Source organism: Pleurodeles waltl, chromosome 10 (assembly GCF_031143425.1).
Source record: "Pleurodeles waltl isolate 20211129_DDA chromosome 10, aPleWal1.hap1.20221129, whole genome shotgun sequence".
In the NCBI taxonomy this organism is placed as follows: domain Eukaryota; kingdom Metazoa; phylum Chordata; class Amphibia; order Caudata; family Salamandridae; genus Pleurodeles; species Pleurodeles waltl.
In genome coordinates, this window is record NC_090449.1 from 360,154,965 (window position 1) to 360,299,143 (window position 144,179).

Sequence of the window (144,179 nt, forward strand, 5' to 3'; positions counted from 1 at the left end):
TAAATTAATTTAATTTTGCTGTTGAAACATATTTCTAACCTACTTAAGATGAGGAATGATGCCATTGTACACATTTTCAGTAATTTTAGTGTAAATGCTCATAATCTTGTTGTGATCATAACAATTTACTAATGAAAAGTCTGAAACATGAACTGTATCATAAGTGCTTAGTATGCCATGTCTCCAGTAATAGGGCCTATTTTACCTACTCATATTTGTGATGGAGCATCACACCTGACACAATGCTCAAATAGGGCATGTTTGGTACAAATGTCCCTCATAACATGGAGAAAATGCAGGTAACCCTATTTTCGCATGCAGCCATGTGTCTGCTCAAAACAGTAGTTGGCTTGTGATGAGGAATCTACTGACAACCTTTAGCACAAAACAATAAACCAAACAAAGCATCAGACACCATTTGAAAAATGTACACCTCCAGAAATCCGTTGGCTGTGTGTCAACCATCATGTTGAATCCAAGCAATATTGCTGTAAATAAAAAAGGTTAAACAACAGGAATGGCTACAAATAATTACTCACTGCCTTGATGATGCTGTTGGGCCCTCAACTGCCCATCAAGCGTCAGGTAGACCACCGCAAGGATGAGGGCCATGGGTGGGGTCAGGGTACGGCACATGAACTTGCCTCGTCGGGAGGCCTGGCCGAGCTATAATTTGGCTGACTTTCTAGTCCAGCATCGGAAGTCCTTCCACTTCTTCATGCAATGCAGCCTGTGCCACTTATGGAGCCCCGGGGACCTCACCTTCTTTTCGATGGCCTTCCATAAGTTCTGCTTCTGATGGGCATTGACCTGTATTGAAGAGAACAAATAACATCAAAATACATTTTGAGTGATGTTGTTTGTCTGTAGAGCAGTAACACAATGTTTTCCTTCTCTCACATGCATTCCCAGAAAAGTCAGTACAGAATATTCACAAACGTTTGAAAGTTCATAGGAAACACTAATTTGCAGGAGTTGCCTCAACACTTTTTTTGTCTCTCATTTTACCAATCCAAGACCCAAACATCATCTAGGCCAGGACCATGAAAGCTTTCATGTATTGAGACCTACTCCTGATTAGTCCATCTCATTGTGAGCTACTAAAGTCCAAACTTCCTGTACATTATATGGACATAAACACATGCACAGCTACAGTGTCTTCATGTCTAAGCCTCTAAGAGTCAGATACTATGGTTTGCATCACATACAGTGACTGAGAGCAGTGTGGGAGGGCTATAATGTGTCAGTGAGAGCATGGTTTTGGGTGATATATGAACAAGTATGTGTGTGGTAATGTTAATTACTTGTATGGCTCAATGAGATCCTGTGTCATTTAAACTGGCAGCACAATAAATACATTTCCCCATATGTGGCACCATGATATGTTTAAAACATACAGATACTCTTATTCTAAACTATGGGGTGTACATTCACTTGACAGAAGAGCATCAGACAACTCCATAACTTTAAAGTTTCTTCTTGCACTTTACTTTTCTCCAATTTGAACATGGGCTCCATGTTTCAACTTAAACTAGTGGTACAATGCCTGATAGCCACTGGAAGGAAGGGGCCTGCAGTTTGCCTAATGAAATCTGGAATTGTGAGTGATATGCACTGTAAAGGCAACTAATTCTTTCATATGACTTTTCTTTTCAATGTACAGACATTTCAAACATTGTCAAACAACATTCTTTACCATGCTAAATCATTCAGTTCGCTAGACTCTAATATCAACACTTCATGCATGAACAAACCGGGACAAATTAGCCTGTTTGCAAAAGAGGAACAAGCTACTTTGACAAACATTTCTGACTCAAACATGCACCTGTTCCTCTGGGTTCCGATGCAGCAGGCCGTACAGGGACAGGACCTCCCTGGTGAAGTGCTCCAACTTCTCAAGGGAAAAGGCAGGGGCCCTGCCACCTGCTTTGCCTGGCATCCTGGCTCGCAGAAGTTGATAACAGCAGCAAATGTCTAGGAGGTGTTGTTGGCTGCAGTGTTAGGAGACAAGTGAGCTTTTTTCCAGATGCCGCATCGAAGTACACAGCATACACTTTCTGAGGCAGAGAGGGACACAGCCATAGGCTTTCATACGTAGTTGTCATGCACATTAGCCTATGGCACTGTCTGTTGTGATGTGTTCCTGTAACGCCGCGCTCTGACGCGGCGTCTCTTTCTGTCCTCGCGGGTGGAATGCGTTACCGATATTCGGAGTGCCGTTCCCCGCGTTTTTTGACTAAGCTTTCTGGGAAGCATATATTTCGCTCCCGGTCGCGCTACACTTACTTGTAGCCTTTTTTCTTCTTTTATTGTTGGTGGAGGGTTTTATGTTGGGCCTTTTGCCTGTCTCTGTCCATGTTGTGTCCATCTTGTCTTCTTCGTGTTTTTGTCCCAGCATGCTCTGTTTTTCTTTTATACTACTTCCTTTTTCCTATACTGGTCTATGGGCTTTTCCCAATCCAAGATGGTGATACTTCCCTTTCCTGTGGTGTCACTTCCCTTTTCTCAGTATATAAGTCAGTCAGTCTTGTTCCTCCTTGCGTTGCAAACACTTCCTTCTGGTTGTGCTGTTCGCTCCTGTTCTTTGTTCCTGTTTTTGCCTTGGGAGATTTTTGCCTGTTCCTTTTTTCCTGCTTTTGCCTTGGGATATTTTTGCCTGTTCCTTTTTTCCTGCCTTGTACCCTGGATATTGCCTATTTTTGTTTCCTGTTGTCAAGTCCTGTTTTTTCTTGTTTTCCTTCTGGAGTTCCTGTTAGAGGTTTTTTCCCCAGTGGTTGGGTTTTTTCCCTCTGGGACTCCTTCTGGAGGGTACGGTCTGCTTTGGCGTAGCCTGTCAAGCGGCACCATTGCTACTAGAAGGGGTCGCCCTTATCTGGGAGCATCCAGGACCTGTAGAAGACTTGGTGTATTCACCAATCCGAAATCCAGAGGTGAGAAGTCCAGCGCAGTACGTGACAGTTCCTACCTACTACACCGTTAAGTTCTGCTGATGACTGTCAGATAGACAATGTCCTGGTGGCAAGTTCAGGCACCCACCATTTTAGGATGTGAAGATGTGTATTTTTATATTGTTTGTGCACCACCAGCGTTCAAAATAGCAGCCACTTTGTATACATATCTCATATATGTACAATATTGTTTTTACCAAAATATGACACATAACAAAGTGAAGCATTACTATGTGTGTCACTGATAGTTTTGTGGTGTATGTTATACTTCTGTTGCAGTAATTGTAAAAAATAAAATAGATAAACATAAAAATAATATGCAAATAATACATTTAAAATGAATTATTTACACATTATTTGTAAAAAAATGCTAGACGTAAAAATAAATTGATTTGAAGTAGCAAAAATATTTTTAAATTATGGGAATATATATGACACACTAAAATCACTAATCTAACCAAGACATAAGATGTGTGTTGATTGTGAAAGTCTTGTGTGAGAATTTAAAGTGAAAACAGTTTTCCTTACATGCAGACATATGAACCCATGATGGGTAGAACAAGGCGGTTCCTTAGTCAGCATGGAGGAAAGAGACATAATAAAAAAGTTCAGATTAAATAGGCAAACTATACTGGATTTGTGTCACTAGCTGGAGCCACACAATCTGAATACAATAATAGTAACACCAATAGTTAAACTCATTGTAGTTCTTCATTTTTTGGCCACTGGATCTTTTCAAAACACTGTATCTAGAGGCATGTCACAGCCAGCTTTCACTGGTGTGCTACAAGAAGTATTTGCTTCAATCATATGACACATCAACAGTTTCATCCAGTTTTCAAGAGCTCATGATTTAACCAATGTGAAGAGAGAAATTCATAGTTTGTGTGGCCTAACATATGTGGATGGAACAATTGATTGCACACATATTGCCTTGGTGCAATCACATGCCAGGGAACAGGTTTACCACAATCAGAAGAACTTCTATTCCATCAATGTGCAAGTTGTCTGCTTACCTTATTTATACATCTCAAGTATGTGTGCCCGCTTTCCTGGGTCAATACAATGCCTTTGTACTACAAACCAGCACCATAAACCTGCAAATATCACACCTTGGACCTGAGAAGGCCTGACTTGTTGGAAAGTACAATGTGACTTGAGGATCATTTGCTTTAATCATAGTTTAGGAATGTACAATGGATTGATTTGATTTTGATCCAACACTTTATTGCGTCCATGTAGGAGACTCTGCATATCCTAACTTACCATGATTGTTGGCACTGCAGAGGAATCCAACAACACCGGGGGAAGTCTGCTTCAATGAGGTACATGGAAGAACATGAAGGCAGGTGGAGTGGGATTTTTCGCTCCTAAAGGCTAGGGTTCAGTGTCTGGACAAGATCAGTGGAGCCCTCCTCTACTCACCTGATAAGGTGTTCCGAATCACGGTTGCCTGCTGCATGCTGCACAACATCTCACTGCAAGGAACATCCCAATCTTTGTAGAGGATGGAGACCCTGAATAGCCACTGGGTAAGGATGACAAAAGGCCCAATACAGATGATAGTGGTGAAGATGAAGGAAATTACCTACGTCAAGATGCCATTGACCACTTTTCACATGGGTATAAGTGTATCTTTATATATTGTAACATCTAATGTCAGAACAACTTGTGACATACTGAACATATCAGTCTGTGATAGAAATGCAGTAGGAATAGTCAGTTCAGGAAAGTTAAAGGCAAAGATGTTTATTGATCAAGGTTTCCGTACATTGACTACTATGGTGGTCATTACGACCCTGGCGGATTACTTCCGCCAGGGCCGCGGGACGCGGTGGCACCGCCGACAGGCCGGCGGTGCCCCGCGGGGCATTCTGACCGCGGCGGCTTAGCCGCGGTCAGAGAAGGGAAACCGGCGGTCTCCCGCCGGTTTCCCGCTGCCCCCAAGGAATCCTCCAAGCCGGCGCAGCTTGCTGCGCCGGCTTGGGGATTCCGACTCCCCCTCCCCCTCCCGCCATCCAGTTCCTGGCGGTTCTCCCGCCGGGAACCGGATGGCGGGAGGGGGAGTCGCGGGGCCCCTGGGGGCCCCTGCAGTGCCCATGCCAACGGCATGGGCACTGCAGGGGCCCCCGTAAGAGGGCCCCAAAATGTATTTCACTGTCTGCCTTGCAGACAGTGAAATACGCGACGGGTGCAACAGCACCCGTCGCACCTTCCCACTCCGCCGGCTCTATTACGAGCCGGCATCCTCGTGGGAAGGGAGTTTTTCCCTGGGCTGGCGGGCGGTCTTTTGTAGACCGCCCGCCAGCCCAGGGAAAAACTCATAATACCCTCCGCGGTCTTCTGACCGCGGAGCGGTATTATGGAGGGCGGAATTCTGGCGGGCGGCCTCCGCCGCCCGCCGGAATCGTAATCAGGCCCTATGTGTTTATTAACAGATTTCCTTTGCCTTTGTTAAGTATATGTATCCGCCTATATGATCATTTGAGACTAATTTCTTCGGTGAAACCATTAACATTCCCTTGTTATTCTGTTTTAGGATCCTTCAACATGTCATCTTCATTTGGACATTTCAAAGTTGTGATATTTGCAGTTAAATGTTGCTGTTTGAAAGTACAAAGGGAACATGGGTTGATCCAGGGACAGACACTTTCTTTGGGTGTACAGATCTTGTACAGAGACAACTAGCACAATGATTGAATGGAAGTTATTGAGATTGTATCAGACCTTTTTTTCTGCTGGATGTGGCAACCAAGGCAGTATGTGCTGCTCAACTTTCTCTAACCACATGCATATGTCAACCATGGCATAGTGATCTCCCTTCACATTGGAACAGGTGCAGGTACTGGGGTGAATGGAGCAGTCACCTGTTGTGGCAGGGCCTCCCTGTCTGTGGGGCTAATGGAGGTGTTTTTGTCAAGAAGTAGAAGGACCATAGACAAGGGTGGATGGTACTGGAAAAGTCTTGCACATATGATGGTATATATTGAAAAGCACCCCAGTCAGGGAGCTCTTTTTGTTGTTGTGATTCTAGATTTCCAATATGAGCTCCCTCTGCACCTGCTTTATGCCCTAGAGCTCGGATATGATCTTGACCATCATGTCCTGAAACTGTTGTAGTTCTCCCGAGACTCAGTCAATGGTGGTATGGGTTAAAATGATGCTAATGGCCTCACTATACTGGCCCCAAGCTTCCCTCCCACTACCCCTTCCGTCCTCTACCATGTGCCCTAGAGGCAGTGTGCCCCATCCCACTTGGTCCTGGCATAACTGGAGGCAGTGTTGGTGTTGTCTCAACAGTAGCCACGACTGGGCAGCACAATATTGGTGCAAAATTTCTCTGAATACAGAAAATGGAAATATCCTGAGGCTGAGATGTGGTTGCACCTTGGTTAGGGGTGTAGGTGCGGGCTGAGTGAGACTCACCGGAGCCGTCAGTCCAAACAGAACAGATGGACCAGGCAACTCCCGCTCATCTGGAGTTGCAGGAGTGGAGTCATCATTGAAGGCTTGATCCTAGTCTGAAGTGGAAGCATCTTCAGTATCTGACTTTGTTGCAGTTGCCCTGGGTGTTGGACTTGAAAGGGCTGAAAGTTCAGATCAATAGAAAAATGAGGCGACTTTAATTATTTTACACATGTAGGCTGATTAACACAGATGCAAACTCCAATAATGATGTTGAAGAGTTGTCCTGAAATGCAAAATGTTATTTATGAAGTGTACATTACATGTACCAGACATTCAACCCAACACAGTAGTGAAGAGCTGTGTGTACTAAACGATTCCAAAGGCCTAGCAGGTTAAACAAATTATACAATCTGTATTATAACGGAATGGAAAAAATGACATTGATCATCATGTGGACATTGCAAAGTAACTTGTGAATTGACACTACTTCTACTCAGCATACCACATAACTTGGCAGCAAATCTTGGATTTAACAGACTACGACATATGCGCAATTACATCAATTCAATGTAGTTATATGAAGGTGTCAACATGCTTGATCAACACACCAACTGACATTTTAATACATAGCATGACATGGTGACTTTGGATAAGTGTGTGTATCTATGGAAGTAAAGGGAGATAGTGCAACATTATATTGCTATTGTTTTGCAGATACAAAAATGGGGACTCATGGGAGTTGTTGCCATCTGTTAACACCATTGGCAATACTTGTTAAAATGTGAGTTACACATACCTATTTCAATTACTATACTGGAGATAAACATAGATTTACAACATGTACACACATATGGGTATGATGTGAATAGGTGAAAATACCAATTAGAAGCACTATACCTTCAAGTGCAAATGGATGGAGTTTTGGACTTGTTTTTAGAGAATAACAGATATATTGACCAACATACATTGAAAGAAAGCAAGGGCCTAGGCATATTTGAGGGATGATCCATGGGAAAGAACATACAATCTAACAAAACATATTGCTCATTGTTAGAAAGAGAGATACAACCATGATGTTAGTAATAGGTATGAAAAGATAGTTTGCGGACTCTAGTTTAGATATATATGTTTTTTGTAGGGTGGTGAAAAATTCTAAACATCTAACTTAAGGGCAAAATCTCCATTTGTGATTGTTGAGACATTGTTAAGTGCAACTTCCCAGCCTCTAATTCACCAGGGATTCCAGTCAAGCTTTCAGGATGTAGGATCTGCAAGACCTTCTCCAAAGGAAAGAGTTGTAAGAGGGGCTGGTGGAACGACCACCAGTCCTCTGGGCCTCCAGGTGACACTTGGATGCCAGCGAATGCACTTTCCTACACAGGTCATTTCACCTCTTCCTAATTTCCTCCTGTATGCGCAGATATTTAGCTACAGAATTCACTCTGTTCGGGACCACATTTCCCTTTTCTGAGATATGATATTTCTGTAGTTGTGCGCCAAACAATTGTGGCTCTACTCTAATAATTTCATGCACCATGACGGACAGTTCTCCGTTCCTCCTCCCTGCCATAGTGGCAAAAAATATATATGTACTGGTGCCCTTAAAGAAATTTGAAAACTAATGAAAAAAGTAAAAGTGAAAAAAGAGAGGGAATATTAAGAAAGAAAATAAACTTGCTGTTCAGTGGCAAGGGCGTCCTCAGATTGGTTGTCAGCAGTGGAATGGCAAAGGATCATGATCTGAAATGGAGTGTGCTTTATAGAATGTTTCAAAAGTGTTCACAATTGTCCAATATACACCAGGTGTTAGCTGCTAGCATTCAACCAGTATCCATTGCCATAGTACAACACTAACACTAAACAGGTTCCCAATGTGCTCCCACTGTCATGAGCCCGCTACTGATACACCACCAACATGACTGTGTTATCTAAATATGGTTGGTGGGATCATACTGTCAGGACAACGATGAAGTGCTCATCACCAGCATTGAAGTCCGCTGCGTCGGCTATGGGTTACAGTTGGCACGACGGAGCACACTCCGTCAATGCTGATGGCGGCTGACTAGACATAGATCTAAATATGTCAGGTGGCCTGCCATCAGGTTAAAAGAGTACTTGGACCCCCTCTGTGGCAGATTGGCGGTAATACTGTCAGGATTTAAATCAGGCCCTGAAACCTTTCTCTGTACACCTAAGCTTCTTCTTGGTCAACACACCGTTGTGCCATGCTGTTTTGAAACTTTGAAGTGGTTAAATCATACAGTTCCAACCTTTCTACTGCATTCTGACTCTAATGCCTTCATCCCGCATTGAATTTCTCAGTTTATGTGCCTTAGGTTCGCTCAACAAGGTAGCTTTGGGCCAGCATATTGAGAAATTAAATATCTCTTGGCCTAATTCTATGAAATATTCTACTCCATCTTTTATTATTGTTCAGCAAATTAATGAGGCAAGTATTTAAGTTCTGCCTACAATTGGGGAATAGCAGTGATTAGTGCTTGCCACTTGTTACAGGTGGTGTGCATCATATCTTATTTATGGAGACCATTACTTATTTTTCCTCATTAAACTTTGACCTAGAGCAAAGGAGTGAAATCAGAAAAGCAGAAAGGAGGAGAAAGCGAAAGTAGGCAAACAGTGACAAACATGGGAAGCAGGCATGAAAATGAACCTAGATTGTGGGAAAGGCAAAATATTGGCAGAGGCATGCGTTGGAATTAAGAGCCTCATTGACAAGAATCTGACGTATCGCCATTGATGCATCAGATTTCTTGTGCTTTCCGTACATCCCCTCCTGATGCCATGGATGCTCTGTATTTACAATACAGAGCTCCATGGTGCACGTTTTCAGAGAGGTGTCAGAAATTCTGAGTCATCTGTTGATGCCAAACTCACACATTGCTAGAGTAGCATTGTTAAACTGAAGCAACTCCAGCAATGCAAGAAGTTTCCCCTAGGAAAAAGCCCTGCATCAATTTTACGCCTGCTCTGAGTAGAATGACGCAGTGAAATGTTGTAAATTTCATTGCACCAGTTCGTGCCTTTTCCTGTGGGAATGTCTACCCTGCATACATTATACATGGTGCAGATATAATGTGACACAGGGCTTTACAAAATGACACATTGGGCACAATGCGTCAATTTGTAAATATGGGGCAGTGTAGTGTACTGCTAGCACCATCAATGCATCAAAAATAAATGACACTTCAGTGATGCAAAGGGCTTCTAAATGAGGCCCGAACTCATCTAGCCTCGGTAGTCAGTAACAGCAGGCTTTAGCACCGCTGTGGTACACTCAAACTCTTTGGACTACTGCATCTTTTTTTTTCTACAAAGTAGATAGAGGGAACGAACAATCAAACAATACTGTTATTTCATAGGCATGTGTCTCTCATCAGCATAATAAAAATGCATTTTAATTATCATTTGAATTTACTTTAAGGTGGAAAACTGGCATTTTTGCAGCATTCAGAACTGGAAGAAAAAAAAAGTTTCTTAACAAAACACTGTGGATCGCATTTTCTCGAACGTGAATCCAATCAGCTATGTCAAAAGCTTAGGCAGGGAGATGTTTCCCGACCTCTCATCAGGTTTATGGTTCAACTGTTCTCTCGCAAACCTTTCTTTCTTAATGTCCTCTCATTAATTGCACTGGAAACAAACTTTTTTTAAGTTTCCTACAAATCATTTGGTCATGGTGTGTAGGAACTGAAGGAAAACAAGTTAGTCCCCACTTGAATGTGAAATGCTCCATTTAAGAGGCAGATCTTTAGTGTGCTTCTTTTACAGATCATGGATTTACACTGAACCATAGACAAGTGCCGGGCTTAATGGTCATCTCTAATTAATTCATTTGCCCAAGAGGGTGATACCCTTCTCCAGCATTTATTCTTGCTGCAGAAAGCAGGAAACATTTCTCTGTTGATTTTGTTGATCTAAGGTAAGGCTGTTTTTTCATCCTGTCAGTACTGCTATTGAGTAGCCTTTATGCCGACCTTCGTCCATGTTTTGAATGTGAAACTATCCTAGAGTGGTTCCCAAGTAAACAGGGGTAACCAACAGTGGAGTTTGAGCTCAAACTGTGGAACCTTGAATGCCCTAGTGAGTGTTCCAATCAAGCACATTGCTACATGTTGCTGTAAAATTGCCTCCTTCACCAGTAGTCTGTTTCACTTGCAGCGTTTGAGTCACCACACATAATGAAGAAGCTTTGTTTTTTCATGAAAGAAAAGCAGAGCTATGGTTTTAAAGTATTCAGGACCTTAAGCACGATAACTATGTTTTGTCGCATATTTGTGGAACTGGAGTGCATCGGAGTTACTAGATGTAGTCAAATCACACAGTAGTTGTCAATGACATTGGATGAGCAACCTAGTTCATGCTTTGAAGTACAGTATAACGGTAAGCAATGCAAATATCTAGCTCTATGTGTGGCAGAACGCTATCACTTTGACTATATATTGGGATTTGAATAAACCTTCAACATGCCATGGCACATCGTTGATTTAAATTCAAGTATGCAACCTGTCATTTTCCAGTGTTTTGTGGAATTCGCCAGGAGTTTGAGATAAATGTTCAGATTCTAGATACACAGAGAAAGTTCAGGATGTCAGGATTTGGGAAATTAATTTGTAGACATAATAATCATAAAAGGAAACCATTTCAGCATAAGAGGAGAAATAAGTAGACAAAAAAGTGATTAGGGACGAGGCCGAGAATATGAAAACCAAGAAAAAAGCATTGTTCCACAGCATTTGTAATGCTTATCCAGATAAGGCAATGCTGGATAGAAGACTACTAAGTATGGATGAGTGCAATGCCAGAGCACACATGAAAACTAAGCACCGGTAGCCAGTATAAATAGAAGTAAAGGATTGCCTGAGCGACCCTTGGTTCGATGTCATTGGAAAGCTGGGCATAAGCCTTTCATTTGGACGTTCAGGTCAGAGTATGGCAGAGGAAAAGCAGGGTTTCGTGTATCTATACTCATAAAACAAATTATGTTGAATTAGGTACTAAATATCTATTAACAAAAATAAGGCAATATTGAATGTGTAACATATGCTGCACGATTGATGTTAATGCCTTCCCTTTTCCTCCTTAAACTCCTGTAAGAAAAGATGGTCTAACGAGTTCAATCGTTTTCTGCATAGATGTCTCTGTAACCTGGTAGTGACAAACAGTTCAAGTCTTCAAAAGGAAAATATATCCTTAACCAACTAAAGTTGATTAAATTGCTGCCATTAAATTGGGCAGTAATGCCCATTCAGTTTTTCTTTCTTTAGATCTTGTAGATACCCTTGACATTTTCTGTCACTAACTACTGCTATTAGATAGGAAAATGAGTTACTAAGCTAATGGCATGATTCTGCAAAAATGTGTTACATGTTGAAATCCGAACAGTGATGTGACTTACCATTTTCCCTTCTGAGGTGGCTATATTAAGCACCATTGAGTTTTTTTTAACATAATATCTAATAATAAAACTCAATGATATTTGATACTCCTGTGCCTTTTGAGTGTAATGAGGGTGAGTAGTAGTTTATTGTACAGGTAATAAAATTCAATACAATTAAAAACAAGGAAGTGAACAATCAGTAAAACATTTACAATCAAATATTAAATACATGCTTAAAACACTCTGGGGGTCATTCCGACCCTGGCGGTCCATGACCGCCAGGGCCGGGGACCGTGGAAGCACCGCCAACAGGCTGGCGGTGCTTCCTGGCCAATTCAGACCGCAGCGGTAAAGCCGCGGTCAGAAAAAGGGAACCGGCGGTTTCCCGCCGGTTTTCCCCTGGCCAAAGGAATCCTCCATGGCGGCGCTGCAAGCAGCACCGCAATGGGGATTCCGACCCCCTTCCCGCCAGCCTGTTCCTGGCGGTTTACACCGCCAGGAAGAGGCTGGCGGGAACGGGTGTCGTGGGGCCCCTGGGGGCCCCTGCACTGCCCATGCCACTGGCATGGGCAGTGCAGGGGCCCCCTAACAGGGCCCCATAAAGATTTTCAGTGTCTGCTTGGCAGACACTGAAAATCACGACGGGTGCCACTGCACCCGTCGCACCGCAGCAAATCCGCCTGCTCCATTGGGAGCCGGCTTCATCTTTGCTGGGGCTTTCCCGCTGGGCCGGCGGGCGATCTTTTGCAGATCGCCCGCCGGCCCAGCGGGAAAGTCAGAATGTCCCCCGTGGTCATCTGACTGCGGGGCGGTGTTTGGGCGGTTTCCGCCTGGCGGGCGGGGGGTCGGAATGACCCCCTCTGTGATTTAAATACACATACCACAGTAAGAAACATTAATACATATTAATATAAAACTTTCAACTAAAAATAAGGCTGAACCACCACAGCCCAGAACCCCACATAATGCATAATAAACAGAGGGGCTCACAGTGCTCAAAGCCCTAAAGTGCGTAGTGCATTAAATAATCATTAAGTTAGATACCAATGAGGATCCCAGCCCAAGGTGCAACATTTAAACTCAGCCCGTAACAAATTAATACAAGCCAAAGAGGCAAGAGCGGGAACAAATTCCAAACATAATTATCCACTGCTCGCAGTGCCCTTGAATCTGATTTGGGTGATTTTAATAAAATTGGTCGGTAACACATTCAACATTAAATTCGTAGAATCTAAGGACTTAATAATGGCCGGTCAACAGGCGCGAATCCCCAATTCCTTCCACTTACATCGAAGCAGTGATCTGCGTTCTTTAAGTAACGCTGGACACAAACAAACCTCATGTTCAGTTGTTTCTTCTGCGTTACCACAGCCCATTCACATCACCCTGTCTCCTGGAGTTAACAGCCATAGGGCTAAATATTTTTTTTTTTTAAACAATTGCCCATCCTTAGGGCCATAAAGGCCTCTTTCAAACGAAACCTGTAGAAGCAGGAGGAATAACTTGATGGAGTAATTGGCTTGAAGGAGTTAATTACCAACTAGGCATGCTTACGTTTAGCAAAGAGGGAACGATCTGAGTGATACAAGTGTAACTGTTTGTTCCCCAGTTTGAACAAGGACTGGGGAGGGTTGCTGACCCAGGATGGCATTGGATTCCAATTGCCAGAAAGTAAAAATGAGACCCCTTTGTTTTCAACGCACTGATTTCCTGCCACAAAACTGCCTCCAGGCTACATTCCTTGGCTCGACACAGCTTATGACAATGCTTCAGGAAGGCACCAGCACCAACTACCTGCTGGTCCAAAAGCCCAAATTCCAACCACACCTGTGCAGGGGAAGCAAGTTGCGGTACGTGGAAAACTGTCTTATAGATCTTATTGACCAGCCTGTTTAATAAACAAGAGCATTTACCCAGCAGGATTTCCTGATTATAAGAAAATGAAAATGAGGGAATGATCTTTGCTCTCATGACTTCCATCAGAGGGAGAAGATTTGGCCCCTTTAAAATGTTAACTAATTTAGAAAAGGCCACCTGCAATGCCACAGCTTTAAGTTCAATCTCCTTCACTTGATTGACAAACTGCCCCTAGAATCAAAATGCCCCCCCCTAAGTATTTATAAGACTGATCTGAAACATGTTTGCTGCTCTTGTAATACCAGCTGAGCCCCAAATGCTTTTTTCTTCCGAAGGAGACCACTTTGGTTTTAAGCAAATTGACTCACAGGAGTATAAAATGCAGGTTGGTTAAGGAGTCATTGAAGACCTATCTTGGTGTAACTGAACAGTGCAAGATCGTCAGCATAGAGCAAATGGCTAAGCCTGAGACCACCAATCTTGGGGGGATGAGAATTAACAGCATCAAGAGACAATGACAAATATGCAATATACAAATTAAGAAGTAGGGGCGCAAGCATGCATCTCTGTTTCAAACCACGACTAGTAAAACATTTTCTGCAAAGAGAACACCCATCATCTAATTAAATAGGGACCCAGGTATCTGTATGTAGTTCCACAATAGCACCCAGGAGCATCGAAGGAATGCCCCAGTTTTGCAGTTTGGCCCACAGGGTGCCCCTGGGGATCCAGTCAAATGCTGAGTGTAATGAGGGCTTTTTGGAAGCCCAGATAAATGCCATTTCAGTGGTCTTGATAAGAAGCACACCACAGTGAGGACTAAGGCTGTTTTATGAGGATGATTTAACATTGTGAGTGCATTATGAAGTTATTGTACGTTGTTAGAAATGGGGTCTTTGGTTGGCAGTCAGGTTACCCCCTGTCCAAGCAAGGACCCTCACTCTAGTCAGGGTAAGTCACACACAATCCAAATTATCCTGTGCCCACCGTCTGGTAGCTTGGCACTGAGCAGTCAGGCTTAACTTAGAAGGCAATGTGTAAAGTATTTGTGCAATAAATCATACAATACCACAATATAACACCACAAAAATACACCACACAGTGTTTAGAAAAATATATAATATTTATCTGAAAAAATGCCAAACAATTAAAGATGAAATAAGCAAATGTAGGGATATCACTGAAAGCGATATCAAGTGTCTTAAGAGTTCAAAGATTACTGTAAAAGCAATAAAAAGTGTCTTAAGTTCTCCTAGAAACAACAAGTATCTCTTGCAGGGCAAAGTACCTGGGTTTGCATTGTAACATCCTCGCAAGGGGCTGCAGAGGGTGAGATGCATCGAAAACGGTGAGTGTGCGCTGGTTTTGCCCATTCGCACACAGACTTGTGTCGTTATTTGCCACGTGGTGAATATGTTGCGTTGATTTCTGGCACGTGGACTTGGATCCTCTTTTGGTTGTGGGTTTTTCAGACTCCCCGGGGACGATGCGTGGAATCCTGGGCTTGTGGAGCGAAGTCACAGTGGCTGCGTCGATTCCGGTAGGTGATGCATGGAATTTTGTTCCGCACGACAGGTGCTGCGTCGATTCCTCTCATGAAGTCGGGTGGCGTCATTCTGAGTCGGCTTGAATCAGTCCAATAGGGCTGTGCATTGAAGTTCCGGTTGCGTCACTGGCGCTGCGTCGATCTTCTGTTGCAAAGACGGGCTGCGTCATTACGGATTCGGCGTGCAGTGAAATCTTCACCGTGAGCAGGCTGTGCGTTGATTTTGGCAGGTGTTGTGTTGAATTTTCACTGCACAGGATTTCAGCTGCAGGAGAGAAGTCTTTTTGGTCCTGAGATTTCAGGGACTAGGAGGCAAGCTCTATCCAAGCCCTTAGAGATCACTTCTGCAGCAAAGTAAGAGAGCAGCAAGACAGCAGGGCAACAGCAAGGCAGCAGTCCTCTTCAGAAAGCAGTCAGGTGAGTCCTTTGTGCAGCCAGGCAGTTCTTCTTGTCAGGGTGCAGGTTGTGGTTCAGGTTTCTTCCCCAAGAAATGTCTGAGGTGGTAGGGCAGAGGCCCTGTTGTTATACCCAAATGTGCCTTTGAAGTGGAGGAGACTTCAAAGAGTAGCTTAGAAGTACACCAGGTCCCCTTGCAGTTCAATCCTGACTGCCAAGGTCCCAGTAGGGGGTGGGGCAGTCCTTTGAGTGAGAGCAAGCCTTCCACCCTCCCAGCCCAGGAAGACCCATTCAAAATGCAGATGTCTGCAAGTGAGGCTGAGTATCCTGTGTTTCGGGTGTGTCTGAGTGAATGCACAAGGAGCTGTCAACTAAACCCAGCCAGACATGGATTGTAAGGCACAGAAAGATTTAAGTGCAGAGAAATGCTTACTTTCTAAAAGTGGCATTTCTAAAATAGTAATATTAAATCCACCTTCACCAGTCAGCAGGATTTTGTATTACCATTCTGGCCATACTAAATATGACCTTCCTTCTCCTTTTAGATCAGCAGCTACCACTCAAACAATGTATGAGGGCAGCCCCAATGTTAACCTATGAAGGGAGCAGGCCTCAAAGTAGTGTAAAAACAAATTTAGCCGTTTTACTCTACCAAGACATGTAAACTACATAGGTACATGTCCTGCCTTTTACCTACACATCACCCTGCCCTAGGGGTTACCTAGGGCACACCTTAGGGGTGACATATGTAGAAAAAGGGGAGGTTCGGCTTGGCAAGTACTTTCAAATGCCAAGTCGGTTTGGCAGTGAAACTGCACACACAGGCCTTACAATGGCAGGCCTGAGACAAGGTTAACGGGCTACTGAAGTGGGTGGCACAATCAGTGCTGCAGGCCCACTAGTAGCTTTTAATCTACAGGCCTTGGGCACATATAGTGCATTCTACTAGGGACTTATAAGTAAATTAAATAGCCCAAATAGGTGTGATCCAATGTTACCATGTTTAAAGGGAGAGACCAGATGCACGTTAGCACTGGTTAGCAGTCTAAAAACCAGTAAAAACAGTATTTCAAAAGTGGAGGGAGGCAGGCAAAAAGTTAGGGGTGACCACCCTAAGGCTGTCAGGTTTAACATATGTATTAACTCCATACTCAGTGAAGATGATGTAACAGGTTGGCAGGATACTGATGGCCATGCCATATAGCTGGTGAACAGAATTGTGAAACAACCAGCCTTAGATGTCCTACAGTGTTATGAAGACTGAAATGATGCATCCTACTTTAACTCCCTGATATTGATTGCTCAGCATGGAGGTAATCCATACTAGAAAAATACTGCTACCCTTTGCTTCAGGAGGTAAGTAGCCAAATAGCATGTTGTGATGAATGCTGTTGAAAGGCAGCAATAGGTTCACGAAGATCAGGGTTCAAGTAGTACCCTAGTTTGAGGGCTGTCTGATCTTTCTGAGAGTTTTTTCCATGGTGTGGACAGAACATTGATTGTAGAGTGTTTTTACTGCTGGTTTCAGTGCCTATGCATTGCATGGCAGTTCTGGATATAGGGCTGTAGTTGTTTACATATTCCACCTATGAGTTTGTTTTTCAACAGGATTGCACTGTATTTTATCATATTTAGATTTTTGTAGCACCTTCCATAACTCTTGCAAGGGTCACAACATCAGTCAGGACATGTATCTCAAATTACTCTCACCTGGTATGTCCCAAGATGTGAGTTGAAATCCACTCCCAAATTTCTACTGGTGATTCCCAGATTTAAGAAACTGAGATCTGGTGGTCGGTCAATAGAAAGTACCATTGCTGAATCTTGGACTGCACTGTCACTTGACATACGCAAGCAAGAAAGTTACCTGGTCTTTAGAAAGATGATAATAATAAACCTTTTCTCCCTTACAGGTTATGTTCCCATGTGTCTGTGTAGTATACATGGTCACCGTGGTCTATTGCAGCTTTTATAAACCACAAACCTATGAGTTTCATCCTGTAGAGCACTAGGACTGATCTGTAGAGGTAGCCAATGTGCTTCACACATGATTCAATCCAATTCATACCTTCTGGATTGTCAATAAATAATTCTTTGTATGTCACTTTGTATCCCTTAGAACGAAAGCCCTAAGATTTTCATGACATTACTGGGCCCTCTTTGACATATGGTTGAAAGGGAAGTATTTGCACTTTGACCTATGTGGAATAAATTGCATTCAGTGCATGAGATTTCGAGGAAGGGTAGAAGCGTATTGCACTGAAGCACATAACCATGGTAGGTATAGAGTGTGTAAGAATAGCTAATGCCGTTTATGTGGACTCTTATGATCTTTGCTTAGCTACTGTGATAATGAGAGGTTGTGGTTGTTCATGTCTATGTAGTAAAAACACAAGCAATAACACAAGTGCCAAAGTGCCAGGGTATTGGATTCCTCCAAGATGGGGAGCACCTCAATAGAGGGTCTATAATGCATCACCTATACTGTGGCCATAGAGCCCAGGGGTTTCACAAACATCTTAATAGAAGGTATATCACTAAGTAGCAGTGTAGGCTCAGCCAAAGGAGATTCACTGATACCTCAATAAAATACTATATTATGGTGGTCATTACAACCCTGGCGGACGGTGTTAAAGCGGCGGAAAGACCGCCAACAGGCCGGCGGTAAAAATTTTGGAATTACGACGTGGCAGAAACCGCCAACAAAGACAGCCACTTTAACACTCCGACAGCCACGGCGGTACAAACAAACAGCTCAGCGGTCACCGCCAACAGACAGGCGGAGGACAATGTACCACCCACACTATTATGACAGGCCAATCCGCCACCTTTTCCGGGGCGGATACACAGCGGATAAAAACACGGCGGAAACAGGAATTTGGAAGGGAAAACGCTCACCTCTACACACTCCACGAGGAAGGAGGACATCATGGAGCCGGAACTCCATATTCTACCTGCAATAGTCTTCCTGCTCCTGTACCAGGAGCACCAACGCCGGCGGCGAAGACCACGGTGAGTACAGGACCTACGACACAGGGGAGGGGGGGAGGCAAAAAACAGGGACACACACGCAACGCCACCACCCCCACCCCCACCCTCACCCACTACAACACACACACCAATGCATATCTATACATTACAGTCACCCCCCCCCCCAAACCCCCCCGGAAGAATGCAAAGACAAAAGGAAATGAGTGTAACCATTGTAATATATAAAAAATCAGTAAGCAAAAATATACATATATACACTATTAACAAAATAAACACCAAGATTAGTAGTCCAGGTACTGCACCATTTATAGTCCGTGGACCACTGGGCCCAAAATGCATGGGCAAGGCCCACACACGATACCAGATCAAAACAGAGAGAACACTGCAGGGGCATCAGATAGAAATACAACAGGCACCTCAGGGGGAAGGGAAGGGGGGGGCACCTCAGCCAGATGAGTGCACAACGCCAGATCCACGAGGGGCCTCCATGCCCATTGATGTATCCTGGGGAGTGCAAAGCCACAGTCCCTCAAGTCTCTACAGTGGGTTGTTTGCCCACTGCTGCATCCTGGGGAGTGCAAAGCCACAGTCTCTCAAGTCTCTACAGTGGGTGGTTTGCCCACTGCTGCATCCTGGGGAGTGCAAAGCCACAGTCTCTCAAGTCTCTACAGTGGGTGGTTTGCCCACTGCTGCATCCTGGGGAGTGGAAAGCCACAGTCTCTCAAGTGGATGCCTGTCTCCACTGGTTCTAGAGGGGGCTTGGTGCCCAGAGTGCTTCATCCTGCCAAGGACAGACGTAGTGGATGTCTTTCTCCACTGGTTCTGGAGGGGGACTGGTGCACAGAGTGCTTCATCCTGTGAAGGACAGAGGTAGTGGATGCATGTCTCCACTGGTTCTGGAGGGGGACTGGTGCCCAGAGTGCTTCATCCTGTGAAGGACAGACGGAGTGGATGCATGTCTCCACTGGTTCTGGAGGGGGACTAGTGCCCAGAGTGCATCACTCACCCTGTGACGGTCCCTGTTGTGTCAGTGCCCCTGCCGCTCACGGGCTAACGGTGCTTGAGTTGGCGGTGCTTGCCCTGTTCAGCGGTGCTTGCCCCGTTCAGCGGTGCTTGACTTCGCGGTCCTTGCCCTGTTCAGCGGTGCTTGCCCTGTTCAGCGGTGCTTGAGTTGGCGGTCCTTGCCCTGTTCAGCGGTGCTTGAGTTGGTGGTCCTTGCCCTGTTCAGCGGTGCTTGAGTTGGCGGTCCTTGCCCTGTTCAGCGGTCCTTGCCCTGATCAGCGGTGTTTGACTTGGCGATCCTTGCCCTGTTCAGCGGTGCTTTCCCTGTTCAGTGGTGCTTGACTTGGCGGTCCTTGCCCTGTTCAGCGGAGCTTGCCCTGTTCAGTGGTGCTTGACTTGGCGGTCCTTGCCCTGTTCAGCAGTGCTTGACTTGGCGGTCCTTGCCCTGTTCAGCAGTGCTTGCCCTGTTCAGCGGTGCTTGAGTTGGCGGTCCTTGCCCTGTTCAGCGGTGCTTTCCCTGTTCAGCAGTGCTTGACTTGGCGGTCCTTCATTGCCCAGCTGGGCTGGGGCTGGCGGTCCTTCATTGGTCAGCTGGGCTGTGGATGGCGGGGCCCTCCTGGGCAGCTGGGCTGTGGCTGGCGGGGCCCTCCTGGGCAGCTGGGCTGTGGCTGGCGGGGTCCTCCTGGGCAGCGGCGATGGGGCTGGCGGCGGCCTCCTGGGCAGCGATGATGGGGCTGGCGGTGGCCTCCTGGGCAGCGACGATGGGGCTGGTGATGGTCTCCTGGGCAGCGATGATGGCGCTGGCAGGGCCCTCCTGGCCAACGGGGATGAGGGCGGTCTTCTCCGTCGTGCTGCTCCTCCCAGACTTGCCGGGTTTCTTCTGGCCCTTCCCCACATTGGGAGGAGTCACAGCTGAGTCCACACTCCCACCGGGACCCCTGGGAGCGGCTTGGGTGGCTGGAGTCTTCCCCCTCTCCCACCGGGCACTGGCCAACTTCTGGTGCTTCACAGGGGGGGGACTGGCTGTACTGTGGCTCCGTGACACACTGGCTGTCCTGGTGGCCAGTGCACTCCACATACCTGTGACAACAGGCACCACTGGTCCCAGAGATTTTGTGGCTGAGGTGCTAGTTCGGGACCTATGGGTTTGACAGGGGTGGTGGGAAATAGGTTAATGGTGGACAGACAAAGTTGTTTGGAGACACTGGGACGGGTAGCTGGAGGGGGTTTGGGAGTGGAGGAAGAGGTGGTGGTTGTAGGAGGTGTAAGTTTTGTGGCTTTGGGTGCAGGTGCATGCGCTGGAGGCTGTTGTGAGGTGGATGTATGTTGGGTGGGTGTGTACCTGCGTTTGTGTATGTTGGGAGGGGGCGTCATAGACACACTGGGAGTGGACACAGGGGACATGTGAATGGTAGTGGGGGTGGTGACTGCACGTGAGCGGGGTGTGGTGGTGGGTGTGCTGGTGCGGGACGTAGTGGCTGTAGAGGTAGTGCATGCAGGTGTGAGACGAGACTGGGAGTGAGGAGAGAGACGATGAGGAGGGGGACACAGTGGAGGCAGTGGATGTTGGTGTTTCTGTATGTGTGTGATGCTTGCATGAGTGCCTGTGGGATGTGTGGTGCTTATGTTTTCCTGAGCTTCCCTTGTGTGGTGAGGTGTGTGCAGGCTGGTCTGATGGTGTGCTTGGGATAGGCAGAGGTAAAAGGGATTGGGTCTGGGTGGAGGGAGTTGGAGGGGGAGGCTAGACACAGGGACAATGGTTTCCATTAGTGCTGAGGGCAGAGTTTGAAAGGATCGGTGAAGGGCCGTTTGACCAGAATGAATGCCCTCCAGGAATGCATTGGTCTGTTGCAACTCCCTTTCTATACCCTGGATGGCATTCAAAATGGTAGACTGCCCAACAGTGAGTGACCTGAGGAGGTCAATGGCCTCCTCACTGAGGGCAGCAGAGGTGACAGGGGCAGGGGCTGAGGTGCCTGGGGCGAAGGTGATGCCCACCCTCCTGGGTGAGCGGGCACAGGGCGAAGGCTGAGGGCCTGCTGGGAGGGCAGGGCTGGTAGGGGGAGTGGCGGCTGTACCTGTAGAAGTGGGGGGCACAGATGTTGCCGCCACCACAAGGGAGCTCCCATCGGAGGACGAGTCCGTGTCGCTGGTTTCAGCTCCTGTCACTGCCGTGGTGCTCCCCTCGCCCTCCGTCCCACTGGTGTATTCAGAGTCCGTAGTGTGGCCCTCCATGGCCATGTAGGATGCAGCTCCCTCGTGCTCCAGTGCCACTGCTCCTCCGCCTGATGATGCTAATGCACACAAGAACAGGGAGACCGCAAAAAAGGGGGGAGAACAGAAGAAATAAATTTTGAGTGCATGGCTTACCACTACCTTTGGTGGACAAGACAGACACAGAAGCCCCCTGCACTAGGTCGTGCTGTTGGGCTATACAGTGCAATTCCTGGGAAATGGCCTACAAGGCTATGGACAACATCTGCACACACAGATGACACAGGTGCATGAATAGCTGTACTTGGCACTCTAGAGAGGTGGGGTGGGGGGCCACAGGGCCATGCCTTACGAAGGGGCCTAGCCTACGGAACTCACCCTGGCCTAATGAAACCCTCAGCCCTCCTCCCCCACCCAGACCCCTCCACTGTGCGCAAAGTCAGCTGAATCAGAGTGTACTCACCTCCTTGTGTCTGCAGTGATGCCCTCAAGCGTCCATCCAACTCCGGGTAGGCCACCGCCAGGATCCTGAATATCAGGGGGGTCATGGTTCGACGGGCACCCCTCCCACGTTGGGAGGCCATCCCCAGCTGAGCCTCCACCGTCTTCTTGCTCCAGTGGCGAATATCCTCCCATCTTTTCCGGTGGTGGGTGCTCTGTTTGTGGTGGACCCCCAGGGTCCGGACGTCCTTGGCGATGGCACGCCAAATATCCTTCTTCTGGTGGTCGCTGACCTACATGAAATGTACAGGGGAAGAAGAGAAGTCATTAACAACTGCGCCGTCAAAGTGAGTGGCCCCCATCCCTACCCTTGCCATGTGGCACATGCACCCACCGTCTTTCATGCATGCAGAACTCTGCCCCCTTCCTTCTTACAACCAGCCCTCTCCACACAGGCATAGCCCATACAACATGCTCCCTGTGTACTTACCTGTTGGTCTGGAGGACCGTAGAGTAGCGTGTACTGGGGGAGGACCCCATCGAGCAACTCCTCCGATGTGAAGGCAGGGGCCCTTTCACCAGACGCACAAGCCATTGTCTCTTCCAGACCGAGGTCACAGCAGCACTTGCAGTGTAGGTCCTCTCCTGTCGAAGATCAGGTATCGAGTGATTCAACAGATAGAAAATGGCGGTCATGTCCGCGGTGGTCATGTCCGCGGCGGTGCGTACCATCACCGCCGGCGTACATCGTCATTGGCTCCTGGGACCCATAGGGTCCAATGTTAACCAATGCAGCATTGCGCCGCGGTCTTCGACCGCCTACCGCGACGGTGTACAACGCCAGCGCAGTTACCTCACATCCCATTGTCCCACTTTACAGGTCAGACAGCCACCATTTCAGGGGCCCACATGGCCTAATTACCAACTGTGTCAAACATACCTAGGCCTAGTCTCAACACACATTTAGGCCACATTTTGGTTATGGATGGTGTTCTGTGTAGACTGTGGGTACATAACTCTGAGTTTTTTGACTCTGTGCTCGCTGTTGTCCTTCATAGGCACCGTCCGCTGGGACATGTGAGGAGATGGTGGAATCCTCCAGTGTACCGACCGCTGGTGGACCTGTCGACAATGGAGGAAAGAAATTTGATTATCACCTACAGGTCTGACCGTGCCACAATCCAGGAACTGTGTACACAGTTGGAGCCTGACCTGATGTCAGCAATCCACCATCCCACAGGAATCCCCCCTCAAGTGCAGGTGCTATCAGTGCTCCATTTCCTTGCAAGTGGGTCTTTTCAAACAACTGTGGCCATGGCATCAGGGATGTCCCAGCCTATGTTTTCCAACGTATTGTCCAGAGTGTTGTCTGCCCTGGTGAAACACATGAAGAGCTACATCGTTTTCCATCAGGTGGAGGATTTGCCTACAGTGAAAGGTGACTTCTATGCCCTTGGACATATCCCCAACATCATAGGTGCCATTGATGGGACCCATGTGGCTTTGGTACCCCCCCACAGGAGTGAACAGGTGTACAGGAACCGGAAGAGTTATCATTCCATGAATGTACATATGGTATGTTTGGCAGACCAGTACATCTTCCATGTGAATGCCATGTTCCCTGGCTCAGTGCATGACGCCTACATCATGCGGAATAGCAGCATCCCTTATGTGATGGGTCAACTCCAGAGGCACCGTGTGTGGCTATTAGGTGACTCTGGTTACCATAACCTGTCATGGCTACTGACCCCAGTGAGGAATCCCAGGACCAGGGCAGAGGAACGCTACAATGAGGCCCATGGGCGAACTAGGAGGGTGATCGAGCGGACCTTCGGCCTCCTGAAGGCCAGGTTCAGGTGCCTCCATATGACAGGTGGATCTCTATTCTACTCACCAAAGAAGGTGTGCCAGATCATCGTGGCCTGCTGTATGCTTCACAACTTGGCTTTGCGACGACATGTGCCTTTTCTGCAGGAGGATGGTCCAGATGGCGGTGTTGTGGCAGCTGTGGAGCCTGTGGACAGTGATGAGGAGGAAGCAGAGGAAGAAGACATGCAGAACAGGGACTCAGTCATCCAGCAATATTTCCAGTGAAACACAGGTGAGAATACATTCCTGCCTACTACATGTACTTTTACCCTTCTACCTCTATCCTGTCTGTCGATTTCACCCAGTGTATGGTCACTGAGTTGTCCCTTTCCCTTACGGTTTCACAGGTGTGGGTCCCAACGTGTGTCATCTGCTTAGATTCCTCTTGGACTAGAGCTGTGTGACATAGGCATGTTGACATTACTATGAACATTTTGTCACTGTAATTGCAAATACACTATTTCGACATCACAGACAGACTCTTTTGGTGCTTTAGGTGTGTTTATTTAAATACAAAATATTAGAGGGGGAACTTAAATGGTGAGTGGTGATGGCGAAGGAGTGTCTATGGCAGAGTCCAGTCTATTAGTCTCACAGGTGCATTGCCCATATGGGCATAGGAAGTGGAGCTGGGGCAGTTTCAATATGGACAGGGTGACAAAGTGGGACAGTGGGATGACAATCAGGGTGGTCTCATTTCTTGGCGGGGGTCTTGGCATTGTGCTCTGTCTTGGTCCTGGATCTCAGGGACAGTTTGTGGGGTGGTTCTCCCTCTGCAGGTGGTGGGGTGCTGGTGTGGTGGTCCTGTGGCGGTGCCTCCTGTCCACTAGCGCCTGCGGAGGTGGTGGGCAGTTCATCGTCCATGCTAGTGTCAGGGGCCCCTTGCAGTGCCACAGTGTCCCTCCTGGTGTTGAGTACTTCCTTCAGCACCCCTACGATGGTGCCCAGGGCGGAGCTGATGGTTCTGAGTTCCTCCCTGAACCCCAAATACTGTTCCTCCTGCATGCGCTGGGTCTCCTGAAACTTGGCCAGTACCGTTGCCATCGTCTCCTGGGAGTGGTGGTATGCTCCCATGATGGAGGAGGGGGCCTCGTGGAGAGTGGGTTCCCTTGGCCTGTCCGCCCCCTGTCGCACAGCAGCCCTCCCAGTTCCCCTGTGTTCCTGGGCCTCCGTCCCCTGGACCGTGTGCCCACTGCCACTGCCCCCAGGTCCCTGCTGTTGTTGTTGGGGTGGTGGGTTATCCTGGGTTCCCTGTAGTGGTGGACACACAGCTGATTGACGTGTCCTGGGGACGGAGGTATGAGCCCGCTGGGTGGGTGGTGTGCTGGGTTTTCCAGAGGGGGGAAGGTCTGTGCTGGCCTGTGCCTGTGTGAGGGGAACCGACTGTCCCGAGGCCCACAATGGTCCGGCCTGGTCATCTAGATCCAGGTGGACAGAGGTGCTGTCATCACTGTGGGCCTCTTCTATGGGTGGAGTGGAGATGTCTGGACCCTCCTGTCTGGTGACGTTGGGTAGTGGTCCTGCAGGGGTGTAAAGGCATGATTATTGCATCTGTGTGTGTCATGGTGTGCAATGGGTGGGTGACCGTGTACCCCAGTGCTGGAATTCCTGTGTGGCGGCTTGTATGATGATGGTTTAGGGGGGTGTATGGGTATGTGCAGTGGGCATGCTTTAATGAGGGGTGTCCATGCGTTGGTGTTGCATGCAGGGCTTGGTGTTGGTATGTGTGGTTTGTGATATTGGTACATTTGTGAGGAGTTGGAGTGATAGGGGTGGGGGCGAGGGTGGGGGTATGTGATAGCATGCAGGTAGGGTGGGGGATATGGTAGTTAAAGGTTTGACTTACCAGAGTCCATTCCTCCACCGACTCCTGCAAGGCCCTCAGGATGCAGAATCGCCAAGACCTGCTCCTCCCATGTTGTTAGTTGTGGGTGAGGAGATGGGGGCCCGCCGCCAGTCCGCTGAACCGCCCCCTGTAGGTCGTTCCACCTCTTCCTGATGCCCTCCCGATTTCTTGGGTGTTGTCCAACTGCGTTGACCCTGTCAACTATTCTTCGCCATATCTCCATCTTCCTTGCAATTGAGGTGTGCTGCACCTTTGATCCAAATAGCTGTTGCTCTACCCGGACGATTTCCTCCACCATGACTCTGAGCTCCTCCTCCGAGAACCTGGTTTGTCTTTGCCGTGCCATGGGGTGGTGTAGGTGATGTATGGGATGGTGTGTGTGGTGATATGTAGTGGTGTGTGGTGTTTTGTGCATGGAAGTTGTGTGGGTGATGGTGTTGTGTGCCTGTAGATGCTAGTTTGCGGATGGTGGTGTCTCTCCCTGGCCTTCTCTCTGTAATAGTGGTCGTAGGGGTTTGTGGGTGATGTGGGTGTGTGTTTAATAGTGTAATGGGTGTGTGGGAGTGGTGTGTGTAGGTGTATCAGGTGTGTGTATTTCGAATTGTCCAATGTGGTGGTGTTTTGGAGATGTGTGTGTATTTTGAGCGCAGCGGTGTGTACCGCCAATGGAATACCGCGGTTGAAAGACCGCCGCGTAGATTCATGTGTTGTGATAGTGTGGGCGTATTTCTGTTGGCGTGACGGTGGAGGTTTTGTTTTCGCCAGTTTATCACTGACCTTTGGTGTGGTGGACTTGTGTGGGTATCTGAATTTTGTCGGATTCCGAGATGTGGGTCATAATAGCTGTGGCGGAATTCCGCGCCCGCGGCAGTGTGTTGGCGGTGTTCTGCACGGCGGTAAGCAGCTTTTACCACCAGTGTTGTAATGACCCCCTATGTCTTCAACAAAAGTACAAGAGCAACGCAGAGAGATTCACAGACTCATCAGTAGAGGGTTTATATTGTCACCAAGTCACTAGAGATGAAACCCCAAGTAGATTCAAAGATTCCTCAGTAGAAGTAGAGTGTGTAGAATGTGTCACTCAAGACTTAGGAGCTTTAACCCTAGGTGAATCACAGACACATCAGTAATCTACGGTGTATTATTAGACCCTTCAGCTTTTGCATGTCTTTTTCCTAAACCTTTTGCCTTCACCCTCTTATTTTTCTGAATTTGTTTTTGTTTTTGGCTACGTGACACTGCCAATCAGTGTTAAGGTGCTTGTACTGACTTCCTTAAATATGGCAAAATTGCCTTAAAACTTCTTGATATATTTGATTTACTTATAAGTCCCTAGAACATTAGTATACCATATACCCAGGCCTATAAATTGAATGCTACTAGTAGGGCTGTGGCACTTATTGTGTCACCCACTTAAGCAGCACCTTAAATCATTTCCTATGTAGCCATTGCAGCCTGAATGCAGGTTTAAACTGCCAATTTGACTTGGCAAAATAAATCCCTTGCCAAGCCTTAAACCCTCCTTTATTTCATATGTCACCCCAAAGGTATGCCTTAGGTAGCCTATAGGGCAGTGTGGATTGCAATTTAACTTGGAGTCCTGGTAGTGAAATCCTGCTAAATTAATTTTCTCTATTATGAGGCCTACCTCTCCCATAGTATACCATTGGGTTGTCATACTGCATTTAATATGTGCTAACATTTGATTGGAAACAAATGTGTGGCACCTGAGAAATTCTAATTAAAAGTCCTATTTAACGGCAAAGTCAGATTTTACATTTTAATTTTTAATTTTGAATAAGTCACTTTTAGAAAGCTGGCAGTTTCCTTCCCAAACTCTTTAGTGTCTGTATCTTGTTTCTGGGTCACATGAGTGGGTGAATTTGGCAGTTGGAATTTATTCCTCCCAGATAGCCACACAATAGAGGGATTAGGTTGACTGGATGGGCCATCACTGATAGGATGAGTCCACAGAGCTGGGTAAAGCCCAGTTGTATCTCAATAGTATGCTCTCTGCCTTTACAGAAAGGATGTGTCCTACCTGCATTGTTCATGCAAGCAGCTTGGAGCCAGGATGAGGGAGGCAGGAAATGTCAAGAACTTCAAAGGGGGTTTTCCAGAAACATCTCCTACTTCAAAGCACACACTAGGTGAGGACCCTCATCCACTCTTATGCTCACTTTCTGGACCTGGAGAAGGATTATAGAAGGAGTGCCTGCTGCTGTGGTCTGATGTATACTTCAGAAGACTGGCTTGATGCCCCTTGAAGGCTTGATTTGCTGCCTGAAGCCTGAGTGAACCTTTAGAGGCCTGCCCTGCTGCTTTTGCCCTGTTCCACATTTTGAACCTAGAAGTATCAGAGTGACTCCAAGGCTAGTTGGCTGGCCTCCTGATCAGAGCCTCAGGGACAGAAGAGGCTCCAATCATCTTGAACCCGCACCTGGACCCAGCCTGAGTCATAATCCCCCAAATGGTGCCCCTCCAGGTCTGGACACTTGATGGCTGTCTTGAAGGTCCCAGATAGACAAAATCCAAAACCTGAGACTTTTCTTGGCTAACAACTGCTCTCAGAACCAAGAGGAGATTGGGATCAACCCGCTTTTCTACCAAATCAAATCAGGGTTTATAAAGCACAAATACCCACCTGTAAAGTTCTCAAGGCGCTAAGGGGGTCTGTCCTCTGAACTTCAGTTGAAGAGCCAGGGTTTAAGGTCTTTTCTGAATTGAGGTAGCGATGGTGACTGCCAGAGGTGCAGGGGCAGGGAGTTCCACCTCTTTGCCACAAGGTAGGTGAATGATCTTTCACCAGCCAAGGTCTTCCATATGGGGGTTCGTGGTTAGTGCTTGTTGAGTCAAGAGATCAGGTGGGGGAGTAGAAGGTGATGCGGTGGTTGAGGTAGGCAGGTCCTAGGTCATGGAGGGCCTTGTAAGCGTTGAGGAGGAGCTTGAAGTTAATTTGTTTCTCAATAGGAAGCCAGTGGAGGTCTCTTAGGTGATTTGAGATCTGTTTGCAGTGGTGAATGTCCAGAATGAGTCTGGCGGAGGTGTTTTGGATGTGCCTCAGATTCTTCTGGGTGGTACCGGCATAGAGAGCGTTGCCATAGTCAAGCCTGCTGGTAACCAGGGCATGGGTTATGGTTTTGCGGCAGTCCTTTGGGATCCATTTGTAGATCTTCCAGAGAAGTCGGAGTGTGTGAAATCAGGAGGATACGACCCGATCGACTTGTCGGGTAATAGTGAATGATGAGTCCAGGATGAAGCCGAGGTTGGGTCAGTGGTTTGTTGGGGTGGGGGTGGGAGGGTGCAGAGGGCCGTTGGCCAACAGGAATCATCCTAGGCTGATGTGGATGGTCCCAGGATGAGGATCTCAGTCTTGTCAGAGTTGAGCTTGAGGTAGCTGTCCTTCATCCATATGGCGATGGCTTCCATCCCATTGTGCAAATTCTTCTTGGCAGTTTTCAGTCAGTGAGATGATCAGCTGTGTATCGTCGGCGTAGTAGACAATGTTCAGCCTGTGGTTCCTGACGATGGATGCACATGGGCCATGTAGATGTTGAAGTGTGTGGGGCTCAGGGAGGAGCCCTGTGGAACTCTGCAGCTGATCTCTCTAGGTTCTGACAGGTAAGGCGGGAGTCTGACTCACTGTGTTCTACACAACAGGAAGGAGAGTAACCATAGTAGGGCTTATCCATGGATGCTGGCTGCATGGAGTCCAGAACAGAGGGTGAGGTGTGAGACCATGTTGAATGTGGCTCATAGGTCCAGTGGGATGAGGTCTGCTGTGTGGCTATGGTTGAGGAATGAGCCGATGTCATCTGTGGCAGCGAGGAGGGCGATTTCTGTGCTGTGGTTGAACCTGAATCCTGATTGGGAGGTGTCCAGGATGTTGTTGTCCTCGATGTGCTCACAGAGCTGAGAGATGATGGCTTTTTTGATGACCTTGGATGGGAAAGGCAGTATATAGATGGGGGCGGTAATTCTTGAGGTCCAGGGGGGTTGGCAGTGGGTTTCTTCAAGAGCAGGCAGATCTCAGCATGTTTCCAGACCTCTGGGAAGGTGGCTGTCTCTATGGAACAGTTGAGGGTGTGTTGGAGCTCGGGTGCGATGGAGTTGTTGGCCTTGTTGAAAATGTGGTGAAGACAGGGGTCGGGGTCAGTAGGTGCTCCAGAGTGGAAGCAGCTCATGATGGTTAAGGTCTCATCTGTGGTGAGGGTAGTCCAGCTGTAGAGGGTCTGTGGTGGTTTAAAAGGTCTGATCTGGGGGGTTGTTGGCTAGCCTGTTGCAGAAGTCATGCGATGGAGGGATGCTTGACCTTTTTGGTTGGGGTTTGGCAAACTCTTTGACCACAGTGAAGAGCTCTTTGGTGTTGTGAGAGTTGGCGCTGATATGGTCCTGCAGAGTGGCTTTCCTGGTGACTCTGGAGAGGTGTTGGTGCGATGTGGTGGCAGCTTTGAAGGCCTCTAAGTCTTCCTGGGACTTGCTGTTCCTCCATCTTTTTGCTAGCCGTCTGCAGGTGCGCCTGGAGTTTGGCTGGCCTTCTTGAGGTGGTGTTTAGCTGAGCTGAGCTATAAGTCCACGTGCATCACAGGAAGGTCTGATTTAGCAGCAGCTCCCTCTACTTTCTCCTCTGCTGAAGCAAATACTGTCCAACTGTCCTTTGCCAGAGGGGTATACGGTCTTGTGGAACTCTTGTCAGCTACAGCCTCTAGCTTCATCCAGCTTGAGATTTTTGACTTCCAAAATAGAGAATAACTCTGAATATAGAAATCATCACCACATCCTCATCCAGCAGCTCGGGCGATGATGCCTCCTCCCCAAACATCGCCTGCAGCCTTGCCCTAAAAAAACGTCTACTTTTTCAGAACATTTTTCTTCAAATTTTTAAATAGAAGGATGGTGCCAAACTGTCCCAATCCACAGGCTTGAGAGTGAGGTGCAAACCAAAAAAATATTAGTGGATGGTTTAAGGGGTCAATCCAAAATATAGTAGATGCAACCCACCAATACAGGACAGATTTAGGAAATCTGTAAAAGGAGTGTTTTCAGAAAGAGAGAGGAAGGGGACATGTAAGAAAGGATGAGGAGTGCAAAGAGCTGAGGTTCTGTCCCAAAGTCCTTTTCAGGTCCTAACAGGAAAGATGATACAATGAGAGGACCTTAACCTCTCTGCCCTTTACTTGGATACACAACATTAATGCCCTGAGAGGAGGGGCTAAGGTGATCAGTTGTCTGGGGTAGGCATTTATGGGTGATGCCTCAAAGAAAGATAATAAGCCTATGGTTGGGTTCAGGCCCTGGAAGCATAGGTGGAAGGGAAATCAAAGGCCTGTAACTGGCTGGAACATAAAAAGCAAAATGTGCCTAAAAGTATTCATTCACACAAATTCCCACTAACCAACATACAATGTCCGCCAGGTGACTGAAATCACATTAAATCATATTTTGCCACTGTCAGAAATTACCCTTCGGTCAGAAAAAAATAATGCACTCTGTAAGGTGGTTACACTGAGCACACATTATTGTGCAAGGGGTCATGATTAAGAACTCGGACTGCAGATGTTATGATGACCTCTTATCTGCAGCATCTTAAAGTGTTATAATGGCATACCTGAGATAGTAAGAGACTCCACCTGAGGACAGTTAGGAATTAATACATTTAGTTATAAATGGGAAAGATAAGAAGGCATATGTTTATGAGTTTAGCTTTACAGGTGTCAGTGATAATAGAGAACATTTTGAAAGTTACAGCATGCTGGTATCAATTGCCTCTTGAATGAGCTTGCAGTCATGAAGAAGGGAACTGCAGGGTAGATCTGCTGATATGGAGGCTCCTAGGGCCATAGAGGGTGCCACAATGTTACATTTTATGGTTAAGGCTTTTGATTCAATGAAGGGCAATATGACATTTCATATTTTTATTGAAAGTCTTAATAGTCATTACTTCCATTGCGCCCACCACAGTCTGATAATATAGTTTAGTCTTTTATAGCACGTTTTAGCTCCTCTGTAAAGCCTGGATGTTTTCTCTGTGTAGCCTTGAGGTTTTAGCTTTAAACCTGAACATGGACAAATCATTACTCCCCTTTTTATAGTTCATACATTGAGCATTATTGAGACTTGCAATATTACCTCTAACTCTCAGAAAATACTCAAATCCTTCCAACAGTCAGGAGTTTTGGGAATTTATCCATATGTAGTCCCCCTGTTCTACTGCAATCTTATTAAGACTAAATTCAAACACAAGAATGAATGTGTAAATTAAAAAATACATTGGCTTTTGTAAAGTGCATGCAAACAAATTCACATCAGATATGGACACACATACACTCGGAGCATACACATGTTCACACAGTTAATCATGACTTTAAAGCATACTTTTGTAAAATCCAACACAGATACTGGTATCTATGCACACTAACCAACAAATATACACATATTAATGCACACATATAAAGATTCTCAAAAAATCTTTGTATTGACGGCATGATGCGATGTGCATGAGCAGCACTCGAGCATGTGGAGCATGGTGCACACAAGAGTATGTATCGGGGTACAGGATGATATACTGCAGGGATTCACTTGGTGGTGTGCACTAGTGGCCACACGATGAAGTACTAGGGAAGAAATAAGTGGTTAGCATAATCAAAACGATGGGTGTTACAAGCCTCTACCTGTAATGGTAAAACCAAAAATTATAGTTGACAGCACATTAAGGGGGTTATTACAACTTTGGAGGAGGTCTTAATCCGTCCCAAAAGTGACGGTAAAGTGACGGATATACCACCAGCCGTATTACGAGTTCCATAGGATATAATGGACTCGTAATACGGCTAGTGGTATATCCGTCACTTTACCGTCACTTTTGGGACGGATTAACACCTCCTCCAAAGTTGTAATAACCCCCTAAATCATTTTGACAATGTTTTAATCCCACTAGCACCATTTAACAGGATCTTCATCAGGACAAGGTCAAATAACATCAGAATGGGAACCCTAGAACTATTGAGAACATAGATGAAGGCCTATTTATTACACGCCCAAACATTTCCTGCTGTCAACAGGTAACTCAGTCAGAAAAGGGAGTTTTACCACAGCAAAACAGAAAGGCAGGTTAAAAAGAATCTATCAAGCTCTGGGTCAAAGTGAGTGGGATGGTTTAGACAAGGGCAGAGTTGCTGAGCTATCTTCTAAATTTGAGGTTTTTCTCATGAAAATTTCTTGGTGAGCCAAAAGTTGTCTCACAGTGCTGTCTGGTTTTAATGTTTGTATTTATTTATCTAACCCTCTACTTTTTTGGCTAATCTTTTCTCACTGCCTTAAAACAGATTTCCCTTAAAACCTTGCGATCACTACTACCAAAACAGCAAATACAGTCCAATCTAATTGTCTCCATTTTTGTTCCCAGTTCCACATCTTTGATTTGTCTTCTGTTTACAAAATCTATTGCCGTTTTACATGAAACAGAGCAGAACATATTTAGTATGGATTTTCTTTTTTTCGGTGGCGCAAAATCAGTAATATGGTTGTAAAACCAATTGTTTTTAAACTAACATGTGGGAATGCTCCTTGTCTCTTCATATTGTCTTGCAAATTAAATTTCTGTTAATGCTCAGATTACTTACCAGTAATCTTCACTACTCTGATTCTCTCTATCTCATTTCAGTACTTACATAGTGAAGTTTACCTTATGAATCCCTTTAATTCACAATCTATCAGGCTGTTTTGTCTTTCTATTAAACCAACACCAAACCCTCCCTTATAGCCATTCCTTCCCTAAAGCACTTCCTGAGCCATACCAAAGCACTGTTTTCTACACAAGTAACATAAATACGGAGGAATAAGGCAGGGAGGGAAGGTTATAAGTACTGGCAGGAGGAAGAAAGAATTGGAGAATGAAGATTACCAATAAGTAATCCAAGCATTATCTTCTCATCTTCTTCCTCGTCCCATTCCTTTCATACTGATGATATCTCCACGCATCTGCTTTCTTATCACTATATTTATGCCAAAAATAAAGTCAAATACATGTATGGAAGATAGACTGAAAACATTTGAATTGCAAAAATGCACCCTAGACATCTACAAATTTTTCAGCAAGCATATTCAATGAATAAATTCAGGAAGTTAGAAAGAGTTCCAGGAAATAACTATACAAAGAACACTAGAACTACATTTTCACTAATTAACCTGGGATACATTAATCCTATAATAGAGATAAAGGTAATGGGAGAAGCCCAGTTCGACATCACACACATGTCTGTAAGTGAAACTCCAGCCTATTCACCCCAAGACAAAGCCATGCCTCTTGTTGAATGGGCCTGAACACTGTCAGCAAATTTTTCACCAACATGGGTATAAACCAATGAAATAGCAGATTTGATCCATCTGACCAGAGTAGCTCTAGAAGGCTTACACCCTCTATTAGCATGATCAAAATTAATAAACAAGGGATCCGATTTCTTAAAAGTTGAAGATCGTTTTAGATAGATAATAAGAGGCCTGATTACATCTCAAGAAGTAATGGAAGAAAATCAGAGCTGGCAGTACAATCTCCTGATTCCTATGAAATACTGATATAGCTTTAGGAAGAAAATGATGACACAAAGTGAAAAATCCCTGTCCTCAAACATTTTCAAATAGGGATAGTGGCACTGAAGGGAGCCAAAGTCTCACCATTTTCTGGCTGAAGTTGTGGTGACCAGGAAAAAAACTTTGAGAGACAGAAACTTCTCTGAAGCTTCTTCCAGAGGCTCAAAGGGAGGACCCTGCGGAAAAGGACAAGACCAGCAACGAATCCCAAGGAAGAAAATAATTTTTTAACTTTGGATGAATTAGCAAAAATCCCTTAAAAGGTTTACCCACTTAGGGATCAATTGCATCCAGGTTACCTCAGGGGGATCTAAAGGCTCGGATAGCGACCCATTGACGCTTTAAGGTGGATACCAAAAACCTTTGTCAAACCTTTCTTAAAGAATATCCAAAATTAGTCCTGGAGTGTATTTCAGAGAGGATAAACTCCCTGCCAAATACCATTTTCCATAAGATGCCTAGTCATGATTCTATGATTTTGTTTTAAAATCTCTTATAGAAGCCTGAATAGAAAGATAGACAAAGAAAAACCCTCCCTTTGGAGACCCTCTCCTTCAACCTGCAGACCAACAGATGGAGACAGCCCAGGGTCACAGCTGCCAGGACTGAATGAATTATCAGAATAGGGGACAAGGGGAAAATTAATTTGTTGTCTATCACGATAGAGCAAAAAAGAGGTGATCAACTTCTCCTCGGCCAAAAGAGAACCAATAGAAGGACATCCAACCTTTCTTTTGGGATTTTGAGAAGGAAATTCCAGTTGAGGGGAAACAGAGGAAAGACATTTAGGGTAAACCGAGGGCATGGTTGGAGAAGGGCATCAATCCCCAGAGAATGACTGCACCTGTTCTGGGGAAAAACAGAGGAACCTTAGAATCTGAGAGCTCGGTAAAGAGACCTGTGATTCAAATCCCCTACCTGCTGCCTAGAGCATGGAAAGCAAAGGGGTTAAGGGAAAATTCCTGTGAGCTGGGAAAAAATTGACTAAATTTGTCTGCACTAGTGTTATAAAATCCTTCGATCTGCACTTATGGAGAGTAGATTCACCTATGCCCATGCCATTATTTGTAAAGTTATCTGATTAAGAAAATGACTTCTCACTCCAGACTGTTGAATGAGATAGCATTTGCAATTAGTCTGCTCATCCTGACCACCAAGGCTGAACTGTATCTGAGGAAAAAAGACACAGAGAGATGTCTGCAGAGTCATCATTTTCCTCCAATTGGATAAATGGCTTGACTCCTGAGTAGACTGAAGCCCCGAGCAGTTAAATCCGTCAAAACTGCTCTCCAATCCCAACTGCTGGCATCTGTGATTGGTGCCATGGAGTATTAGGAAGCAAAGGGAATTCCTTGATGCAGAGCAGACAATTCCATCCACTAACACGGATGAGGTCCGACCAATCAAATTAGCACAAAGTTCTCTGAAGCTGGGGACCAATGTTGAAGGATCTGAAGGACTCATCTGACTCAGGTGAAAGTGAGCCCAAGGGAAGATGAATACTGTTTTAGCCCGAATGAAAAGGGGAAATACATCAATACAAACTTCATGAGGGAGGAGTTACAGGGGCTTGCAAACTGACATTCTGCAAATCTATTTTGTTTAGAACGTCCCTCTGAGAGATTACCAGAAGTACTTGCTGAAGGGAAGACATTTTAGAATGAACTGTAGGAATGAATTTGGTACATTCTTTCAAATCATTGATTTTTCTGTATTCCCCTGATGGCTTCTGTATAAGAACATCTTCAGAGTACTAGCCAGGTCTTGTTGAACCATCAGGACATTACATTTTCCCTTTTTCTCAAAAAGGATGGAAACACTGCTCACTAAAACGTCCCTCTTTCTGATGCTCTCTGGGAGAGAGAGAGTAAATACAGTGAAATCAGAGGAACAGGAAAAAGGGATATGCTGCATCCCCCTTTTATGAACGGTAGAACCATTCTGTCTGACACTCTAAGTATCCAATGGGCTTGAAAAAAGAAGAGACAAACATCCAAGAGGATAAGTGCTCTAGACATAATCAGGAACGCTGATAGCGATAGCCCTTAGCACCAGGTGACTGATGAGAGATACTGTTGTCTAGACAGGGGTTCAAACCATAATCTGCTAAAAGAGAAAAATGGTCTCAAATTTATATTTACTATAACCTTTCTTTTTATTAACAAAATCACTCTGTCTAAACTTGAAGGGTTGGGTATGTTTCTGATTCTTGAAAGATTTCTGCCAAACCTCCTCCCATTCCTCTCCAAATAATCTATTACTGGAAAAAAGCATATAGAGAAGACAATTCTTCTGAGAAAAATCCACTTTCGATCCCCCCTAATGTAAATGTAGTCCAGCCACTACTAGTCCAGTGGATGCCAGAAAAAAACAACTGGAAGTCCCTAACTAAACATTTTGAAAGTGCATAGCAAATAAACTTCCAACCTTGTTGAAAAACTCAGACCAGCTAATGAACTTTTCAAAGACCCCCTCTGCTTTTTTACCCACATCATCTAAGACTACCACATCCTTATTTACCAAAGAAAGATGACATTCAAAATTTGTCAACAGAGGATTAATAGAAAGTGACTGGGAAAGCTCCATATTTCCTCTAGCCAAAGAATACAATCTACCTCGAAATTTAGGAGCAGTTACATCATCAGGATCTCTCAATTCCCTTCGTACCAAGTTCTGGATAGTATACATAACTGGGGGATTGGGAATTTCAGGCCTTTGAAACTGCCAAAGCCAGTCCCCACTGGATTTCGGCTGCTCTAAATGTAACCGTAGTTGAAGGTTTGAAGACACATAGGACATGATGAGTTTCAATTCTTCCTTCTGAATTTATTTCTGTTTTGGAGCAGAAGAGCAGCCAGGATACACAAGATAAAAACCCAAGATCATAAACCTACATCCAGGAAACCCAAATCTACTATAAACCCAATATAAACTGAAAATAAATATAAACCCAAAAGAATAAATATTACATTTTCTACATAGTTACAGGTAGGATTGCTTTTCTATATAAAAAGCGATTTTTTATTTGCCTATCTCTTTGGCACAACTTGATGAATCTTCACAAAACTTTCCTCCAAAAAATTGGCAGTTGTGTTAGCTGCTGCCTGGAAAGTTTTGGGGTGATCTGTCCAGGGGGGCCAAGAAAAAAAGGGGGTCCCAAAACACATTTTCCCCATTCATTTTTCCATAGGGATTTCGAGCAGCGATAGCGCAAAAACTACTGGACGGAATTACACCAAAGTTGGCAGAAAGGTAAGCCCTGGTCCTAAAAGAGTGCTTTGTTGTTTTGGTGTACTGCCATTCAATAGTTTCTGAGAAATTAAGGAAAAACACATTTGTATATTTAGGGACGTGAAGGATTTGTGACCCCTAATGATCTTGTGCTGAGATCTGATTGGCTGATAACACTTCAACAACAGAAGCCGTTGAAGTGTTGTCAGCCATCTTGGGATTCGGCTTCAGCTGATTCCCAAAAAAAAGTGAAAAATAAGAAAAGGGGCCAGGGTATGACACCCTGACCCTTTACCTCTGGTGGTGGGTTCCAAAAGGGACCCCTCACAGGGCTACAAAGCATTTTTTTTTTTATTTTACTAGCAGAAACATGGTTGATCCTCTTGCAGGCAACGTCCCCTGCGCATGGGTGAAGGAAGTGCACGATTGGATGCTTATAGGGGATTGGCCTCAAGGCCTGGTGATGTCATCAGTGATGTCATGTGAGATGTCATCAGTGATGTCACTGACCACGTCATGACTGATGTAATATGTGAGGTCATAAGCAGTGCATTACGGGAACACCAGTTATATTTAGCTAAGGTACATATATCTGCTGAATTTCTACCGTTTTGTACGAGTAAATTCAGGACCTAACTATAACATCCATGTCACCTTTGTTTTTTTCAGTGCATTTCTCCATTTATTTTCCCAATTTCCTAACTATAATGTCCTTGTAACCTTTGTTTTTTTCAGTGAATATCTATCCATCTTTCTATATATCCATCTATCTATCTATCTACACATATATATATTTTTATATATATATATATATATATATAAATATCCTCAATAATTGCCCTTCATGGCCTTCCAGACACCCTTGTAATTTAATGTGGTGGTGCGTTTCTCACGACAGTGCTTCACCTTGCAACATTTTTAAAGACATCCAGATGAAGAGATGAAAGACGCACTCGCAAGTGGCCAACTTGCTGTTTATTACTAACAATTGAAATCAGCTAGCAGTACATCCATTGTGTTTCAGTCATCAAGAACTTCGTCATGGATTGTCAAACCATAGTTCTACACCACTTTTTTAATACATGTGTTTTTTTTTCTCTTTTTTATCTCAATTGAAAAGCCTTTGTGATAACACCCCCATTTTTGTGAGCAAAGTTACATATGTGAATTTAAAATAAAATGGAACAACTATATTATTGAACCACAACCTTGTAAGCCATCATAAGTATTGAATGAAAAATAGTCAGTTTTTGCTATGTGTGAGTGTTGGTGCCTTTCCTACGCGGCAGCGCTGCCTATCTCGAATTTCTTTCTGTTTCTGTTTTGTAGTCTTTGCACTCAATTGACAGTAACTTTATATGTTGTTCTTTCCGCTTTGTATGACTGATGCACATCCTGATCCAGGTTACAGTCGTGGCCCAAATGCAGTCAGGTTCTTATAGTTTTTGTAGTTTTTAATTTCCATTTTAACAGCCCCTGTGGATTCCAACCAATTAAACAAAATTCCCAGCCGGACAAGAGATAATTGATTTGGTTCTAGTAGGAAGGTAGCTCTTTTGACATGGTTAACCCACCACTTTTTGTCTGGTTTCTGGTGCAATTTTGACCGAAAATGCACTCAGTCCCTGTTAAAACAGGTCCCCATTGCTAGATCTATTGCCTCAAACCAGCAAAGTTGTTTTTTTAGCAAACCTTAAGGTACCACTGTAAGACCCTAGTAAATGGTACCCCTGGTACCTACTGAAATGAGGTAGTAAAGGAAGGCCCCTGAGGGCTGCGGTATGAATTGTGCCACCCTCTCACTAAATGCACACAGTGCTGCTTTTGCAGGCTGGGTGTCTTGGTGCAGAACTAAAATGTAAACACGACACAGCCTGTGTGCCCTCTCTCCTTCACACTGCATGCAATATATGAATCTCCCCTCTTGTAGGCCTTCCAGGCCTAAAGACAGGGTGCTTTATGTTGGAAAATGGGTTATTGGTAGGGCAGGTAGGTACCTACACCTAGCAACAAGCCACTAACCTCCACATAGGTACAGTTAGGTCTCAGTAAATTAATCCCAGCTCTACCCTTGGTAGCTTGGCATCGAGCGTCAAGGCTTAATTTAGGAGACAAAGTGTAAAGCATTCAAATATCACAAAACAGTAATTAAATAAAACACAGGAAACAGTTTAAAAATCCAAAACCAATTTATAAAAATAGCTTATATTTTTATCTTTAAAATGACACAAAAATGATTAAAATCGGTTCAGGGGAACCGGAGATATGAATTTTTAAAGTATTATTATTTTCTAGCGCTTAGAAACAAAAAGCGCCAATCGGGTCATCTGGTTGTACCAGGACCGGGGCAAAGTCAAACTTTCAGGCCGACCGCGATGGAGCCCTGCTCGGCTACAAGTCGCGGGAGGCCTCGGTTAAAAAGTTACCTACTGACTTAGGGGGTTATTCCAACTTTGGAGGAGGTGGTAATCCGTCCCAAATGTGACGGATTTACCACCAGCCGAATTACGAGTTCCATAGGATATAATGGACTTGTAATACGGCTGGTGGTATATCCGTCACTTTACCATCACTTTTGGGACGGATTAACACCTCCTCCAAAGTTGGAATAACCCCCTTAGTCTCTTTTTTGATGTTTTTCTTCCCCGGGACGAACCTGCCAGTTGAATCCGACCTCCTGGAGCCCTTGTCCGGATACACGAAGTCGGTTTCCTCGGTGGTGATTTTTACCTTCGGACTTAGTCGTTTTTTCGAGATGAAAATCCTTCGACCGGGGTAAACCTGGATCTTGATCCGACGTCCGTGGAGCCCTTCTCGGATACGATGGCTGGGAGGTCCCGGTCAACTTTTTACCTTCGGACTTAGTCTCTTTTTTGGATGTTTTTCTTTACCGGGACGAACCACGAAGTCAGGCCGGGTCGCGGTTGAGGCAAGCCGGCTAGAATTTCCGCGTCGGGTCGGTCACTTTATGGAGCTTTTTTTTAAAAATTCTCCAATCTTTTCCAAACTTCTGGGGCTTCACCCAGATGTTCTTATAAGGTTCTTTTGGGGTCCACAGCTCACCCCAAGGGTCCAGAAGTTCTGTGATGGTCCTTGGGAAGTGCGGACTTCAACTCCCAGAATGCACCTGGCGCAAACTCCTTTTTGGCCACTGGACAGTGGTCAGCTGGTCACTTTTTCAGGAGTTGGTGCAGGGGACTCTGGATAGCAATTTTTCACCTGTAGCAAACAGGGAGTCCCTCCTTGAACCAGTTGAAGCCAGGCATAGTCCTTCTTGTGGTGAAGCCCAAGTGTGCAGCTGGTGCAGTCTTTCTGAGTGCAGGGTCCAGGTGCAGGCCAGGGGTCCAGCAGGGCAGTCCTTCTTCTCCTTGTAGTTCCTTCTTCTTGAAATTTGGTGGGGATCTGAGGTGTGGGGGCAGGTCTGCCAGTTTTATCCTTGCTCCTGGGTGAAAAGCAGGGGGGCCCTGGTTCTCCAATCAGGGACAGGGTCGTCCCCCTGTGATGACCACTTCCTGGGAAGTGTGGCAAAAATCCATCCCAGAAGGCAACAGTCTCTAAAAATCGAACATGGATGAATCAGATTTTTGGAGGTTACATCTGGCTGAGCCCACCAACTGGTGTGGCTAAAAATCATAAACACACCCCTCTCCTGCCCTCTCCTAATCTAATCAAGGGGGCACCTAATTGTCTGGGGTTGCAGGATGTGGGGGTGTTGCTGGGTGCTGCAAATGTCCTTCTCTGCCTTTGAAGACCAGTTTGGCAGCCCTCCCCCTTCCTGCCTCACCATCTGCTGAGGGGAGATTCTCTCCCCCAAGCACATTCCTTTGTGTGAAGCCTGGCCACTTCACACCTAATCAAGGCAGCCTGGCAGAAGCTGCTGCAGGCTGGCCAATCAGAGCACAGCAGCAAAAACAATGCAGAGCTGAAACTGGCAACTTTTTAGGTAAAGTCTAAACTTTTTACCTGGACAAGTTATATTAAATCCAACAACTGGAAGTTGTGGGATTTATTACAACAATCAATTTGATACCAAATTCTTGGTATGTAACATTTAAGGAGACTTTAAAATTTAAAATAAAGTCTGCCCATTCTAGCCTATGAAGGCCATTTACTTCAATGAGGGAAAAACGAATTTGGCTGTTTTTACCTCACCAGGGCTTATAAATCTATTTTTATAAAGTCCCTGCTTATAGTTACATGGCACCCAGCCCTAGGGGCACATAGGGCACACCTTAGGGGTGACTTATATGTAAAAATAAGGTAGTTTAAGACTTTGGAAGTACCTTTAATTCCAAAGTCGAATTTGCATATAACTTTAATTTAAAAGCAGCCAGCAAGGCAGGCTTGCTTTTAAAATGACACTGGGCACCTCAGCAGTGCACCTAGGTGTGCACCACCTATGCTGTGGTCCCTAAACCTACATGCCCTACCATATACTAGGGACTTATAGGTAGGTTAACTTAGCCAATTATAATTAGCCTAATTTGCATATCCATTTTACACAGAGCACTGGCCCTGGGACTGGTAAGCAGTACCCAGGGCACAGCCAAGAGTCAGTAACCACCAGTACCTATCCAGAAAGAGTGGGGGTGATCAGGCAAAAAAAAAGGACTTTCCTACACTTTATATTATATGTGAAGGCATACTTGCATGTCTTTGCTGATTCTCAGACTCACTAAGTGAACAGTGAAGCCATTTTAAGTACATGTGCTGGACACTGGTCATTACAAGTTCAACATCTACATGAAGGCTTCACTGGGGATGTTTGGTATCACACATCTTGTATTAATATTATATTAAGAAACCCTCACTGATGGATTTATGAAAACCTGCACTCAGCTGTCCCTAGAGGTGCCCTCTTCATACATACCAACTCCTACCGTGGGCACTGACTGGCCAAAACCAGTGCACCCACCTGAGACTGAGTTCTGGCACCTGAGGTGAGACCCAATCCTTCTGAGGGCAAAGGCCTTTTCTGGCAAAAGGTGGCCCTCCTCTCTCAGGCAGGATAGACATTCCAGGGTGGGGAGTTTCAAGGGCCTTGCTGCCTTTCAAATGTGACCTGGCCTCTCCAAATGGGAGAGCAGGCCAGCCCCCAGCTCCTGAACACACCTTTGGCAGCAGGACTGGTGGGAAAACTCATATAAATTAGGAGGAGTGTCCACTTCATGCCAGCTCCACCCCTACGGTGGAAGAGCTGAAGTGGACACTACTTTTTAAATTCCTCCATTTTTATTGGAAGGAATTAGGCCAATAGGGTTAGAGCTATGCTCACTTCCCAAAGCAAGTGCTCATAAGAAGTGTGTCATCACCCAAAAGGTGAGTAGCCCATTGACTGCTACCTAGCACTCCATGTAATGCCACTAAACTCAGTATTTAGGTGGCACCCCTGAACGCTAGAACTCTGATTCTTGTCCTGTTGACCTCAGAGGAGCTGGACAACACAGAAGTAGCACCAGCAGAGAAGACTGAAGGTACCAACTGGCTTAAGCCCAGACCTACCCGCCTATCTGCAGCCCTTAAAGAGCCTACACCCAAAAGAGGACTTGTCCTTGAGCCCCACGACCTCTAAAGCCTTGGGAGGACTGCCTGCCTGCCTGCCTTCAATAAAGACCAAGCACTCCTGTGGACAGTAGACCTGTCCAAAAGAAACCAACTTCAAAGAAGAAGAAATCTGCCTGAGGAACTGTGAAACCGCCACTGGAACCACCTTTGCACCCGGTCCCAGTGCCTGAATCCAAGTGGCCCACCAGTCCAGTGAAGGTTCCCCAGCGCTTCTGAACAAGAGCCCACTATGGGATGACCCCTGCCAGACTCCAGAGTGACACCTTCAGCCTAAATCTTACGACTTCCCCTTACTGTGACCTGCTCTGTAAGCTGTTTCCGATGCCAAAAGAGATCCCTGCACCCAGAACCCCTGGGCCTTCGGGAGCTGGGCCGTCGGTGTCCCTACAACCCCTGGTATCTCTACTTACCTGGACAGCTGTAGGTTGTTCTCGCGTGACCTCCTGGCCTTAGAGTGCAGCCTGCTTCTGAAACTGATCTCCTCCATTTGATAACATAGGGCGCTCAACGTTGTGTTGGCACTCTGCAACCAGCTGCTCCTGTGCTGCTGAGGATGTAGGTTTGGTGCTGCCTTCTGACCCTGTCGGTGCTTACCTCAACCCCAGGAGACCAACCTCTTACACCACTTTTACTTACCTGTGAGTAGCGCATCTTTGTTCATCCCCTGTCTCCATTGGTTAACATTGGGTACCTGACTCTGAATTCGACCTCTGCACCCGGCCGTCCATGAGTCGCTGTGGGTGCACTCTTGGTACCGATTTGAACCTTGCCTGGATTTGACCTAAAGCCCAGAAGACTGGATTTGTGAGTTGCACTGTGTTGATTTTTGAAACTGAACGATATTTTATTTTAAAAACTGCTTACCTTGCACCAAATTTCTTTGGTTCGAAGAATATATAAAAACGACTGTAATTTTTCTAAATTGATCATGGATTTATTCTTTCAGTGTGTGTCTCATTTATTGCCTCTGTGAGTATTAAAAATGCTTAACACAACTCCTTGAAAGCATAACTGTTCGTCCACATTACCACAATAGAGCATTATACCTTTCCATTTCTGCCTCTGCAAACTTTGGTGATCCACTGGACTTTCTGTATGGTGTACTTTATTTTAGTGCATTGTATACAAAGTCTGCATCCTATAGTTCTCAACTCGAATCACATTCTACTTGTCACTGATGTGGTTCTATTCCTTCTCTCCTATGTTCATTGATCCAGTAGGTTCGGGGTGACACCATGATTAGTTAACTCATCTTCTGTTTGACTTGAATCGATTCTCCATAGTTTATTTATATCCCCAAATGGGCTACGTTTGTGATTCGCTGTTTGTATATTGGAATTTGGCATTAATAGGCTCATTTTGTGCTGATTATAAATCCACTTTTTGTATATTCATGGACCAATGCTTCCTAAATACTGATTAGTTGTGGTTGTAAACTGTCACAAACAAGTGTCTAATTCTTTGTCCTGCTTTATCCCCTAGGGAGCCAGTGTTCTTAATGACAAGAGATTTGTTCTGTCCTATTATTTTTACCATGCCACCTCCTCTTTCTGATTTTGAAACTTGATCAATTGTATAATAATTTTCCACCCACTTAGCAACAGTGTTTCTTTTATCCTCGTTGATAGTCACTCTGCTGTGCTCCAATTTTCTTTTTTTTTAGTCTCACAGATGGTGCTTCCGATGTATTTAAACCGACAAAGGCAGGACACTGAGCAGATGCCGGAACCTGCCTGGCCTAACAACACTAAAGCTGGCAAATCATAAAGATTTGTGAAGCTGACTAGAATGTAACCTCGGCTGTATAACTGCAGGGAGTTACCGTCATCCACAGTAAAGCAGTTTTCCTGCACGAGCCTTGCTTTCTGGAAATGCCACCCTTGAGTGCCTTCAGCAGGCTCTTCTTCCTCCCCAAACTTTGAACCTTGCACCGGATGAGGAAAATTAAAGAAAGAACAGGTAAAAATATAAAACTGTAAAAGAAAAATAATGGAGCACCCTATCAGTCCCTTATTGGCCAGAGATTTAGAACGGGCAGCAAAAAATAAAAAACAGGAAATCGTTTAGGGAAGGAATGGTATTAGAGGATGGGTTTGAGGTTGATTTACTAGGAAGAGAAAACAGCTTGGGAGATTCATACATGCCAACTTACAAAATATTCTCACAATGTGAGGAGGGGGTGGGGCCTTGGAGGTGATGGGGCCTAGTACTGAGAGCTAACTGAGAAGCTCTCTGCCCCTCATCAAGCCCCCGTCCCAAAAAAGACAAAGGCCCAGATTTACAAGAATCTGGTGAATAAGTACTCATGTGCCACATTTCTTGCTCCCCCACCCTACTGCCACCTAACAACACGATGGGCACACCTTATTTACAATACTTCACACCGTGGTGCACGTTAGGCCAACAGCGTCAACGTTTTTGATGCTATTGCTGTGCTTTGCTGCACTAGCGTCAAACATTTTGACGCTGGTTCAGCAAAGCGCAAGGAGGTCCATTGACTTTAATGGGTGCATCCTTTTAACGCCTGCCTTGAGCAGGTGTTTAAAAATGACGCCAAAAAAGGAGCAATTAAATCTTGCAGATTTCATTGTGCCATTTTTGCGGGCCTCCTAACCCCGGAACGCCCCCTTGCATATATTATGCCTAACGCAGGCATAATGTAGTGCAAGGGGTCGTAAAGGAGCGCAATGTATGCATTGCGTAACTTTCTAAATATGGCGCAGCGATTTTTGCTTTGTTGAGCTATATTAATGTAGAACAAAAATGGAGCTAATGTGGCACAAAGAGGCGCTAGGGCCTTGGAAATCTGGCCCAAAGATTCCTCAAGGCTGTGACTGATGTGTCTTTTAACACATTTAATGAATATTGGCTGCTTACAGCATCGAAAACGAGCTGGACCCCCACTGCTAAATGTGGCTTTTACCTCGTTTTCACTGCCATCGTGTGATTTCAGCTCCTCGCCGGGTGAGCGTGTGAAGTTAGTTGAAATCGTGTGACACAGTGACACCATGTGAGTTGGCAGTTCTGGAGATTGTTAAATATAGTGATACATATGGTAAATCTCAATATGTACGTACTGGGAGGAGGAAGAAGCTGAGGAGGTAATATCGTTTATACAGTCAAATCATTATTAAAGTGATAACCTCCATGTTCCCTAGGTGCCGACCACAATACCTCCCAGAACTTTGTTAAACTGTTCAATCATTTGCATTCAAAATTAGCCTAAGCATGATTAATTCAATTCAGATCCTAACCAACATTTACACTACAATGTCTATAACTGGGCAATCCCTGGTTTTGAAATGAGGGGCCGGTTTGATAATTATTGCAGCACAATAGTTTCCGGGGAAAATATACAAGGAGATAAGAGTATCAGCTACACGAGACTATGGCTGAAGGGATCACCAGTTTAAACGCGGAATTGATGTTCCCCATCAACAATAAAAGGTTTATGTCATGTTATAAGGCAATGCTAGGAAGTGCGTTTCTTATAAATATCCTATTCTGAAATAAATGCCGTATGGTCGTTTATCAAATGTTGTGCTCCAAAAAGTATCACGTTGATTTCCAAGAATCCATTATAAATGCAATACGTATTATTTATATCAAGTCAATTGCACGTTAACAGAAGGCGCACTTGCACTTAAGTAATTAAATGGAAAAGGGGGCTCTTGGGTATTTTTTTAATACCAGCATTTCTGCAAGCTTTATATCTATATAAATCAGTGGGTAAACATAAGCAGGAATACTTGAGAAAACATATGTTCAGAAGGTGAATGTCTATTATTTTTGGTAATGCTTTTATGCCACTGAAAGTAAGCAGCAAAATGCAGACAGATGTCGTAATATCAGATTTATCGTATGGATTCGTACCTGCTTTATTCCTTCCACAAGTAGGCATATTTCTCTGCTTGTTCTTCGATCTCTTCTCTTTTCCGTTGATCGTCATTGATAAAAAGCGAGATAGCCTTATTAGAAAGGGTTAATGCAGGAAAAACAGAGATTCACGTTGTACTGTGTAAAAGTACTGCTACCGCTATTATTAAACAACATATCACAAATACTCTTACTTAAAAAATAACTGAAAATGGATTGGCAGACGTACTAATGAATTCCTTTTGATAATGATTCAATTATGACATCATTTGGGACCTACTACTGGGTTTGGTTATTCTCAATTCCTGTTTTACTCCAAGTGTTGGCTCCTCAATTAAAACATACAATTACATCAATGCATTCGTCTTCAACACAGATTATTTTGCTTGGTGTAAAACAGAACAAACAAATATACTTGAAGTATCATTGAGAACTGACCGAAGATGAGATGAAAAAATACTTACAACAGGGGAAAAATCGGAGTTGCTTTATATGACGTGCAAGTGTTGTTGACCATAATCATAAGGCCTTTTTGAGCCTCGACACTTTCAAATTTCCTAGATACAGGATCCATCATAAATGTGGCACTGAGGACCGCAGACGTCAGTGTTATGTTCTTGCTTGATTCTATTAGCACTTTAGTTGTATTGTTTTAAAAGTAAGGGAGGTCGGATGATGAAGGAAGCAGAAACGTTTTAAGGTATGGGGGAAATGGGCTCTGCCCCAGGACCCCAACCTTTCAGGGGGGCCCCTGCTGTGTTCTGCAGAGTCTTTCCCTGATGACCTTGAAAATGTTTAAACGGGTTGCTTTAAATACCGTTTTCCTTTAATTTATTTTTAATATGGGTTATGTGTGAGCATATTACAGACATTTTGCAGAGAAATGTTCTGTTAGTTTTTCATGCAACGTCTGTTTTGAAAAAAAGTTTCTTTTAGATTACAAAAGGACCTCACATATGAGAAATGGAAGGGTGTCACTGAGATTATTTGCATTACTATTAGTGAGCTGCTGATGTATCTCAATATTGAAAACACAGTCACTATCCCTGAAAATTAGATGCAAACACATTTAGAATTTGGACAAGTGTGCCTGTGCACTGTCAGTGACCTGGTCAAGGAGGGAAAGTGAGAGCTAACATTGAATCATACATTCAAAGCAGTTCTAACCAGGGGCCACACAAAATACATTTGGTTCAGGGCTCCCAAAACCCTTAAGATGTCCCTGGAAGGAAGGAGTGTGGAATGTCTAGATCTTCCTGTTGGAATAAAATACCTACCTTCTTCGGAGGTGTGGTTTTCCTGTAGCCTAATTACATCACTACATTGAGCTACTTCCCTCCCTGAGAAGAATCCATGTGTGTTGAAACTGCAAGTGCTCTGAAGCATTAATGTCTACATGAGGCAGGACAATTGACATCTTTGCACTAGTTCTCCTTGATGCAGCAGTGGATGGAGAAGCGAGAAACAGTGTGGCCAATTACAGTATAGCTAACTTTGGAGTTAATGGGTTATTAGCAGATAAAGCTCTTCATGAGAGGTGCAAATGCAGTGGAATACAGGATGCATTCAGCCCAAGGTGCAAGAGCTTTGATGGACTGATGACACTGCACCCCTGCTCAGCACTAAGCCCATTGACCACTTGGTGCATTTCAAACCTCACAGTGGAGAAAAATCTGGGCCAAAGAATCAATATTTCTTGTGTTGAGTCATTGTGGGTACCATGCCACAGTATCCAGGGAGGTAATTTGGATAGCTGACTCTAACAGCATGGCTTATAAGTAGAGGGTATAATAAGGATTTGGGAAATTTTGGGAAATTGTTTGTGTTCTTCCTGCACTATACATTTTTATCAGTCATACACATATCTATTTGAAGTGTGCCACAACCCATAAATGTAAGCACTATAGTGACATGCACACCTTATTCCTCTGCAGAGAATTTTTTGTGATCTGGTGTCATGACCCCTAAATCTGAGTTCTACATTGACACGCACCTGATAAGAAAGGCATTGTTCTTGACTCATCCTTCAGTGCTTTAATGCAGAAGCATATTTCCTACTGATTACTGTTTTTGTACTCTTCAAACCGTCCGTGGCAAACATTCTCTCCGTTACACAGTTTTTAATGGCTGTATGTTTGTTAAGGTATTTACATTTGATTTTCATGAAAGGCTGCTGTGACTATGATAGGAGAACATCATTTACTATGTGTAACTGTTTTCTGGTCATTTTTTAAATCTTTGTGTAGCATCTCGTTTATGCAGATGGTAAATGCACCACCACGTTTTTTGGAATCAGAGGGTCATCCACCAATAGCATGGTGGCAACAGCTAGATAGATTTGAGACCTTTGTGATCTATGTGTTATTGGGGTGTCCAGTTTCAGGCTACAGAAGAAGACATCTCTACTTGTGCACTTGTTGGGCTTTGTAGGTAAGGCAATCCACAAACACCTCCCAGACTTCCTTTTACAGGAGAAGGAAGTTCTTGATGAGTATTTAGAGGCTCAGAAGGAAGTGGAAAGCCACTGTGATTTTCAACTAAGCAGTGGCATTGAGACATTTTTGAAGAGAAGCTAGAGGCAAAAAGACAATTGACAGATTAACTAAGGATAACAAACAAAGGGAAAGGAAGTGTTTTAGCTGCAAAATATTTGGCTGACAATTTGATGCTGACGGAAGCGGCTTTGATGGTCACCTGTCTCCATTTGTTGTTGAGGCAGAAAGTTGGCAAAAAGTTACCACTTCTTGCAATGAGGGAAAAGGAGGAGTATACTCCAACATCAGTTGAGCATCTTGGACCTGGGGAGGAGGGCACCACTTGGGGGTGAATACTCACCCCAACAGAGGTAAGCATCAGGGTCCAGTCAGGTCCAGTTGGAACTTAGCTGAGCTGTTGAATGGAAAGAGGCCTATGGAAGCTTGTTGTGGCCCAGCAGCACAAACAGGAGGTCAGCAAATTGACCCTTGGAATTGTGTCTGGGGTCCTGGATTAATGACAGACCGGCCCAGTCTTCCTTCAGGTTATTCAGACAGGGGAGGAGTCCTACTTTTGATTCTTCACAGGTACAAAAGTGTTCTGAGGAGATGCCTGTGGGCCCACATGTATATCCATTGTCAGCCTGTGGTAGAGGGAAAACCTTTGCCCACTCCCTAAATCAGCTTTGGTCAGTTCTTCCCCTCCCACTGGGTTTGCAGCCAGTTTGTCTACAGAGACAAAAGGAAGGCAGGCCTGTGTGTCACCTTCATCTAACAGGTTAGAGATCCTTTGAAGCTGAGGAAGGGGTTGGGCAAGGCCAGAGGGCATCTTATCAAGTAAGGAGACCCTCTTTCCACACCCAGAACCCTTTGTCCATTTTCTAGCAGCAATACACATCTCACCAAAGGGGATCCATCAGGCGGCAGGTTTCAAAATGTAATTTCCAAAATAATAATATATAATCCGACTCAACCATGAAGTTGGATTTCAAATTACTATTAAAATTAGTCTGAAGCATTTTCCAAGCTATTACTAAACTAAGGGGCAGATTTAAGAACCCCTAGCGCGACCGGAATGTCTTGTTTCGTGATGCTCTGGTTGCAACCACTGCTCCATATTTACAAGGTGTAATGCCATTTTTTGTGGCGTTATTCCTCCTTGTAAATATGGACCCCCTCCGATACAGTTTTCTGCATCAGAGGGGCGTGCAATGGGTTTTGCAGTGGGTGTTCCACCGCAACACCCATTGTTTTTGAACATTCCTCAGATTTATGAGTTGTTGTAAACCTGAGGCAGTACCAAAAAGTAACGTCACCCCAGGGGTGGTGTTAGCATGGCAAAACGAGGAGGAATGCTTTTATTTATCCTTGGTTTTTGTTTTTTCTATGAATGCTGCACTCTGCAGCACCCGTAGAAGCAAAATGCCACGGGTGATTGTTTTTTGTGCAGGAAGGTGTCCCTTCCTGCACATAAATATTCATTCTGAAATGACACTTTGGTACTTCTATGTGTGCTGCATTTTGCAGCACACATAGGAGTGCCGAATCGCCATAATAGATTGTTTATGTGCAGGAAGGAACACTTTCCTGCACATAAAAAATCTTTCCCCTCAACTCAGACACCCTTGCACTATGGTGCAAGGATGCCTGTGTTGATGCAGGGAGCTTAATTTAGTGCCGGTGCAGGGGAAATAGAAGGGTGCGCCGTATTCCTGTAAAAACAGCGCATCTCTGCGTTTCAAAAGTGGCACAGCGTGGCGCTGCTATTTTTGGCACAGAACCACACTGCGCCACTTTTGAATAAATCAGGGCCTAAGTATATCACATACTAAATTTAGTAGTGTAAATCAGAGTTAACCTATTGGAGAGCCAGCCTTGCCACAGTGAAAAACAACTTTGAATGTTTTTCCCTTCCAGGTCGTGTAAACCATTAATTATAGAAGTTCTATTTTTAAAACCTTCACTTTGCCATTTGGACAAGTGGGCATACCTTAGGGGTGCCTTATAAGAATTAGAAAGGAAGGTTTAAACCTGACAAAGACAAAAGGTTTATATTGGGCACCCAGGTTGTAGAGGCCAGCATGGAAATATGTTTTACAATGCTACTTTAGTGGGTGGCCCAGTGAATGTCGCAGCCCACAAGAGGCATTTAATTTTAAGGCCCTGTGTACTAGGGACATGTAAGTATATTAAACGTGCCAATTAGGTGCATGACAAACCATGTTTAAAACGGAGAGCACAAACATGTTACCACTGGTTAGCAGGGTTAAAGTACACAGAGTCCAATAGACAACAAAAATGGGTTCAGTAAAAGAACTCAAAAGATATAGGGAAATACCATGAAAATATGTAATTTCCAAAACTTGAAAATTGTTTAATGGCAGCAGTAGAAGTGGAACTTACTGTGGTATGTCCTGACCGTGAGTGAAGTGAAACTGAGGCAAGATGAGCCTAAACAGTTGATGGCCCATATCATGGTATGTTGGCCCTAAGTAGAAAGTTTGCTTTGTGTTTTTGGTGGTTTTATTTGGAGGAAAATATTAATGAGCATGTTGGGAGGTGTGTGGTTTGTGATAATTGTGAAAAGGGGCCGAGCTTGTCCATGCACCCTTTACAGCCCATCAAATTTCAATTTGAAGCATGGGTATAAACACTGAATAATAACTTTGTTGACCCATTCAATAAATTACCGACACAGAGTTGTTTTACCTTTGTCCTGAATTTCAATTATATAAAGTAGCCTGAAGTCCGGCTGTTGTTAAATCTATGACCAGTAGGAACGGAGAGTTTTTGAAAGAATGACTTTCTACATAAGGATCTCCAGATTTTTTGGTCTCTGATAATGATATTCAGTTTGTGTGTAATTAAGTGGAATCCTTTCTGGTCCCAGCAGGTTTTAAGTACTTGAAGAGCTGTTTTTATTGTTTATAGGCAAATGGTCAGGTCAGAAGCATGATTAGAGTACTACCTAAATGCATAGAGTGGATGTAGTCCAATGATCGTAACATTTATTATGCAGTCCTGTTCATGTTGTGGTTTTATCACACCACACCACATTCTGTCATCAAAGTTTCCCCTTTATGTTGGTGCACAGAAGAAAACCTGTTGTTTAGCACTTGAATGTTGATATGGCTGAAGCAAGGGAACTCATTAAGGGAATAAGAGAATATAGTCAGGAATAGTTCAGAAGAAGCCCAGGGAAAACTAAGTTATTTGAGAACAAGACAGTTGAATGTCCAAACAGTTAAAAATAGAAAATGTGGTTTGCATCAAAAGGCAATGCAGTGTAAAGAAGGGGGACTATGTGTATTCACCGTACATACTGGATAATGCATGGTGTCCAAACTAGATAACCACACGTAGCTACACTGATACTCTATATCCATAAATCATTTGATTCCCTTCACTTGGGAATACTTATTCACAGTTCTGGCATGCATCTTCTGACCTTACCTTACTAGGCTGGTCTGCCTGCTATGCACCTACCCCACTGCAAGGACTCACTTTTGTCTGTCTCACTCCCACCTGGTTCGGTGAGGTACCAGACAGACTTTCCCCTATGGCACCTCTTCTATTTGCACTGGTGATAGAGCCTTTAGTAGCCAGGGCACAAGCAGGCAGAAAGGAATGGAGAATCTCTGTTATCAAATGACACACATGCAATTTCACTCTACCCTTGACATCCTACTTTATTTAATGGACGTCACCTCGGATCTCACCTCAGTAGCCTAGTGTTAAGACTAGCTGGGGCAAATCCTTTTTGATGTGATTGCAGTCTGGGGCAATGCTGCAGACTATTCATCTGGGTAGGTGTCCTCTCCAATGGAAACCCTCACCCTTCCCCAACTTGGGCATCTGCATTTTCCATGCCTTCTCTTACCTTCTCAATGGTAATATGTGGGCAGCAGTCACCTCAGGTAGATCTCACCTGCCTTTCTAGAGATCCCTCCCTCTATCAGTGGCAGGCTGCATAGCCATCATTAAAATTATAATACTTCTTCACTTACTATATTACTTCATGAACTTTCCAGTGATTCTCCCTCCATTCTTTTTTTGAGAACTCCACATTATTTTTTGGGGCGCTCTGTTGGCACAATTCACTTGACAAGTAGCCCTGCATAGCCTTCAATTACCCTCAGATCAGGGGGCATTGGAGCTCCAAACTTTGTACACAGCTACCTGGTGGTCCAATGACAGTGACTTTCATGCTTGCTGGTGGGCCGGTTTCTGGAGGACACAGAATCAGTTAACTCTCCTCTGTTCTGCAACACTCTCCTCTGACTCCCCTCTTGTCCTGTAAGTAGCACTCTCCGTTATGATGAAAGCAATTCATTTTATTAAACATCTACCTCTGTACCCTGAAGTGGTCCCGCTTCTCTGACTCCCGACTTGGAGGGGTCACCTCTCAAGACAACAACTATGTATATGTGAGGAGGATGAGCTATCAACCCTGGGAGATCTATATCAAAGGCTACTAGGGGATCATGCCTCTCAGCCATCACAGAAACTCAAGAACACTCCCCACAGTGGATCCCTCTCCTGCTACCTCGCACAAGCCCCAACTCCCCTTGTTCTTCCCACCCATAAATAAGTGACAGATCAGAGAGTTTGATTTTTGTTTGCAATTTCTTCCGGATAGTAACTGAACATGACCAGATTGCATGTATAGCAAAATACAGTATTGTTATCAGTTACATGAATGTTATTACTGTATGTGTATTTGAAAAACTCAATAATAAATGTTAAAAAACAAGGTGATAAAATATAAGTACCAATCCCTATAAATGTGCAGCGTCGTTGACTACTTGAAACAAGCTACATAAATTAAGCATTGCCATCTGCACCACTTAATATGTACAGTGAAATGAGAATGAAGGGTATATTCACTTCCATCGCTTTTCTAGATAATTTCTTCCACATTTCATGTGTAACATCACAATGTCATTTTAAATCAATGGATATGGGTTTGCATTGTCTGGGTGTCTTACTGATGCAAATCACAAATCAAAATGGGATAATGAAGGTCATAAGGTCCCCTGAGAAGTAGGTCAGGGTTGAGGGCTGTTAAGGGTAAATGTGCAATCCAAAGCATTTCGCCCTGATGTTAGAAGGGATGCAGAACCTAAGGTCTCAAGGGCGCTAAAGAAACTGGTAGCCACAGAAGCAAAAATTATGCTACATGGTTCAGAATCCACTGTAATGGAAGAAAGATGACTGGATCACTTGGTGAAAATGTCAGAAAATTCCTTGGGGATCAAGCAGTGATCCAATTAGTGCTTTATTTGAGACAGTGGCTTTCGGTGCTTGGCACAAGCAATTAAATGTCAGCACCAGCTCTTCTAACAGTCCACCACAAGGTGCTGCAGTCTGTCTAATTTTGAGATGAGCACAAGTGTCTTTAATAAGTCAATGTACGTTAAAAAAGAATGCAATCTGCTGTTCATACCATTATTAAAGCTTTAAGTAGCCTGGAATAGTCTAAATTGTCATTCTTGTAAGAGTGCGATGGTTAGTAGTTGTGTTGGTACTCTCATTGGTAGCACTAGCAAGGGCAATGGGGTATGCAGGCTGTAGTGACCTCCCGAAAAGGACGTTGCCACTTCCTTTTTTACAAATTAAGCACTAAGTCCAACTGAGAAGGGTAGAATATACATATAAGTAAGATTGGATAATTATGTTCCTTGTAGAAAACTTCATAAGTATTTTAGGCTCTAAATTCCAAGAAAGTGTGTGTGCCCACCAACTTTGAAGTCTACCTATTTAAGTACTTCACTCAGGTGAGGATACCTAGAATTTAGTGAAAATCTAATATGATTGTGGAGAAGTTTGTGGTACTGAAGTCTTTTTTACAAACTAAATTGGTTCCCACGTGAAAGAATGGCTCTTTCTTTGACCTTGCTTGTTATCATCCAATGTCACTACTAAACCATCTATTTAGGTTCTGTCATAAGCTCCTGTACTTTATATCACAAGAGCCTGCCTGTTAGACCTGACAGCCTTAGGGTGGTCACCCCTAACTTTTTGCCTGCCTCCCTCCACTTTTTAGACACTGTTTTTGCTGGTTTTAAGACTCTGTACACTTTACCACTGCTAACCCAGTGCTAAAGTGCATATGCTCTCTCCCTTTAAACAAGGTAACATTGGATCATACCCAATTGGACCATTTAATTTACTTATAAGTCCCTAGTAAAGCACACTATATGTGCCCAGGGCCTGGAGATTAAATGCTACTAGTGGGCCTGCAGCACAGATTGTGCCACCCACTTCAGTAGCCCCTTAACCTTGTCTCAGGCCTGCCATTGCAAGGCGTGTGTGTGCAGTTTCACTGCCAATTTGACTTGGCATTTAAATGTACTTGCCAAGCCTAAAACCCCCCTTTTCCTACATATAAGGCACCCCTAGGGTATGCCCTGGGTAACCCCTAGGAATTGGTGCTGTGTAGGCAAAAGGCAGGACATGTACCAGTGTAGTTTACATGTCTTGGTAGTATAAAACTCCTAAATTAGTTTTTACACTGCTGTGAGGCCTGCTCCCTTCATAGGCTAACATTGGAGCTGCCCTCATACATTGTTTGAGTGGTAGCTGCTGATCTGAAAGGAGTAGGAAGGTCATAGTATGGCCAGAATGGTGATGTCAAATTCTGCTGACTGGTGAAGTTGGATTTAATATTACTATTTTAGAAATTCCACTTTTAGAAAGTGAGCATTTCTCTGCACGTAAATCTTTCTGTGCCTTACAATCCATATCTGGCTGGGTTTAATTGACAGCTCCTTGTGCATTCACTCAGACACACCCCAAACCCAGGATACTCAGCCTCACTTGCATACATCTGCATTTTGAATGGGCCTTCCTGGGCTGGGAGGGTGGAGGTCCTGCCCTCACACAAAGGATTGCCACACCCCCTACGGGAACCCTGGCAGACAGGATTGAACTGAAGGGGGATCTGGTGCACTTCTAAGCCACTCTTTGAAGTCTCCCCCACTTCAAAGGCACATTTGGGTATATAAACAGGGCCTCTGCTCCTACCAACTCAGACACTTCCTGGAGAAGAAACTTGAACCAGAACCTTCATTCTGCCAAGAAGAACTGCTTGGCTGCCCAAAGAACTCACCTGTCTGCTTTCTGTGAAGGACTGCTGCCTTGCTGTTGCCCTGCTGCCTTGCTGCTCTCTGGCTGTGGTGAAGAAGTGCTCTCCAAAGGCTTGGATAGAGCTTGCCTCCTGTTCCCTGAAGTCTCAGGACCAAAAAGACTTCAACTCTTCAAGAAGGACGACTTGTGCGGCGAAATTCAATGCATAGCCTGCCAGAAACGACGCACTGCCTGCACCGCAGTGAAAATTTCACCGCACGCCGAACTGGAACGATGCAGCCCGACATTGCAACAAAAAGATCAATGCAGCGCCAGCATAGCGACTGGAAATTTGACGCACGGCCCACCGAATCGACGCACAGCTGAGCCGGAATGACGCAGCCTGACTTCCAGAGCAGAATCGCAGCAGCGCTTGCTGTGCAGTAGAAAAGTCGACGCAACGCCCACCGGATCGCCGCAGCTCCTGTGACTTCGTCCTGCCAGCGCAGGAAATCCTTGCACTGTCCCTGGGGCATCTGAAAACCCCGCAACCCGAAGCGGAACCCGCAGCTGTCCCTGTGTGAAAACTAAATGACCCATCGCCATGTGTGGCCCGAGAAATTGATGCACACCTCTTTAGCTCCACGCATCGTCTCCTTTGCAGTTCTTTGCGGAGATTTTTCACGCAAACCAGGTACTTTGTGTTTGAAAGAGACTTTGGGGGTCATTCTGACCCCGGCCGGTGGCGGAACCACCAGAATACTGCTGCGCGGTCAAAAGACCGCCGCGGGTATTCTGGGTTTCCCGCTGGGCTGGCGGACACTGAAAATCTTGGTGGGGCCCTGTTACGGGGGCCCCTGCAGTGCCCATGCCCACGACACCCCGTACTGCCATCCTGTGCCTGGAGGCCAAAACCGCCAGGAACAGGATGGCGGTATGGGGGTTGGAATCCCCATGGCGGCACAGCAAGCTCCGCCGCCATGGAGGATTCCCCAGGGCACCGTTTCTGACCGCGGCTGAACCGCCACGGTCAGAATGCCCAAGGGAGCACCGCCAGCCTGTTGGCGGTGCTCCCGCGGTCGTTGGCCCTGGCGGATTTTACCGCCAGGGTCAGAATGACCCCCTTTGTTTGCTTTTAAAAGACACTTTATACCACTTTTCAGTGGTATCTTAACGTATCTTAACGTATACTTATTGCATCTTAATCGTTTTGACCTGCATTTATCCAGATAAATATTACATATTTTTCTAAACATTGTGTGTGGTGTATTTTTGTGGTGCTATATGGTGTTATTGTATGATTTATTGCACAAATACTTTACACATTGCCTTCTAAGTTAATCCTGACTGCTCAGTGCCAAGCTATCAGAGGGTGAGCACAGAATAATTTGGATTGTGTGTGACTTACCCTGACTAGAAGGGGGGCCTTGTTTGGACAGGGGGTAACCTGACTGCCAACCAAAGACCCCATTTCTAAACACTGCCCATAAAGAAGAGATAATGGGAAAGATTCAGGGGGAGTTTATAAAGGTAATATGGGCTATGAACTATGCTGCTTTCTCCAAGTGACATAAGTGCTGAGCAAAGAAAAGGATCACTTCTGTTGGCTTTTGTATACATGGTCACAGCCTTTTATTCAGTTGACATTGGCTCCTCAGGATGAACGTATGCAGCTGGACCAGTAGATGATGAGGCCCCTTCAGGCAGTTCAGACACTGTACTTGTCTACTGTGTTAAGGGTGCTCTTTTGTTGACCAAGTCAGCAGGGAATTTTCTAGTGTAAATCTTCCGCAGATAGCTAAGCAAGGCTGTGCACTCACTAAAAATTTTTTACTCTGTTTGTGAAAGGGTAAAATGTATTACTTGATGAAACAGTGCTACATGTCCCCTGTTTAATTTTGAGAATGTGCCCCTTTTTCTTCTTTCCTCACAATGTCCAGCATAATGACAGCAAATATAAGATAATGCCTGGACAATTTATAGAGCTACAGACATTTTTCGGTAGGAACTAACTGGTGTTAAAACAACCAAATAGTAGTATATATTAGGATTACTCTGTAAGGAATTTCAATACTATGATATGAAAGGACTTTAATCTTCAGCAAATAGTTATTTAATTCTACTGAACCTTTATTGGAGGAATTTGGGAGTTTGGGTGAAGAGCTCCCCTTTGTCTCTTTGAGAAAGTTGGGTGAGGCATTAGTAGTGGCTCTCTATAGATTGGAGGACTGGTCATTAAGTTATGAGAAATTCAGGTTGGATGGCAATCAGAAGTTACTGCCCCAGTCTGTAACAATGAGTGCCTTTCACATTTGGTGTCCTGGGACTCCCATGCGGTGTGCCCCCAAACTGGTAACCACAAACCCCTTTTACTACTTGATTCCAAGGACAGTGAGACAGAACAGTCCAGTGTTTAATCTGCAAGGTTGTGTTGACAGGTAGCTCAGTTACACAACAAATAGCAAAGAGAAAAATGTACAATTAGTGTTTTTCCTTACAAAAAGAAAAGTACATTTATACGTGTAAAACAAAATACTGCACAGACAATTACAACTAAATACTAGATGGCAGGCGGGAAAACATTGTGGACATTATCTAAATGGCCTCAAATGGTACAGAGGACAAACATGGCTGAAAAATTAAAGAAGCCAAATAATCTCATTCATGTAGTTGGGACTCTGTAGGCCTTAAGAACATTTCATGGTTTATGCTGCATCATGCCCTTCACCCTACAGCCACAGTGTCTTCAGAAATTCTTGTAACAATCAGTCGGGAATAGACAATAGAAAGCTAGGCCTACTGTATTTATCATATAGTTTTGCCATGCATTTAACAGTAGACAATGAGCCTTTTAAATAAATGTGGACTTATAGTTAACCTTCATCATTAAATTGCCATACCTAAGGGCTTCAACACATTTCCAACAAGAAACAACTGGAAAGATGCAACATGTCATTGATCATTTTCATTTTGCCATTGAACTTTGTAATCTAGCAACCACAGAGAACCCAAAACGTAGTGGGTATATGCACTGGTAGAGGACAGCAAAGAGTTTAACTCCTGGAGAGGTTACAAACCTGCTAATCATCTCCTGTGGTCACTCACAGTGAGTCCAGAAAAGATTAGGGTGGCAATTTTGTAAAGATATTTAGAGAGGAACTGCTTCAACAACTTACAAGATAATTGCGACCCACTCTGAGGCTTAAAGAGCAATAATTGGCACCACCGGCAGGCCCTTAGATGTAACTACCATTCTCTGGTAAACTTTTCCTTCTTCTTCTTTTTTTTCTCCTTTTTTTGTAAAAAATAAAGATCTTTCTGTGCCTACTGGCTGCACACATACTTTAAGCGGGAGCCACAGTCTTATCGTACACCAGCTTTCCATCAGACTGCAGAGCAGGTTCAAGAGCCATGAGGTAATGATGTCTACTCTGCCCCAGCACTCACTCCTCACTGTTAGGTAGGGAATAAGTTGCTCTAACCTGTCCTCCTGATATGAGCAATGAGGAAGGTTTATGCTATGATGGAGGAATTGATCATACCAGGAACAATGCAAAGATCATATTGACTTGACATGGTATCTGGGTTGATCCGTTCCAATACTGAGCACTAGTCCTACCCACACAAGTGGGATAGCATTTTTATCTAGACAAGTATGGGAAAGTTAAGTGACAAGAATGTTGTTTCTCCCTTCAGATTCCAGAAGCGTCTGCCAAAGAAATGTAAGGAACATGCACAAGTTTAGGTGAAATTTCAGGTTGCCGGGGTATTATGGGTAAAACAAAACTAGTGAGGTCCACTCAAAGCATACCACCCTGTTCTTCCCCAGTTGTCTAGTTTTCAAAAATGTCTAGGGTTTGTAAGTTTTTCTAGGAAGCTGCAAAGCCTGGGCCCAAAATCCACAACTACCTACATTGCAAATGAGGGTCAGTTTTGAGTGGAAAAAATTGATCTAGGAAGAGTTTTGAGGCCTTTCCTGATGTGGACGATAGACCCATACACATAAGCAGGGTACCATTTTTATCTGGACAGGGTGGTATGAAATGTGTAGGTCACCGCAGATTCCAGAACATTCTCCCACAGAAAGTGATGCAAATGCATGTTTTTGCCTCAGGTTGAGGTTTGGGGGGTGTGGGGGATAAGAGAATTTGGAGGGAACCACACAAGTCATGCCACCCTGGACTCTCCAGCATGCCTAGTTTAAAAAAAAATCTGAATTTGATAGGTTTCACCAGGTGGCGGCCAAGACTCAGTCAAAAATCCACAGCAACCCGCTTTTGCAAATAAAAGGGCTGGTTTTGAGTGACAATATTGGGTCAGTCTTTTGCATATTGTGGCCGTTCCTGCTAATGGTACAAAGTCAACCCACACAAGTGGGGTATCTTTTATCTGAGCGAGTGTGCAACTTCTAGGTGGTATGCAATTTGTGAATCTCTGCAGATTACAGAACCTTCCCCCATATCAATGTGACAAAAAAGTTGGTTTTTGCAAAAGTCTGAGTTTTCCAAGGGCATTTGTGGAAATAAAAATCATGAGATTCATGCACATCACACCTTCCTGGACTTCCCTGGACATCCTAGCTTTGAAAAACATCTGGGTTTTGTAGGTTTCCCGGGGTTGTAGCCAAGCCCACGTACAAAATCTACCATTATCCACATTCCTCAACAAGGACCTGTTTTAGGGGGAACATTTTGATCTGTTTGAGTTCTGTGTTTTTTTTCTGTCACAGGTACTAGACCCATCCACACTTGTGGGGTACCAATTTTATCAAGAGATGTGTGGAAATGCTAGGTGTTTGGAATTGTGTGGATTCCTACAGTTTCCAGAACTTCATCTCAAATTTTGGAAAAAAATGTGTGTTTTAAGGCAATGTTTGAGGTTTGCAAGGACTTCTAGGCAACAAACCTTCATGGGATCTACTGAGTCATAACACCCTAAAATCTGCAGGGAGCCTAGTTTTCATAAAAGTCTGGAACTGGTAGGCATCTGAGGTGGGGCCCAAATTCCACAGCTACTCACATTGTGGGAAACAAATGTGATTTTTCTTGGTGAAATTTGATGTCTCCAGGTCTCAATTTGGGCTGTTTTGTGCCTCAGCCATTACACCCAGTCAACCAAGTGAGGTACCATTGTTATTGGGAAATGCATGAAAACAAAAGAATAGTAAAACAGTTGTTATCACTAATTGGATTTCTCTGCATTTTCTACTGCCGCATGTAAGCCAATGTGCCAGAAAAAGGACATTTTGGAAAATTAAATCTGAATCACATATTCAGAGGTTCATAAATAGCCACTGTTCCTCATCGAAGGAATTTGAGCACATGTCCGAAACACATGGCTGTTTTTCAGTCATTACATTTGACCACATGAATTTCTGTATGAGTGGTTCTCAATAAAATAAGTACTAAAAATGTAATTTCATTTATTTGCTCCAGCTAGTGAATGTTTGGTGAGAACCTACAAACACTACTTTTCCACACAACCAGAAGAGACTGTCAGATGTAACAGTATACTGATTTTGTAAATTGGTTATCAAGACAAAATATTACAGATGAAAATGTTGTCACAATGGCTTTTTTCTACTTATTTTAATTATTTTTTATTTGAATCTTTAGTTGTAATTTATATAGTTTTAAGGCATCACTCATGGATTTCATACATGTTTTCATCACAAAATGTGAGTAGAATGAAATGAAAAAAATAGGAAAAATTTACTTCCTCTCAGAAAAATGCAAACACTTTGGTCAAAAAAAAAATCACTCATTTATGAAAGCTGGGAAAATGGTGATCCTATCATAGCAAGCCGTTCATTAATGCAATTTTTAGAATAAAAAATGTTTTTTTTGTGCAGTACTTTAAAAAATTATTTTCCAAAAACGACCAAAATTTGCTGCATTTCGCTATTTTCTCAGTTCCCTCTAAAGGAATCCACAAACACTGGGTACCTTTAGAATCACCAGGATGTTGAAACCAAGGACACAAATATGGCATGAATATTTGGTAAAAAAATGTTATAAAGGTTTAAGCACAAACTACCTCAAACATCAAAAAAAGCTTAGCTCTAATGTGTTCCACCTGTCAGTAAATTGAGGACGCTCTGAAAATTACCATGCTGTTTCTCTGTCACACTAACCTTGTGGAATGGAGCACCAAAGTGTACTCCGTCCTTGCCACTATTAGCAATTTATAACTTCCGTAAGTGAAAGACAGCTCTTAGGCAGCAGCATGGTGATCTGCCTGTGATGGCAACAAAGATCACTTCCACTGCAGTTTCTCTTCTTTATGTCTTCTCAATTTCAGGTAAAATGTCTTATAAAAGTTTGAAAAGATTTTGATAAGCTATTGAATACAAAACCGTTGTTTGTGTTTAAATTAGTATTATTAAGCTCATGTTCTTTAGTGTCAAATTTGCCAAGCAAAGGACAAAACTGACTCTCAATGGATAATACAACTAGACAATCAAAACTCTTTGTGGCAAGGTGGCCAGTTCTTAGCTATGCTAAATTCAATTAAGGAAGGCACTAGGGGGCATATTTATACTCTGTTTGCACCGGATTTGAGTCATTTTTTTTTTCTGCCAATCTGGCGCAAACTAAACTCCATATTTATATTTTGGCGCTAGACATGTCTAGCTCCAAAATATTGGATTTAACCCCTTCGCTGCCAGGCCTTTTCCCCCTCAGGTGCCAAGCCTTTTTTTGGCTATTTGAGGCATTCGCGCTTAGGTCCTCATACTTTTTGTACACATAAGCTACCCACACCAAATTTGTGTCCTTTTTTCCAACATCCTAGGGATTCTAGAGGTACCAAGGCTTTGTGGGTTCCCCTGAAGGAGACCAGGAAATTAGCCAAAATACAGCGAAAATTTCGTTTTAAAAAAAAATGGGAAAAAAGGGCTGCAGATGAAGGCTTGTTGTTTTTTCACTGAAAATGGCATCAACAAAGGGTTTGTGGTGCTAAAATCACCAGCTTTCCAGCTTTCAGGAACAGGCAGACTTGAATCAGAAAACCCAATTTTTCTAAACAATTTTGGCATTTTACTAGGACATACCCTATTTTTACTATTTTTTGTGGTTTCGTCCTCCTTCCAGTTAGTGACAGAAATGGGTATGAAACCAATGCCAGATCCCAGAAAGCTAAACAGTTCTAGAAAGTAGACACAATTCTGAATTTATCAAGGGGTACTTTGTATAGATCCTACAAGGTTTACCCACAGAAAATAACAGCTGAAATAAAAACTTATTGAAATTGAGGTAAAAAAAAACAACGTTTTACTCTGTAACTTTTTCCTGCGATGTCAGATTTTTGACAAAAATATATCGTTACATCTGCTGGACTCTTCTGGTTGTGGGGATATATAGGGCTTGTAGGTTCATCAGCAACCCTAAATACCCAGAGCCAATAAATGAGCTGCACCTTCCAATGGGTTTTCGTTCTCAACCGGGTATACAGCAATTAATTTGCTGAAATGTAAAGAGTGAAAAATAGGTATCAAGAAAACCTTAGTATTTCCAAAATGGGCACAAGATAAGGTGTTGGGAAGCAGTGGTAATTTGCACATCTCTGAATTCCGGGGTGCCCATACTAGCATGTGAATTACGGGGCATTTCTCAAATAGACACCTTTTTTACAAACCTGTCTTCCATTTGGAAGGAAAAAATGTAGAGAAGGACAAGGGGCAATAACACTTGTTTTGCTATTCTGTATCCCCCCAAGTCTCTGAATAAAAATGGTACCTCACTTGCATGGGTAGGGCTAATGCTCGCGTCAGGAAATGCAACATGGACACATCACATTTTTACATTAAAATCTGACGTGTTTTTTGCAAAGTGCCTAGCTGTAGATTTTGGCCTCTAGCTCAGCCGACACCTAGGGAAACCTATCAAACCTGTGCATTTTTTAAAGCTAGACACTTAGGGAAATCTAGGTTGGGGTGACTTATGGGGCTCTCACCAGGTTCTATTACCCAGAATCTTTGGCAAACCTCAAAATCTGGCTAAAAAAACACTTTTTCCTCACATTTCGGTGACAGAAAGTTCTGGAATCTCAGAAGAGCCACAATTTTCCTTTCACCCAGCGTTACCCCAAGTCTACCGATAAAAATGGTACCTCACTTGTGTGGGTAGGCCTAGCGCCCGTGACAAAAAATGCCCCAAAACACAATGTGGACACATCACATTTTCCCTAAGAAAACAGACCTGTTTTTTGCAAAGTGCCTAGCTGTGGATTTTGGCCTCTAGCTAAGCCAGTGCCTTGGGAAACCTACCAAACCTGTGCATTTTTTAAAACTAGACACCTAGGGGAATCCAAGATGGTGTGACATGTGGGGCTTTCACCAAGTTCTGTTACCCAGAATCCTTTGCAAACCTCATAATTTGGCCAAAAAAACACTTTTTCCTCACATTTCGGTGACAGAAAGTTCTGGAATCTGAGAGGAGCCTCAAATTTCCTTCCACCCAACGTTCTCCCAAGTCTCCAGATAAAAATGTTACCTCACTTGTGTAGGTAGGCCTAGCGCCTGAGACAGGAAATACCCCAAAACACTATGTGGACACATCAAAATGATCAAATACTAAACTACCCGTTTTTGCGGGGGACGGGACCTGCGTTTTTGGTCCTGGGCTAGGCAGCCATATAGGGAAACCTACCAAACCCAAACATTTCTGAAAACTAGACACCCAGGGGGAATCTAGGGAGGTGTAACTTGTGTTGATCCCCCAATATTTTCTTACCCAGAATCCTCAGCAAACCTCAAATTTAGGTAAAAAATCAAATTTTTCCCACATTTCTGTGTGGGATCACCACACTGGGGCACGTTTCCTACCACCTAACGTTCCCCTCCGTCTCCCGGTAAACATGATATCTCACTTGTGTAGGTGGGCCAAGTGCCTGTGACAGCGAAGAGCCAAAAACATGTCGAAATTGAGGGGGAACCAAGTAGGTCTAAAAGGGCAGTTTGAAAAAAAAAACATTTTTTAGGCTGACAAGTGGGGCAGGATTTTTATTGGTATAGATGAGACAATGCTGGGTGGTAGGAAGTTTGTGGATTCCTGCAGATTATGGAAGGTTCCATCACAGAAATGTGGAAAAAATGTGTGATTTCCAGCAAAGGTGGAGGTTTGCAGGGCATTGTGGGTAAGAAAATGGTGTGGAGTGCATGTGAAGAGGGGTATATTTATACTTGTTTCGCACCGAATTTGCATCATTTATTTTTCTGTAAATTTGTTGCAAAACTAACACTATATTTATACTTTGGCACTAGACCCATCTAGCAGCAAATTAATGGAGTTAAAGTCATTTTATGGAAGTGGACCCTACTTTGCGTCAATGAGATGCAAAGTAGGCGTTTCAGTGCAAAAAATGACTCTATGGCCTTAGCACCATATTTATCCACCTGTGCTAAAATCATGCACTGGGGGAGGAGGATAGTGGTTCAAAGCTTGCTTTGCACCATTATATAATGCCTTGGTCAGGGCAAGTGATAGGGGCCCTGTGGGCCTGTTTCCATGGTGGAACACCATTGAATAAGCCCACAGGTTCACTCCCGAGGCCCCAGGGACACCCCCACCCATACCAGAGGGACAGAGGAGGATGGGGACCCCATCCCAGGTAAGTATAGGTAAGTACAGGTAAATATATTTTTTTAAGTGCCATTGGGAGCCCTGAAGTGGGGCCCCTACATGGCACTGGGTACAATGGCCATGCCCAGGGGACCCTGGCCCCCTGTGCTGGCTTTGGGGTGGTGGGCATGACTCCTGTCTTTTCTCCAACAGGAGTCCTGTGGCATGGATGGTTTTGTGTCAGAAAATGATGCTAGGCTGGATACTCTAACCTGCCTAACATCATTTTATGGTGCAAACCCCCTTCTTCCATACCGCCAGCCCCACCTGGCTAACGTCATTTTCTTTTACTCTAACCTACCCTTTGCACCGACTTGCACCATTCCATAAATATGGTGCCTGGCTGGTGCTCAGAAATGGTGCAAGCTGGTGCTAAACCTTTTGGTGCAAAACTGCGTTGCTGCAGTTCTGCATCAAAAAGTATAAATCAGGGCCAGAGTTCTTTCTCTTGGAAGGTGGGTTAAGGTAGAATTCGTAATCTGTAGCCACTTTTGTCAGTATTTATTGCTGGTATTGTTTTGGAGTATGGAGCCACCAGAAAGAGAATTATCTCCCTCTCTCCCCCTCGCAAGAAAACAGATGATGTTTTCTACCTGAAACAGTTAAATTTAAAAGAGTCTGTATCAAAACGTTTCTTTTCAGCACGGTTCTTCTGCCATCGATTGTTTAGACCTCTGCTGTCATTTTATAATATTTTCTATCGTTAAATGCATATTTGCTTGTAATGATTTTTATTCGGTATCTTTCAGTATAATTATGATTTTGCTTCTCCAAGTTTTATCATCCCATTCTTTCCTTTGAACTAACCGTTTTAACAGAGTTCACAAAATAGAGCCGTCTCCTCGTATAATCTCTAATTTCACAAAATTCCAAAATACAGTCCCGTTTGAAATACATTGTTGGTAAAACTCTTTTCTACTGTACTCCTCTGGATTTTCATGAAACCCGCTAACAAAGCTTTCTTTCTTTTTTTTTCTTTTTTTAAAGCACGTTAGATCTGAGAACTATGCAAGAACCTCTAAATAAAATAATGCATTTCCAGAATCAATATTGTTTTCTCAGACATTTAGACATTTTCTAATTTGTTTTGTTTCTAAATTATCTCTTGAAAGAAGCGTTACTGAAGCCCGAGGTTTATTTTCCTACATTTTCCAAAGCATGTGTTCTTCCTTCTCAGCCGTGGACCCCAGTGTACTCCTGGGGGGTCTTCGGAATTGACTCTATATGCTACCCACGTAAAGGTGCAGATGAGTTATACTCTTGCGTTCCATAGTTCAGAGCATCGTGCCTGAAGGCTCTATGAGCAATGCAAGGCTCTCAAAGGCAGGTTTCAGACCTCCCCCTTCAGAGGTGCTGTACTTGAAGTATCACGTTGAGTTTTTGTGATTGCTCATACATGAGAAATGTGAAGTACAATGGACCTATGCGAATCTTCTACAGTACAGTGCAGCCAAGTATACTGAGCACAGAAGCAAGCAAGCCCTGTGTAGGAGTTACGAATATTAACAAAGTTAAGCGCCATATTTAACCCTTGTAAAGGGCTCAACACTGCAGCTTTCTGATATCTGAATAGCAGATATTGCCCCTGAATGTTGCGCATGCTTTCCAATCGGATCATTTCAAGCCCTTTTTACCATCACGGCTACAAAACGAAGTAAACCTTAACATATATGACACGTTTTAGCCTAACCTAGGTATCTGTTATACATTATGGCATGTTCGTTTCATCCTCCCTCCTAGTCTGCTTACCAAATTGTTTGAAATTAAATTTGAATTGCGACTCGTGATGTTTTTTCCAAAAATGAATGCACTTTTTTGTTAATGGTACCTATCAGTATATGGCAATATTTTGTAGGTTAGTATTTTCTGTACCTTTTTATGTAAAGAGGCCAACTGACACAATTGTTGTTCTGTAAACAACCCCTAACTCACTCAAATGTGCATTTCTGCCATGATGGAAAAGTGTGGCAAGATTTATCATTATTGTTAGGAGAAGAGTTGACCTTCATGGATAAGGAACCTTGGGCCATATGTACGAACACTTTTTCCCATAGAGACAGAATGGGTAAAAACCTTTGCTACATCTGGCCCCTTGATCCTTGTTTTATAGTTAGTTATATTGCGAGAGCTTGTAGACTAGCATTGCCCCAAAGGAAATGAAGATTGATAAACCCCGTTTGTGGGTAACGTGTGGTAGAAGTAGTTGCGACACCTTAGATCTCTCCTGAAAAGTTTTTAAGAGCTTTTTTGAGTGACTCTTTTCTTCTCTGAAGGGACTCTAGAACCTGTGCAATTAAGTTATTATTAAATATTCCGCTCATGAAGATGATAGTATGCATGTAGTTAAGTCTTTTATATGTTGTTGTTTTAAGCGCCTTCTTGTCCTGGTAAAAGTATAGTTATTCACGTTGGTAGTGGGCACAGCCAATACTACACAAGGATGGAGGGAAGTTGCTAATGAACAGTGGTTGCTTGGCAGCTGAAAACGTATAACTATGTGGTAAATACGATTCCCGTGCAAAATTGTTTCTTCTAGAGTTGTTTTGATTTTTGCCACAAGAGTTTAAGACTTTATTCAGAGGAGTAAGAATATTGCCAGTTGAAGAAACCGCACTTGCTTGTGTATTTATAGTTGGTTATTGTCAAAAAGCGTGCAAGATACAAAAAATAGCCTATTGTTAGAAATTGGGTTTTTGGTTGGCAGTCAGGCTACCCTCTGTCCAAGCAAGAACCCTCACTCTAGTCAGGGTAAGTCACATACAAACAAATTATCCTGTGCCCACCCTCTGGTAGCTTGGCACAAGCAGTCAGGCTTAACTTAGAAGGCAATGTGTAAAGTATTTGTGCAATAAATCATACAATAACACAATATAGCACCACAAAACTACACCACACAGTGTTTAGAAAAATATATAATATTTATCTGGGTATTTGCAGGTATAAACGATCAAAGATGCAATATGAATTTGTACAGATATCACTGAAAAGTGATATCAAGTGTCTTAAGTCTTTAAAAAGCAAACAAAGGCCCTCATTCTGACCTTGGCGGTCGGCGGAGAGGCGGCTGTCGGACCGCGAACAGACCGGCGGTATTAAAAATGGCATTCTGACCGCGGTGGTCACCGCCGCGACCGACCGCCACTTCCCCACTCCGACAGCCACGGCGGTCATGACCGTCGGGCTGGAGTCTGCGCACTCCGGTCCGGCGGTCGACCCAAGACCGCCAACGGTATCATGACCCTGCTTACCGCTGCGGTTTCTGGCGTTCGGGAACCGCCATGCGAACCATGGCGGTAGGCACTATCGGGGCCAGGGAATTCCTTCCCTGGCACTGATAGGGGTCTCCCCCACCCCCCACTGCCCCCCCGAGTCCTCCCCCCACACCCTCCACCCCACTGCCACCCCCCAGAGGTGGTACGAACCCCCTCCCCACCCCCACCCCGACATGCACATACACGCACCCCGACATGCACACACCCCCAACATGCACATATACACACCCCCTACACACACACATACACAACGGGGACACATACCCGCACACATACATGCCGACATGCGCACCCGCCGAACTACACACATTGCCCATAGGCACAGCAGCACTCCCCGCCCGCATGCACGCACTCACACACCCCCTCTACACACTCACACGCACACCCCCATGCACGCACACATCACACAACACCCCCCCACCCCCTCCCCTCACGGACGATCAACTTACCTTGTGCGTTGGTCCTCCGGGAGGCGACGGGAGCCATAGGGACGTGACCGCCAACAGAAGACCGCCAACAGAAGACCGCCACACAGAAATGTGGGTCGTAATTCTGGGGGCGGTGTTCTGCTGGCGTGGCGGTGGAGGTTGACCAGTCTCCACTTTCCCGCCGACCGCCAGTGTGGCTGCTGGCGGTATTCCGGCGGAACGCTCCCAGCGGTCGGAATACGCGCAGCGGCATACCGCCGCGGTCGGCGGTCTTTACCGCGGCGGTAACTCGACGGTCTTGCGAAAAGACCGCCAAGGTCAGAATGAGGGCCAAAGTCTCTTTCAAGCACAAAGTACCTGGTTTGGAGTGGAAAACCTCCGCAGAGGGCTGCAGAAGAGGAGATGCGTGGAAAAATGGTGTGTGTGTCGGTTACGCCCCTTCACACACGGACTTGCATCATTATTTTTCACGCGGGGAGATGTGTGTTTTTCTGTGGGAAGACAAATGGTGTGTGCGTCGGTTTCGCCCCTTCACACATGTACTTGCGTCGTTATTTTTCACTCGGGGAAGATGTGCGTCGTTTTCCGGCACGCGGACCGTCTCCTTCTATAGATCGCGGGATTACCAGATGTCCCAGGGTCTGTGCGTGGATTCCTCGGCTTGCTATCCGGCTGCGTGTCGTTCCGGGAGGCTGTGCGTGGAATTTTCTTTCTCACAGCAGGCGTCGTTTCGATTTCCCCTCTGGAAGTCGGGCGGCGTTGTCCATGTGAGGCCGTGTGTCGAAGTTCCGGTTGCATAGCAGGCGTCGCGGCGTCTTTCTGGATCGGCGTGCGGTGAATTTTTCACAGCGGAACCAGCTGTGCGTCAAAATGTTCAGCGCATGAAGAGTCCAAATGAAAAAGAGAAGTCTTTTTGGTCCTGAGACTTCAGGGAAGAGGAGGCAAGCTCTATCCAAGCCCTTGGAGAGCACTTTTACAGCCAGACAAAAGTTCAGCAAGGCAGCAGACCAACAGCAAGGCAGCAGTCCTTTGTAGAAAGCAGACAGGTGAGTCCTTTGAACAGCCAGGCAGTTCTTCTTGGCAGGATTTAGGTTCTGGTTCAGGTTTCTTCTCCAGCAAGTGTCTCATGAGGTAGGGCAGAGGCCCTGTTTTATACTAAATTCTGCCTTTGAAGTGGGGGTGGCTTCAAAGAGTGGCTAAGAAATGCACCAGGTCCCCTTTCAGTTCATTCCTGTCTGCCAGGGTCCCAGTAGGGGGTGTGGCAGTCCTTTGTGTGAGGGCAGGCCCTCCACCCTCTCAGCCCAAGAAGACCCATTCAAAATGCAGATGTATGCAAGTGAGGCTGAGTACCCTGTGTTTGGGGTGTGTCGGAGTGAGTGCACAAGGAGCTGTCAACTAAACCTAGCCAGACGTGGATTGTACGGCACAGAACGATTTAGTGCAAAGAAATGCTCACTTTCTAAAAGTGGCATTTCTAGAATAGTAATATTAAATCCGACTTCACCAGTCAGCAGGATTTTGTATTACCATTCTGACCATACTAAATATGACCTTCCTGCCCCTTTCAGATCAGCAGCTGCCACTTCAACAATGTATGAGGGCAGCCCCAATGTTAGCCTATGAAGGGAGCAGGCCTCACAGTAGTGTAAAAACGAATTTAGGAGTTTTACACCACCAGGACATATAAACTACACAGGTACATGTCCTGCCTTTTACCCACACAGCACCCTGCTCTAGGGGTTACCTAGGGCACACATCAGGGGTGACTTATATATAGAAAATGGGGAGTTTTAGGCTTTGCAAGTACTTTTAAATGCGAAGTCGAGGTGGCAGTGAAACTGCACACACAGGCCTTGCAATGGCAGGCCTGAGACAAGGTTAAGGGGCTACTGAAGTGGGTGGCACAACCAGTGCTGCAGGCCCACTAGTAGCATTTAATCTACAGGCCCTAGGCACATATAGTGCACTTCTAGGGTCTTACAAGTAAATTAAATAGCCAATCATGGATAAACCAATTAACAGTACAATTTACACAGAGAGCATATGCACTTTAGAACTGGTTAGCAGTGGTAATGTGCCCAGAGTTAAAAAAGCCAACAACAACAGGTCAGAAAAAATAGGAGGAAGGAGGCAAAAAGTTTGGGGATGACCCTGTCAAAAAGCCAGGTCCAACATGACCCCCCCACCAGCCTAAAGCCAGGGGAGAACAATCACTATCCTGATGTACTTCCCCGTTTGAGGCAATAGAACAAGGACCCAGGCCCACAACAGCAGGGGCATGCTCCATTTCTTCGCCTTCCTGACTCCAATTGGATCCCTTTGTCCATACTCTCAGGGCCCACTAAGCCAACCCATGGGGAACCTTTCTCCTTACCTGCGGATACCATCTGTGCAGCACCTAACCTTACTTTGCTCACAGATGTATCCCAGGAGCAGGATAGTACCACCAGGACCAACACAGTGATGTTGCCCACTCTACCCCCAGGGTGTGACAATTTCCCCCTCCCAGGGATAACTCTGTCCACCCGGACAGCAAGCCACAGTGATTACTGACAGCTGTCAGGGATGAGAGCCAGGCCCCAGGCCTCTCAAAGCTCTCCAACCACTGTGGCTGTGGAGAGTGGGGGGTGGTAGCCCCAGGTGCTGGGCACCCTTTAACCACTCTCCCTTCCACCAGGTCAGGGATGACAGCCTGCACCTGGTCCTCCCCTCTGAGGCTCTGTACCCTCCCTCCTGGAGCGGTACCCCCAGAGTCCAACAAGGTCAGGGTGCTTATAGAAGCCGCCCTGCACCATTCCTCCACTAGTGCAGGGCTGTTAACCTGCAACTGGCCCTCCAACCTGGGCTCTGTACTTTCAGGTTGGACTATGGCCCGGGGTGAGGCTTCCCTCCCCCTGCCCTCCCTTCTGGGGTCCAGCACCCTCCAACTAGGAGTGGCCTTCTCAGAAGACAACATGGAAGGGGCACTGTTATCAGTAGCCCCTCCCTCCAGGTCTGGGTGGACACCCTGAACCTGGTCTTCCAGCCCAGGGTCTGTACCCGCAGACTGGATCACTGCCTGGCAAACCAGGACTTTCTGAGGGGCACACCTACCCCCCACCAGGTCAGAGTTTAACCTCTGAACCTGGCCATCCAACCCAGAGTCACCACCCTGAGGTTGAACAATTGCCTGGCACACCAGGACTTCTTGAGGGGAACACTGACCCCCCACCAGGCCAGAGTTTATCCCCTGAACCTGGTCATCCAACCCAGAGTCACCACCCTGAGGTTGAACAATTGCCTGGCACGCCAGGACTTCCTGGGGGGCACACTGACCCCCCACCAGGCCAGAGTTTAACCCCTGAACCTGGTCATCCAACCCAGAGTCACCACCCTGAGGTTGAACAATTGCCTGGCATGCCAGGACTTCCTGGGGGGCACACTCACCCCCCACAAGGGACACACCATCCCCAAGGGCTACACAAGAGTCTGGTTGGCGCAGGTCTCCTGACCTCTGCCCATCTGGCAGAGTCTGGATCTCCCCCAAACCAGAGACGGTTTCACCTGGGTCATTCCTGGGGGGCTCTGCTCTCAGAGCTGACCCCTGACTCTCCAGGACCTCCACTGGGGTCCGCAACCCCCTCTCAACCCTCTGTCTGGACTTCTGCACCCCCTCACAAGGAGTGGTACTGCCAGACACCAGAACTGGTGGAATGCTGGCTACAGTCACCTCCCCAAGTTCTTCTGACACTGCTGGCATCCCTCAACAGGTGGCCCTACGGTACAGGCTAGGCTTCCCTCCTGGCGTTCCCTAATGGAACCATCTAGGACCTGGGACCTACCTGGGACACTTCCATCCTCTCCCACCTCACTTGGTTGGGAAACACCTAGACCACTCCCTTCAGGAGCACCTCCAAGTGCCTCTTCAGACTCTCTGGTATTCATCCAGAAGTCTGCCTCCATTGTAAGCTTCCTGGGGTCAGAGAACTCACACTCCACCTGGTGTTGGCAGAGCTCTGGAAAATAAGGACCAGACATATTCTCTCCAGCAATTACATCACTCTGCCCTTCACATGTATTAACCACAGTACCCTTCACCCAACCATCCAATGACTCAGCCTTGAAAAAGCACTCTACATCACCCTCCTGAGACTTGTGAGACAGTATCTAACTGTCCCTGAAACTCAACCCATACTCTTCTGGGATGTCTCCACACTCTATATCCAGGACGTCCACCGGGGGGAACCCTTTTCCCTGTCACTCTCTTCTAGAGCCAATAAAGTGTCTGTCCCCCCAGTAGGATTATGGTTCCCTATGCCAGTTCCCTAATCCTTCTCAGGGACCCTGTGCATAACGGGAACTACCTTATACTCTTGACCCGCCTGGGGTGTGTCAACTCCCTTCTTCAAGTTGGGCACCACATCTCTGGGCTTGTGTCCTTCTTCAGCAGTACTGGATGCAAGATCTTTGCTGCCACCATCTGAACTGGACTCAGCCCTTCCGGCTTCCAGTTTCAGCTCTTCACAGCTCAGTTCCTGAGCTGCAATCCTTTCTTTTTGCAGGGCTAAGGCTCTTGCTGCCTCAACCCTTTCAATAAAGTCATCTAGCTCCTCGCTCCACTGCTCTGCCTCTAGGAGCCATTCATCTCTCACTGGTTCTCTTTCCTCATCTGAGTAGTCCTCCTCCTCATCTGAGCAGTCCTCCTCCTCATCTGAGGAGTCCTTAGTCATTTGGTTTTTTGCTGCCTCTTCCTCTGCCCATCTTTCTTCCCCCAGGTTATGTAGATATCTAGCAGTTCCATCTTAGTGGATCTCCTTGACATAGGAAGTCCCCATTTTCTGCAAAGCCTCCTTAGGTCAGCCTTAGTGAGGGATTCAGTAGGCACAAAGAATGACACACGGTAGGTACTCATTCTCAATATGTCAAGGTATCACAGGCAAAACCAAAATCCAAAGTCCAAAATATCAATAATATATCTAGGAGGACATCAGAGAACCAAAAGAAAAAATATGAAAAATCAAGTTGACCTTCAACTATGGGTAGGTAGTGAAATACTTAGCTACTGTATGTCACTGCACAAATACAAGTCCTATCCTCACTGCTGATCACCAATGTTAGAAATGGTTTTTTTTGTGTGTCAGTCAGGCTACGCTCTGTCCAAGCAAGAACCCTCACTCTAGTCAGGGTAAGTCACACACAATCCAAATTATGCTGTGCCCACCCTCTGGTAGGTTGGCGCGAGCAGTCAGGCTTAACTTAGAAGGCAACGTGTAAAGTATTTGTGCAATAAATCATACAATAACACAATATAGCACCACAAAACTACACCACACAGTGTTTAGAAAAATATATAATATTTATCTGGGTATTTGCAGGTCAAAAACGATCAAAGATTGAATATGAATTTGTACAGATATCACTGAAAAGTGATATCAAGTGTCTTAAGTCTTTAAAAAGCAAACAAAGTCTCTTTCAAGCACAAAGTACCTGGTTTGGAGTGGAAAATCTCCGCAGAGGGCCGCAGAAGAGGAGATGCGTGGAAAGATGGTGTGTGTGTCGGTTATGCCCCTTCACACACGGACTTGCATTGTTATTTTTCACGCGGGGAGACTTGCGTCGTTTTGCGGGAAGAAAAATGGTGTGTGCGTCGGTTTCGCTCCTTCACACACGGACTTGCATTGTTATTTTTCACTCGGGGAAGAGGTGCGTCGTTTTCCGGCACGCCGACCGTCTCCTTCTATGGATCGCGGGATTACCAGATGTCCCAGGGTCTGTGCGTGGATTCCTCTGCTTGTTATCCGGCTGCGCGTCGTTCCGGGAGGCTGTGCGTGGAATTTTCTTTCTCACGGCAGGCGTCGCGCCAATTTCCCCTCTGGAAGTCGGGCAGCATTGTCCATGCGAGGCTGTGCGTCGAAGTTCCGGTCGCACCGCAGGCGTCGCGTCGAATGGCATCTTTCTGGATCACCGTGCGGTGAATTTTTCACAGCGGGACAAGCTGGGCGTCTAAATGTTCGGCGCACGAAGAGTCCAAATGAAAAAGAGAAGTCTTTGTGATCCTGAGACTTCAGGGAACAGGAGGCAAGCTCTATCCAAGCCCTTGGAGAGCACTTTTACAGCCAGACAAGAGTTCAGCAAGGCAGCAGGCCAACAGCAAGGCAGCAGTCCTTTGTAGAAGCAGACAGGTGAGCCCTTTGAGCAGCCAGGCAGTTCTTCTTGTCAGGATGTAGGTTCTGGTTCAGGTTTCTTCTCCAGCAAGTGGCTCATGAGGTATGGCAGAGGCCCTGTTTTATACTAAATTGTGCCTTTGAAGTGGGGGTGACTTCAAAGAGTGGCTAAGAAATGCACCAGGTCCCCTTTCAGTTCAATCCTGTCTGCCAGGGTCCCAGTAGGGGGTGTGGCAGTCCTTTGTGTGAGGGCAGGCCCTCCACCCTCCCAGCCCAGGAAGACCCATTCAAAATGCAGATGTATGCAAGTGAGGCTGAGTACCCTGTGTTTGGGGTGTGTCTAAGTGAATGCACAAGGAGCTGTCAACTAAACCTAGCCAGACGTGGATTGTAAGGCACAGAAAGATTTAAATGCAAAGAATTGCTCACTTTCTAAAAGTGGCATTTCTAGAATAGTAATATTAAATCCGACTTCACCAGTCAGCAGGATTTTGTATTACCATTCTGGCCATACTAAATATGACCTTCCTGTCCCTTTCAGATCAGCAGCTGCCACTTCAACAATGTATGATGGCAGCCCCAATGTTAGCCTATGAAGGGAGCAGGCCTCACAATAGTATAAAAACGAATTTAGGAGTTTTACACCACCAGGACATGAAAACTACACAGGTACATGTCCTGCCTTTTACCCACACAGCACCCTGCTCTAGGGGTTACCTAGGGCACACATTAGGGGTGACTTACATGTAGAAAAAGGGGAGTTTTAGGCTTGGCAAGTACTTTTAAATGCCAAGTCGAAGTGGCAGGGAAACTGAACACACAGGCCTTGCAATGGCAGGCCTGAGACAAGGTTAAGGGGCTACTGAAGTGGGTGGTACAACCAGTGCTGCAGACCCACTAGTAGCATTTATTCTATAGGCCCTAGGCACATGTAGTGCACTCTATTAGGGTCTTACAAGTAAATTAAATAACCAATCATGGATAAACCAATCAACAGTACAATTTACACAGAGAACATATGCACTTTAGCACTGGTTAGCAGTGGTAAAGTGCCCAGAGTTAAAAAAGCCAACAACAACAGGTCAGAAAAAATAGGAGGAAGGAGGCAAAAAGTTTGGGGATGACCCTGTCAAAAAGCCAGGTCCAACACCTATGTTAATACATTAACTAATAACTTGTGTGTCATTTACCATTAGTCCATATGCCAATAGCGCGTGCTCTTAAATCACACAGATGCAGACGTGCCAGAAGTCAGTGAGACAGGACGTAAGATGCAGTGGCCGTTGAAGACCTTTAGATATGTCAATAGTGTCTTGCTACCACTTGTACCACTGTGACGTGTGCTAATTACTTGCTGAACACTTGTTACTGTTGTATTAGACAGCACCTACAAAAGCCCCAGAGTACAGGCTCTCTGCACACTTTCCTTTCTGATTGGCTTTTTTCACTCAATCGACACAATAGGTCTAGGTCACATACTCATACACCCAGTGGATATTTGAGAAAAATGACAGTGACAAAGGCAGTAAGGATATTGGCCAACTGTTAGAAATTGGGTTTCTGGTTGGCTAGGGTATGCACCTCAGCCAGGCAGAACCTACCCACTCTAGTCAGGGCAAGGGAGTTACACGTCCAAGATAACCCCTGCTCACCCCCTGTGTAGCTTGGCACGAGCAGTCAGGTCTATCCCAGAGGCAATGTGTAAAGTGTTTGCACAACACACACAACACATGTGACGCAAAATGTACTCCACAAAGTAAACAAAACACTGAGTTATGTAAAAATAATCTGTATTGCACAAAACATAATTAGACCAACATTACACGTAAGTAATACCCTGCTACCTCAGCAGTTGTCAGATCGTTACACAAGTTACTAATACTATGCAGGAATACGCAGTTGTCACATTAGAACACGTAAGTACTCAGGATTCTGCAACATAAGCAGTAGTCAGGAATTACAATGAGAGTTATATGCACTTGTCATGAATAATTCCTAAATACCCAAAAAAGGAACATTAGAGAACATCTCACAAGTCATACAAATACATATCAGCTAGACATGCCCATAAAAGGAACATTAGCACATACATGTAGTGACAGAAAGCAAGTAGGAAATCTAAAAACATCAAGAGGTCTATACCCTCTCTACTGTGAAAAACGGGCAACTCCAGGGACCAGCGATCTCGGTGGAGTGAGGGACGGGCCCCTCTGGGGACCTGTGATCCTTGTGGGGCCCCCCTGGCCTCTAATGGCCCTCTCCGAAAGGGGGGCCCAAAACGCCACAAAGATTCAAGCAGTGGGGAAGATCGCGCCCCTAGGGCAGTAACCGGGGGAAAGGGAACTCCCTTTCTTCCCTGTATCCTGCTTAGCGGGAGGCAGCCGCCCTTGTCCGCAGTGCGGCTGCCACAAGGAAGTAAAAGACGCAGGAGCCTCCGTGGAGGCTTCTCACCTGTTTTCCAATGTGGCCGCACCCGGTCCGGTGCGCAAGCCGCTCTGCTGCCTTCCCTTGTCCGCGAGGGAGGCAGCTCAGGAATTTGGTGCCAACGTGTGCCCCGGGGCGTTCCGTAAAGTGCGCTTTACCCAGGGACACAATAGGAGCGGGCTAGCTCCTTTCTTTGCTTCAGAAAGTTCCTTGGGGGAAATAGAAACAGCGCGATCCTCGCGCTAGATGCAAATGCGGCGCCCTGGTCGCGGCGGTGATTTAAACAGCAGAGGAGTGCTTCTCAAAGCGCGAGGGCACTTCTATAAGCCCGGGCTGCGGAGGTGATTTCTCATCAGCAGAGGGGCGCTTAGCAAAGTGCAAGGACACCAAACAGAGCGCTTCTCGCAGCGCATTTAGCCAAATCTGCAGGGATCGTTGCCGGGGGCAGGGGCCACAGCAACCTGCCCCTGGGAACAAGCAAAAACAAGGAGAAGCACAGGGCTGGTGGGCCCAGCTACAGGCCAGCACAAGGGGTGCAGATGGTGACAGTTCCTTCTAGTGACCAGGCAGGTCACAGGTCAGCAACAGCAGTCCAAGGTGGTTTTCTGGTGAGTCCATTCATATGCGTTCTGTGTCCAATTTCAAGTCCCAAGAATGTTCAAACTGTGTGGAAAATTCCCCTGTACTTATACTGGGTTTACAGTGTGTTTTACAATTGCCAGGAGAGGGGGTTCCAACCAGTTACAACTGTTTCTGGGAGTGCCCTTTCTCTCCTCCAGCACAGGCTCCAAACATCAGTGGAGGGTAAACGACCTATTGTGTGAGGCCAGGGCACAGCCTTTACAAATGCAGGTGTGCCCTGCTTCTCCCTTCTCTCAGTCCAGGAAGGCTTTGCATTATGTAGATGTACCTCTGTGACACCTCCACCCTTCCTGTGTTCAGGCTGTCTGAGAAGTATGCACAAAGCCCCAACTGACAGTCTGCCCAGATGTGGATTGGAGGTGTTGTGTAGCCATTTTAAGAATAGCTTCATGCACGTTAGTTTAATACACTAGGCCGCTGTGCACCTTGACCTAGGTATAGTTTATTCAGCTTTGCACTGTTATTTTTGCAATAACCAGTTTTACGGTCTTGTTTTAATTTCTTCTATCAAACTGTTTAGCTTAGTTCAGCACTGTGTTCTCAAACAATGCATTCTTGATCACCCTGTGCTTCAGTCAAGGCTACAGTCTGGTACATTGCTGGTAAACATGGTAGACATTTAGGGGGTCATTACAACCCTGGCGGACGGTGTTAAAGCGGCGGTAAGACCGCCAAGAGGCTGGCGGTCTTATTTTTGGAATTATGACCATGGCGGTTACCGCCATGGTCATCCGCCGCTTCTCCGTTCCGCCCGCCAGGGCGGAGATGACCGCTGGGCTAGAGACCTGGGTCTCCAGCCTGGCGGCCGTGACAATACCGCCGCCGGTATTTTGACCCGGCTTACCGCCGTGGATTTCCATCAGTAGGAACCGCCATGAAATTCATGGCGGTAAGCACTATCAGTGGCAGGGAATTCCTTCCCTGGCACTGATAGGGGTCTCCCCCACCCCCCACCCCGACTCCCTCCCCTACACCCCCCACCACCCCTGTCACCCCCCATAGGTGGCAGGACCCCCCTCCCCACCCGACCCCCGACATTACCTTACACACACACACCCGACATGCACGCAGGCACCACCAACACACATACACGCACACACACCGACACACATGCCAACATCCACACACACAGTCAGACACGTACACCCACATTCACACATTCACGCACACATCCACACAGACATACCTACAGACATACACAAACTCATTCCCATAACATGCAACACCCCCGCAAGCATACAGGCACTCACACCCCCCTACATACACAGACGCACACCCCCATGCACCCACACAACACACAACACCCCCATACCCCCCTCTCCTAACGGACGATCGACCTACCTGTTCCATCGATCTGCCGGGAGGGGACGGGAGCCATGGGGGCAGCTCCGCCGACACCACACTGCCAACAGAACACCGCAGCGCAGAATCACAGAACGTGATTAGCTGGGCGGTGTTCTGTTGGCGTGGCGGTGGAGGTGGAGCAACCTCCACTTCCCCGCCGCCCGCAAGTATGGCTGTTGGCGGCTCTCCATCGGAAAAACAACGGAGGGCAGCCAACGGTCATAATACGCCGAGCGGCAAACCGCCACTACTGGCGGTCTTCCGCACGGCGGTCTTCTTAAAAGACCGCCGAGGTTGTAATGACCACCTTAGTCTCCAGCATTTGTAGAAAACACACATCCTTACGTAGGGACATTTTCTTAGAACATCTGTTGTGTTAGTTATAAAAAACACTTTCTAGTCCTAGTACACGTCAAGAGGGAGATTCCAGCCAGGGAACCACAACTGCATGCTGAATGCTCCGTTGCAGATGCTGACGCAGATTACAGGCCTTTGCTCAGGTATGAGGGTTGATGTCCTCCTGGGGAACCTGGAAGGCAGGATTAGAGCTTAACATGCTGTGCTCGCAATATGATTTAGATAGGGAATAGTCCATTGAACCTTGTGGCACTATGATAGCATTATTCCTATGCTTCACTCTCATCGTCACTATTTTAATATTGCTGTGTTGTGTAGTTCTGGTTATTGCAGCTCACGCTTTGCTATCCAAAATGCAGTTGTTTTATTAAACCAATGTTTAAAACTTATACTGCTTCTATTGTCATTTATATATGAGACCGCACTGTGTATGTGGGAACCGGTTGTGACCTGAGTGACCACGACTTCCCTGAGAAGTACCCATATGTCATGCGCTCAGCTACCCAATTGTCTCTACCATTTGGGAGAGATGAGGCACTGCTAGTTAGCCGGAGCAAAGCCCGGATTTGGAGTAACAAGTGTTATCCACCGTGGGTCAGACTCAGTCTCCCACACTGTGGATGATCTTGCTGCTCAAAATACAGTAGTCTCATTAGAATAATGAGAGCCTGCGCGACATTGCGCAGCCAACGTTTGGTCAGGCTCTAATTTTCGGGTCCACCGGAGACTGTCAGTATCATTTTATATAATGACACCTCAGTGCCGTATACGGAGACGTCTGTGGTACTGAAGATTTCCACCACAGCCATATAGGTATTCCTATTACAGCTGGCGCTTGTTCAAGCTTGAACTTTAAAAGTAAAAACCACATCTTGGTGTGCCTTCTCTGAACTCATAGTACTTCTATCATGGCGAATCCCCAAATTGTACAAATAGCTGTTAACATGAGACAACCTCTCACAGCACACTTATTAGCAAATGGCCTAACGGCCCAGGGAGGTCCAATCACATTTGTGGTGGACGCCAACGCAGATTATAGAACAGAACTTTTTTACTCTTGGGTCACATTTCCAGCAGTTGATGGGAACACACATACAATTCATACATATACAGTTGTGAACGCGCCTGGACAATACAGAGCGTGCGCATATTTAGAGATACCTCTATCTTATCAAGAACATAATAATTGGCTTGATGGTTCCCTACCCCATACAATATTACCAGTTAGGTTAGGTCCACTAAGTAATGATGGTCCTACCTGGCCGTTACTGGGCACTTATACACCACATCCTGTGGTTGGGAATTTAGCAATAGCTGAGGTTCGTCACTTGTACATTGAGTTAATAGCGATATATAGACGATTAGTGCAATTTGTGATGCAAACATTAAACACAAACCCAGCACGTGCTGCTCCAGCACATCCACATGCAGTAACACCAGGTATAAATCCGGTGACTGTACATTCGATTATGGGTAAAGTACCGGCTAAACGAGAGGAGACTCTGGTTTGGCTAGCACAAAAAATAAATACGCTGGAGGCAGTATTTCCCCATACGGGACCTCCGGACAAACATAGAATATTAACAATGTGCTTGTCCTTTGGGATGGTCCCTACAGTAGAAAACTGTAATACATGGGGCACGGTATTTGCCGCCCTCTATACAACTGCACACAGTACACCGACGCTTGTCAACCTACCGGAAGTGCTCAAACAAATTCAAGATGAATACGGGGCTGCCTCAGCCCTAGATTTGGGGATTCAACTGATGGGCAACTTTGCCGCAGTATCTTCAATCATTTTAAGTAATCTTAAAGGGGAAGCAGTTGAACTTGGAGTGTGCATGCGGCTCCGTGACGTTCCGCAACAAGAACAAGATTGAGAGCTGCCTAAAATAATAGCGGAAACATATTCAAGTATCAGTCGAGATAGCCTAGGGGCTAGACCACAAAAAATTCAATTTCAGGATAAAATAAATAAAGATGCCTCCAAACAACAACCTAAGGGTAATAAGAAACGCTGGGATAAAAAACAACAAACACTTAAAAAAGAAAGGGGAGAATCTCCACGTACGGAGACCCCACAGAATAGGTATAATCTCAGAAACAAAGATAATATCAAAATGCCTGATAGATACCAATATACTGATACACGCCAATCTCGTTCCTTTCAGGACTCATCGGAAAAGAGAAATGAGAGAGGTGGGCGATCAGAGCGAAGAACAGAGTACGTGAAACCGAGACAGGAATCACAACGCTCTTCGGAGGTTTCTGTTAAAAAGGAAGCAAAACCTGTCCAACAAAACCAACAATTTAAAAAGAAAAAGGTGGCAGAAGTCTCAGTTCGACATGCCACACAGGAAGAGGGTCCTCTTGAAGAACAAGAATTGGGCTCTAGCATTGCTAGACAGCGCGGCAGAGGTCACAATAGTTCGCCAGAATCTTCAAGAGCATCTGGAGGTGAAAGCAACTGATGAATTTATACAAGTAGAACCAGCGGACATGCGCGTCTCCGAGCCTGATAGGGTGTACAGAGTAACGCTGCAATTAGAAGGAGAGATTGAACACACAATACACGCAATCTTTTGGGATCGCATAGTTAAAGTGTATGAAATCTTGTTGGCTGAACAAGATTGGCCGCCTGACTTTGTCCGTACCTGCCCATATGGAGAAGATGTCATTAAGCATTCCTTCTCACCCTTTGTTCCAGAGGAACTCGCTGAGTCCTATTCCATTGAATGGTCCCTAGCACAGGCACCAGCATTACACAGAAATGACGTAGGATGGGATAAGGAATCCCCCTACCATGTAATCCCCATTAAAAGTGAGCCTCAGCCACAACCGCATTATCCTATAAAACATGAAGCAAAAGCACCAGTGAGAGAAATACTGACGCAATTAGAGTACCAGGGTGTGATTGAACCCTGTGTCTTGCCGATGAAAAACCCCTTATTTCCTGTAGCTAAACCGGACCATTCATACAGAATAGTCTTAGACTACAGACATTTGAATAGTCAAACACGCCCATATGCTGTACAAAATTCACATAGCACTGCACTAATGAGCAACATAGTGCGGAAAAAATATAAAACAACTTTAGAGATTTCAAATGGGTTCTTCTGCCAGAATATAGCACCTGAAAGCAGGGACTTAACAAGCTTTAGCGCACTAGGCTCTCAGAAAATTCTGTTGTTTGCCTCAAGGGTATAAGAGCAGCGCAGGCCTGTTTGCAGCTCATGTGATTGCCATTTTACATGAGACTGACTCTGAAGCATTGTCATATGTAGATGATTTATATCTCACGGGTGATGAGTTACTACAACATTTAAGACGGGTAGCCTGCATTGTTGTGGGGTTTGCCGAACTCAGCTACAAATTTAACTTTGAAAAAGCTGCAAAACACCAAAGTCATAAGCACAGATAAATGTGCACTTTCTAGAAGTGGCATTTCTGTGATAGTAATAAAAAATACACCCACACCAGTAAGCAGCATTTCTCACCACTATCACAACCATACCAAACATGCATATGCTACCTCTCTTAAATCAGACAATACCCCTTACACATAAGGCAGGGCATTTCCAATGCAATCCTATGAGGAGGCAGCACTCACAGCAGTGAGACACCAAGTTAGGCTGTTGGTCACTACCAGGACAGGCCAAGCAACATGGCACATGTCCTGCCTTCTACATACATGGCACCCTGCCCAAAGGACTAGCTAGGGCGTACCTTAGAGGAGACTTACATGTAGTAAAAGGGGAGTTCTGGCCCTGGCAATTAATTTTAGATGCCAGGTCCCTGTGGCAGGAAACTGCGCACACAGTCTCTGCGCTAGCAGGCCTTAGATAGGTTTGACAGGCTGCTTCAGTGGGTGGCACAAGCAGCACTGCAGGCCCACTAGTAGCCTTAAATTTACAGGCCCTGGGTATAGGGATACCACTTTACAAGGGACTTATAGGTAAATTAAATATGCCAATTAGGTATAATCCAATCATACCAATTTTGTAAGGGAGAGCACATGCACTTTTGCACTGGTTAGCAGTGAAAAAGTGCTCAGAGTCAAAACGTCAGCTAACAAAGGTCAGAAAAATAAGGAGACAAAAGGCAAAATGTCTGGGGAATGACCCTGTAAAAGGGCCAGGTCCAACACCAACTAGTGGGCAAATCTGTGCTGTATGTGTGGCGTGACTGGCCTTAAATTCCATCGGCATTTCCCCAGTGTGCTAGAGCCGTGGAGGGTTGTTTTGATCCAAGGGCTTCTCACTTTCCTCAGGTTCCCAAGATGAACAGCAGGGGGGCACCAGAGCCTTTCAGAGAACGTGACAGAGAGGGAGAGAACATGTGATCAGAGATGGAGAGAGAGAATGAATGAATGAGAAGGGAGGGCTAGAATAGGGGTTGGACGCAGGGCTTGTTTGAGCATTTTTACCCGGGCTGCTTGTGATTCCCAAGCCTGGCCATGGCTGTATGGGAATGTATGTTCCAAAGACATAGCCCTACATTTGTAATTTTTGGAAATTCGAGCTACCTGCAGGACCACCAGACATTTTTGCCTTTTTATTGAACAACATTTTTGATGGCTATAGAACTCTGTGCACTTTACCTCACTAACCTGAGGTAAAGTTCCTGTGCTCTCCCTGTTAATCATGGTAATATTGGTATATATCTGAATGGCACAATTAATTTGCTTGCACGTCCCTAGTATATGGTACACGTATATTCAGGGTCTGCAAATTAAACGCTACTAGGGGGTTACTCCAGTGTTGCTACTACACCCTGGTTGTGTAGTTTTAAACTTCCATTTCGGCCTGGGAAAACAAACCTTTTGCCAGGCCTAAACCTTCTTTCTAATACTTTTAAGTCATCCCTAAGCTAGGTCTCAAAAGGTGCATGGTATTTCAAAATTAGGACATTTATATTTAATGTTTCATATGTCCTGGCAGTGAAAACCCCCCAAATTCATTGTTTACTGTGGCAAGATTGGCTCTCCCACAGGTAGATAATAGCCCTTACTATTGTTCTTAGTACAAGCTAAGTTCAGTTTAGGAATAGCTAGAAAAATGGTTTGAGGGCTCATTTTAATGGTATTTTAAAGTCCAGCTTTATTGTCAATTCTGATTTTATATTACTCTTTTAAAAATGGCATTTTTAGAAAGTTTACATTTTTCTCTGTAAAACTAAAAAGGCATTCCTGTCAGTATCCAGCTGTTACCTGACCCTCTTCGTTCCCTTGGGGAGAGATGTGAATAGCTGCCAGACAGTGGACAAAGGGCCTTCGGAGTGGGGAGACAGACTCCCACCTTGCCAGGGTGGCCTGGGTGGCTGTATACTACCCATTCCTGTGATTCAAAGGACGACGCTCACTCCTAGGCCTGCCTCCGTTTTGTCTCTCTATTTAGGCTGGCTCCAAACCCAGTGGGAGGGGAAGATGTGACCAGAACTGGCTTAGTTTGTGGACAAAGGCTTACCCTCTACCCACTGACTGGCACTGGGCATAAAAGTGGATCCCACAGACCTCCCCCAGAATACTCTTGGACCTATGAAGAATCAGAAGAAGTACTGCCTTGCTGTCTGAAGAAATTGAAGGAACTTGACCTGCTTTCCTTGAACCTAGGTCTTCAGAAGTGACTCCATGTTCAGTTTACTGCCCTCCCATTTGAGTTACAGGGACAAAACAAGCTTCAAGGGGCCTCTTTCCTTGCACTTCCCACTGACTCTTCAAACTGGACCTGCCCAGTACCCTGCTGCTGGCCTCTATTAGAGTGAGTACGAACCCCCATGTGGTGCCTCCAGGTTCTGGACCCTTAGCTGGTGTTAGAGTATAGCCCTCTTGACCCCAAACTGCAAGAAAACAAACTTAGAAATGTTTTGCCAGCTTTCTACCTGACAAATGGACGGAGACTGAGATTGCCATTGAGGCTGCAGCCTTCAACTTTAAATCACTAGTTGACCTCGGCTTGCTGATTTAGCTTCTGAAGGATATTCATCTTCCATAAAAGTTTCTAAGTCCAAACTTTGACTCAAAGGGCTTTATTGGGGCAGACGCCAAGCAGCATCTGTTCAACATCAAGGCCTTCCTGGGCATGGAAGTCAGACATCACCCGCTTACAGATTTCTCACCTTCATCGAAGACTGCACCAGCACCCCACTTTTTAGACACTCACTTTCATCAAACCTTGTTTTGGATCCAGTTTGCAGCTTGCCCTCCAAGAACACCTCACCAAACACTTTTTCTCCATAAAAGTTTCTAAGCCAGAAGGTAAACTATCCATCGAGATGATCCTGCTCCCTGTACCTGACCTACGCTCCTTCACAGTAGGCCTTAACATTTGACTTTGCCTCTGTCTAGCATGGCCAGTAAGTGGCAGTTGGCATTTTGTGCTTCTTTGTGCTATTTTTGATTCTAACTTTAAAAATTCATATCTCTGGTTCTACAGACTGGATTTTCATTATGTTTGTGTCACTTTATCTATGAAAACGTATTCTTTTAAATTGATGTGGGAGTTCTTTTGCATCAGTTTTCAAATAATACTCCAATTTCATAAAGTAATGAAAAATACAACCTGACAATGATCTAAATAAGTGGGTCTGAAGCAGGGTGGTGGATCTCAGGAAATGGCTACAGCTAAGTGAAGGAGGTACAACAACCACACTCATCCTAGTGTTACTGTAGTTACATACCTTTACTATCATACCCTCACTATCATGCTTATACATGGTATAGCATCAAGTCTTGAGCAATCAGATTTAATCCAATCTCTGATTAGACTATGTATTCAAACGTATCATTGAGTAATACAATTCTGGGTTTAACTTCACCCAAACATAATAACATGGCTACAGATACATTCTCCCCATTACAAGTGAAATGTAGGGAATGTGAAAGCAGGGAAATAATGACAGAGTATTCCTGATGAGAAACATGACCTGGAACAAATAAGCCACTATTTTCACATGCAGGAAACTATATGTATGCGCCATCCATGACAGATTATGATAAAGTATGCTAGATTCGTGCTTTTAGCTGGCTGCTGAATGACTACAAATTACAATGTTGTTTTACTTTATTCTGATCACTTCCTCTCTCCGCCCCATGAACTGATCATTGTGCCATTTTTTGCACCATTTTGTATTACAATACCTGCCACCATTCAATTTGGCCCTTATGTTTCCATTGAAAAAATTAGTGAATCAGCTTTTCCTAGCTGCATAAATTAAACAAATCATATCTTTCTTTTTCTCAGTTCACTTTATTAATATACCTATATTCTCTCATAGTAAACATTTACAGCTAAATTGACTTACTTTTGGCACAACACTCATCAGCAACCAAAATTGCAGTGCTATTTTGTGTCAAAAGAGGAGAGTAAAACATTTTTGTGACGCAACTTTGGTGCAAAACTAACTCCATATCTGTACTTTGGCGCTAGACCTGTCTAGCACCAAATTTATGGAGATAAAGTCATTTTTCTGGATGTGGAAACCTACTTTCTGTCAATGAGATGAAATGTAGGTGTTCCCGTGCCAAAAATGACCCTCTGGCCTTAGCGCCATATTTATCCCCCCCATGCTAAAATCACACACAGGAGGGAGGAGGGGTCAAAAAATGGTGCAAAGCTTGCTTTGCACTATTGTTTTATGTCTGGGTCAGGTCAGGCGTTGGGGGACCTGTGGGCCTATTTCCATGGTGTAACACCATGAAATAAGCCCACAGGAGCCCTCCCCAGGCCCCACGGACACCCCCACAAACACCAGAGGGACAGCAGAGGATTGGGGACCCCATCCCAGGTAAGTTTAGGTAAGCACAGCTAAGAATTTTTTTTTAAAGGGCCGTTTGGGGCCCTGAAATGGCCCCCCTACATGGCACTGGGTGCAATGGCCATGCCCATGGGACCCTGGTCCCCTGTGATGGCCATTGGGGTGGTGGGCATGACTCCTGTCTTTTCCAATGTGGTATGGAGGGGTTTGCTTCAGAAAATAACTTTAGGCAGGTTAGAGTCATTTGTCTTTTACTCTAACCTGCCTAGCATCATTTTTTGGTGCAAAACCCCCTTCTTCCATACCGCCAGCCCCACACGACTACTGTCATTTTTTTTTTTTTTTTTTGTTAGCCTACCCTTTGCACCGGCTTGCCCCATTCCATAAATAAGATGCCCAGCTAGTGCACAGAAATGGTAGAAGCCGGTGCTAAACATCTTGGTGCAAAACTGCATTAGTGTACTTTTGCACCAAAACGCATATATCAGGGCCTGTATTTCTCTCCTCCAGTGCTGGAACCCAGAATGCTGCCATGCGCCAACACACACATTCTTGCACAACAGTTTAAGGGTATGTGCCTACTGTCAAGCATAGAATTTGTACTGGAAGGGTACTCAAACTATGATTTAACAGTTAAATACTTTTGACATTATTATATGCTGTACAGTGCCTCACACAGGCAAAGTTATGGAAGTGTGAAGGTTGTAAATTGTGATCCACTTTTACACGTGTCTTGTGGAGGTGTCATTTTTTGCTCTTTGTTTGGCTTATGCAGGGTCTTCCCCAATCTTTTTGCCCCCTGCCTCCTATTTTTTCTGACATGTTGCTGTTGGCTTTTGAACTCTGAGCACTGTACCACTGCTAACCAGTGCTAAAGTGCATATGCTCTCTGTGTACAATTGTATGTGATTGGCTTATCCATGATTGGCATATTTGATTTATAAGTAAGTCCCTAGTACAGTGCACTAGAGGTGCCCAGGGCCTGTAAATCAAATACTACTAGTTGGCCTGCAGCACTGGTTGTGCCACCCACATAAGTAGCTCTGTAATCATGTCTCAGAACTGCCACTGCAGTGTCTCTGTGTGCAGTTTTAACTGTAAATTTGACTTGGCAAGGGTACCCACTTGCCAGGCATAAACCTTCCCTTTTCTTACATGTAACACACCCCTATGGTAGGCCCTAGTTGCCCCAAGGTCAGGGTGCAGTGTATGGTTAAGGTAGGACATATAGTAATGTTTTTTATATGTCCTGACAGTGAAATATTGCTAAATTTGTTTTTCACTGTTGCAAGGCCTGTCCCTCTCATAGGTCAACATGGGGGCTACCTTTAAATGTGATTAAGGTGTAGATTCCCTTTGGGAGCTGATGTACATGTGGAGGTTGGGATCTCTGAGCTCACATTTTAAAGATACATCTTTTAGTAAAGTTGATTTTAAGATTGTGTGTTTGAAAATGCCACTTTTAGAAAGTGGGCATTTTCTTGCTTATACCATTTCTGTGACTCTGCCTGTTTGTGGATTCCCTGTCTGGGTCAGTTTGACAGTTGGGCTGTTTGCACCTCTCTCTTGACAGTGACACAAAAGGAGCTGGGGTGTAGCCTGCATATCCTGATGAGCCATCTGTGCTAGGAGGGAGTGGCGGAGTGGTCACTCACACCTGAAAGAGCTGTGCCTGCCCTCACACAATGCAGTCTCCAACCCCCTGGTGAGTGTCTGGGGCCTGGCCTGGGCAAGGCAGGAATTCACATGCAAAAGAGACTTTACTTTGAAGTAGGCCTACTTCAAAGGAGAAATTGGGTATAAGAAGAGCACCCAAAACCACAGACTTTAGAAACACTTCTGGAACCAAGAGGAACATCTGCCCGGAGGAGAGCTGAATAGCTGAGGAAGAAGCCTGCCTGTGACTGTGCTTTTTGGAGCTATCCTGCAGTTGCTGCTTCTGCGAGAGTAAGAGGGCAAAGACTGGACTTTGTGTGCCTTCCGTCTTGAGAAGAAATCTCCAAGGGCTTGAACTAGAGCTTGCCTCCTGTTGTTTGAAGTCTCAGGGACAGCAAAGACTCTCTGCCAGCACCTGGAGTCTCTGGAGAGACTCCTACTCTGCCCTGTGGTGTCCATCCAGTTCCTGGGACCCTGAAAGGAGAAGCTGGCAGCCTAAAGACAAGGAAATCCACGCACAGAGTACCGTGCGGGGAAAAGATTGACGCAACTCGTATCCGCGTCTGAAAAAATGATGCGCCGCCGGCTCCGCAGCTGAGAAAACGACACTCGCAGGAAATGTGACGGAAGAATCGATGCACGGAGCAGGAGAAATGGCGCGCAGTTTCGCTGACGGAGTCTGGGAGATCACAACCTGCACTGCGGGGATTTGAGATCATCGTGCGGCTGGATTTCCGACTCACGTACCGCCGTGCAGAGTTATTTTTGACGCACACCTGCCGTGCGGAGTTATTTTTGATGCACATCCGCCTGTGCGGGGTTATTTTTGACAAGCACCAGGTAAATTTTCACGCTAGCAGCGCTAGTGTGTGTTTTCAAAACTACTTAAAGATTCTTTTTGCAGTTTTATTGATAACTTGACTTGTGTATGGTGGATTTTTGTCGTTTTGGTCTTGTTTTGTTTAGATAAATATTTCCTATTTTTCTAAACTGTTGTTGTCTCATTTTGTAGTGTTTTCATTAAGTTACTGTGTGTGTTGGTACAAATACTTTACACCTAGCACTCTGAAGTTAAGCCTATTGCTCTGCCAAGCTATCAAGGGGGTAAGCAGGGGTTAGCTGAGGGTGATTCTCTTTTACCCTGACGAGAGTGAGGGTCCTTGCTTGAACAGGGGGTAACCTGACTGTCAACCAAAGACCCCATTTCTAACAATGGGTATTTGAATGAAAACCCCTGTGCGTTTGCACTAGAATTCTTACTTATAACCCATGAAACACCCTCTTGATGCAAACTAGAGTGAAGTAGCACACAGCACTACTTTGCATTACTTTAGGCAACTTTCCAATACAAATTATGATTTGTGCTGGAAAGTACATCACAACACAACACCTTATTCTGGGATTGCATACAATCTGTGACAATCTATTAGTACATCTGCACCTAAGTGACTTTTAATGAATGATTTGTTTGGAACGCTGTGATCCTTTCTATCTTTAAAACGAGCTGCATCATGTACAAAGTTATCACTTTGTAGAAAGCAGGGATGTGATGATCTTCTTCGATCAGAAGTACCTGGAGAGTAATGGGCTTTCAGGTGGATTTCTATGTATTTAGTGACACCAGTGGGATACTAGACAGAAATATCATTATTGGAGGTGTTCTCTGCGTTCACATGATTTGGGGATGATGGGGTTAATGTGCGATTCCACTTCCATGAATTTGTTAATTGTTTGCAGGTGAAGGGATTGTAAATTGTACTTACTGCACTTGGTAAAGTAAATGTGCAATAATTCATGGAATAACAAAGTATAGCACTACAAAAATACACCACACAGTGTTTACAAACAAATATAATATTTATCTGGATAAATTCAGATCAAAATGATCAAAAATCAATAAGTACACATTGAAATATTACTGTAAAAATGATTTAAAGAGTCTGTAGTCTTTAAAAAGCAACAAGAGTCTCTTGCAAGCACAAAGTACCTGGTTTGCGTTCAAATTCTCCACTAAGGACCACAGGGAAGGATATGCGTGGAAAACGGGCAGACTTTGCGTCGATTTCCGGTGCAGAGACTGTGATCAAAGTCGGGTTGCTTGGTTTTTGGATACCCCGGGGACGATGCGTTGAAATCCTGGGCATGCTGGACAAAGTCACTGGGGCTGTGTCGATCCGGTGGGCGATGCTTGGAAATTTCTGCCGCACGGTAGGTGATGCGTTAATTCCTCCCAGGAAGTCAGGCTGCGTCATTCTGGCTCAGCTTTGTGTCAATCCAGTGAGCTGTGCGTCAAATTTCCGTTGGCAACACTGGGGCTTTGTCGTTCTCCTCTCCGGGAAGTTGGGCTGCGTTGATCCGGTTCGGCGTGCAGTGATTTTCTCACCGCAATGCAGCCTGTGAGTTGTTTCTTGCAGGCTGTGTGTCAAAGTTTTCGCTGAGGAAGGAGTTATTTTGCAGGATGAAGTCTTTTTGGTCCTGAGACTTCAAGGAACAGGAGGCAAGCGCTATCGAAGCCCTTGGAGAGCACTTTTTGGCAAAGCCAGGGAGCAGCAAGGCAGCAGGGCAACAGGAAGGCAGCAGTCCTTCTCAGAAAAGCAGTCTAGGTGAGTCCTTTGGGCAAGCAGGTTGCAGGTTCCAGTTCAGGGATTCTTCACCAGTGGTAACTTGTCCAGAAGTGTCTGAGTTGGTAGGGTCAGGGACCCTGCTTAAATACCCAAATGTGCCTTTGAAGTGGGGGAGACTTCAAAGAGTGGCTTAGAAGTGCACCAGGTCCCCTTTCAGTTCCATCCTGTCTGCCGGGGACCCAGTAGGGGCTGTGGCAGTCCTTTGTGTGAGGGCAGGCTTCTGTCCTTTGACATGTAAGTGTCAGGCCCTCTACCCTCCCAGCCCAGGAAGACCCATTCAATATGCAGGTGTGTGCAAGTGTGACTGAGCATCCTATGTTTGGGGTTGCCTGAGTGAATGCACCAGGGAGCTGTCAACTAAACCTAGCCAGATGTGGATTGTAAGGCACAGGAGGATTTAAGTGTAGAGTGGCATTTCTAGAATAGCAATATTAAATCCAACTTCACCAATAAGCAGGATTTTCTATTACCATTCTGGACATACTGAATATGACCTGGCTACTCAGATCAGAATCTACCACTCAAACAGTGTATGAGGGTAGCCCTAATGCTATCCTATGAAAGGAGCAGGCCTCACAGCAATGTAAAATGAATTTAGGAGTTTTACACTACCAGGACATATAGAACACACACGTTCATGTCCTGCCTTTTATTTACATAGCACCCTGCCCTATGGGCTACCTAGGGCCTAACTTAGGGGTGCCTTACATGTAGAAAAAGGGGAGTTTAAGGCTTGGCAATTACTTTTAAATGCCAAGTCGAAGTGGCAGTTAAACTGCACACACAGGCCCTGCAATGGCAGGCCTAAGCATGGTTAGTGGGCTACTTATGTGGGTGGTACAACCAGTGCTGCATTCCACTAGTAGCATTTAATTTACAGGCCCTGGGCACATTTAGTGCACTTCACTAGGGACTTACAAGTAAATTAAATGAGCCAATTGGGTATGAGCCGATGTCACCATGTTTTAAGGAGAGAGCATATGCACTTTAGCACTGATTAGCAGTGGTAAAGTTCACAGAGTCTTAAAGCCAGCAGATGAGGTCAGAAAAAGAGAAGGAGGAATGCAAAAGGTTTGGGGGTGGCCCTGCAGAAAGGCCATTTCCAACATTCTTCAGTGAACGTTTTTCTGGCAATCAGTCTTCAGCCATGTGATTGACTATTGATTATGGTTAATTGAGCCTAAAAGTTTAGCTCTGGTATGCACAGTCTTGTTTTTCATCACTGGCTATCCTAACTGTGGAGTTTTTTTTATACCTTGGCTGCTCCTGAGGTGTTGTTGGCCTGCAATTCCATGCCCCAAGAATGTGTTTAGCGGCAGCTTCCCTGCTTACATGGCAAATGGCCTCTGGATTGAGGGATTGAATATTTGAGCCCTGGGTGTTGATTCCATACCTGACACTGCCCAATGACTGAGCTGTGAATGCTGATTCCAGTGCTGACACAGCCCAGCTACTGACGCTCAGTTCCTGAGCATGATTGTCAGGTGGTGCTGTTATGTTATGTTAAATATTTTGTAAAGTGTGTGAATACCAATCAGCATCTTGGCACTGGTATCAGACATGATGATTCCGAGTGAAGGCAGAGAAAAGGAATTTTGACAGATGAGCAAAAAAACCAAGTTTTTCGTTGTTTCCTAAATTTTAGGAAATTAAGCTGAGCTCTAAGATGGTCAGGCATTGCATTCCACCATTTGGATGTAGAGTAGGAGAAACTTCATCCTCCCCAATGTGCTTTTTTCATTCTGGTAATGATTACCTGTCTTGCTGCATTGGACCTTAGGATAATTGTAGGTGAGCACCATTTAAACATTTCTTCATTGCTTGAAGATAAAGAGGACCAGCCTGGTGCACGGCCTTATTAGCCCAGCACAAGGCTTTGAATTTGATCTGTGCCCTGATTGGTAACTAGTCCCTTCCTCGATAGTTTGGGAAACTGAGCAGAATTTTGGAAGGTTCATCAGCACCCGGGCTGCAGCACTTTCAAGATAATGCAATGTATTTAGTAGGCGATTTTGAGAGCCTACATATAAGGTGTTGCAATAGTCTAGTTTTGAAACTGCTGTAATTGTTTTTCATAACTCAATTGGGAGGAAGGGAATATATTTTCTTAAATATTCTCATAGTGGGAAAACAAGAAGCTACTACCTGTTTTGTCTGGTCTATGAATGCTAACTTGGATCATGAATGCTAACTTGTCATCAAGAATATCCCCCAAGTTTCTTTCTTTCTGGAGTGGCAGTCATAGGAAATCCAAATTGGGGGCCACCAAGTGGTGCTTCATTAGTTGATGCTGTTTCCAAACAACACCTCAGTCTTTCAGAATTTAGTCTTAAACAGTTTTTCTGCATCCAGTCATCAGTACTACTCATGCAGATGTTGAATTGTTTCTCAACTGTTTCTGGTTCAGATGAGACAGACACAAATATTTGGAGGTCATCACAAGAAGAGAATACTGAGAAGCTGCATGATAAAGTGAGTTAGATCAGGGGGGTGATATATACATTAAAAAGGTTTGGAGTCTGTTAGACTTGGCATCCTTGGTGTGGTCTCGCCTAACTTTTTGCCTCTGTTTCCCATGCTATTGATGAGTGCTTGACTCTGTTTTTGTAACTCTGGGCACTATACCACTGCTATCCAGTGCTAAAGTGCAAGTGCTCTTGTATAAAATGTATAAAATGTGTATGTAATTGGATCTCCATGATTGGCATATTTGATTTACTGGTAGTTCCCTAGTAAAGTGCACTAGAGGTGCCCAGGGCTTGTAAATCAAATGCTACTAGTGGGCCTGCAGTACTGGTTGCGCCATCCAAATTTAGTAGCCCTGTAATCATGTCTCAGACCTGCCATTGCAGGGTCTGTGTCTGCAGTTTTAAACTGCCAATTCGACTTGGCAAGTGCACCCACTTGCCAGGCCTAAACCTCCCCTTTTCTTACATGTAAGACACCCTTAAGGTAGGCCCTAGGCAGCCCCATGGGCAGGGTGCAGTGTATGTTTAAGGTGGGACATGTACTAATGTGTTTAATATGTTCTAACAGTGAAATACCGCTAAATTCGGTTGTCACTGGTGCAAGGCCTATCCCTCTCATAGGTTAACATGGGGGCTGCCTTTAAATATGATTAAAGTTTAGATTCCCTTTGGGAGCGGATAGACATGTGGAGTTTGGGGTCTCTGGGCTCACAATTTAAAAATAAATCTTTTAGTAAAGTTGATTTTAAGATTGTGTGTTTGAAAATGCCACTTTTAGAAAGTGAACATTTTCTTGCCTGAACCATTCTGTGACACTGCCTGTTGTGGATTCCCTGTTTGGGTCAGTTTGACCGTTGGGCTGTTTGCACCTCTCTCTTGACAGTGACACAAAGGGACCTGGGGTGTAGCCTGCATATCCTGATGAGCCATCTGTGCTAGGAGGGAGGGGAAGAGTGGTTACTCACACCTGAAAGGGCTGTGCCTGCCCTCACACAATGCAGTCTCCAACCCCCTGGTGTGTGTCTGGGGCCTGGCCTGGGCAAGGCAGAATTTCACAAACAAGATAGACTTTCCTTTGAAGTAAGCCTACTTCAAAGGCCAACATGGGTATAAGAAGGGCACCCAAAACCACAGACTTTAGATCACTTCTGGACATTAAGAGGAACCTCTGCCTGGAGAAGAGCTGAAGAGAAAGCCTGCTCTGCCTGTGACTGTGCTTTGAGGCGCTATCCTGCTGTCTGGTGAAAGGGGACAAAGACTGGAAGTTGTTGTGCATTCCTCCTTGTGAAGCAATCTCCAAGGGCTTGTCCTGAGCTTGCCTCCTGTTGTTGAAGTCTCAGGGCCATCAAAGACTTCCCCTGCCAGCACCTGGACTCTCTACTGAGACTCCTGCCCTGCCAAGTGGTGCCCTATCTAATTCCTGGGGCCTTGACAGGTGAAGCTGGCAGACCAAGATTGTAAATCCACGCACCGACTGCCGTGTGGGGAAATTTACGACGCAACCTCTGAGACGCGGCTGAAGAAACAACGCGCCGCCGGCTCTGCAACCGAAATTGATGCACTGCCTGCAGCGCGGCTGGGAGATCAATGCACGATGCTGGAGAAACTACATTCTGCATCGCTACTGGAGGCTGGTAACATCGCACACCACACAGCACTGTTTTGCTAACGCCATGCGGCAGGATTTTTGACTCAAACCTTGCTGGGAGTGCAAAAACGACACATCTGCCTGGACCTGAATGCTGCACGGATCAACACATCGCTCCCCTGCAGGGAGGAAAAACGACGCACACCGACCTGACCGGAGAAGGAGAAATGACACACAACCTCACTTGCTGGTGAGAAATCGATGCACCGCTTACCTTTTTTGACGCACACTCGTCGATGCGTGTTATTTTGATGCTACCCAGGTACTTTTCAACTCTAACAGTGTTTTACCTGTGTACAAAAGAATGTAAGACTCTTTTGCTTTTAAACCTAATAACTTGACTTGTGTATGATTCGTTTTTTGTCGTTTTTGTCTTGTTTTGTTTAAATGAATATTTCCTATTTTACTAAACCTGTGTTGTGTCATTCTAAGTTTCTGTGTGTGTTGGTACAAATACTTTACACCTAGAACTCTGAAGTTAAGCCTGCCTGCTCGTGCCAAACTACCATGGGGGTGAGTGGGGGTTAGCTGAGGGTGATTCTCCTTTACCCTGACTAGATTGAGGGTCCTTGCTTGGACAGGGGGTAACCTGACTGCCAACCAAAGACCTCATTTCTAACAGACTCAATGAGGATCCTTGAGGGAATCCACAGGCAAGAGTAAAAGTGGCATAGGTAAATTCCTCCGAACAGATCTCATGCTCTCTATTGGACAGAAAAGAACTCATCAATTTTAAAAACTGTACCCTTAAAGCCTATACCTTCAAGACAGTTGACCAAAAGAGAGTGGTTGACTGTGTTGAACATGGCTTAAAGATAAAGCAAGATCAAGGCCGCCTTGCCACCTCTATCCACGATGGTTCTGATCTCTTCTGTGGCCGCCATTAGGGTTGATGGTGGATCGTTAAGGTTGGTGTTTTCAAGTGAGGTCATGATCTCTTGGCCCTTTGGAGGATCTTGGCTGGTAGAGGAAGGCATGAGATTAGCCTATAATTCTTTGTTTTCAGGCTGTCAAGTGAGGGTTTCCTTAAAAGTGGCAGTATAGAAGCCTTTTTCCATGTAGCTGGAAAGCAGCCAGAGTTAAGACTCCTGTTAACGAGCAAAGTATGATGAGCTGAAACAGTTTTTGACACAATTAGAAGTACCTGAGGAGGGCAGGGATCTGAAGGTGCCCCTGATTTAGCGGTTTCAATAAGGATTGCTACCTTCTCCTCAGTAAGTGGGGTGAAGTTGGTCAATAGAGGGGCGCATTGATTCAATTTAGTGGTGATCGATTCTGTGTTATCTGATATTTCGTAAATTCTAAGAATATATCATTTACTTTAGTACAAAAAAGTCAGCTATTTTGTTGCATAATTGTTGGTCTGGGGTAACCATGTGTTTATTGTAAAAATTGGATAGCCACTTTACTGTGTTGAAGAGCTCCTTAGTGGAATTTTTTATGTAACCAATGTAGATATAGTTGCACCTCTCTATATTTTGTATTCTTTTTTCAGGGTTTTGTGTTTTGTTTTTTCCTCTGGGCTATAATTCCACCTCCAGAGTTGCTCTTGGTGCCTACATTTCCTCTTGAGTTCTTTAAGCTTTTGGGAATACCAAGGTGCAAAAGGGGTGGACCTATGGTTTGGCCTGATTTTAAGGGTAGCTAGTTGGGAGACTGCAGCATCATCCATGCAGAATAGATGGCAGATGCTTGCTCAATATGATAATTAATTGTTGGCTGGGACTCACACAGCAGATTGTCTTATTTCAAACCGTCAATTTTCTTCCGGGGGCAGTATATTATTGCTGCCAGTACGTTGGAGGAAAGGGATTTTTCCTAGTACTAGTTAATTTGAACATATTGGCACTGTGGTCTGTCCAGGCCAAAGGCATGATTTTTTTCAACCACTAGATCTGGCTTATTCGTAAAAAGGCTGTCAAGCATGTGGTTAGAGGTGATCTGTGATTGGCAGCAGGCGGATCCCACAAGATCCGTTGTTGAGGCATCTGACTGGCTCTTCCTCCTAGACATGCTGCATTTACTTCTAGGCTAGGATGCCGCAGTGGTGAGTCGCACGCAAGGAGAGACGCGGAGAAACACAGCAAGGAATTTCATGCCGCCACTGCACTTGAATATGTGATTTCTCCATGGATTATCGAGGTTAGCAGTGGAGAATTCCGCAGTAGGAGGCAGGCGGCATAACAGCTACTTTTAATTATTAGTCCATATTGCAGTAGGCATAGGGAGAGCCATGCTGTTGCCTCAGTAGGCACTCTGAGACGTGAAGGAGGCTTAATGGCTGGATGTTTTCCCTTAAATATCACTAGTAAGCAGTCAGTGCACACAGGCTTTCCCCCAGGATTTTTCTGGCAGTTAGAGATATAAAGGAGTGAACCAGTCATCTGGGTAAGAATTTTCTAACTCAAATCTGAATATGACTTTCTACTTGTTGACATCCAGTGAGGGTCACTTGTTTGGTCCCCACTCTATGGCCTACCTCTATTGCCTCAGTTGCTTGCATGACTTACACCAGCTCACTAAGATGCATACTGATGATCTGAATTTCGATTTTGATGCCAGCTGCTAAGCTGTTCACTCTGCAAATTTTAAAATTAAAAAAATTAGAAAGCATTTTAAGTCAGGTGGTATAGCAGGAAACGTGGATGCCTCTGCCCTTGTACAAAGAGCAAAGAAACGTGCAGGGCAAATGGTTGCAAGAGCAAATTTCAGCCCATACCCACATAAGGAACCCAGAACAGCAGCTAACTCTTTGAGTCTAGAGGACATCCTCCAGATGACAGGCACTTCAGACATGGGAGAGGGGTCTGGAGCTACAGAGCAGGGGGTGGCATCTCCTGTGGGTTCACCACAGGTTTCTAAGACTGCAGAAATTTCTAATTTGTTCAATGCTACCAGAGATACTACTGGGTCATCCTAGTGGTCATCCTCTGGTAGGGTTGGTCCAGAACTGGAAATGAAGCTCAGTAGGGCCAAGGAGAATCTGCTGTTTTCCAAAAGTAAAATAGGTCCTGGTGCCATGGAAGCTGTACAGTCATTTACCCCACAGGCAGCTTGGCCAATATTAGCTTCCATATCTACTTTAAGTCTTGATCTATCGCAAGTATCTTTCGCCGGTCCTCAGGCCTCCATTTCTCAGGTATTACAGTCTGTCAACATAGGGAGTGACCAGAAGGAGACGTAGCAGCAAGACTACTCTGACAAGTCAATTACCATGCAATTGGATTGCAAAATTATGCTTAATATGATACTGAATGAGATTAGAGAATTTAAGGCATCACCAGCAAAATTGAGGAGACAATGGCCAAGTTGGCAGAGGCCAGAATATCGCAACTGGAAGATCAAGTCTCTGACTAAAAAGCAAGTCACCTAGCTCAATAAACAAAACTCATTTCTTGAGGCCAAGACAGAGGAAACTTGAAAAACACTCCTGATGCCCTACTCTATGCATAGAGGGCATTCCTGAAGGATGCAAAGGCCAGCAAGTACTTCAATGGGTGGACACTTTTATTAGAACTCAGGTATTTCCAGACCACTCTGGTAATTTATTGATAACAAGGGCTTATCGCTTTCCAGCCCAACGTCCTCTGAGCTCAAAATTTCCACATACCATTCTAGTATATTTTATGGACTACTGGATTTAAGAACATAATGCCTGAAATAGGGCAGATTGTTAAAATGGCTGTGGTCCTACCGTTCGGAAGTTACATTTTTACAAAAAACCCACCTTAAGACCAATTGTCCGAAAATCCATATTTCCAAAAGTACTCACAAGCTTATTTATATTCTGCTGGGCTTGCTGTAAGGGGGGAGGGATCATGTTAGGAAGGGTGTTGGATTGGCAGGTTAGTGACGTAATCAGGGATTCACAGAGCAGATGGCTCTTGTTAAAGGTTGCAGTCAATGGTGCCCTCCTAAACTTGGTGAACTATTATGCCCCAGTTTTTGATAGGACAGTCTCACTGCTCCAAATTTACAACATTGCTATAAGTACTGTCCGGCCTCTCATTATGGGAGGGGACTTTAATTTTATCCAGGAGTTAGCTTTAGATACCGCAAATAAATCGAAAAACATCTTCAATTGAATACTAAACAGGTTTTAGATATACTGAAGCGTGATTTTGCTGTAGTGGATCCCTGGAGGTATGATAATTCAGGTATTTCTCAATGTACTTGTTTTTCACAGCAAAATCATTTCACTTCCTGTATCAACTTTTTCTTAGTCTCTCATTTTATTAAGAGGATTGATCCTGATATCTGGGCCAATACCTTTCTGGATCATTCGTTAATTCCCATCAAAATTGAGGAGGACACATCAAGAGGTGAAAGACCTAGGTGGCAAGTGGACTTGTCACTGTTATCCAATCAGGAATGGCTCATCAATATGAGACAATTTATTCAGCACTGTTTTTTGTTAAATAGCGGCACAGCCTTAATCTTTTCCATATGAAAGGCCTTCAAGGTCACTGAAAGGGGCGCATAATTGCCTACTAAGTGTGGCAATACAAGAAATACAGAAAGCAAATAACTTTGCTGCAATTGGCAGTAGACTATGCCTTGTGCTCCAATAGTGGGAATAGGGGTCCACCTCCGCCTCTCATAGAGCATAATCTTGTAAAAGCCAAGCAAAAGCTGAGGTATTATTTCATTTTGGAGGAAATTGAGAGCTTGAGGGAAAACCATGTAAGACTGTCTGAAGAAAGCCAGTGTATCTGAAAGTATCTGACCTGATCCACACGAGTCAGACAGGAAGCCTCAGTTGTTAGGAAATTAGAAAGTTTGGGCACAGGCAAGATAGTTTCAGAAAAAGCGAAGGCCTCTAACTTGTTTTTACAGCATTACAAAGTGCTGTATGAAACTAGCTAAGAGACCTCACAGTCAAATATATCTTATTACATTCAATCAGTTTCCCACGTTTATCGAACTCTCTGGTTGAAAACTTCAACTCGAATATATCTGTGCATGAGGTACATGAAGCTCTCGCCACTATGTTGAATGGGAAAGCTGTTGGCAATGATGGCTTTCCAGCTGAATTTTATAAAAAAATCTGATATCTTTCCTGACTGATCTGTTTATTTTTGCTAAAGATGGTGGCGAAGTAGCTCCATTGTAGTCAGCTTTTTAAAGAAAGGAAAGAATCCCAGGTACATCATTTCATATCTCTCCTATTTTATTTACCTTTTTTAGAGCCTCTTCTGATTAGGATAAGGGCCAATAAGGCTATTGAGGCTCCTATTACTAGAATCCCAAAATTACAAATGTTTGCAGATGATGTCATTCTCTACTTGAAGACTGATAGGGAGAATGTGCAAAGGGCCTTGGAAGAGTTTGATCACTTCAAAAATATTGAGGATTATGAAATCAATCAGAAAACAGTGTTGCTTCTTGTTATTACTCCAGATAGTAGTCACCCTGTTTCCCTTCAGCTGCAAGCTCATTCCCAAGCCCCAATCCAATATTTAGGGATATAAGTTACTAACAACTAGTCCATGCTTTTTCAATTAAACTTTGTTACATTGTTTCGTAAGGTAAAGGGGCTTCTTGACAAATGGGCAATTCTCCCCTTGACACTGATCGAAAAGGTGGCCCTAATCAAAATGTCTACTCTCCCATTATTCCCATTAATATTAACAAGATTTATTTTTCCGATCTTGATGCAATGTTCTAACAGTTTGTCTGGAATCGAAAAGTACCTAGGGTAAAATATTCTGTACTCCAATTTGACATCACACAGGGTGAGCTGGCACTGCCCCATATTCAGACATATCACGAGGCAGCTCTCTTAGATATACTGGTGAGAGCATTAGATAATAAAGGGGTGATTGTTTTATTTTTTCTAGATACGATGATGCAGGATGCCGGATCTTGGCTTCAAGTTTTTATCAGGGTCCAGAAGTTTCCGAAAAAAACAGATGCAAGCCACTACAGGATTGGAGTGCCCAAATGACAGCATTATGGGCCTCATTACGACCTTGGCGGATGGGATTACTCTGTCCCAAACATGATGGATATCCCGCCTGCCATATTACAAGTTCCATTAGATCCTATGAAACTTGTAAAATGGCGGACGGGATATCTGTCACTTTTGGGACGGAGTAATCCCCTACGCCAAGGTCGTAATCATGTTCTAATCACATTTCATCTGGTTATACATTTCTTAAACTTCAAGAGGCCTGGTACACGGGCGTGTTAATTCCTCCCTCTCAGGTTAGATACTGGAATCTCCATGGTTTCAAAGTGGTGGGGCATTTTCTGCTACAGGTAAATGCATTACATAGCGGGAGATCTGTGTCTGGTGTGGTGACTTCTGCAAGCAATTTTTCCCCGGCTTTCAACAGATTGCTCATTTGTTGCGGTCTCATTATCAGGATCCTATCCAAGATACTCATCCAGTGCTGCAAGTACTTTCTAGCTCTAAACTCTTGGGTATAGGCAACTGGTATCAGCTATTATGCAACGAAGGAGAGCAGCAGTATGATTGGCAAACTTTGGCCCATATTTATACTTTTTGACGCAAAACTGCGCCAACGCAGTTTTGCGTCAAAAAAATTAGCGCCGGCTAACGCCATTCTGAAGCGCCATGCGGGCGCCGTATTTATTGAATGGCGCTGTCTGGTGTGCGTTAAAAAAAACGACGTACACCAGGCAGCGCCGGCGTAGGGGGAAAATGGCGTATGGGCGTCCACAAATGGTGCAAGTCAGGCTGAGGCAAAAAATTCGCCACAACCCGATTTGCGCCATTTTTTTACGACGCCCATCCCCCATTGAAATGACACCTGTCTTAGCAAGGAGTCATGCCCCCTTGCCCAATGGCCATGCCCAGGGGACTTCTGTCCCCTGGGCATGGACATTGGGCATAGTGGCATGTAGGGGGGCACAAATCAGGCCCCCCTATGCCACAAAAAAAAAAAAAAATACTTACCTGGACTTACCTTAATGTCCCTGGGGTGGGTCCCTCCATCCTTGGGTGTCCTCCTGGGGTGGGCAAGGGTGGCAGGGGGTGTCCCTGGGGGCTTGGGAGGGCACCTCTGGGCTCATTCTGAGCCCACAGGTCCCTTAACGCCTGCCCTGACCCAGGCGCTAAAATCCAGCGCAAATGCGGGTTTTTTAGTCCCGCCCACTCCCGGGCGTCATTTTTGCCCGGGAGTATAAATACGACGCATATGCATCGCAGTCATTTTTTAAGACGGGAACGCCTACCTTGCATATCATTAACGCAAGGAAGGTGTTCACGCAAAAAAATGACGCTAACTCCATGAACTTTGGCGCTAGACGCGTCTAACGCCAAAGTATAAATATGGAGTTAGTTTTGCGTTGAATTTGCGTTGAAAAAAACGACGCAAATTCGGCGCAAACGGAGTATAAATATGCCCCTTATCTCTCATAGGCCAAAAGGCCTTAAGGGCAGCAAATCTTAAAAGGATGGCGTTCTTAGCTCGATGGATGAGATATTATACTCCAGCGACCTTCATAGAATGTTCCCTTCGGTTGAGGATCGTTGTTTTTGGTGCAAGCTTCAGGGTACAGGGGTCTGGCTGCAGATCTTCCATTCTTGCTCTAGATTGGCACATTTCTGGCATCATCTTTTTTTAGATTTGAGCAGGGATTTTGGTGTCGGAGTAGATTTGGAAGCGTCATTGTTCTCCTTGACTTTACTAGGCAGGCTCAAATGAGCAAATCAACACAAATAATCTTGTCAATTGCACTCTCTATCGCCCGTACTATGATTTTACAACTCTGGCAAAATGATAGGGTTTCATCTAAGGATGACTTGGTAAATAAAATGTCCAGAACAGGGGAGTGTGAGGAGTCCTATGCCAAACAGATGAGGGGGGCTGAAAGAAATGCTATACTTCATGACATTGTCTGGACTTAATTTAACATGGAGTGTCGGTGTATCATTAGCCAAATAATTGCAGGAACACCACATTTTATTTGCAAATCTTGATCTCGACTCATGTCCTGGTAATACTAAAATATTTAGGGAAGCAGCATCTTACTGAGATCATATTAGTGATTGTGCAATTGGCACTGAGAGTGTATTACCTGTACAGTGCACGATGAAATGTTTACAGTTGGCATATTTTTTTTTTTCTTTTTTTTTTTTTACGTTTCTCATTTCTGTTACATTTCAGTAACTCAGGCCCAGATTTAAGAAGGCCTAGAGCCATTCCAACACCACATTAGCATCATTTTTTAAAGCTAATGTGGCGTTAGAAGGCCAAAAACACCTTGCCACATTTACAAAGTGGTGAAATGCTTGCGTTGCGCCACTTTTTAACCCGTTGTGCCACATTTTGCCTGCGCCAGACATAATGTATGCAAGTGGGATGTTCCGGCACTCAGGGGGAGTGAAAAAATGGTGCAAACAAATCTAAGAGATTATTTTGCATCATTATTATCGTCATTTTTAACGCCTGGTAAGAGGAGGCGTTAAAGGGAGGTTCCCATTGTTTTTAATGGACCTCTGGGTTCTGTGCAGGATTAGCATCAACATTTTTTATGCTAATCCTGCAAATAGCCGTACTAGCATAAAAAATGAATGCGCTATTGCCCATGACTACTGCCATGGTGCACCGTATTTTAAATATGGTGCACACATTGTGGCGCAAGGGGGGGGGGCTAATGGGTGCAAGAAAAGTGGCGCTGCATTAGTTGCAGCACTACTTTTCATAAATCTGCCCCTCAATGTTTGACCCATTACTGGATCGGATTTTATTGACATTACATACTTGTTCATGTCAATTATGCACTATTTTCGATTCTCAGTCCAATTTTGAGGTAAATGGATGCTATCTCTCACCTGTTTACTATGTTTGCAAGTTAGCACATGTTCACTTTATTAGATCTCTGACATTCATGTTTTGTGTCTTATTTTATTTTTTTGTCTTTGGCTTCTGTGAATGTGGTACAAAAGGCAACTGCACTGATGGTATATATTTTAACTTTGCTAAAGCGAATTTACACAATTTGAGTTGATCAGAATTTTTAGCCTTGAAAGGAGATGGGAAAGTCCAATGGTCTTTACATGCTTTACTGCTTCTTTTGCAAAAGTGTTTTTCTCGTTTTGTTATTATAAATCGTGCTCATTTCCGCTCAAAACATATATATATATATATTTTTTAATCGCACGGTTGGCTTTGTGAGTTAGAAGTTTCAGCCATTATGGAAGAATGAAGCTCTGCAAGTTGTCGGTTAGATGCTCTGTATCTTTGTCATCCCAGCATTCTAGGTAAAAATTAAAATCCCCAAGGATTGTAAAGTTGGGGTAGTCTACAGCAGATTCCATAAATCCTAGTAGTGATTGACTGAAATCCTCCCTGTGGCGGGGGGGACTATAAATCTGATGGTAAATCTGCATTTTTGGCAATGGTACTTGGTAGTTGGTCCATTAAAATGAGTATAGCATACGGGAGGCTTACTCTTCTTGCCAGTTTCTAGAAGTTCTGCTCTGAAGTAGCTTTGGGGGTGGGGGACCAGGATCCTGGCGCTTGGCACTGTCCAACAATGGATGGGTGCAGGCTAGCTTGCTTTTGGGGCACCTTCAGCACACTATCGGTGTGCCCACTGAACGTGCCCGGTACGCAGATGTGTTTTCCGGTCCCTTAAGAGGGCTGTGTTTAAGGGGGCGTAGCTGGAGGTAAGGCCAAGTGGAAGAGGTGCGCTAGAGTGCTCAGAATAACAGACAATTGGGCAAATGATCAAATATAACTGGGGTCCAGCGAGCCCCTTCGAGCAGTACAGGCTCCTCTGTACTGCAGAAAATACTGATAATCAAAATAGCTGTGTTAAACAAGAAAACATAAACAAAGTAAGAGAGGCATAAATGCCTACAGAAGGCAAGGTTAAAAGTTCTGGGAGCCAGGCACTTCCTAAAGATTGCCACCAAGGATCTACAAGGAAAAGAAGGTGGTTCACCTTTTTGGAGTAATGATCTAGACATTCCCACAGAGATTATTCAAAGGCTCTGTCTCCCACAGAGATGATACAAAAGGATGAGAAGGCTGCCCTCAGTCCTTGCTCTGCATAGGATAACCTACCTGCACATCCACAAGCAAGTACTCAGTGAAAGGGCCTGGTGTCTCCTTTAAAGTAACATACACACTTATGTGTAGGTTTTTAGGTTGAAGCCTACCAGACAGCACAGCTGTATGGTTTGATAAAGACATCTTGGGGCATTCAGAAAGCTGGCCTAAGAATGCATTCCATATTTTGCTCATCATTGGCTTTGTGATATGGAACTCACTTTTTCTTGCATTCTATGTGCTGGCTTTATTTGCTTTAAGATATCCAGCTTGAGTTTGTCCATCCCAAAGCCCAAACCTTGTTTACTGCATTCTTCCACAAACTCGCCTTCTGTAAATAGGCCTTTAAATCTTGTTCTTATCATATCATATTTGCTGTTCATTCAAAGAGAGAGGTAAAATGTCAGACTCTCTCTTCAAGGGAGGGAGCTTTGTCTTTATTTGTTTATCTCTGACTTCAAAGTGAGACAATTTATGTGACAATCCTGTTGAGTACCTTCGTATGAGGAGAGGGTGTAAGATGTGCTTTTTCCTAGCACACAACAAAAACTAAGGACAGTGCTGATGTATCAAAATAAAGCAGAATTAGTATAAATCAAGCACTTTTTTTTGCAATTCTGAAAGTGGTGGAACCAAATATTTGGATATGATCAAAACACATCAATACACAAAGGGCCACATGTACAAATATTTGAAATTGTGATTCCCTAATTGTGATTCCATTAAAATTGCAATTAGAGAGTCACAATTCCAAATGTAAGGAACACCGTTGAGTTTCTCTTGCGATTCCCGGTGGGTCGAAAATAGACCTGCATCATTATTATTAATGAGGTAGGTCGCAATTTGGGACCTACGTGGAATCCCAAAAATCACTGGGATGGTAGCCTGCTGGTGTCAACAGAACATCATGTCAGTGAAAGCTTTTAAATAAGGCAATCCTTTTTTTTAAACGCAGCTGCATTTAAAAAAATAAATAATAAAACATTTCAGTTTAATCTTTTAAGAGTAGGCAGTGGTCCGCAGGACCACTGCCTGCTCTTAAAAAACGTTTTGCATGCATTCACAAAGGCGAAGAGGACCTCTTCCCCTTTGCGAATGGGTTAGCACCAATTTGAAATTGGTGCTATCTGTGATTGTTGTGCGACCGCATTCAGGGTCACAAAACAATCATTCCAACCATTTCGATTTGGTATTAGGGAGGGATGCCCTGGACATGCCCCTTCCTGATACTGAATCTCAATACCCAAATTGTGATTTGGTAACAAGTTACCAAATCGCTGTTTGGGCTTTGTACATTCCAAGAAGCATTTTGATAGTCATAAATGGGCCGATTCTGCGAATCAGCCCATTTGCGACTAGAAAAAATGCTTTGAACATCTGGCCCTAGGAGATGACATTTGCACATATTATCGTTTGTGTGCAGTAAAGCTGTATTTCACTGCAAATGCAATGGTCATGTCAATTGAAAAATTGTTTTCTGTAATGATAGTTTCTACCACACCATGCAGGCTGCACCACATTACTTTATGCCCTTCCACTGTTTCATACCACTCCATTCTACAACACTCCAATCCACGCTATGACATGCCACTCCACCCTACACCCCTCCACTTTAAAACAATCAGTGACACACCACCCCGCTCACTGCCATGCCTCTCACTCCATGACACAACACACCAGTCCACTCTACGCCCTTCCACTTCACACCATTTACCCAACTCCACTTTGCCCCACTTCAATGTACCCCACTCCACTCCAATATATTCCACTCCACAGTAATGTAGCCTACTCCATTCTAACCGAACTCACTCCAGCCCACCCCAATTTATGCATACTATTCCACCCACCCCAATTTTCTCCACACCACTCCAATCAACCCCAGTTTAATCTACCCCACTCTAACCCAATTGACCTCTCCCAAATCCATGTTGCTACAATCTACTCAACGTCATTCTACCCCTTTCCACTCAACCCAATCTACCTCACTCCACTCCACACTACCCCACACCAATCTACCCCACCCCAATTTACCCACCCTATACCACTCAACCCAAGACTACTCTACATCACTCCAATCTATCCCACTTCAATCTACCTCACTCTAACCATATCTCTACTCCAGTCCACTCCATTCTAAGCCAATCCACTCCACTACAAACTAGTCTACCCCACTTCACTACAATCTACCCCACTCCACTCCAATCTATTCACTCTTCCAAATTTAATCCAATCAACACTACTTCACTCCACCCCAAAATAACCCACTTCACTCTACCTCAATCTACCCCACTCCTATCCACCCCACTCACCTCCCATCTACCTCACTCCAACCCAATCTACCCTATTCCCCCACTCCAATCTACTACACTCAAATCTACTCCAACCTACTACACTCCAATCAACCTCACTGCACACTACATCTACCCTCTCCACCCCTCTCCAATCTACCCCGTCCCAATCTACCACACACCATCCCAATCTGGTGCACTCCCCAATCTTCCCCACTCCACTCTACCACGCTCCTCTCTACCCAAATCTATCTCACTCCACTTCACTCCAATCTACCAAACTCCACTCAAATCCACTCAATCTAACCCAATCCACCCACTCCAATGTATCCACCCCACTTCAACCCTACTCAAACCTACCCCTATCTACTCCACTTCAATCTACTGCACTTCATTCTACCCCACTCTACCCAGTTTACCCACTTCACCTGACTCCACCCCACTATAAGCTAACCCACCCCATTCTAACCCACAAAACACTACTACACCCCACTCTACCCCACCCCATTGAGCCCCTCCACTCCAATCTACCCCACTCCACTCCATTCTACCACACGCCAAACTACCTCACTCCAATCATCCCTTTTTCATCTATCCCATGCCAGTTTATCCCACATCATTTCATCCCACTCCACCCTAATCTACTCCACTCATCTCCAATCTAGTCCTCTCACTTCAATCTACCCACTCCAATGTACCCCACTCCACTACAATCTACCCCAATCAACTGAACTCCACTTTTCCCAATCTACCCCGCTCCACTTCAATCTACCCCAATATGTCACACTCCAGTGTACCCCACTCTAATCCAATCTACCCCACCCCAATCTACTCCACTCCAATCTTGCCCTATTCCATTCTAATCTACTCCACCCCAATCTACCCCAATTCAATCTAACCCGGTACCCCTCTCCAATCTACCCCAAACTTCTCCACTACAATCTACTCAACTACAATCTACCCCAAACTACCCAACTCCACACCCCTCCAATTTACTCCACCCCATCCAAATCCACCCCACACCACTCCAATCTACCCCACTCCCCAAATCTACCCCACTCCACTCCAAACTACTCCAATCTAATCCACTCAAAACAACACCAATATACCCTCTTCATTCTATTCTATCCTACTATAATCCATCCAATCTACCATACTCCAGTCCACCCCACTCCACTCTACTCTACCCAACTCCACTCCAGACTACACTACTCCAGTCTACCCCAATCCACCTTTCCCCAATCTACCCACTCCACCTCAAACTACACCAATATACCCCATGCCACTCTATCCCAATCTACCTAATTTCTCATCTATCCCACTCCAATCTACCCCACTCTAACCCACTCCAATCCATTTAACTTCATTCTACCCTACTCCACCCCAATCTATCCCACACCAATCTACTGCACTAATCTACCCAACTTCCCTGCTCCACCCGATTCCAATCCACCCTAATCCACTCTGCCCCACTCTATCCCCTCTCCAGTCTAAGCCAAACTACCCCACTCCACTCTGCCCAATCTACTCCATTCCGCTCAACCCCACTTCACACCACTATCTTTGAGCCATGCTGGACAGCTGCCATACTTGTGTACAACATGGCTAGAACACATTGCCAAAGCCAATAGGTCTTGTATAGGCAAGACACATTGGGGGTTGTTGGACCTGGCTTTTTGACAGGGTCATCCCCAAACTTTTTGCCTCCTTCCTCCTATTTTTTCTGACCTGTTGTTGTTGGCTTTTTTAACTCTGGGCACTTTACCACTGCTAACCAGTATTAAAGTGCATATGCTCTCTGTGTAAATTGCATTGTTGATTGGTTTATCCATGATTGGCTATTTGATTTACTTGTAAGACCCTAGTGGAGTGCACTATATGTGCCTAGGGCCTGTAGATTAAATGCTAGTAGTGGTCCTGCAACACTGGTTTTTCCACCCACTTCAGTAGCCCCTTACCCTTGTCTCAGGCCTGCCATTGCAAGGTCTCTGTGTGCAGTTTCACTGCCACTTCGACTTGGCATTTAAAAGTACTTGCCAAGCCTAAAACTCCCCTTCTTCTACATATAAGTCACCCCTAATGTGTGCCCTAGGTAACCCCTAGAGCAGTGTGTTGTGTGGGTAAAAGGCAGGACATGTACCTGTGTAGTTTATATGTCCTGGTAGTGTAAAACTCCTAAATTCGTTTTTACACTACTGTGAGGCCTGCTCCCTTCATAGGCTAACATTGGGGCTGCCCTCATACATTGTTGAAGTGGCAGCTGCTGATCTGAAAGGAGCAGGAAGGTCATATTTAGTATGGCCAGAATGGTAATACAAAATCATGCTGACTGGTGAACTCAGATTTAATATTACTATTCTAGAAATGCCACTTTTAGAAAGTGAGCATTTCTATGCACTTAAATCTTTCTGTGCCTTACAATCCACGTCTGGCTAGGTTTAGTTGACAGCTCCTTGTGCATTCACTCAGACACACCCCAAACACAGGGTACTCAGCCTCACTTGCATACATCTGCATTTTGAATGGTCTTCCTGGGCTGGGAGGGTGGAGGGCCTGCCCTCACACAAAGGACTGCCACACCCACTACTGGGACCCTGGCAGACAGGATTGAACTGAAAGGGGACCTGGTGCATTTCTTAGCCACTCTTTGAAGTCACCCCCACTTCAAAGGCACAATTTAGTATAAAACAGGGCCTCTGCCCTACCTCATCAGACACTTGCAGGAGAAGAAACCTGAACCAGAACCTACAACCTGCCAAGAAGAACTGCCTGGCTGCTCAAAGGACTCACCTGACTGCTTTCTCCAAAGGACTGCTGCCTTGCTGTTGGCCTGCTGCCTTGCTGAACTCTTGTCTGGCTGTAAAAGTGCTCTCCAAGGGCTTGGATAGAGTTTGCCTCCTGTTCCCTCAAGTCTCAGGACCAAAAAGACTTCTCTTTTTAATTTGGACTCCTCGTGCGCCGATGATTTCGAAGCAGAGCTTGTTCCGCGGTGAGAAATTCACCGCATGCTGATCCAGAAAGACGCCGCTCGACGTGACGCCTGCGGTGCAACCGGAACTTCGACACGCACGGCCTCGCATGGACAACGCCGCCCGACTTCCAGAGGGGAAATCGACGCAAAGCCTGCTGTGAGAAAGAAAATTCCATGCACAGCCTCCCGGAACGATGCGCAGCCGGATAACAAGCCGAGGAATCCACGCACAGACCCTGGGACATCTGGTAATCCTGTGATCCATAGAAGGAGACGGTCCGTGTGCCGGATAATGACGCACGTCTTCCCCGAGTGAAAAATAACGACGCAAGTCTGTGTGGGAAGGTGTGCAACCGACACACACACAATTTTTCCTCCCGTAGAACCACACACGTCTCCCCGCGTGAAAAATAACGACGCAAGTCCGTGTGTGAAGGGGCGTAACCGACGCACACACCGTTTTTCCACGCATCTCCTCTTCTGTGGCCCTCTGTGGAGTTTTTCCACTCCAAACCAGGTACTTTGTGCTTGAAAGAGACTTTGTTCACTTTTTAAAGACTTAAGACACTCCATGTCACTTTTTAGTGATATCTTTACAAATTGATATTGCATCTTTGATCGTTATTGGCCTGCAAAGACCCAGATAAATATTATATATGTTTCTAAACACTATGTGGTATATTTTTGTGGTACTATATTGTGTTATTGTATGATTTATTGCACAAACGCTTTACCCATTGCCTTCTAAGTTAAGCCTGACTGCTCGTGCCAAGCTACCAGAGAGGGGGCACAGGATAATTTGGATTGTGTGTAACTTACCCTGACTAGAGTGAGGGTTCTTGCTTGGACAGAGGGTAGCCTGACTGCCAACCAAAAACCCCATTTCTAACATTGGTGATCAGCGGTGAGGATAGGACTTGTATTTTGGCAGTGACATACAGTAGCTAAGTATTTCACTACCTACCCACAGTTGAAGGTCAACTTGATTTTTAATTATTTTGCTTTTGGTTCTCTGATGTCCTCCTGGATATATTATTGATATTTTGGACTTTGGATTTTGTTTTTTGCCTGTGATACCTTATCAGACTGAGAATAGGTATCTACCGTGTGTCATTCTTTGTGCCCACTGACTCCCTCACTAAGGCTGACCTAATGAGGCTTTGCAGAAAATGGGGACTTCCAATGTCAAGGAGATCTACTAAGATGGAACTGCTAGATACCTACATAACCTGGGGGGAAGAAAGATGGGCAGAGGAAGAGGCAGCAAAAAACCAAATGACTAAGGACTCCTCAGATGAGGAGGAGGACTGCTCAGATGAGGAGGAGGACTACTCAGATGAGAAAAGAGAACAAGTGAGCGATGAATGGCTCCTAGAGGCAGAGCGGTTGCTAGAGGAGCTAGATGACTTTATTGAAAGGGCTGAGGCAGCAAGAGCCTTAGCCCTGGAAAAAGAAAGGATTGCAGCTCAAGAGCTGAGCTGTGAAGAGCTGAAACTGGAAGCCGGAAGGGCTGAGTCCAGTTCAGATGGTGGCAGCAAAAATCTTGCATCCAGTACTGCTGAAGGAGGGCACAAGCCCATTGATGTGGTGCCCAACTTGTAGAAGGGAGTTGACACACCCCAGGCGGTTCAAGAGTATGAGGTAGTTCCCGTTATGCGCAGGGTCCCTGAGAAGGATTTTGGAACTGGCACAGGGAGTCATATTCCTACTGGGGGGAGGGACAATTTACTGGCTCTAGAAGAGAGTGACAGGGAAAAGGGTTCCTCCCTGGTGGACGTCCTGGATATAGAGTGTGGAGACATCCCAGAAGAGTATGGGTTGAGTGTCAGGGACAGTCAGATACTGTCTCACCAGTCTCAGGAGGGTGATGTAGAGTGCTTTTTCAAGGCTGAGTCACTGGATGGTTGGGTGAAGGGTACTGTGGTTAATACATGTGAAGGGCAGAGTGATGTAATTGCTGGAAAGCATATGTCTGGTCCTTATTTTCCAGAGCTACGCCAACACCAGGTGGAGTGTGAGTTCTCTGACCCCAGGGAACTTACAATGGAGGCAGACTTCTGGTTGAATACCAGAGAGTCTGAAGAGGCATTTGGGGGTGCTCCTGATGGGAGTGGTCTAGGTGTTTCTCAACCAAGTGAGGTGGGAGAGGATTGTAGTGTCCCAGGTAGGTCCCAGGTCCTTGAGGGTTTCATGAGGGAACGCCAGGAGGGAAGCCTAGCCTGTACCATAGGGCCACCTGTTGAGGGAGGCCCCGCAGTGTCAGAAGAACTTGGGGGGGTGACTGTAGCCAGCATCCCACCAGTTCTGGTGTCTGGCAGTACCACTCCTAGTGAGGGGTGCAGAAGTCCAGACAAAGGGTTGAGAGGGGGTTGCGGACCCCAGTGGAGGTCCTGGAGAGTCAGGGGTCAGCTCTGAGAGCAGAGCCCCCCAGGAATGACCCAGGTGAAACTGTTTCTGGTTTGGGGGAGATCCAGACTCTGCCGGATGGGCAGAGGTCAGGAGACCTGGCCCAACCAGACTCTTGTGTGGCCCTTGGGGACGGTGTGTCCCTCGTGGGGGGTGAGTGTGCCCCCCAGGAAGTCCTGGCATGCCAGGCAATTGTTCAACCTCAGAGTGGTGACTCCGGGTTGGATGGCCAGGTTCGGAGGTTAAACTCTGACCTGGTGGGGGGTAGGTGTGCCCCGCAGAAAGTTCTGGTGTGCCAGGCAAATGTTCAACCTCAGGGGGGTGACTCTGGGTTGGATGGCCAGGTTCAGAGAGTAAACTCTGACCTGGTGGGGGGTAGGTGTGCCCCCCAGAAAGTCCTGGTTTGCCAGGCAGTGATCCAGTCTGAGGGTACAGACCCTGGGCTGGAAGACCAGGTTCAGGGTGTCCCCCGGACCTGGAGGGAGGGGCTACTGATAACAGTGCCCCTATCATGTTGTCTTCTGAGGAGGCCACTCCTAGTTGGAGGGTGCTGGACCCCAGAAGGGAGGGCAGGGGGAGGGAAGCCTCACCCCGGGCCCTAGTCCAACCTGAAGGAACAGACCCCAGGTTGGAGGGCCAGTTGCAGGTTAACAGCCCTGCACTGGTGGAAAAATGGGGCAGGGTGGCTTCTATAAGCACCCTGACCATGGTGGACTCTGGGGGTACCGCTCCAGGAGGGAGGGTACAGAGCCCCAGAGGGGAGGACCAGGTTCAGGCTGTCATCCCTGACCTGGTGGAAGGGAGAGTGGTTAAAGGGTGCCGAGCACCTGGGGCTACCGCCCCCCACTCTCCACAGCCACAGTGGTTGGAGAGCTTTGAGAGGCCTGGGGCCTGGCTCTCGTCCCTGACAGCTGTCAGTAACCACTGTGACTTGCTGTCCGGGTGGACAGAGTTATCCCTGCAGAGGGGACAAGAGTCACACCCCGGGGGTAGAGTGGGCAACACCACTGTGTTGGTCCTGGTGGTACTATCCTGCTCCTGGGACACATCTGTGAGCAAAGTAAGGTTAGGTGCTGCACAGATGGTATCCGCAGGTAAGGAGAAAGGTTCCCCATGGGTTGGCTTAGTGGGCCCTGAGAGTATGGACAGAGGGATCCAATTGGAGTCAGGAAGGCGAAGAACTGAAGCATGCCCCTGCTGTTGTGGGCCTGGGTCCTTGTTCTATCGCATCAAACAGAGAAGTACATCAGGATAGTGATTGTTCTCCCCTGGCTTTCGGCTGGTGGGGGGTCATGTTGGACCTGGCTTTTTGGCAGGGTCATCCCCAAACTTTTTGCCTCCTTCCTCCTATTTTTTCTGACCTGTTGTTGTTGGCTTTTGAACTATGGGCACTTTACCACTGATAACCAGTGCTAAAGTGCATATGCTCTCTGTGTAAATTGTACTGTTGATTGGTTTATCCATGATTGGCTGTTTAATTTACTTGTAAGACCCCAGTAGATTGCACTATATGTGCCTAGAGCCTGTAGGTTAAATGCTACTAGTGGGCCTGCAACACTGGTGGTGCCACCCACTTCAGTAGCCCCTTAACCTTGTCTCAGGCCTGCCATTGCAAGGCCTGTGTGTGCAGTTTCACTGCCACTTCGACTTGGCATTTAAAAGTACTTGCCAAGCCTAAAACTCCCCTTCTTCTACATATGTCACCCCTAATGTGTGCCCTTGGTAACCCCTAGAGCAGGGTGCTGTGTGGGTAAAAGGCAGGACATGTACCTGTGTAGTTTATATGTCCTGGTAGTGTAAAACTCCTCAATTTGTTTTTGCACTACTGTGAGGCCTGCTCCCTTCATAGGCTAACATTGGCGCTGCCCTCATACATTGTTGAAGTGGTAGCTGCTGATCTGAAAGGAGCAGGTAGGTCATATTTAGTATGGCCAGAATTTTAACACAAAATCCTGCTGACTGGTGAGGTCGGATTTAATATTACTATTCTAGAAATGCCACTTTTAGAAAGTGAGCATTTCTTTGCACTTAAATCTTTCTGTGCCTTACAATCCACGTCTGGCTAGGTTTAGTTGACAGCTCCTTGTGCATTCACTCAGACACACCCCAAACACAGGGTACATAGCCTCACTTGCATACATCTGCATTTTGAATGGGTCTTCCTGGGCTGGGAGGGTGGAGCGCCTGCCCTCTCACACAGGACTGCCACACCCCCTACTTGGACCCTGGCAGACAGGATTGAACTGAATGGGGACCTGGTGCATTTCTTAGCCACTCTTTGAAGTCACCCCCACTTCAAATGCACAATTTAGTATAAAACAGGGCCTCTGCCCTACCTCATCAGACACTTGCTGGAGAAGAAACCTGAACCAGAACCTACATCCTGCCAAGAAGAACTGCCTGGCTACTCAAAGAACTCACCTGACTGCTTTCTCCAAAGGACTGCTGCCTTGCTGAACTCTTGTCTGGCTGTAAAAGTGCTCTCCAAGGGCTTGGATAGAGCTTGCCTCCTGTTCCCTGAAGTCTCAAGACCAAAAAGACTTCTCTTTTTCATTTGGACTCCTCGTGCACCGAAAATTTCGACGCACATCTTGTTCCACGGTGAAAAATTCACTTCAACGCATGGCCTCGCATGGACAACGCCACCTGACTTCCAGAGGGGAAATCGACGTGACGCCTGCCATGAGAAAGAAAATTCCACGCAGAGCCTCCCGGAACGACGCGCAGCCGGATAACAAGCCGAGGAATCCGCGCACAGACCCTGGGACATCTGGTAATCCCATGATCCATAGAAAGAGACGGTCCGCGTGCCAGAAAACGATGCACATCTTCCCCAAGTGAAAAATAACGATGCAAGTCCGTGTCTGAAGGGGCGTAACCGACGCACACACCATTTTTCCACGCATCTCCTCTTCTGCGGCCCTCTGCGGAGATTTTCCACTCCAAACCAGGTACTTTGTGCTTGAAAGAGACTTTGTTTACTTTTTAAAGACTTAAGACACTTCATATCACTTTTTAGTGATATCTTTACAAATTCATATTGCATCTTTGATCGTTTTTGACCTGCAAATACCCAGATAAATATTATATATTTCTCTAAACACTGTGTGGTATATTTTTGTGGTGCTATATTGTGTTATTGTATGATTTATTGCACAAACGCTTTACACATTGCCTTCTAAGTTAAGCCTGACTCCTCGTGCCAAGCTACCAGAGGGTGGGCACAGGATAATTTGGATTGTGTGTGACTTACCCTGACTAGAGTGAGGGTTCTTGTTTGGACAGAGGGTAACCTGACTGCCAACCAAAAACCCCATTTCTGACAGGGGTCATTATGATCCCGGCGGTCGGTGTTAGTGTGGCGGTAATACAGTCAACAGGCTGGTGGTACATACCACCACATTACCGCCAATATACCACACCGACCACCATGGCGGTAGCAGCCGCCGGGCTGGAGATCACAATCTCCAGCCCAGCTGATGCTAATGTACCACCAGTGGCATTTTGACCCTGACTACTGCCATGGTTTTTGTGGCGTTCATATCACCACGAAAACCATGGTGGTAGGCCCTACCAGTGACAGGGAATTCCTTTCCTGTCACTGGTAGGAGGCCCACCAACCCCCTAACACTCCCCAGATGGCCCACCCCTCTCCATGCACGCTCCCCCCTTCCAATTCCCCACCCCATACACGCAGACACACACCACGCATTCACACACTCAATCACACAGGCATTCACGCATTCATACATGCATGCATCCATTCTTTCACGCACACATTCGTACACACCTTCATACTGACACGCAGACACACATTCACATTTCCATTCATGCATGCATTCTCACACATGCACACACACACGCAATCAACAATACACACATTCGCATTCACGCATACACTCACACATTCATGCACATGCACCCACACACACAAACACCACCCACCCCTCTCCCCTGTCGGAAACCCAACTTACCTTCAGGACGGGACGGGGCACTGCTACCGCCAGCAACGCCCGCCAGCAGCGCCCGCCAGCAGAACACCGCCAGGCTGTATTATTTGACATAATACAGCTGGCAGCGGTCTACTGGTGTGGCGCTACTGGTGGTAGCAGCGCCACCTTAACACCATTCGCCAGTATGGCCACAGCCAGATTTTCACCCTTCTTGTGGCGGAAATCTGGCTGTGGTCATAATTTGTCAGACGGATGTTAGCCGTTGCGATGGTCTTTTGGCAGCCGTAGTCGCAGCGGTAGGCTGCATTTACTGATATTATCAAAATGTGGCCCATCATGTTTGTCAATGCTTGCTTCATTACTGCTTGATTTCTCTGATTTCCTCCAAAGCTACCAGACAGTAGAACGCATCATATATCATTTAAACTCCTCTTTAAGCGATAACCATATCCGACTAGGCTTTAGGCCTCACCTGACATAGGTCTGCCAGCTTATAGCTCGGCTCCCCAGTGGCAATCAACTTATAACCATCATCAATGGACGGGTAAACGAGGCCACTCTTACTCACTAATGCAGTCAATGGCTGCCTCATTACAAGCTATTGGTTGTCCCTCAATCAAGATGCCTTCAGCAATTTCGTGTCAGTCACCTTTGCAACTTGAATGTCTTGCCTCAAGATTTTATAGTTAACGTTACAACTTCTTTTCAGTCATAAAGACTTACAAGACGGTTCACATCTGGTTCAAAATCTACTGTTCGGGTTATAAATAAGTGTCTAAAGCATTTTACACGAAAGCTTTTTTTTGCATCTACGGTTTCCATGAAACCTATTCATAATAACTTACGTATTGTTTGGAGTCACTTTCCCTCCTCCATCGTCTTGATGAATAAAATAAGCTAGAGGCTCGTTTAGGATTTTGTTGAGCTGGAGGTCGCCATTAATTGTTGGGGAACCATTAGGTTTCTTACGGAAGAGCCCCTGTTCCCTTTGTCATGAGAAACCTATTATCCAGTGGCCCATCTGCCTCGTGGCTGCTGGACCAGTGCATTGGAAGGTCTGCTACATTTATGGTGGGCTTTCTGACACTAATGTTTCTTCCCAGGACCACATTGTGATGTATGTTTATTTATGGCAGTACCAGGCAGTAAAAAATAATCAAATCCTCATGTACAGAGAGAAGGTTTCCTGAATGTCGGAGTTAGTTAATGCCCCTTCATTGTTGGAAGGGAAACAGCATCGCTGTTTTCAATGCTGTTTTGATTTGTGATAGAAGGCCTCACTGCCTCGTTCTGTACTGTACCTGTTTTGTGTGACAAAGGGCGACAGTGCTAAATTATATGTTGTAACCTAGTGCTCTTTAGGCTGCGTGCCTTTCTGAAGTGCAAGTGGTTTCACTGATCTGCTCATATTTTTCCTGTGTCAGGAAAGCTTGCACTGCTGATGTATTTGCTGTGCTTTTTCAGTCAGTTTTGAAAACATGGAAGGTTCTGCCTTTTGCATCTGTTAAGCATACTACTGCTTCCTGTTTTGTATGAAGGGAACATGTCCCTAAACTGATCTCAGTGTGGATGGAGCTCTTGCATTGTCACTGCCGGTGTTGTATCTGTTTTGTGTGCATGAAAGTTGTAATTCTTCTACATATGACTAAAGGTCGCACTGCTTTTGCCTTCCCATTTCTTTTCTATACGGGGAAAACGTTTACTTCTTGTTCCTTTTGCTTTGCATTATGTTGCAAGTACTGAAGCAATTTCTTTGATCGTCGACATTGCCATATGCAGCGATACATTAACTAGGAAAATGACTGACCTGACAAGGCTGAGGAACCATGGCCTCAGTGGAAGCAAATAACTCACTAAGCTGGAATTGAAAGAGCAATAATGAGAATATAAGCCAAAGAATTGAAAGCGAAGCAACATAATACAGTGGAGGATAGAACAATGCATAATAAGAGACGAAGAAGCAGTGAAAGGAAAAGAGGCAATGTTACTGGGATATCAATCATAAGCGTAAGGCATAGAGCTATAGTGTCCTTGCACATTTTGAGGTGAGACACTTAGATTAATTTGAAAAGAAATGCATATAAAGTGCTCTAGAAATAAGGTGGTTGACGCTGAACGAGCAGGAAATAGCGTGCAGCAGCAGAAGAGAGAGCAAGGAGGCCAAGGAGGGCGTCAAAAGTGAAAATGACCACTCAAACCAACATGACAAACGAAAAGAGAAGTATTAAGATATAATTTTACCGTTTTAAACCGTATGGCCGGCGTCACCAAAACAAGATTTTCATTTCAAACATCCCATTTGATATAGAATGACAAGCACTGAAAGACTTGATAAAAGAGCTGGTTGGTGAGGTAACTTACGTGGAACTCTTAATGGACATATCAGAAAAAGTCAAAGGGATCCGCGGCCCTTGAATTCAAAACTGAAGAAAAACGTCAACCTTCTAAACACGCATGTGTTTGGTGCGCGACACTTAAAAAAATCTTGACTGTGAGCATGCAAAAAGAGCAGTGCAAAAAATGATGGGCAGCATGGGTGGTCCTGCAGGAACGGGAGGCCCCATGAGCAAGGGAGGTCCAATAGTCAAGGGTGGCCCCATGGGTATGATTGGCCTGGTGACAAGTCAGTGGGTTTGGTGGGTCCCAATGGTATGGATGGTCCTTTGGGATTGGGTCCTGTTGGTCCTGGAGTCCACATTTCACCAAGCATACTCAAAACCCCAAATATTGCAAATTGAGTTATCCATGCCTTGCAAGCTTGAAGACTCGGGAACACAGTGTTTGTGGCAAATTTGAATTACAGCGTTGGCTGGAAAAAGCTGAAGGACAGTTACATATGAAGCAGTTAGAGTAATCTGGAAGTAATGATCTTTGATTCATATGGTAATAATTTACCGAAGCTCCACTGACGACCTATTGGCAAAGATTTACCTGCAACTGGCACTAATATACCAGTGATAAAACGTGTAGAGAGTTTAATCTCTATACTGACCTGCTCGTATCACTGATACATCAATAACGAGAGTAGAGGGTAAGGTGTCAGTAGTTCAGTGACATGATTACATTACGAAGAAATAAGGTGTCAGAAGTTCAGTGAAATGATTACATTAAGAATAAATGTTTACCTATGGGTTAATCTCAGTGGAATAACACAGGGGTTGGGAAGGTGCAATAGAGATCTATGTGCAACTTGCATGTTAAAGGCTGCAATACGAGTAATACCACTTAAAGTGTAAATATACCTACTATTGACTTGAGGTGCAAAGCCACAATGCACAAATGCACACCGAAATATTTTCACTCAGTAAGTGCATTACCCCCTTGAGTGCCTAGGTGAGGTATTTAAACACCACGAGAGGGTGCGTCTAATAACATCATTGGGTCAATCGTTCAAGGCCATATTCTTGCCCCACCTCCATGTGGGACAAATGCTTTCTAATGCTGAGTTTGCCATTGCCCGATCTCCTCAAGGCACGGGCAAACTGTTGAAAAACCTGGTCCAGTGCTCACACCCATCCCACCTCATTAATATGTAGGTGATGCCACTACTGACATCTCATACATATGGATGGTGTTTGGGAGGTATTTTCTAGATCCTTCCAGGTCAATTCACGGATGAAGCTGGTGGGTGGGCTAAAGGAAGTTTTAAGGGCAACTGTTACTGCTCTCAGCTCCTAACTAGCCATGCACACCTGCTCCTTCCACTTTTTTCTGTTGCCTCCGAATTTGAGAGTTGAAGAAAGGCTGGATGAGTGGCTCAGACACTTGGAATAGTGTCATTTGAACCACTCTAAATTTTCGGTTACTCACAATGCTAGATAACTGCGAGCCAAGAATATGGGGAAATTCAACAGATACTAACAAATTTCCTACGAGCTTGCATTTCGACATTTCTTTAAAATGGTATTGCAGGAGTTTGAATGAGTGTATTGCCCAGGACAGAAAATACCAAAGAACGAAACCGTGGAAAGCACATCCAAAAATGAGGTGATTGTACATAGATATGCAGCAGCCCTTTTAGGCCCAAGATTGACTGGCACCTATGGAAACATACGAACCCAATACAATACTGATAACAACAAAAATAGTGGAGTAGCTTATGTGGGAGCAACTAATTTATCTTGCCCAGAATACACTGTAAACATCAAACGAAAAAAAAACACAAATGATTTCAATAATAAAATAGTTCTCCAGTGCACAAAAGCATCTTCCATCCTGGTCACATACACAATAGCAATCCGTACATTTTTAAAACACCAATATCCCTTAAAAAGTTATATATCCTGTAACTTATCAAGGGAGATTGGAGACAAAAGATAAAAGTGCATAATTCATCAAGAGCTGATAAGTTAAAATTCACTACTTATGAACACAAACAATTTCTAATGCCATCTTTAAAAATACTTTGGTGCATGTTAAGTTCCAACGTAATTATATGCTGGGCAACAATATATGTTTTTTTGGAACATATGCAAGAAACCCTTAACATGTAAATATCGTATGGCATATCTGAGGTTAAGGGGAATGAGAAATAAAGAGCAGCAGTCCATCATGAGTTGATAGTTAAAGTTCAGTATTAATGGATATATAAATATGTTTCTAATGTCACTTAAAACGGGACAAAGATGTAACACAGGGAAGATATCTGGGAACGCAGATCACATAGATTTCATGTCCCTGAAGCTTTCTGGTCACATTTTCCTTTAACTTTCAAAGTATTAAAAAGAAGACTGCAGCTCTGCAGAAGCAGAATTACTGTACAAATTCCAAACTACTCCCAGCAAGAGTGGCATAACAAGCCCCGCAGCCTCCGTGCTGCAGCAGCGCTCCCGAGTTTAAGGAGGCCCCCTCAGCACACTACACAGTGCACGGCCGGGTCCAGTGGAGGAAGGGGCCTCCTACAGGTACTTTGCAGGGGGGCCTTCATAAGTTTCCTTATGTCCCTGCCCAGCAATATACTTTCCAAACCGTTTCATAAAAATAATGCAATGACTGCTCTCTCGACTAAGGGACCTGATCTAGAGTTTGAAGGAGGGGGTTACTCGTTCACAAACCTGTTGGATATCCAGTCTATGCATTACTATCCCATAATATGTTATGGAGATCGTAAGATGGTGGACGGTATATCCATCACGTTTGTGAAGGAGTAACCCATCCTCCAAACGCTAAATCAGACCCTTAGCTTCTTTCTTTGAATCTTTAGGAAATTACAGAGCTGATCTGGGGACCAATATTCTTAACACATCCTTACTACAGTTAAAAATGTCAGAGGCAATATTGAAATTCCTTTCAAAATTAATTCCTGTAATCAAATCTGTTTAAAAATAGGGGGTTAGCAAATCCTTTAGTGAAGCCACCAATGCCTGTAGAAGTTTATAGCGCCAACAGATTAAATTTGCCATCTCCCCCACAAAAATGCTTGAGGGGCTCACCTCTAATCTAAGAGCCTGGAAAAGGAATGAAGAGCTCAGAATAAAAAACTTAAGTAAAATGTTACCTTCATATAAATCTAAAAAAAAGACCACTAAGGTATAGAGATATGTTCAAGTGTGTAACAAAGACTAGCAGGGATCTTTGATTTAAAAATAATGAGTAAATAATTAAAATGTCTTTTCCCCATTGAACTATAAAAATTTTGCATAACCTAACAATGGGCAAGTGCCCAAAGTTAGAACATTGTAACTTGTGGGAAACATTAGTGGAGAACGTTCTATCCAATAAATATAACCTTCGACAAACTATATTTTTTGACCCATAAAGCTAGATTTTTTCTGTCATTTATGGGCCCAAAAGGCTATCACTTTTGTTTTTCCAGCATTTATTTTCAAATAATGTTTGTTAGCATAAACTTTTAATTCCCACAAATTCCTTTGAAGTGCTAGAAGGGCCAGTCAAACACTATCGTTCACATACATCAAAGTAGACAAATGGAAAAACCCTAATCTAGGGGAAAATTTTAGCTTCAACTAATATTTTTAGGGAAATCAGACAGAAGTTGAAAAGAGCAGATGAAGTAATAAGCAACTCTGCTTTAGCCCATTACAGCCAGGGATTTCAGGGCATAAACCTTTTGTGCCCCCTAATAACAATTTGCACCTTGATGATGAATAGAGGGTGTTAGAAATTGAGTTTCTGCTTGGCAGAGGTATGCACCCTGTCGAAGCAAGAACCGCAATCCAAGTCAGGGTAAGTCACAAACACGCACAAGGTTAACATGTGTTCATCCTGTGGTAGCTTGGCACAGAGCAGTCCTTCCTAACTTAAAAGACAATGTGTTAAGTATTTGTGAAACACTTCAAACAATGAAAACACCACACAAAAAGATACCATGCGCTGGTGAAGCTATGAGTTGACACCTATCAACACTATGGGCCGATGTGCCTGGGTTCCAATCCATGCAAAAGGGATGATGCTCTGGTTCCGATATGCATAGTGGCTGCGATGTGTTACATCTGACTGGAGCAGCACTTTATACCCGGTTCCAAGTGCCCAGGTCTGGATTGCCACAATTTGGCAGGGCAAGACTCACAGTTGGCAGAGTCCAGGTGCTGTAGCAGGTGAGTTAGAAGTATTTTGTGTCTCTGAGACTTCATAAAACAAGAGGCTAGCGAGGAATTCCTGGAGTCACTTTGGTTTTGGGTTGGAGAGTTGCAGGTCCAGTCCTTCTCACTACCAGGCAAGGATGGCAACACACAGCGGGTCAGCACAGCAGAGCAGAAGTCCAGCAGAGTATCATTCCAGCAGAGAGGCAGCCCTTGTAGCAGCACAGAAGTCCTTCTTCCTGGCAGAGTGTCCACAAGTTCCAAAGAGTACTGAGATGGTGGTGTCTGAGGTCTAGTACTTATATCCAGTTGTGCTTTTGAATTGGGAGAGACTTCAAAGAGAGCCCTTTGAAGTGCACAGTCTCTGCCCTTCCTGTCCTTGCTCCAGGCTCACTACAGGGCATTATGCAGTGCTTTGTGTGGGGACAAGACACAGCCTGTTCAGGTGTGTCAGTTCCTCTCTCCCATCCTGTCCAGGTTGGCCCACCATGCTTCCGATGGCCCATCAGTCACACCTAAACTCCCTTTGTGTTTGGCAGTCTAGAGAGAATGCACACAGCCCAGCTGTCACCACCCTAAATGTGTATTCAGTGACAGGCAGAAGGCACCAAGTGGTTAAAGGAAGAAAATGGCAACTTTCTAAAAGTGACAAATTTAGAATTACGTTTTAAAATCTGACTTCACCATCAGTTGTGATTTTCAAATTGCCTTTCCAAAGACACCAAACCTGGTGGGGGTGGGGTCCTCGCTTCCCAATAAAAAATTACACTTCTAAAATGTAATAAGTTGATCATAATGTTATCATATGGGAGAGATAGGCTATTTCTGTAGTGAACGACAAATTTAAGAGATTGTTTACAATTAGGACATGTAAAACTTAACAGGACATGTCCTATTTTTTAAATACATTGCACCCTACCCTTGGGCTGTCCAGGGCCTACCTTAGGAGTGCCGTATATTTATTAAAGAGGAAGGTTTGGGCCTGGTAAGAGAGTTAACTTACCAGGTCGACATGGGAGTTAAAATTGCACACAAAGGCCTGCAAAGGTGGGCCTGAGACGGGTTTGAAGTGCTACTGAAATGGGTGACACTATCAGTGCTGGAGGCCTAACAGTAGCATTTAATTTACAGGCCCTGGGCACAGATAGTGCACTTTACTAGGGACTTAGATAAGCCAAGGTCACTGTGTGTTAAGCAGAAGGCATATGCACTTTAGCACTAGTTTGCAGCAGTAAGGTGCCCAAAGTCCTAAGGTCAGCAAAAACGAGGCCAGCAAAACAGGTCGGAAGATAAAAAGTCTGGGAAAACAATGCCAAAGATGCCCGGTATAACAGAGGGCAATAATTAGCCAAAACAAGTTAGAGGGTAACCCCAAGAACGAATGTTTTTGTCATAATGTTGATCTGTCAACTAGGTTAAAAAATGATGAATGCAGTATAAAACGTCTGTCACTTGTTCTCTACATGTGTATTCACTATGGACTAGTACCATAATATTATTGTAATATTATCCTGCACTGATTGACTGGTCTAACGTAATAAAACTTGTCTCCTCCGCCCAGGCTCCCAGATCTTCCAGTATACTTTGGCCCAAAATCTTCCCTACTGCATCTAAAAGGGCTATTTGCCTATAATATCTGGCTGAAACTTTTTTTTATGTAACATCAAGATTATGCTGCTCTTCCATGAACCTGGAATGTGACCGGTGAAGTAACATTAATTGAATAAAAGCCTTAAGATTCTAGCCCATACTTCAAGATTCTGCTTAAAGACAAGAATTTGAATCACATCCAGGCCCACATCAGTGGGTGGCCTTGCTCTTCTTACGTAACCCACAATTTGTTCACAACTTGGAGAAATAATCACACTATCATTAGTCAAATTAAATTTTAATAAGAAAATAGCTATGTTCTTTTTATAAAGACTAGTGATAAAAAAGTGCATTTGGATTTGGCGATGGTTTCACTCATGAACTACAATTTTTTGACACAATGCAATCAAAAAAGATCTTCTGTTATTCTCTTATACAACACATTGTAAATCATACCTGTTCGTATCCCATTACAGGTTCCTCCAGGCAGCCCTTCACCTATTACACTTCTTCCCTAAGGACCTAATCATCTGTTTACAAGAGAAAATGAAGGACTGACTATATCAAATCATTAATTCCTCTAGATAAAAGTGTATCCTCATCTCCAGACATCACTTTTACAAGACTTACTCATAGACCTTAAGCCAAGCACATGACTAAATAATAGATAGGTTATTATTATATAATTGATAATTGAAGAACCCAAAGGGACTTAGCTGGAATCACATCATCCATTTTTTCATTCAATATTGAGGCTCTCAGCGATTTAACTTCTCCCAATAAGAGGCTTCCTCGGTTGTCTGCTCTGCCTTTTCCTGAGAACTGGCCTTCAGGAAAGTCACAGCTTTCCTCTAAGTCAGCATTTCTACCATCTTTTAGTGCTTTGTCAGAATTCTTAGCATTGAAATCACTGATAATAATAATCCAAAAGATCTTTTCCTGACCAGCATTTTCATTGTTATAATCTTATAACTCCAATAACATCTTAATATATTGCTGAGAAGATAAATGTTACGTGAAAGCAATTAAGGGCTCTTTAACTTATTAAGTGGTGCAAAAACAATCCTTAAACAAATTAAATGATTAATGGAGCATGAAAAACTAAGAAACCATTCAAACTCTGTATACGTTATGTGGGCTGTCCCCCTTTTGCCTAACTCCGTTAAACATCAATGGCTGGGGAATGGAAAACATAAAATGAGTCTACTTTAAACTCCTTCCCAGCCCACGTTGCTTGGAGACAAATTATAGATTTCTGTGACCTAAAGAGCTCTGTTTTCAATAAATTCAGCCTAGCCATAGTCCAATATACCAATGCTTCTCCATTGTTAAACAGGTTGAACTCCCTGGGCTTGACATTTACCACTGTTTAAAACACCTGGAAGCTAAGACCAAACTTTCTCTGCATTTATACCATCAATCTATTAATCAGTAGGAACAGTTCTTATCCATCCATTTGATCTTGAGAGTTACACCACTAATGAGGTCACTTGATCTTGATTAAACCATAGAAATTCAGGGAAATTCTCAATTTCTCCATCCCAACGATAATGCATTAGTCTTCCCTCTTTCTCTTTCTTCTGTGGAGATGATCACCACTTAATAATGATACCCCTTCTACCAATAATGGTCTCACCTTCCAATGATGACCCACCCTCCAACCAATGATGACCCCTCCCAAACCCACCTCCTCACTGTTCAAGAACACCAACCACAATCCCATACTGCTGAAAAACAGTGCAACGTGGACCAAGTATGAAAATGTCTCTGAAGAAGAAGTCACTAAAATATTTCCCACCTAACTGACCCTCTTCCCTCATCTCTAGTCACACACCTCAGACATGTCATCTCCCAAACAAGGACTAAAATCATGAACTCATCCCTATCCAGTGGCTCGGTGCCGGCCTCACTTAAACTCGGCCAAGTCAACACCCTCATCAAAAATGCCAAACGCTAATCAGAAATACCTTAACAACTACAGTCCCATAACTAATCTTCCTCCCCTTGCCAAAACCATTAGAAATGTGTGCTCTCACAACTCAACAGCCACATTGACAAATTCAGCCTATTCACATTTCAATCTGGGTCCAGGAGGGGCTTCAGTACAGAAACTGCAATCCTGAGCATCACTGATGACGTACACAGATCTGTCGATGGGGGTCAGACCTGCCTCCTAATCCTTCTTGACCTCTCAGTGGCATTCAATACTGTTAACCACAAAATTCTCCTAAACATCCCCTCGCAGTGTGCAGGCATCAATTGTAAAGTCCTTTAGCGGTTTTCCTCATACCTGAACAAACGATCTTAGCTAATCAGACTGAACAAATCCACCTCACCAACAGTACCAGCCCTACAAAGAGCTCCCAAAGGATCAATCCTGTCCCCTGCCTTATTCATCCTCTATATTGAGCACTTGCAGTCATCATGAAATAAGCCAATATTGCCTAACATCTCTATGGAGATGACACCCAACTATACATCAAACTCTTCTCAACCAAAGACATTCAACATCTAAACAATACTCTCACCATGGTACAATCCTAGCTGACCAACAACCACATAAAGCTCAACCCAAACAAAACTAAACTCCTCTTCATCCAACTAAAAAGAAAGTCCTATCCTATACACAACTGGTTTAACAACTTGACTGCACTAAACTGTAAACTATCCATCTCCAAGTTTGTCAAATCCCTAGGGATTACATGGGACAAAAACCTGAGCTTGAAAGACCATATTAAGGCCTCAGCAAAAAAGGGGTCTTCTACATGCTGAAACACTGTTCTGTGAGAGCCACTCACATGAATTCCATGCTTTCCAATGGGTCTATGAAAATTCTCCGATCCTGGTGAGGACTAACGTGACTGTGATGAAGAGTACATTGCCCTCTTGCAAGTCCTCAAGGGGAAAGGGCTTTTGGAAGAGAAAAATTGAAAATGCCAGCTTCTGCTTCGTGGACTACCGAATCGGACTGCTGGACCCTGGACTGCATGTCGTGTTGGGTGTCAGGGCTTCTGATTTCTCAAAATACTGAGTTCTTTGTTTTTACGATTCTGGGCGGCAAAAGAATTACTTCATTAATGCATTGAATTTGCATAAACTATTGCAAAATGTCAGTTATTTTTCACACATTGTGCACACATTTCTATAAGGCTGAACAAGTCTCTTCCTTAATTTTACCATAATTTCAGAATCTCTGAAGCAATGTCCAAACTCAAAAACAATCAACTTGACTAAAGAGCTTCTTTGTGTTCTGGCGTAATCTCTTGGCAAATACTAGTTCTGATAAACGTGCTCTATTTCCAATCTCCTAATTCTCAGGAGAGAGCTTGTTACAGGAAACGCGCTTTTCCTTAATGTCTGCTTAGCAGTATCTTGGGTTCCCAGCCAAACAATAAATCACACTAGTTCATATTGTCATAAACTGTTTAAAAGACAGAGCTCTGTGTTGTTTCATTTAAGTGATTATTCTTTCTTTACCTTGAAATAAAGTTACTTACTTGAACATTTCAGAAGAACCCAAACTGGGTTTTTTCACCTTTCTGATTTTCTATCTTTTACAGGAAACACAGGATCGAAGGCAGAAGATGGAAGAGGAGAGCAGATGGAAGAGGAGAGCCGGGACTCCTCAGGAAGCAGATCAGAGGGCAAGGATCACCCAAACTTGACTGGAAGCTATCTGGACGATGAGAAATGCTGGAACTTGACTGGAAGCTGGTAGGAGAACGAAGAACACTGGAACTGGACTGGAGGCAAGCTGGAAGTCAAGGAACTTGACTTGTACTGGAATTCTACTGGAAGCAAGCTGGAGGACAAGGAACTTGACTTGACTGGAAACAGGTGAGCAGAGCAATAGGTACAAAGCCAAGTAAGGCCTCAGACTCACAAGCATCCTTAAATTAGGAAATGTGCACATGCGCTTTTTGCCAGTTGATTGCTTGTTAAGGAAATGAGCAATTATCCTGCTGACTGTGGCACATGTTCAATACAGATCACATTGTGAAGAGCACATGTTTTGGCAGTTACCGTGGACACAAGTTTAGCAGGTGGAATACAATGTGTACATTCAACAAGCATTGGTTATTTTAAATGAGACATTTAACAAGCATTGGTTATTGCAAACCAGATGTTCAAGAATATAATGAAAATACCCAAATAAGTCTGAACGTTGCAAGCTACAGCACCTTACTGTAATTGAGCTCTTGGATATGCTAGTGTACCCACAACAAACATGTAAAAAAATCAAACCATTCATCCCCCTTGAAGACCTAAAGATTTTAGTACAATCCTTAGTCCTCTGTAAGCTAGTCTATAGTAACGCAACAATCACTGGGATCCCAAAACAAACCTTATTCCTATGAAATCTACACTCAGCACAGCAGCCAGACTTCTCTCTGGGGAGAGCTGCTTTGATCACATCACATCCACACTCAAGAAACTCAACTGGCTAACAATTAATGTGAGAAGTATATTCAAAATGGCCTGTATAACCCACAAGGCTTTTTACACTGAAAAAAACAACCTACCTCGCAAACAACCTACTAAAAGCTGAAGTAAAGATGCCCTTACAAAGCTCAAACACTCGACTCCTGGTTCCGTCCACATTTAAAAAATAAAAATCAATCACCCGATCCTTCTCTGGTATTCAGACCTGCCAACTCACACAGTGCCACCATGTGATACACTATAAGAGCTCCTGTCACATGGTCACGCAGCGAGGAACTAATATCACAAAGTGGCAGGGAAAATGAGCTGAAAACCACATCTCGTTTTCAGAGGCTTTGAACTGTGGACATGATAATGGGTGTGAAAACACCCCAGGACATCTGCAGCTACCTCAGTGAGCATTTTTTTGGAGAATGGGGGCTCAAGGGTGGGCTGGAGGGAAGTGCCACTTTTGGCATAAGGCTTCACCCCCTCAATGCCCCACACCCTCCTCACATAGGTAGATTGTTATTCAAGTTGGTAGGTCTGAGGAATGGGCCTAAATTTGCATGCCCTGTCATGGGATCTACATAACAATCAATCATTTCTACACATTAGAAAAAAAACTTAAGTTACTTCTCTCCAAATACATGAACTTACCCTCCAAATATAACTGACTTCCCCAACGAACTTCCCCCTCCCACCATCACTGAACCAGAACAGCTCTACCTCTGAATTTAACTGTGCAACCTTTGATATAACCTACCTTTCCTACCTTTGAACTATATAAACCATTTTAACCCACCATTGTTTACAAATTATTACCATTTATGCCCATTGTTTTTATTATTTCCCTTGCATATTGTCTGTAAATGTTGCTGTGCACATTCTGTAAAGCGCTCTTATACCCTCAGGTTAGGTTTGTACTATATAAAACTAAAAAAAAAAAGAAAAAAAAAAAAATCTTCTGTAGGAACCCTCATTGTTGCCACTGTACAAGGCAAGACACCTTAAAATCCATACCATCATTAGGGAGTTGATTTGAAATTACTATTTCACCTGCTGGAAACATAATCCTCCTTTGATATTTTCAAACCAAAAAAACAGGCTTTTTGAATTTAAACAAACGGTTTCCTTTACGCTGAATATTGGATAAAGGGAATCTGTGATGATAACTAGGAGGGAATAGAGGGTAATATAGCCTTGACAACCTGATTGTCAGTAGCTGGAATCAGTGGGGAGAAGTGATTCCTGAGGAGTAATTTTGATCATTAGGTAATTGTTTTGACTTTTTGGCACATTGCCTACATTCTGCTTGCAATCCTTTGTTACACTCATTTTTTTATTTTCTCCGGATGAGAATTTGATGTTGGGTCCGAAGAAATCAGTGTCTGGTGGGGGTAGCTCTTAGGGTAACCTACTTTATCAGTGTTACTAGATATTGCTAGAAGAATGGCTGATAAAGATTACAATACATGATCAGAATGTGAAGTAGTTTTCTCATGTAGTCTTAAAATGGCTTCCAGAAGACCTTGGAGAGTAAACAGGGATCCTAAAACATGAACATAGTTCCCCTACAGCTGACTATTTCCATTCATCAATACTGATGATTTTGGTTGGTCTTCGATAATTACTGAACTACCTTCAAATAAAGCAAGAGTATCTCTTGGAGGAGGAGTGTTTACTAGTAACTTTTGGGACTCCTTCTGATTGGTCTAAATTCACTGTTGAGAAAGGAAATCTACATCAATATATAGGAGGGTGAAATCCAAGGAGAGCTGATCCGAACAGGTATGGTTAGATCATTCTTCACCTTTGTTACATTCTAAATGACTTCTTTATTATCTAAAAGAGGAGCTGCGCTTGACTGCTCTAAAGATTCACACAGTGATTTTCCATTAAGTTCTGCTGACTTACCATCTTATCCAAAGCAAAGACTGGGGCCCTAAAACCTATGTCTGGATTTTAATCACCTGGTTGTGAACAAAGAGGAAATTTGGGGAAGACAACCAATGCTCCAATTTATGATGCTCTTCTATCAGTCTGCCAAGAGTTTTGAAAAACAATTGATGTTCTTGAAGGGTCGAGAATTAAATTTCAACCTTGCAATTGTTTGTTGATCATCTTGACACTAAAAATACTTGTATAAGCACAGGTAATAGTAGATAAAGGGGAATCTGTGATGATAACTGGGAGGAAATAGAGGGCAAAAACTACAAGAACCCACTAAGGAACCCTCAACAAAGTACATTAATCTTGGTTGCTGAAGAGATCCTGAGTTCTGTGTTGAGGATGTGTTGCGTAGCATAGAAGATGTGCGATCTAGGTGAGGAAATGGGTCATGCAACAGGCATTCTATTGGGCTGCGTTGGGCGAGGTTATGTCCTTGCGTGGAGATGCATCATGCAGCAGGGGTTCTGAAGGGCTGCTTTGGGTGAGGCGATGTCCTTGTGAGAAGTTGTGTCGAGCTTCAATTGGCTGCATTGAGCGATGCAAAATCCTTGATTGAGGGACATCCGTACACCAGATGATGAGTCTGTTCTGAGGGCAATGTGTCCCTCCACAGAATAGGTACGTCAGATCTGCCAAACCCACAGTTGGCTGAAAGAGCACCTTCTGGACCACTTCCAGGGGTCCAGGGCTGGTGTGGCACCACTTTGGAGAGCAGGACTTACAGATGGCAGGGTCCAAATTCTGGGGTCTAGGTTGTTGGAAGCCTAATCCTTCCCTGAGGCTTCTGATCAGGAGACAAACCAAGTACCTCTCAGAGTCACTCTGGGGTTCTGGCTTTAGAGATGCAGGTCCATTCCTTCTCAATCAGACAAGAGAGCAGCAAGGCAGCAGGCCAGCACAGCGAGGTATCAGTCCTTCTGGGCAGCAGAGTGACAGTATTGTCACATATGCTCTCATTATTCTAACAAGACTACTAGGTTTTGAGTGGCAGAATCGCCTTTGGTGTGGGAGGCTGAGTCCGACCCACTGCAGGTGATACCTATCGCTCCAATTTGTTTTTTGCTCCGGCTAACTAGCAGTGCCTCGTCTCTACCCAAGGGCAGGGATGATTGGGCAGCCAAGCGCATGATATAAATGGTTTCTCAGGGAAGCCGGGGTCACTCAGGTCACATCCGTTTCTCTCAGTTACATTAGTCTCATGTACATAATGACAAACAGAGGCAATGTATACTGTATATGTAATAATAGTTTAATGAAGCGACTGCATCTTATTTAGCAAAGTGTGAGCTGCAATAACCAGGATGACACAACATAATAGGATTAGAATGGTGATGAAGAGAGTAAAGCATAAAACTAATGCTACCATGTTGTCACTATAGTCAATACACTAATTCCTACCTAGGCTATAATAGAGCACAGCCTGTCAGGCTCTAAATCTGGCCTTCAGGTTTCCCCTGGAAAACATCATCCCCCATACCTGAGCAAAGGCCTCCATTCTGCATTAGGGTCTGTAGTGAAGCATTCAGCGATCAGCATACAGTGGTGGTTCTCTGGCTGGAATCTCCCTCTAACGTGTAAAGGACAGTGAAGTGTTTTTATATTAAAAAAGCTGATGTTCTGAGAAACTGTCCCTACGTAAGGATGTGTGTTTTCAACTAATGTCAGAGACTAAACTTATAACAATTTCACCGGCAACCTATCTTTCTATTGCCTTGGAAGAAGCACAAAGTGAGCAAGAATGTCTTGTTTGAGAACGAAGTGCTGGCCTAGGCAAAAACAGTAAGATAGGACCGTGAAAGTGACGGTTGTAACAATAATAAAGCGAAGCTGAATAAACATATCTAGGCAAAAGTGCACAGCGGGAGGCCTAATTTGTTAAAATAACGTGCATGAAGCTTATATCTAAAATGACTAAACCCTCCCCTTGTTGGTTGAAGGTGGGACAAAGTCTTAATATACATAAAAGCTACTAAAACTTGCTTTAAGATATATGTAAAATTTCAATAATGACAAGTTAAAAGGACACATGAGCATATAAAAGGACAATTTAAAACTGTTAACATGTGGGATAAAAAGACCGAATTTCAAGAGTCAAAGTAATTTTTCGAATTTCCAATTGATTCCGGGACACTAGAGGACAGGAAATCTTCCACTTCGGCAGGTGTTAAAGTTGAAAAGGCATCGCAAAGAAGGACCAAGGAGCATTTGTGTTCCATAACCTGAGCCTCAGCCAAGGCGGCATTCCATGGTGTGCCCATTGATGAGTTAAAAGCCACATCTTCCAGGAAGGGCAACTCAAAAGTAGCTTCCCATAGCAAACGCACCCTCAACGCGCATGTCCGGTAATGAACCCTCAGCAAGAACATCAACAGATCAGCATCCAATGAAAGCAAGCGCTGCATAGAAAGACAAACTTCCAGTGCATGTTCAAAAGCACACCAGAGGCACCAAAACACAGGCTGCACACAATGTGAAACTGGTCTGAATGACAGAGACCAGTCACACTCCAATTGCTCCAGGAGTGTTGCTCCAAAGTACTGCATCATGCGTTCACGAAACAGCTGTGTTAATGGGAGCGTTTTCATTCCTCCTTGTTGTGGCGGGACAGCCATTGCGCATAAAAAAATAGCAACAGCAATACGCCAGCTATTGTAGCCAAAGTTATTGGAAATCCCCCGAAAATACTGGAGAATATTGAGTGGATGGCTGATGGTATTAAACCAAGTATGGAGGAGAAGGTGTGAATGAAACCAGAACCAACTGCCTTAAAGAAATTTGCGATTCCAGTAGTACTGGACGCGTTAAATATCCGTCTCACGAGTTCACCAAAGTGTCTTGGAAAGTTTGTACTTGCTGACGACCTTGCCACCTGAAGTGCGTAAGTCTCGTGTGCAGATGTAAGAGCCACATGTTTTTGAAACAATAAAGCCTTGAGTCTGCTCAACTTGTCAAAATTCACAATAGAAGTAGCAACATGAGGCCAAATGTCAGCTACCTCTTTTACTCTTGTGGGAGGAAAAAGTATGTTCCCGCAGCATGTAACGATCTTAGAGACTGAAACAACATACACTATTCTGGCTCGCATCCCACAACAGTCTTCACCACTGAGGAGGACATAGCTGCCATTTGAAAGCACCTGGAACGTAAGTCTAATCAAGGGGACTGGAACTCCCTTCAGATAACAAGCCAAGTTCGCTGCAGACACGTTACATGCCCCATGCAAGGACAGCTGTTTACAAACCATTGAATGACTGACTGAAGTCTTGCATTCACTACCTCTAAGAAAGACTTCTTTCATGCCATTGAGACATTTGTACAAGAAGGGAAGCTCCAACACCTCATGGATGTAACTACCTCCCAGCCTTTCATACCTGCCGACTGGAATGTGTTTTAAACAGGAGGTAAATTGAAGTGTAGAAATAGGGAGACTGATGACCCTGTGTTTTAACCATTCAGCAGATGGTATTTCAGCCACAGTAAAAGGCAACTTTTTAAACTTTTCGATGTTTAACATGACACAAGTCGCTTATTTTTTAAGCCAGTAGTTGTTGTTGTCGCGTTAAATTAAAGGAGGAAAATATTTCCATTGCGCTAACATGTTGCCAGGGAACGCAACCCACCTTCAGCGTTTGAAATGTACAACTCAACTGCATAATGGACCTTAGTTGACTCTGTCCATGATGTAAGGAAGACATATCAGTTGCATAATATCTATTGCAGAAGAAACAATGTTGTTTAAAGTGTATATCCGGTCGGACAGGGTATTAATCCCATAGTCTACAACAGCTAATGCCTTTTTAAAATTTTCCTGGTCTATTTGCCTTAACCGGGCATTAGCTTCTTGTAGTGAAAGCTTCCTAATTTCATTGTATACTTCATATAGGAAGCGTTTTCTATGTTGTTTTCTGTGGCCTAACAGGAAGTCTTGTAAGTCGGTGTTATTAGACAGGAGACTGAGGTGTTCTCTAACCGCATCTAGTGAGGAAGTCCTTTACCATTGCTGGCATAGTCTCCCTACACTGTATGTTGTTACTATACCCGCATGTTCGGACGATATATAGAGAAGGTCCGGCCTACTTGTTCTAAAACTCCCTGAGGAGTTAATAAAACAGTTGTGACACCCATTGGTATCTATTGGCCACAATAACCACCCACCTTGACGTGTCATTGAAACATTAAATGTACCGTTCTGGACCCATTCATCAAGCTGATCTTCAGTTGCATTTATATATTTTTGCCATTTATAAAATTTTGCAGCTGCAGGTATACTGGGCGTGTTTAATTCCTTAATTTTTGCTAAGCCTAAGCAACTCGTTTGTTGCACAGTTTCATTTAAAAACATCATTTGAATAGGTATCAGGCATGCTCTAAACAAAGCTACCTTCCCCTTTATTTGCCAATGTCTAGCTCCCCACACACTTTTCAACTCAATCGAATTCAGCCAATATTCATAGCCTTCTATTGTCAATCGGTAAACAAAGGAATCCGAATACATAAATTTAGTGTTTGTCAATAATAAATGTATGTTTTCTGTAGGTAGCAATTTAAAATAATATGACTCAGCATTTTTAACATCATTCCCAGAAAAATTTGTAAACTTTTCAGCATACGTTTTAGAACTCCCTTGTGGGGGAGTCGGACAATGTTCCCATTGTGTATAATTAAAAACAGTACTTGGGCTGCTTGATCTGAGGATGAAATGGTGCCCATAATAATTATAGCAAAACATATCACAATAATTTTCTTTAGATTGATAAACATCTTCATTTTCAAATAAAGTATAATATTGTAATTCAGTCATCATAGAATCAACTGTTTTCACATCCCAATCATCAGAAACAATGGCAGGTATTATTGTATCATTCATTGAACGTTTGAATAAACATGGTTTTTTAATGACCTCTGTAGGGCCGTATGTATCAAATATTACTTTATCCCAAACAATCCCATCAGGAATTGGAATAGCGGAAATGTTCACAAAGGATAAGTCTCTGCGGACCCTGTGGGGAAAATAATGTGGTTTCAGGACCTCATCCACCAGTTCAACTGTTGATCTTTCATGAAGGAAATCACCATGTATTAATAAAAAGAAAGTGATGACAAACCGAATCCAAAGCAGGAATGCTAGAACAGTCAAAGAAAGCCACAAATAGTTCCATGGAAGAACGAAATAAGTTACTTTAAGCAGTTTATCAGCTTACGTGTTTTTGACAGTTCTGGAGTTGAAGAGGCGAATGAGTCTGAGATGTCATCACGGATGTCGTAAAAATATCCAGAGGCAGTTTGTGCAAAAACTGGAGCCGTGTTCATTGGTGGAGTTGGTGTTTCCCGTGGTGGCACCGAGTAAATAGCACCATCCATCTGTGTTGAAGTAGTATCAAATTGATCAATTATTTCTGTATTATTTGTTGTTAGTGGAACCAATGCAAGATCATTTTCTACCCTCCCCAAGCTCGGAGAGATATCAATGTTGGTGCTTACAACTTGTAGAGGAACTTCTTAACCAGTAGTGAGAGGGATTCGGGAACTAATTGCTGTTCCTTTTGGTCGGCTGTGCAGGATCTGTCACATGGTGTAGTTTAACATTGTCGATGGAGACAAAGTGATTTTCTTTGGCACCTGCCAAAGGTGGTAAAATAACAGTTCTGGTACCGTGTATTCCCAAGACTGGGACTGGTGAATGATAAGAAGGACCAAATTCCTTTTTCACAGCAACTTTTTCACATACTAGATCCCCCACTCTAGGAATCCAGCCAGTAGGCATTACAGGTACATCCTTAATTCCTGTGGAGGCAGCACTGGCAGAAGAGTTATCGTCACAGAACTGTTGTAATTCCTGTAAGACAGTGACACGTTCATTTATGTCAAAAGGTGTTTCTGCCACCTCCACGCCAAGACCATCAAGATCTGGAACGTACATTTGAGTTCCAAACAGGCACTCATAGGAAGTACGACCCCCCAGGGACCTTCTAGGGAGATTATTAAGTGCTCTCTGGACTCCATACAGGTGATTAAGCCAACTACGACCCGTAGCTAAGGATTGCTTTAAATTACTGTTTAATCGCTCCATGACACTATTTCCCTCGGGATGAAATGGAGACGAGTACTGGAGTTGAACCCCCAATGAAGCCATGGCGTCCCTGAAAGCCCTTGAGGCAAAAGCAGGGCCCTGGTCCGAGTGGAAAGCCTCAACTGCATATGTACCAATACAGACTCGCAAATCCTTAATAACAGTCCGAGCGTCAGCCGAGCGTTGTGGCCATACCCATAGAAATCTGGAGCAGGAGTCAACAGTGACTAGGATGTATTTGTATGCACTATCCGGTGTTCGGGGACCGCAATGGTTCAAGTACACACATTGTAACAGTTTGTTGGAAATTAGGAGGGGTGTCTGCGGTGGGCGCTTCACTGTGGAAATTTAAATTTGTTGGCAGATGTCACAAAAAGGACATACTGCTTGGTCTCCTTGTAGAGGCCTGGCCACCAATAGCGGGCTTGTAAGATAGATATCGTAGCCGCCACACCAGCATGGGCAGATGCCACCCCTTCATGCGCTGCTTTAATCAATTCTAGCCTTATGTCTTTGTTGGGAATGTCTCGGACACCTACACCTGGTATCTTAACTTCAGAGTTTAGGCAGCCTTCCATTCGGTAGGAATATTTAGCAGGAAATGCTTTTGGATAGGGTGTACCATCAGCCATAGCTTTCATAGCAGCCCATATGTCTGCATCCGGTTTTGCTCCTGAGCAGGTTACTGCAGCAACAGTAGCCGTAGCAACTACTAACTTTGCGGCTTCATCAGCCAGTGTGTTTCCAGCCACGTGTATTCCAACGGGCTTGTGTCCAAGTGTATATACAACATGGACACTTGGTAGCATTTCCTTCAGATCTGCTACTTTCCCCCACAGAAGTCTGTGTTTAATGGTGTTGCTTTTTAGAATCTCTGGACCCATTCTGGCACCAGTAATGCAGGTATTCATTGAAGGACTGGACACAATATTACAAATCACAAACAATCAGCGTTGGCTGTGCAGGATCCGTATGTTCCAGTGCAATCAACAGAGCTTTAAGCTCTGCCAATTGTGCTCTGCAATCCCTTAGGGCTTGCGTGAATATATGTAGGGAACAAAATGTATTATCCTCCATATAGCCGTTTACAACTGCGCAAGCAGTGGAATATTGGTGCTTTGTGCCAATTGTAGGTTGTGCGGAGCCATCGGTGTACATGACTCTATGATATTGTTCAAGAGGCAATGTGTTTGCTGGAACTGGGTATTCTAGTTCGTACTGCAAAATTCTTGAGTTTGTAACTTTGGGTAAAAAATGTAGTCTACATCACTGGCTGTCAAAGACGTGGCTGATTGTATCAAACGTGGATGTAATGCTTTTGCGTTTGGAACACTGGCTTTTGTGGCAGCCTCTAGGGCTGGGATTGGGGAAACAACAATTATGCGTTTGCCCTGGGCTAGAGGTCTTTCTTTAATGACAGCCATCTGTACAGCAGTGAGAATTTTCTCAGTGGGAGCAAAGTGTTGTTCTGCTGCTGAGTACAAGTGTGATTTGTATGCAATCAGGACTGTCTCACCTTCATTAAATGCCACATAGGTGAAACTGATGGCACCAGCAATTACTCTGATGACCAAGTGTGTTTTGTTGTCCCTTGTGGGTAGATGTTGTGCTGCATGTATGTCTGTCTGCAGATCTCTGAGAAAGCATGTGTGTTCAATTGTCCAAAATTTACTTGAAAAATCAGGGTGCATCAAGTCATATAAAGTTTTAAGCGTGAAGCATAATCTGGAATGTATGTTATGCCAAAATTTAGGAAACCCAATAAAAATTGTAGTTTTTAAACATATTTGGAGGTTGTAATTGTGCGCATTTTTTAAAGAATTGTGGCTCTGGGCTCTTTCCTTCACTTGATAGCTCATATCCCAGAAACAGACGTGGAGGAAGGCTATTTTTGTTTTATTTTAATTTAATTTGTAACCAAATTCTGCAAATCCAACAACAATGCGTGCTATCCGTCTTAAATGTTGTAGTAATTCATCATCCGTAAGATAGATATCATCTACATAGGACAATGCTTCAGGATCAATGTCGTGCAAAAGTGCAGTCACACGAGCTGCGAACAATCCTTGACTGTTCTTGTACCCCTGAGGTAAATGACAGAACTTCTTTCTGAGAACCTAGTGTGCTGAAACTTGTTAAGTCTCTACTCTCAGGCACTATATTCTGGCAGAAGAAACCATTGGATATGTCCAGTGTTGTTTTGTATTTTTTACGCACTATATTGTTTATCAGTGCTGTGCTATGTGAGTTTTGCATAGCATATGTGCATGTATGATTGTTTAAGTGTCTGCAGTCTAAGACTATTCTATATGAATGTTCTGGTTTAGCTACTGGGAATAAAGGATTATTCATTGGGGAGACGCAGGGTTCAATTACACCCTGGTACTCTGGTTGTGTGAGTATTTTCCTCACAGGTGCTTTAGCATCATGTTTTATTGGATACTGAGGTTGTGGTTGGGGTTGATATTTTATAGGAATTAAATGGTAGAGGGAATCCTTGTCCCATCCTATCTGGTTGCGATATAACGAAGGTGCGTGCGCCAATGCCCAATCAATGGCTTAGGAGTCTGCGAGTTCCTCCCGAACAAGGGGTGAGAAAGAAGGTTAAATAACATCTTCCCCATATGGGCAGGTACTGACAAATTCTGGTGGCCAATCTTGTTTGGTCAATAGAATATCATATATATTTATTACGCGATCCCAAAAGATTGTGTCTATTGTGCGTTCAATGTCTCCTTCTAACTGCAACGTTATTTTTTACACCCTATCAGGTGTGGAGACACACATGCCCGCAGTCTCTACCTGTAGAAAGTCATCAGTTGCTTTTACCTCCAGAAGCTCTAGAAGACTCGGGCGAACTAGTGTGACCTCTGCCGCGCTGTCTAGCAGCGCTAATGCCAACTTCCTGTTCTTCAAGAGGACCCTCTTCTTAAGTGGCATGTCGAAATGTGACTGCTGCCACTTTTTTCTTTTTGAACTGGGGTTTTTGTTGGGCAGGTTTCTCTTCCTTTTTAACAGAAACCTCTGATGAGCATTGTGATTCCTGTCTCGGTTTCACGTACTCTGTTCTTCGCTCTGATCGCCCACCTCTCTCATTTTGATTTTCTGTTGAGTCCTGAAAAGAACGAGATTGGCGTGTATCAGTATATTGATGGCATTTTTATATTATCGCTATTTCTGAGATTATATCCATTCTGTGGGGTCTTCGTACGCAGGGATTCTCCCCTCTCTTTTTTAGGCGTTTTTTTTTTTTTAATCCCAGCGTCTCTTTTTACCCTCAGGTACTTGCTTGGAATAATCCTACTCCTTCCCCTTTAAGATTACGTAAAATGATTGAGGATACTGTTGCGAAGTTGCCCATTATTTGCATCCCCAAATCTAGGGCCGGGCAGCCCCATACTCATCTTGAATTTGTTTTAACACTTCCGGGACGTTGCCAAGTGTCGGTGTAGCGTGTGCGGTAGTGTAGAGTGTGGCAAACACAGTGCCCCATGTGTTATCATTAGCCACTGTGGGGACCATCCCAAATGGTAAGCACATCGTAAAATTCTATGTTTATCCTGATGCCCCGTATAGGGAAATACTGCTTCCAAAGCATTTATTTTTTGAGCTAACCAGAACTGAGTTTCCTCTCGTTTGGAGGGTACTCTACCCATGATCGAATGCACAGTTGCAGGACTAATACCTGGTGCCACTGCATGTGGTTGCGCTGGAGCAGCACGTGCTGGGTTTGTATTCCGTTTGAATTACAAACTTGACTAATCGTCTATATATTGCCGTCAGTTCAATATATAAACAACGGACTTCAGCTACTGCTAAGTTCGCTATTGCAGGGTGAGGTGTATAGGTGGCCAATAAAAGCCAGGTAGGGCGATCATTACCTAGAGGACCTAACCTAACTGGTAATATTGTGTGGGGTAGGGCACCATCAAGCCAATTATTATGTTCTTGATATGATAGAGGTATTTCTAAATATGCATATGCCCTGTATTGTCCAGGTGCGTTTGCAAGTGTGTAGTGATGAAATGTGTTTGTGTTCCCATCAACTGCTGAAATGTGAACCAAGAATAGAAAAGTTCTGTTCTATACGCTGCATCTGCATCAACAACAAATGTAACTGGACCCCCTGGGACGTTAGGCTGTTTGCCAGTAAGAGCGCAATCAGTGGTTGTCTCATATTGACAGCAATTGCCACCTGCTGTGGATTCGCCATAGTAAATGTTAAATTTGTCCAGAGAAGGCACACCATATAGGGATTCTCCTTTTATAGTTCAAGCGCGAACAATCTCCAGCATCAGATAGGGTATCCTACTTAGCTGAGGAAGAACTCCTCAATACCACGGATGTCTCCGTATATAGTACCGAGGTGTCATTATATGTAATGAGACAGAGATACTCAGGAGGACCCAAAAATTAGAGCCTGACCAAACGTTGGATGCCATGTTGTGTATGCTCTCATTATTCTAACAAGACTACTAGGTTTCGAGTGGCAGAATCACCTGCAGTGTGGGAGGCTGAGTCCGACCGACTGCAGGTGATGCCTGTCAATCCAATTTGGGTTTTGCTCCGGCTAACTAGCAGTGCCTCATCTCTACCCAATGGTAGGGATGATTGTGCAGCCGAGCGCATGACATAAATAGTTTCTCAGGGAAGCCGTGGTCACTCAGGTCACATCCGTTTCTCTCAGTTACATTAGTCTCATATGCATAATGACAAACAGAGGCAGTGTATGTTTCAATAAAAGTTTAATGAAGCAACTGCATCTTATTTAGCAATGAGCTGCAATAACCAGGATGAATCAACATAATAGGATTAGAATGGTGACAAAGAGAGTAAAGCATAAAAATAACGCTACCATG

General features: G+C 44.6%; 1 long non-coding RNA gene across 1 annotated transcript; it reads right to left on the bottom strand.

The window, feature by feature from the left end:
• Nucleotides 1–748: 748 nt before the first annotated feature.
• On the bottom strand, nucleotides 749–119,611 carry LOC138260764 (uncharacterized). Its single transcript, XR_011198972.1, has 3 exons — nucleotides 119,589–119,611; nucleotides 47,175–47,231; nucleotides 749–810 (listed from the first exon to the last, which is right to left on the bottom strand). It is a non-coding gene; the product is annotated as an uncharacterized lncRNA (long non-coding RNA).
• Between the last annotated feature and the right edge of the window lie 24,568 nt (nucleotides 119,612–144,179).